Raw genomic sequence first — 111,854 nt, 5'->3', positions numbered from 1 at the left:
ATCACCATATCACTCTCCACCAACAGCAAATTACGTTCCTTAACTAGCCATCGACATTCGTACGTACAGTTTCACCATTCACTTTTTTGTAACCCCAACCTAACCTCTCGATATACCTAACACCTTTCGAAAATTACGGTGCTTCTCGAAGAAATTAAATGTTCGTGCAACGCTCGTTCTCCACTCTCGATATATCCGAAAATTATCATTATCGTAGGTTAATTTCAAGCTCGAGTATTGCGGAGGGTTGTCCGTCGCAGCTCTACTTTCCACGCTCCAGTGAAATTTGCCAGCGACAAGCCCCACGCTCTGACAGAGAACTTCGGGAGGATTCGGAAATCGTCCGCAGGCGCCGCTTAGACGACTCGCACAAGTTTTTCTTGTACCGTCTGCACAACGCGTTGACTCCCCCCCCCCCCCTTACTTCAACTACCAGGAAATTTACGCGTTAAGTTCGCTTCCTTCAACCCCGTCCATATCACGTTTCGCGCAGAGGCAAAAATTAAACACGAGTCTCGTTCTGTACTGAATTATATATATATATATATGTATTATTGCTAGATCCGTATAGGAAAACTCGAGTTAAACCGTCAGTGTCAGATGGATCGAGGAGCGTAATTGGTTTTGTCGTGAGGTCGACGCGCGATTTTGCCGCGGTAATTACGTTAGAGAAGCTGAAACTCGCAATTAAGCAGTGGAGGGATGAAAATCAAACCGTGATCGTGGAAATGTTTGCCCTCCTCGTTGGAGCACTTAAGCCGTTACACCCCCGATTCCGGCAAACTTGGCTCAACGCTATGATTATCGCATCAATTTTTACCCGCATATCTAATCGAGTCGTGGTACAAGCGAAGACGAAAAATTTCGTAGGAATTACGAGAGTAGTCCGAAGACCAGGCTCTAATGGTATAATGACAATGGAATGTCGATGCTAGGCCTCTAGAATTTTGCAAATCTATGCGCACCACTGGGAAAAGAGCGGGAGTCCGGAGGAGAAAAAAAACTAGTCGAGTGGTCTAAATGAAGTTTAATGCTCGACTTCTCGGAACAAAGTTTCACCGCAGTTTCTCCTTCTTCGTTCCTCCTCCCTCCCCCCCCCCCCCCTTCTTTTTCTTCCTTTCGTCTTACGAGCTATTACCGTCCTGGCCGATTCTCTTTGGAGAACAAATCACTGGGCAATGCAACCACGACGACCATGTTCCACACCGGGTATAATCCCGAGGAATTTTCAAGTCGACGAAAACTGAATCCTGCAATGATATCCAACTACTATAATATATATATATATATATATATATAAATGTACATAAGAGGATATTAAGGAAAATTTTCATTAGCCGAACATAATTTTTATCGACTCCCATTTAATCTCCATTTGCATTCCTCGCGTTCTGCTAGATCGACTTCCTCCTTAATCTCTGCTCCAGAGAGCGACGTACAATGTAATCTGTGGCGAGATCGATAAGCGTGCCAGAGCTTGCAGACTGGATGGGCTGGAGGGAGGAAGAAGCGGGTAGAAAAGTTAGGAACGCCTCGCTCGCGAGGGGAAAATTGCAAATTGATACAAGATATCTTTAATGTGACTTTTAACGCCTCTGAGGCTTTCCATCGTGCACGAAGAGACACGTGAACATGCGGGAGTTTAATATTTTATATAATCCGTGATTGGAGCTGGGTATAAGAAAACGAACACGAGAGAGAGAGAGAGAGGGAAAATGAAAATAAAATGGAGAGAGGAAAAGCATGAAACTGGCAGAGATACTGGGCTGTTTCTGGCCGTTCTACATTTTACATTTAGCCAGCTGATGGGTTTGGCGTTAAATTCAGCCGTCAGAGCTTTCAGCAACGTTCAGCAACGGCGTCAGCAACTCTCCTCCTCCTCTTCTTATTCCACTTGTACTTGGCTACTGCAGGCTTCTTTCGCTCTCTCCACCCTCTTCCTTTTCCTCCTCCTCCCCCGCCCAGTCTTCTGACTATATACTCGCGAGAACCGACGGTCGTCACGCACATGCTGCAACGACCTTCTGCATCAAAAGCTTTGTTTATAGTCTGAAAAGATTTATAGGCTCCGTTCTGATATACATATAGCATCCACTACGCTTTATCCGCAGCGGGATCTCCATTCTGCGAGGAAAATTCATTCCTTGCCTCGCCCTAAACGCTATCACGGCTCATCTTGCGTAGCAGCTCGATCCGCTCCATCTCTATTGCCACTCGTTTCCTACCGATCCTCTATCTCTCCTGATTTGTCACTTTTAATCCAAAGAATCCTTTCATATTGTCTTGAGCTGAAAAAATTGACGACTGCAAGCTCTACCGTAGCAGCTAGCGCTAGGATCGTATGGTTCGAGGCATTGTTCGCCAACAAAGGCCAGCGGGGATAGGAAATTTAACGAGCGCCAGATAAGAAAGCACGAATCACGCGAGTCGAGAGATCTTTTCTACCGTTATTATTTATAAACGATGATATTTTTGCAAAAACTCATTTTATGCCGCAAATTATTAAACGGAACAAACTTTTTTCCTCCCTCAACGTTCATATAGGGCCGAGGTATTTTCGCGAGGATTTAAGATGGAAATAGCTGCCGCGCGGTGGACTATACCGTGGGGGTTACTTCCTTGCTTACTAATCCGTGATCTCGGGCACGTTGCCCGAAAGACACAGAGCGTGCGATCACGATTCGCGGTAGCGTAGACCACCTTATTTAGCGACCTCTGTTATACGAGAAAAGGCGGAATATCTCGCGCGGAATATCTCCAGCGAGTCTCCCTAATAAAACCGATTCACGATCGCAACAAAACTGCTCAAAAGCGACTCTTCCACCTCAAATCTCCGCTCGTCCAACCTTCATTCGAGCAGCCTAGCTTCTCCAATATCCCCAAATGCGAACGGTTATTATTTCGTCAACGAGAAACCCCGTAGCGGTAAATTTCCCCCAGAATTTTCCTTATTCGCTAAAAACGCTTCGCAAAAGCAGAGAGTTTGTCCATCTTTCCTGTAGTAAACACTATATGTATATATAAAATTGATTCCGTAATATCAGGTCTATAGCAGGTTGTTATTAATAGCGTCCAGTCTGTTCAATGTTTACAGCTATTTACTTTGCTCGCCGGATCAAGATAACGCTGCCTCAAAGCTATTATTAATAGTGGCATACAGCTATTGACACTATAAGTACTCAAAGTGACAGTATAGTTCTCCGCAGAGTCCATAAGTATTTCCAATTGATTGCTCTCGCTTTATGTACTTATATATATATATATATATATATCAGCTGCTTTGGATTCTTTTATGAGATACGACAACAATACACAAGCCTCGTGCTCCATATTTGTTTACATACAGGGGCCAGGCTGATTCTTGGCATCCATGAAAGAAACCAGAGTGCCTCGGTAGTCCCAGAAATATTTGTAAACAGAAGATGTTTTGCTTTAGCTGAAATAATAATTGTAAAGAAATTTCCGTGAAAAATAATATGCGTGATTTTTGTCACTCGTTTCGTCATCGTTTACACAGTGAACTTTATATACAATAATGAACATGAGAGAGATAACGAGGTAATTTCTCAAACCCCATAGCGTTCTCAGCTTTCAACGTGTCTGTTGATAAACATCGTTTCGAGTGCAGAGTAAAAATGGTGGGAGTTGAGTTTTCCCCGGCGCGTATCTAAATGTTGTACACAACGTTACTACGGCACGGCGCGTGGTTAAGCGCAAGATCAGATATAATCTATCTCGGGTAGTTTTTTGTCCCTCTCGGTTGAGACAGTCTCTCTCCGTTTCCAGCAATACGACGATTAATCATCATTGAAGCTAAATTACATAGGGTGAAAGAAGGTGGTTCTGTTCACTGTAATTTTCAAGCGTTTTCTCACCACAGTCTGGCCGGCTATCGGGCAGGTTAATAATCAAAGTGGTCATGCGATAATATTTGGACCGATAAATGGCAAGTTGGTTCAACCGTATAGAGGCTTCACTGAAATATTTACCGCTCGTGTTACAATACGCTATTTACCATATTCAACTCCCTGCTTAATTTCCAATAATATTCAGCAATTAAAGCGATAATGTGTACAGGATTAATAAAAAATAATTGCAAATCCTTGCTCTTTCGTGTACGCCACTGGTAATTGGCAGAATGAAGCTTTTCGTTCGTAACGCAACGCAAGTATGCATGTGCTTTTCTGGAGGTGATTTCGCGAAGATTTCAAGAGTGTTTTCTCGCCTAGTCCATTTATATACGAGATGAGGTAATCTTGACTGCGGATCATCGAGGATAAGTAGCGTGCGTAGGACTATTCTGGACGATAAACGGTTATAAGCGGACGACGTTCACAACTATTACATGCAACGCTTTCCCCGTGCAGATTGCCAGGAGCGATGCGTGCTACGCATGGCTCTACGCGCCTTCAATTTTATTTGCGCCATTCAACGCGCACTGCTATCCCTGCCTGCCTTGTAATCAACCTGAATTTTCATAGTAATCTTTATTCCCGCATCTACCAGTAATTACATCTCTCCTTCCTGGTCTTTATGCCAGCCTATAGCTTATAATTAGAGACTCTACATGCCAGAAATCTGTAAAACGCATTACCGCCAGGTATCCCACTATCGAATATATACAATCGTTGAGCTAAAGTGTAAAAATTATTGACGTAAAACCACGCAGCGTCTTATACCGTTAATTAAAAATATTCCCCTACCACACGACGCACCCTTCGCGCATCCATGTAATTATTAGCATATCTCGATGTTGTTTATCGCGTCGTTGCGTTCATTCGCGCTCGCCGCGGATCTCAACGTTAATTTCGAACAAGAAAATTTTCGATCGACGAGTATGAAAATTGTGATTTGTTTGTTTGTTTTGGAAGGATACTCGAGATATTGGGCGGGTCGGGGGGAGTAACGAGGTGAAAAGGGGGTTGGGACAGGAGCACAGGGGGTACTTCGAGATACGGTTATATCCTGCCGTGTTCGCGGTCGCAAAACGAATGCGGCGGAATCGAACGTGGCAGAGTGGCGGCCCCCACCCCTGAGCCGGTACCGCCGTAAGTGCGGTTGCTCCTGTTCCCCCACTCCTCGCGTAGCAGAGCTTTCGCGCACGAGGTCGCTCGGGGTGGCAAAGCGGCGTGGGCGGTTCTGTTTCTCGGCCACGCCCGATCGCATTGCCCCTTTACCAGCCAGCCAGGCACGCTCGTCAAATGTTTTTCGTCGCGGATTATGACGCGGTCTGCGCGATTATGACCACCTCTCCGCTCGCACGCTCTCACTTACTAGCTTGCTCTCTTTATCTCTCTCTCTCTCCCCCTCTCGCGTGCTCGCTCCCTCTCCATTATCCGCCTTTTTCTCTCCTCCACCACCACCACCACCCCCCTTCTCCTCCCACTCGCCAGTTCACTCACTCTTGCTCGCTCTCGACGCTTCGCTCGCCAGAGGCTGGATTTTTTCTCCCCACCCCTAACGTCCGTTTCCGTCTTGGGCCATCTAAGCTCTCGATCTCTGTTACACTTTTGCCATGTTACAAGCACACGCTCGTTGTCACGTACACGCTCGCAATTTCACCCCTTCACGCTCCGTACTCGCTCCACACACTTGCAACTCACTCTGAAAGCGAATTGCTCCGTCGCTCTTTTCCTATGTGGCCAGGATATAGTATTCGCTGGGATATATATATGTATACATCAGCCGGCTACCACCCTGCTTCCTCCTTTTTTAACCCTCCGCCTCCTTCACCCTGCCGATGTATCTCGATGTTAAAATGCCAGGTCCCCGTTAATGTCTATTTTTCGTTCTCGTTTATCGGCTCTGACCAAAATCGATCGGCTTCGGCTGACTGGATCTCTGGACGTTCGAGCGCTTTCCTCTTATCGCTGCCCAGTCGAGCCTCTGGCTCCCGCTTGGTTTGCCTCGATCAATTAACTTTCGAAAATCATCTTTATCACGCTTTTAAATTAACCTTCGCTTTGTATTCATTGCACTCAGTCCAACACTTTTTACCACTATCGATCATCTTGCATTTGAAGCCAGTTGCAAGATAATTTTCATATAAATGTGTCATTTTAGCAATAACGTGTAATTTCTCATTGCATAAATTGCTTCAGTCAAAATTATCCAATTACTACTCGATGCACAAGAAAGTCTACCACACCGCGAGTGCCCGAGGCAGATCATTAATTTAACGGTAATTGAGTTTATTACTGTCTCCCGTGTTATTAAAAATCGGCTGATACATTATAACCAATAATTGTGGTTGAAACTTAATTGGATGGCATGAATAATATGGTATCAGCTCGAAAATTACAACGATTCTTTAAGCTGAATCGGTTGGATTATAAAAAATCTCAGTGAATGTTAAGCCTGTACGTGCATGGTAGGCGAAGGATGATGAAAATAATGGAATAATGATATAGAAATGTAAATGGACGGGAGTGTAGGAAAATGAGGCGTGTAGAGCTTTTTTGCGGAATCGACATGACCGTGCTGCAAGTAGGAAAGCTCGTGCGGATTTGGCAACAGCGCGACACGCCAGGCGTCTCAGCAACACTCGACGGCGCGAAGAACGAACGACGAGATCTCACGACGTAGAGGGAGTGGGAGAGAGAGACGCATTATGAAAACGCGTATGCGTGTGTGTATGTGCGCGCTTTATGGGTGGGGGGTAAGCCGGTCCTGCCCTGGCCGCCTGGAGTGGGGCTGCGCCACTTTAAGTGGGGATAATCACGTGACCAGTTTTGTGGAGCCGCGGAGGTGGGAAAGATCGGGCGGGGCTCGCCAACTTCTCCTCCGTGTGCGAGAGACGCACGTTCTAGAAAAAACAACACTCTCTCTCTCTCGCCACTGTTACACGCGAATTTTGGCACAATGCGCGTAAACTTCGCACTTTCGGCTTCTCGCGGAAAATTCTGCCCGATAGCGCTTTTACCTTAACTATTCTCGCTCTTCAGACTTACCTAATTAGTTCCCAAGTGGAAACGTGCTCCAAGTTAATTCACTATTCTACTTTGAGAACGGAGTACTTCAAACTTACAGTCTCCACCTACCTTTTACAATTGTAACATTGGACAAAATAACGTTCTCGCATTTTCGTATTATACGATGACAATTTTTGTAAGCGGTTTACCTCTGTGTACAGCATCGAATAATATTATCGTGCCGACGGAAGTCGGAAATGTCAGAAGAATCTTCTCATTCAATTTTTTCAATTGTCAGAATTTTTAACAATGTATACTAGTGTAAGGAGGAAAAGATATCTCACGCGTGTACTTAAAACTGTTTATACTATTCTAATTCATGCCAAAGTTTAAGTAAAATAGAGGTTTTTAAACAAATTATAGAAATCAAAAAAATCAATAATTTACTGTCACATTTTGACATATATTTGAAGAGAAATCTTGCGTGACAAGAGACAAATATAAATATCGTTAGCGCCTGCAGATAGCAATCACTGTTTTATCAGGCTGGTATCTGGATTAGTATGGTAGCACTACTGGAAAATAATTAATGCTGCACTTTGGTGGTCGCAGTATAAGCACAGAGAAAGATTCTATCGTAGGAGTCTCAACAGGATTTTCGTAGGATCAGGAAAGTCTACGAGCTTGAGTGATAGGACATACGACCCCCTCCCGCGCAGCATAGTGGCGCAGGGTGGTGTTAATGGGCGTACTCGCGGTTAACACCCTTGGGATCACATGGTGGGAGGTATCCCCAGATTCGAGCACGATCCGGAGGAGTAGTAGTATATTGGAAGAAAGAGTGAGAGTGAGAGTGAGTGAGAGGGAGGGATGAGAAGGAGGGAAAGAGTAGGGAAACGGGGATAGAGTTTTGAGGAAGGGAGGGGTGAGGGAGGGGGCAATGGACGAGTAGCGTCGGAAAAGGCGTCGGGAGCAACGCCGCTCGGATTGGCGCCGGAACGCCAATCCGGGCTACGAGCGCTCATTATCGCCCGGGCGGACGCGAGGAAGGAGAAGGTGCCACCGCGTTTCCCCCACCCTCTTTTATCTCGCTTGGGCTCGATCCGGTTGGCAGCGCCATCTCCGTCACTCGGAGGCTTCCCGGTCGATTCGTCTCAGTTTACGAGGGTGGGAGCGAGAGAGGGAGAGTTGGACCAGGGCGCCGTGGCGAGTCGGGCGCGTTCGGCCAGAGACCGAGGTCTCCCCACTCTTGGCCGTCATGCCGCCGAAGCCGCAGAGGCGGAGAAGGGGTAGGAAGGAGGAGCCCAGTTAGCTCTCTCAGTCTTCGCGTCGCTGCCCTCCAGCATTCACGCCTCCCGCGTCCGTTCCGCGGCGCAGCCAGCCACCACTCTCGACAGGACCCACACACAGCCACATCGGCGCCGCCCGATCCGGACGGGGACTTTGGCACACCGACACCTCCGCGGGAGGTGTGGGGGTGAGCCACAGAGGAGGTGTCAATCCTAGCGCTGCTCAGTGACCATCGCGGCGCCACCCAAGTAACACCTTTCGTCCGCTCGAGAGTCCGCTCGATCCAGACTACGCTAGGACTCGACTCGACTCGGCTCTCGCTATCGCATTATTTTGCCTCTCATTGATCATTACGTAACAGTTCTCTTATCGCAAACCACCACCTTCGCTCGCCCAAAAATATCCCTTATCGATCTAACCCGCTGTCCTCTTGTGCAATACACCACTCGTATAGTTCTCTTGCCATCTGTGCGAATGAACGATCGACTATACGCGAGAACAGGCAACCCGTCGCCTCCCGTCGGAACAGTGAAACCACCGAGAATTCGTTCAACCGATTCCCCGAGACTCGTACACGATCATTGATCCGAGCTTACAGTGGTGGCCAGCAGCGTGATTCAAGTGATATAATGGGAGAGAAAGATGAGAACTGAGGAAACAACGTAGAAGCGCGAGTGTCCAGTGAAGTAAAAAAGTTGTGCCAGGAATTCTCTATCACTGGCAGATGTTGCATTCGGCTGTTCGCAACGGAAGATGTCGAGTGGACAACTTCCAAGGTCGCGAGCGCTACGTTGGGCGATAGTCAGTGACTTTCCGCATCGGCACAGGGAAAGCCCGGCATTTTCCGTTGGCAAGGCCCCAGTGATTTCTCAAAGGTGAATCTCGGGACAAAACTAGTTTTGGTGCTTCGCGCGTGTTGCATTGTCGTGAGGAGAAAAACTACTGGGAATAAATAGATTATCGTATATGTCATGAGCGTGGACAGGAACCGAGTGTGGTGACTGTAGATTGTTGTTTGGGTGCAGTGAAAGAATAGAAAGAGAGGGAGAGGAAGAGGGAGAGTGAGCGCGCGGTCCAGGTAGATGAAGAAGCCAAGTGGCAAGGATCATAGGATCGGAGAAGGGATATTGGGAAGATAAGGATATACGGATTAGTCTTAATCACAACACAGGGGGGCGTTGAGTCACTCGAAGAGAAATCTCGCGCGACTCGGCTCACTCGGCCGTCTCGATGAGATTCGAACAAGACACGGCGTGCAGGGGTACCCACTGCGCCAGCACTCCGCAACCGTCCGCGCTGCAGCAGCGATCACGGCTCGAGGACTCGCCATCGTCCTCATCCTCGTTGAAGGAGGTGTCAGGTCATCATCAACGAAGCAGACAGGAATTAGAGGCTAGCCTGGTCGAGGGTGCGAAAACGATCACGGGGCCGCGGGCCGAGGCGGGGGGGCCTGGGATGGCGTACCCCGCGTCTGCGACGGCTCTCAATAATCAGCACTCGCCGTTCTCCAGCTCCATATCCGCCACGAATAATCCGAACGGCCACATAACCGGAAGTCACCTGCCGGCACCGGCCGCTCCGAGACCGACGGACTTTAGCGTCTCGAGCCTCCTTACCGCGGCATCCACCCATCCCCCGGGTGCCATCCTCGGCGGTTCTTCCTCCCAAGGAAGCGCATCGCCACCGCCCGCCGGTCCCGGGAGCCCGGCTGCCGCACCGGAAACGCCACCGCCCTTGCCCACCCAGAGGGAACTGCACCCGTCCTCGGTCGCCAGCGTGGCGGCCGCGAGCTATTTCAGCGCTGCCGCCCTGGCCGCTGCTGGATTCTACAATCCGGCGGCTCACTTGCCGCCCACCAGCTCGCCTCAGCCCAACGCGCATCATCTCCAGGGAAAGGCAATCCTCACAAGCCCGCATCACCATCCTCATCTCAACCCCCACGGGCTCACTCCGCCAGGTCAGAATAATTTCGCCTACCTCGTAGACTTTTCCCACGTATCCCTAACGTCCCCATTCCCAAAGCCTTCCTCTTCTCCACCCACCCTCCATGACAAAACTGCCGAATCAGTGCGGGCAACGATTTGCAGCCGTGTCCTCTCCTTGCAAGAATATTGGCTGCACCTCGACAACGCCAATTTGTGAAACTCTCTAAATACACGAGTCCTAGGGTTCATATATGGCTTACTTGGAACTCCTTTGGAAACGTACATCATCGCAAAATGCATTCTTCCACCTAATTCTCAATTATATCTCGTGTGTCCTCTGTCGTTGTGTTTACCTGGCCACTGTACACCGGAAACGAGTTTCTTTCTTTCTCGCGCTTTTTCGAAGGACGTATGCTGATTGAGCGCTCGACCGATTTGTCACCGGTCTTACGTAATTTCCTCGCCGAGTTGCGCGCGTGCTATACAATATTTTCGGCGATTTCGGGGAAGCATCTCTCTCTCTCTCTCTCTCTCTCTCTCTTTCTCTCTCTCAAAAACTCGAAAACTGCGCAGTTTCTCTTATCCTCGATCGGTAATAGTTCATTTATTTGTTGATAAGACGCGACATGTCTTGACGATTGATATTGCAACGTCGCGCTAATTAGAGTCGTACCGCCGCTGAGATTATCCTGTTTGTTGCCACCGACCCGCGCCTCATGAAGAATGTCGCAAATGTCGCGACTTTGATTATGCGTGAATTTACAAATTATTCTGCGAATAATATTTTGCCAAGCATTATCGCGGAGGGAGAACTCTGGCGCTGGCGGAGCTATATCAGATTTTTTTTTACATCCGCTCGCACTAATAAATCAATTTGCTTCTCTGTGACGATGACGGCTCCCAGATTAGCCTCGTGGTCTTCCATAAGGAGCGCGAGATAAGACGACAGAATTCCAATTGAAATTGTGTCCCTCGTAGGAGCTCAACTTTTGAGAAATTATTCTTCCCTCCTCCGCATCATAAATTCATGTTTTATTGCTGAAGATGAATGTTTACATTGTGTATTTCTCTCGAGAGCGTTGGGTGACGAGGCTTGGCGCGTTTCAACTTGCATCGAGTAGAAAAACATACAGAGGACTACGGGCGATCTTGGTCGTTTCTATAGTGCCAAGAATCGGCAAAAATTGTGGTATTACGTTCCGTTGGTCAGGCTGTGTTTCCCAATACATATATGGCCGCGGAAAGCACGATAACATCATGAATGCAACATGGCCGGCGTTCTGAAAAAATTCTCTTACCGTACACGTTCGCGATACATTGTGACTTGGAGGTAGAGATAATGCAATCGATCTGGCATATCTCGGTCTCTAAATGAGTGACGCAATGAGAGTACTCTTCGCTAACTCTTCGGCAATGTCGTGTCTTATTAGAATGTTTGCGATGTGCTATGCCATTATTAACTGAGAGACGTGTCAGACCTATCTAACGACTGACGTTTGTTTCTCTCACGAACGTTGTTTCACGAAGCTTGATCAAAATTTATCTAAACTCCGGAGGAATCTGTCGGTAATATTCTAAGATGGATCCGTTAATTTTTCATAAATATATGGATCATCGGGAGACTCGGTACAGTTTCAAGTCAAGTAGCAAAAATTAAGCCTCGTGTGAGGGAAATATCGAGCATACTTTTTTGGGATACTTTTACATATTGCAAAACTTGTTCTTCGACATCTCTAAAGAAATATTCTAGCTCATCGCCTAAATCTTCGAGAAAAAAGTATGAGAAATATTACTCTCAACGTGTAACCTTATGGGAGAAATGATGAAATTAACATTGTATTTGACTATAAAAATTTGGAACGTTGCAAAACAGGTGGTTTCAACCTTTATAGCCAAACGAAGTCACCATAAAAAAATTCGCAGGTTATCGAACAAATGATAGAAGAATGAAAAATATGGAGTATCTTCATCAGTTACACCTTTGCCTACGTCCAACGGAATATTTGCCATTTATTTACGATCAAAAAATCATTTCGTACAAGAAATAACAGAGTGTCCGACGCTTGTTAAATATATTTCCAGAGATTCGTTCAAATAAATTGCAGCTGCACCTTGCAGATCCCCAGTTTATACGACGCCAAAAGGCGAAGCCACCTTAAAACTTGGTTGAAAAGCGGTGAGATTTTTTTGAGGTCGCCCGTAGTTGTATCGCAATTTTTTCTCGAGCGCGGTTGTTGTGCATCGGCAACAACGAGTGATTTGTCATTGTTATTGCCGCTCCTTCCTGTCATTTTTCGAGCCGTGCGAGACGAGAGACGCTCTTCCTCTTTTCTAGCCGGGCTCCCGGCCAACTGACCGTAGAGAAGCAGTGGTGATTAATCTTGCCAAGGGCACACCCGACGTTCCATGCATTCGAAATACGCGTGTTTCTTACCCAACCCGAGAAACGTAAAAAAGAAATCTATCGCGAGGAACTCCGGAATCGAACGGACTACTACCATCGCCTCGAGGCTCGCTCAATAAAAACCCCTTCTCATTCTTCCGTCAACTTCACAGTCTCTCACCCTTATACCCTCGTTCCTCCCATTATGCATTTCGTAATATACCAATTTCTTCAAGTTTGCAAAAAAGAAAATGGCAAAAAAACACTTTCCAGCAACGTACACTGACTCTTCTTCGTCCCAGCTGCTCCTTCTTTCGTGAATTATTAGATTTCTTAGAACGAGCTGACTAGCCTCTTTCCTCCACTGTGTACACAATGTTCGAGTGTGTGCGCGCGTGCTTTTCTAAGATGTCACTCTATTTTGCAAACACAACAATGAGCTACTTAGAAAAGAGTCTTTAGTGTACTGTTTGAACGATTGAAAAGAAGCAAAGGTGGAAGCCGGTGAAGAGGTTTTTGTTTATCTTTCGATGTCGTCGCTCGAATTTCTGGTCGTATTTCGAGAAACGAGTGGCAACAAGGAGAGTGGACAGGAAAAATTTCGACGCGCATCGCTTCGGAAGGTTCCTGGCGACAGATGTCAATGGCAGGATTTGTCGGATAAATTGAAAATCGGTTTTTCATCGCTGTGTTGGAGATGGAGCGACCGTGGACGCCCGGAGTGTTTATTATTTTCTGCAAATGGCAAATTAACGTTCTTTGACCATGCACCGCTAAATTGATCCTAATTAAGCGATGTACTTTCGCGCGTACCGCCAGTTTCTTTTTTAATGCTACTTATTACTATCCGCTAGAAAATCGCGCGATACGCATCGGCAAATTAATTCGCAAAGCCGATTGCACGCCCGGTACTACCATAATTGCCCCCCCCCCCCCTCCGGAGCTTGAAAAAACTCAACTACTCCGGGGGAGGGGGGAGGAAGGGACGACGAAGAAATGAAATAAAAAGAATATATAGGGCGCGAGTTTGAAAAAGGTGTTCGTAGAAAAATAATTAGACGAGGTGAAAAAAATTGGCGCGTCGACTAATCAAGCTGGTTTATCAAACAAAAGCTCCTCGATGTGGATCCTATATTTTTATCGGTTTTTCGACGTGTCCGGGGAATAGCGTTGGAACATGGTGCGTATATTTCACGAAATTTCATTTCCTCGTGGATCGTCGGTTTCAAATGGATTGCGGGAAGCCTGATGGCCGTATAAAAATATTAAAACACAGCGTTTCTCGGTAACACTTCCATTGGATTCGTTAAACGAAATCCATCGATCGCACCCGTGTCCATCAATCCAATGTATTTAGCAAAGAGACTCTTAACCGACTCGCGATCCGTCATATCCATCCCTCATTTGTTTTTCGTTATTTCTGGTAAATCAAACCGAGACAATATCGCAATTAACTCTCTCTCTCTCTCTCTCTCTCTCTCTTTGAATAGATGCGATTACAGCGTGATTTTCGAATATGCTCCAGAAATAAAAAGAGTGCTTCGTAAGGCGATAAAGAAAGGCAATAGAAGAAATTTCTGAAAAGAAGCAATTGGTCGTAATTAAAGTGTGCAGTTTTAAAAGGTCATTCCCCGAAATAATTGATCGCTGGATGGATCCTTGTTGGAAATTTCGGAAGTTTCATTTCGAAGAGGCGTTTACGTTTTGGCTGGCGCGAAAGCGCTGGATAAGCGGAATCGGAGAAGGGAACCGAGTAAATTGTAGCGAGATGCTGATTGCGAAGCGGTTGCAGTAGGGATCATTACTCATCCGGCAACGGCAACAGGTTTTACAAGTTTTCCATTAAAAGGTGGCGATTAATTATGGAGAGAAGGAAATTCAGAAGCCGCGCCAACGTCGGGAGTTATTAACTCCGACATTATACAAATGTTTACAACTGTCGCTTCGGGTTAATCAGCCGTGCGTCGATGTTGCATAATGCACGAAAAACATTGCCGCCTATAAAAAGTCCATTATTTCAGTGTCAAATAAATACGCGCTGACAAGATCATTCGCGATAAACCACTTGGCTGTAATAACCTTCCATTATCTTTCAAAGAAACTCTCCATACTCCCCGTACGCAGTACCCACTCTTCAACGCGAAATTTCCGAAGCTAGTTTCATTTTGACAGGGATAATGTAGCGTTTCCCCGTAAATTCTGCGACTCTTCGACGAGAAAATCGCAGGATTTATTAAACTGATCGTTCGGCCCGAGCATCGATCCAGCTCGGAAATGCTGTACTGCAGTGCCGATGGCTTTGAGCGTAATTCTTGAATTAACGGTTGATGCGTTGTGTAGATAAATAACTATATATATATATATATATGTATATATATATGCTTATAAGCTGGAGAGTCGATAGTCTCGTGGATGGTTTGCATGATTTCGAAGCAGTTGGAAAAGTGAGATTAATTTAGGAAATTGTGGAGGGGAGGAGGGACGTGGATGTGGGTAGAGGAAGAGGATGGCAGGAACGCCATTTTGTGTGTCTAATTGATCTATCGTTAAATTGACAAATGGTGGAGCCAATTGGTCAGCCATTTTGCTCTATATTGACCCGCGACGACTGCGTCAATAAAGCCAACGCTATTTTTAAGCCAAGAGTTTTTCTATCGAGAGCTGCAGCAGCAGCATATACCTACGCCTTTGTCAAGAGCTTGCAAGTTTTCGATGGAGCTTTCCCAAGTCTGGAGTAGTTAACCTCCAAGTTGCTTCTGCGGACGATGGGAGCTAGGTTGGATGGGGAGGGAAGGGAAGAGAGATGGGATTAAAGGAAGTTCCTTGCACAATCCGCCAGGTGATTTACCTTGGCGAACTTTCTTCGGCAGCTGTCTTTGCCTCGTTATCCATGATCCTGCTCGGCTTGTTTGTCTATCTGTCTGCACGATTCCACCATGGACGCACTGGACCCTAAAACACCAGATGGCATCCTCTGCCCCCTGCCTCGAATTTAATCACGCACTGCACCTATGCATGCCTATTGTACGGACACCACAAATATATCCATAATATTTCCATTTATAAGTCGTTGATTCCAAGAATGGGAATATTGATTTAATTCCACCTTATTCCACCGATAGAATTCTTTCTGACAGTTGCATATATATATGTATATATATATATATATATATATATATACATGTGTTCAGGTTTGGGATTGGGGCCACACACACCGGAAGAGGCTGCGGTTCTGGCTGCGGCGGCTGCAGCGCTTCATCATCATCATCAGGGCGGACCTGGTGGGCCCGCGATGAGGCCGCTGAGGCCGCCCTTGCCCCCGGGGATGCTACACGCGTCGCCTCATCCTCTGGCGCCTCACCATCCCCTCGCGGGGCCTCACCATCCCCTCGTACCACCGCACCATCCCGAGGAGGACGGTGTCGTCGATGATCCCAAGGTCACGCTCGAGGGCAAAGAGCTCTGGGAGAAGTTTCACAAGCTCGGCACGGAAATGGTCATTACCAAAAGTGGCCGGTAAGTAAAACTACCTCTCTACCCCCCACTCTCTCTCTCTCTCTCCCCTCCAATTGACCTAATTTATTCCACGCTCCAGCATATTTTCTCTGCCTCCGCGCGTTTATCGATCAGCTTTTTCAAACGTCAAAAAGCTCCGTGAATGAGAAGAATGGAGAGATGGCGTGTAGAGTGAAAGTCCGAGGGTGTCATTGATAAGAAAATGGAATTTTTTATTCCAACGCTGGCTGGCTGGCGGGACAAAAGCCTCCTGAAAGTTAAACGATCCGTTCTCGCGGATTCTTAGTTTCTTCTCGCGTCAGTTTTTTGTCAGGACCCAACGTTTCGTGCAAGATGCGTGTCCAAGACTACGTTCTTCGCTGCGTGGCTTTTCCAATACAAAGATTTCTCTCTCTCTCCCTCTCTCTCCCTCTCTCTCTCTCTCTCTCTCTCTCTCGCTTTCTCTCGCTCCCTCTACCTCAATGAGCTGTCTGCCTGCCTGCCTGCCTGCCTGCCTGCCTGCCTTCTTGGCTCCCTTCGTTGCTCCGCAATTGAAAGCTCCGAGCTCCCCCTCCACACCTCAACAGTTTCACGCTTCCTCACCACTCACTCTTATACGTACCACCACTCTGTACAATGCGCTCGAGAAAAAACTGCAAAAAATACCTCTCACCCTTTTTAAAACAATTTTTTCACAGTTATTCCATCTTAATCTTCCTCATCCTTCCCTTCCTTCTCACCTTCGACCTTTGCCTCTCTTGCGAAATGAGAAAAAGACAAGATTGGCTCTCATTGTGGTTCGAGATCAAGAGAGAGAAAGAGAGAGAGAGAGAGAGAGATTGACTCTTTGCAGAATCTCGAGGATGAAATTAGCTATATGCTGGAAATTTGTCGATAAAGCTGTGGAAAGGAAGAGGGCTGTGGCAATGGGGAAGAATAGAGCACGCGCCCCCGTCATTCAATAGAGAGAGAGAGAGAGAGAGAGAGCGAGCATACACCCATACATATTTAACGTGCGATACACAGGTGCTAGCGAGAGAGCGTACACAAGGGCACTTTTAGCTCGTACGAGCGCGTTCGTGTTTGTGTGCACGCACGTAACGCCTTTCATGAACGCGACCTTATCGCGTAGATTTAATCTTCTTCGTTTCTCGAACGCGTGGCTCGATCCGCGATTAATTCACCTACGACACAACGTTCTTTTCAACGTTTTACAGTCCTACTCCACTCTTTTGTTCGTAGTAGTAAAGCTATAAATTCAATTACACCCCCCTCTGCCCCCCCCCCCTCCCTCCATCGCCAACTTTTAACCCTTTCCTCTTTCCGCACTTTTTTATAGCTCTTTCGAATTTCCGTTTTCACGCAAACCGAGAGTGAAAAATCGTTTATCGCACCAGGCTACGTTTTGCAAACGGTAAAATTACAGTGATCGCGCCGAGGCGATTACGGTACGAGCTCGGTGTTTCTTCAATTGTGAAAGGAAGGGAGAAAGAGAGCGATGACAGTTGGATCGTTTCACGCCAGTTACCAGTTGCCAATTGCCGGAGGACGGGACGTAATAATCGGAGCCGAGCTCGCTCTAAATCAATCTGCATCGATAAGTAATAATCGACGAGCTGCTCTGACCACCTCCTTCGAGTATTCCCCCCGAGCGTTCCCCCCCCCCCCCTCTCCCTCTCTCCAACATTCACCTTCTCGCTCGTTCACTTTCAGAAAACAGCTAAACGGGCCTTGTAGCGCCAATGCCCGGTAATTACGCGCGGGCACAAATTACCCTCGATTTCTTCTCTACGTCTCAATATACCCCGAGAACCCTCTGACTAATTCTCCAAAAATCTCCGACAATTTCCTTCCTATGCATATATATTCTTGCGCCGAGAAAATATTCGAGCGAACGTTGTTATCGTGTGTCGACGTTTCTGATCTCGTGCTTTTACGCTCCAATAAGAAAAGATCGCTAAATTTCAGTGGCATTTCAAATTTTATACAGTAATTTATCGTGTAATTTCTTTTTACAAGATCAAACAATTTATAGCAATCTGAATAGATAAACACTTTACGTATTTCAAATTTTGTACAAGTTTATAGAAGAAATGGTAGGTTGAATAATATTTCGAAAATAGTTAAATATATTTTTTATTGTGTACTGTGATGGATTTTTCGTTCAAAAAAATGTAGATTGGAACAAAAATTACGGTACTATAGCTTTTGTTATTGGTAAATGTAATGTGGATTAGAGTAAAATTTCTTGTTCAGAATCCTACCACTAGATGGCTTTCAAGCTGTCTGATCTATCTCGCTAGTACTTTTCATGTCTCTTGATTTGTATATCATATATGTAAATTAAAAATTGACTTGGCAAACTATTTTCATAGTTAACAATGCTCTTTACATATTCTTATAAATTTTTTATGCAAATAGCTACTTCTTCTGATTATTTATAAGGTCTAATAAACCGACCAGGAAAATAGTGTTCGTTGGTGTAATACACGCGTTTCGAGTAAGTTTCTAAATACTGGTTACTTATAATTAACGAGTGGCACAAATAAGTATATTTGCTTTAATTGCATAAGCCAATAAAAATTCCAGCCATTTCCACTAAATTTAATTCTAATATTCTCTCCTAATATCAACGTTGGTAATGAATTGTCAATAATCGGATGATAATAAAGATTTGAGCCCCAAATGGATGTGCGAATTAGGTGTTAATTCTCGTGATACCGATATTCGGGCAGCTGAGTATGTTGCATGACCTAGTGTGAGGGAGGGAAGAGGGAGACTAAGGGGTGGGGGGAGGGGGGGGGGGCGAAAATGTTGATGAGGCCAAGTTTTCAGGAGCGCAGCAGACGTTGTGCAGCTTGCCGAGGAGTTTAAGAGTTTGAGGTTGGGAGTTGCAGTGGTGTATATAGCAAAAGGGAGAAGAGGGAGCTTAAGTATAGGGCTGGCTTAACGATGTTTGTTTTATACATTGGCAGCCTCTTCTCGAACCTGTAATCTTTCTAAACGAGATATTACCCAGGTCCGTTGCGAAACACGCTCGCGCTCTGTGGTCCTCCGCAGGTCCTACGAACTGGAGAATGAGAATGACGAGGAGGGGGAGGGGGAGGGGGTGGAGCAGAAAAAAATTGCCCATTCTCCCGCTCTCTCCCCGGTCGACCAAAAATCGTCGGCCATTCACGAGCCCCCAGGTACATACGACTCTGCCAGAACGTATCCCCCTGCACCCCCTCCCCCCCCCCATCACCGTCTCGTCGCGCGTGTCTTTCTTCCCCTCCTTCATCCCCTTCCCCCCCCCCCCCCCCCCATCAATCCTTATCGATATGAATTCGCACCGTTGCATTAATCCAATTGACAGAAACGATCGAATCCTCCAATTGATACCATTGTTTCTTCGATTGCAATGACAATACATACAGACTGAATAAATTTCCACAAGACGAGTTTCGACGCTGAAGAAAAATGTCGAAAGAACGTGGAGAGGAATATAGCAGACAATGGCGTAGAAGCGAGGGACACGGTAGCGCCTATGTTCGCGACCAACAAACCTCCCCCCCCCCCTCCTCTGACGCACACTAAAACACAGAAACATGCTCTCTCGTGTGTCCCTATACTCCTCTCCACCCCCAACTTCATACAGTATCGCGGCTTCCACGCTTAAAGACCATGCACACCAAGCGAGATTCACGAGTCTCAATTACTCTAATTTGAAAATCAAATGGAACCGACATATTTGTGTCGCAGATTCGCGAGAGTTGCCAGATTTTCTCGCTCGAGCCTAATGAGCTTAACTCGACCTTATCCTTCGGGTTGAAAGCTATTAAAGTCGTTGTCGCGTATAGTCGAAGGAGCAACGCGGGCAAAAAGCAAAAGAACAAACAGATCCGACGCGTCTCAATGAAATCCTGTGATTGCTCGTGTTCGTCCCCGAGGTCTTTATTAAATGGCGGCGATGATCGGATTACATCGTCGCTCTTCCGTATTTTCTCGGGCGATCGTGCGAGCGTAAGAAACCGCGATCATCTTGAAAATCACTCGGAGGAACGCGTTTCCCCTTGGCGATGCTTTTTTCCTTTCTTCTTTTTGCACGAATATTCTTCCCTCCGGTTTGAAACGTTCTTGCGGCTCTCTGAGTATTTTTCCTCGACGCTTCCCTTTCTCGCGCACCCTTTTACTCCTTGCGTTTTCTCTCTCTCTCTCTCTCTCTCGCTCTTCGATCCCACCCCTCCGCCCCTCTCGCTCGCATTTGGACATGAACGATCGCACAGTTTCTTACGTGGTCTCCAGCGCATGCGTCACCCCCCCCCCCCCATCTACGACGGAACCACCGTTTTGATCCACGTCTAAACGACACGAATTTTATCAAGGCAAAGTTGGGAATCTCCAAAAAGATCGTCGCTCTTGGAGAAATTGGTAATTAGCCCTTGCGCAACCATTCAAGTGCCCTTTTCCGGGATCAACTTTGGCCTCTGTATATATATATATATATATAGGTTTAGGAGATCTGTTGAATCGAAGGATATGGAAAGATATGACGAGTTACGGAAAGTGCAATATAGACATGTCTTTATCTACTTTTATATGTACTTGGCGTCGAAACACTATCGTGTCACTTTTTAATCGCGAGTAGCATAATTTTTCACACCGGAGATACGGAGTACGAGCAATCCAAGTTTTTGAGAATGCGACTGTCCGGTTAAACGAACTCTGTATTTGAGTACTTATATCGGAGAACACCTATGCTGTAAAGATTTACGGAACGCGCGGAGCAGTGATTTTCTCAAAGCGGGTGAGTCGCGAGTGAATTGAAAATTGCATTTTCGTACTGATTCATGAAGAAGATTTTGCTCGGTGGGACTTGTATAAGGAAGAATCACCATTAAAACCGAGAACGGGTACTCCGACTGTGTGCTAGTCCTACAGATTGCGTTCGGAGCAAGATCCCTATAATCGACCGGCTATTGCATGGTTAATGAAAATAATTTAACACCTGATTTGGCAAGCCCAACCCCAGACTCGTCAAGTAACGAAGCATAAGCTCTACCCATGACATTTATAAAAAGTTATACAACCTATGCAACGCCTTTGTCAGGGACAGAGCTTGTGCTAAAAATTCTACAAGAGCTCAAAATAAGAGAAAGATCAGGGAGTATAATTCTTTCATCGTAGCCGGAATCCAACATAATTTGATGAAAAAAATCAAAAGAATCAAATTTACCTATGCAAAAAGGGATTTTTCTCGCGAGAAAAATTACTCAATTTTATTATAACAGAGAGAACTGCTCCAAAGAAGTCATTAAGCAGATCGCCTCTCTTTTGCATAACAAAAGTCAGCTATTAAGTAACGTAATAAAAGTAATTGAGAATCTAAAAACTGGAGACACGGCTACCTGGTTGCAGGATATAACTAAGAAAGAATAAGGAATATTCTGCAGGAAAATGGTAGAGGTGAGGAATGGATGAGGAAGCTGGACGAAAGGAGGAGAATAAAAGGAGTTGGATGCAGTTGAGGGAAGGAAGAGGAAGGATGCGAAGAAAGAATGAGTAAGGAGAGAAGAGGGACAGGAGCCATAGTGAGATGGATATGGGGAGGGGGAGGAGTATGGTTTAACAAGGATATTTTATATCTTATAAATATAGCGACGAAGTTGTAAATGGAGCGAGGTCCACATTTGTACCCCGCGAGGGTGAATAAAGCAACTGAATATATATATATATGTAGGAAGCTACCCACCACAACGTCAGCCAAAACTGGATAGGGCCGCCACGCATCCCACTCTTCTCCATGCATCTTCCCTTCCTCTTCAGCATTTTACCCCCGTTCTCCCTCGACGCGTTCCTTTCACCCCCTTTATGCTTCCTCACACACCTCCCTATTGCCTTCCGATTGCTCGCTACAGCTATATATATATATATACATATATACACGTGCACGCGTTTCTTATATACGCTAACTCCTCTCGTTAAACGCGATCGATCGAGCCAAAAATTACACGCTTTCCGAAATTTCGCTATTCGCTCGCAGACACCTTGTTGCTTCAACGATCGAATTTTCGTTAGACGGGCGAGCTCGCGTGACGCTAATGAGAAAGTTTCGTGCTCGATATTGAAACTTGCGGCTTATAAACGCGGAAGCGCGAGATTCTAGCGCGCAACCGCGGATCGTTGACGTTGGCTAAAAGGAAAAAGTTGGAAACACCCGGAGCTATTTGCTCTTTTCAGCTCCTCCCCCTTTCCGTGCGCTTTAAGCTCCGCAAACAATTTGAAAATTCGACATTCTTGTTTGCTCTCGCCTCCGCGGAGGAGAGCTTGCGGAAGCGAAATGATCTTTGCCACGATAGGGGGGGGGGGGGGAGGCGATAAAATCGATTAAGCTTATAGTTTAACGCTGAAGAGCACGAATGCTTTGGATTAATTATCAATATATATATATAGGTCGAAGGGTCGAGTCGTCGCTACATTGAGAATTTGTACAGCGACATAAGAGCGCAATGTATACTCGCGTGAATTATCCATGAGTCCCTTTACCTCCTGCAAAATTTCGTGTTCATTCTTGGCACACACACGTGTGCGTCTCGCTCTCCATTCTAAATATCAAATGCGCCTAGTAAAATTTAACGTTGAAGCATCCCCCGATGTGCTAGGCATAAAACCTTCGTGATAGAGGTCATTCAGAGGTCATGTTTCTTTTTCAAAGAAAACTTGGCTTTATACTCGTGTATTTTTTATAAGAAACTAAACGCGTTGTTCTCTTTAATTAATATACGCATAGTCGTGATTCTAGTCGGAACGGATGAATTTCGATATCGCAGGATGAAAATAAGACAAGAGGAAATGAGTAGCGGGAAAAGCACGGTAATTTTCTTGGTAGCTCGGACGTGTTGTAACACGAAGAAGATCCTGCCGGAGCCCGTTAATTTAAGCGACGATTATCCCGCGAGATCGCACGGTAATAATTACATAAATCAGCGCCAGCTAATCGTAGCATTCTTGCTCCATCGATCATAAATATTAGCAAAGTGCCAATTCATTAGCGTTGCTTGCAACATGTTGCCGCTAACGACTCTATGCACGCCCGCTGCATCCTTTAATCCCTTCCACGACCTACCGTGCTTCGATTCGCTACACACACACACACACATATATATATATCGTAACCTGCACAAGGACGTTGAGAATTATTTTGTGCAATTTGTATGGAAAATTCGTCCGGATCCTCCTTTTTCCTTGCTCTTTAAGCTCGACCAGTTCGGTTAGCGTTCTTGCGCTCACACAGTTGTGATTTAATAGAGGGTAAGTAAACTCGCAGAGGGGGGGGGGGAAGACGGATTAGTAGAAAGAGCCGACAGCTGTCAGAGCTTTATCTTGTTCTCCGCTTTTCTCCGCGTTACCCTTATATATATTTTTCTCAGCCTCTATACGACGACGGGTGTCTTCCTTCCTTCCTTTTTTTTTCATTTTCTGCAAACACGAATGTCCTTATCTCCGACGGCACTTTGCAGCGTGTTTCAAGGCTACAAAAGCCCATACACGCGATTACGAGATAGCGCATCGCATCGCATCGCATCGACTCGCACGCGAAGCTGCCACGAAGCCAACGCCAAAGTGCTAAGCTTCTGCTTTATCAACGCTCTCTTTTTCTTTTTTTCCGCTGGTCTCTTCTTTTTTCCGCCTCGCCACCCGTACAGCCGCGCGCGCTCCACGACGCTTTTCCGATCGCGAGCCACGATTTTATCGTCCAATTGCCCACTGCCAACCAGAATGAGACTAACAAGCCGATAAATATTCCTCTTATCGCTTTCCCACCAATCGAGCATCATCCCTTCTCGTTAATAATGCACCGAGCCAACCTGGTAATTAATAATTACTATTTTTTCTACGGTCTTCTCTCTCTCTCTCTCTATATATATATATATATACAGGGTGAGGCACTTAAGCCGCCCCAGAATATGGATGCAGAAAGGCGCGTATCTCTTCATCTATAAAAGATATTCAATTTTTGCATAGAACCTTTCTGAAAGCAAATAACAAGAGGCTTCGAAAATGTCCTATGGAAAAATTGAATATCTGTTATAGTTAAAGAGATACACCTCTTTCGGCATTCGTATTCTGGGGCGGCTTAAGTGCCTCACCCTGTATATAGACTATATACAGTGGATTATTTTTATTTCCCGCCTTAATTTTCCCTCGCCTTTTTTTCCATACGCCTTCACGGTAGCGCACACAGACCGCGAAAATTTACTGGTTTATGCAGGCATTATCCGAGGAGTCGCAGTGCGTACCGTCGACCTAATGGGCCACTAATTACTCAAAGTCGCGATCCGCGAGTATAATTAATCGTGCAACAGAGAATACTCGCCAAGGGCTTCTTAATGCGTGCGGCCCACACGCAAATGTAATTTTTATCTATCCGACTCGGAGCTACGATTATTAGCCTTAAATAGAAAACTCCTTCTTGGGTGCATTTTCGCAGACTTTTTATTAGGAAGATTCTCAGAGATACACGAAAATTTAACGGACCAGGTACCAGACGACTGTGTACACTGTAGTATATGTAACTTTTTGTATATTTATAAATTTTATTCCATCCAATGAAATTTTACCATTCGGTAATCAAACTCAGCATCTTTCACCTTTCTTAATTTCCCAAACAAGCGAACTTGACTCCATTTAAATCAAAATTCATCGCGCGGTCCATCGAACGTTTCCAAGAATTTATCAGAACACTAACAAACTCCTCTCAAGACACTTTTCACGTTTTTCTATACAATTTCCTGTCGAAGAAAAAATAACCTAAATACTGCAGCAGCGTGTATACATATAACAGGGAAGTTTTGATTTGAGAATCAACAATTATTTCTAAGCAGCAAAAGACAAACGTCGAGCGTGCATATACGATTAGGTGTCGTTTAGCGAAGGTTGTAATTGTACGCAGAAAAATCGAACTGGCCGTTAATCGTCGTACACGAAGACACTATCGCTGGGAGATAATTTCTACTATCTAACAGTTAATGTATGGTCTGTTATGTCACACGTGTCAACTTCTAAGATCTTCCGCGAAACTAGTGTAATGTCAAAATGTTCCAAGCTAATCATTGACACGGCGTCCCCCAATCGTATCTCTATCTGTCAATTATTATTCAGCGATACTAGCCGTAGCCTTCCTTCCTTATCAGCGCTAAAATGGAAATAAAGGTAAGTCGATTAAACGCGCGTTTAATTCGTTCTAGTCCGGTTTAGTCGACTCTCGCATCGTGTCACGACGTCGGACAGTTTGCATCAGCTTGTTGATATATGTTGTTCGTTGACAAAAATTACCGAGGCAAAGTGTGCGACATTGGTCGAGCTGCTGTATCCTACATTGTTGTATATATATATATATATATATATATAAAGCTCATTGGTGAAGAAAATTGATTGTCCAGTGGTATCGATCCGCTTATCGAACACATGTTGTCGCGATAGTCGATCGTTGCTGCGAAGCTTATCCGGGTCTCGCCAAGGAATACATTAGGAGGGGGGAGGGGGGGGGGGGGGGAATTGGCAGCGCCGTTTGGTCCGTGTGTACCTTCATAAATAGCGATAGAAATCGGACCTGCCTTTGGGCAGGTGCACATCGCTCGGGAGATTTTACAGTATTGCTGCCTTCCAGCCCGGGGCCCCATAATTTCGAAAATTATCCTTCGCCACGACTGAGAATACGTTTATTCCTATGCACGCTTATCGACTCTTATTAATTAACATACGATAACAATATTTTTCCCCAGTTTCTCGCCCTTATCACGAAGAAATTAATCAGTCAGGAATGTTAATAAGCCCTCGGACGTACGTTTGTATATAAGAAAACTCGTGGAATCTCCAGTTGGAGCGAAAAGTTCAGCGTGGATTCTCGAGTCGAGGATGAAAAATCCTTTTTTCACGTATTTCATTCTCCGAGACTTTATATATATAAGCAAAGCTTCTATGAGGTCTTTTACTCGGTCTTTTACCTGCAATTTCGCCGGAATCAATTCGATCTCGACGCGGCCAGTTCGCTGCCGGCTACTCGAGCCAATTCCAGCCAGGAGGAGAGGGAAACCACCTGCAGGCAGAGTAGTGAGAAACCACTGCTCGGGTAATTCCCGATGCATCGCCAAGGAAGGTGCTGTTCCTAAGCTGAATTTTCCATCTTTCCTATACGGTTCGCCTTAATTTGTCTCTTGGTTGGCGATTCTGGTGGGAGTGGAATATTTTTCATCGATCGAGGATTAGTCGACGCGCGTTGAGCGAGCGTGGCAGGCGAGTTTAATTAAGGCAACGATCGATGCACCGAGAGGAATGTAGCGAGAAAGGGAAGGGTCTATACGTATATAGCATAATAGAACGCTCGAGAATTACGGTCCCAGTGGTGCTGGAGGCTGACGATGCTTGGGATCGTGCGAGGAACTGCGAAACTGGCAAGTGGCCAGTGCTGGAAGAGTGTCAGGGCCGTGGAAGCCGTGAGAAATAATTCGTCAGCCCGCGGCTAAAATCGAGACCAAGCGGATCGTTGAATTAGCCCGGTAAACACACGCGAGAACTCTTATAACGCGACGCCCACGATTCTTGCGCTATTCGCTTGGTGCAACGACTCGTATACACGGTGGATATAGGTATAGGTATATATACGCTTTAAACTGGACCTCGTTGTATACCAGTGGAGAAGCTGAAGAAAATTCGGGTAAAGTGACTTTGCACCGATTTTCTTACCGAGATTAGAGATAGCTAGGGATCTTGCTGGCTCGAACATCTTGATCGTCGAGTTTTTGTATACTTAATCAATGTGGGTTTTGGTGTGACGTTGGGTCGAACCGAGCATTATAGTGTTTTGATATGTATATATAGTTGGTGGAAAAATTGTGGCTATATAATTAATTTTACTAGAATATAACTTAATAATGAAAATATCCCTATGACATCGTTATAGCGTTCTTAGAGGTTATCCAAATATCTATTTGACATATACTGAGAATGTCCCTTGAATATCGTGTATTATCAGAGTATCTTCATATACAATAATTTAATCTTGTTTTATTGTATTGTTTTTTATTAAAAATTCGTCGATACAGTAATTGTCAATTGAAAAGCTTATTCTATAATTATAAAATATAGTGAAATCAAAGTTGTAGCCAAGAGTTTTTTCCTAACAAAAATAATATTACAGTAATAATAAAACAGCTGATACAAAAGTACAATAAGCAAGTGCTTTGAATTACTCGCCAGAAAGAGATCCGCACAATTATATTATTACAATTATTATGTTGTAGATTTTGTATTCAAGCATCAGTGAAAATGTTGGAACAACCGATGATTAAATTGTAACATGAGTTGGATCCGAGTAGCATTTCGCATCGCGTCGACATCTTCAGAGGCGAAAAACTACGCGACAAAATCCGGGTTAAAGGTGCATGCGCACACACACACACACACCTCCAGAGACCTGCAACAAATAGACATAAAGTAAATGCATCATTACACATGGTTGCGTAAACAAGCTTTTCGTCGTCATTCCATTACAAAATGCCTAATACCAGTTATAGTAAAGATTTCATACTCCTGCAACGTGTCTGAACACGACAGAAAGTTCGATCGCGAATGAGTAAACACCTGAAGAGTCTAAATTAATAAGAAAAGTATTGAAATAGTATTCTATTTAAAAGTCAAATCAATAATAGATTCGTCTCGATATACTTATATAGGAGTATCGTTTTAGCATTGATTCAAATCGATCGATTCTCGGGGTAAGAATGAAATTTGTAGCGAGTAATTGTAACGAACGTGTCGTGTATGCAGATAGACCGATAGTTGCGCTATACACATGGGGTACTCGACGAAGAAGGTGGGGAGGAGGAGGAAAGGAGGCGAGGGGGAGGCTAAGGAAAAGAGCGCGTTCTGGTTCTCGTTCTCGGTGGGTTCGCGTTAAGCGCTCGTTATCTATTCACGCGGTGCAGCACGTTTGCGCTCGCGTTCACGCACGACAACGACGCTATAAATGCTAAGTGGTGCGTCCACACGTACGGGACACACGCGTGCCACCGAGTACACGTGTACCGAGGACGTGGAAAGCACGGTTCGCCCGACGAGAGAAAAAAGTCCAGAGCCGAAAGTCTCGCGTGATACCGATTAGCCCCCGCAGCGACACCTGTAAACTCTCGCCGGCTTAATTAACGATGATCGAACGCTCGGAAACCCTAATGAACCTGGATTAAACGCGCGCGAGCGCGCTCTCCCTTCGGATTAAGCGGTAAGAAATTTTAACGTGTTCCTCCACGCTCGAACAACGTCCTCTAACGAATCCCTGATAAAGCGGGATTTACGAGTTTCGATACAGCGACGCTCTCCTTTCTTTTTCTCCTTTTGATATATATATATATATATACCAAGGTGAGTGTACGATGCGAGAGAAAAAATTCTCATGAAACGTACGGTTCGGGTGTATTCGCGGGCAAACGCGTGGCGTTAATATGGAATGAAGTGTCGCATTTGATGTTGGGATCAAGCGGACGGGGTGTGTGTACGTACGCGGCTGCGTGATATATCGCAAGAGGTGGGGTGTGAGGGTGCGGTACTGGCGTATTGGCGTAAGAAACGGGAAGGAAAGAGGTCGGTGGCCAATTTCTCAATGCAAATAGCGTCGGTGTCGAAAGGGGCTCGCGCTCGGATGAAAAGGGGGTGCTATGCAAATAGAAAGCTGTTAGCAGCGTCTTCTTACGATCTTCTGCCGGGCCACTGAGAGACAGTGCGGCGAGCAACCGCGTCGGAAGAGGGAGGGGGGGGGGGGGAGTCCTTTTTCACCCAGCGAACACACCGCAAGCGTCAATTCCACATGCGAAATGGATCACCGCCGAGGGCAGAAAATGGGAAACAGCTGGTTTTCGTCTCAGTCGCCTTTTTACGCGGCCTTGGCGTTTTTTCACCTTTCCCCCTCGACCACCCCCCTCTCCTCCTTCAGGAAACATTTTGCTACAAGAATGACGAGTATTTCCCTCCGCACTCTTATTTCGAGTAGCTCGCGTTTCTCGTGCCTCTCTCCCGGATAAAACGTCAATATTTCACGCAGGGAATGAAATATCTGTAATAGTTGGAACACAGTTACAACGATAACCAAGCGGATTATTTTTATGGGGAACGAGTCTCCTTGCTAATTAATATTAAAATGTTTCTTCGTTAAATATTTTTCGACAACAGTGTCTGGAAGGGGGGAGGGGGGGCGTATGCAGGTTTCAGAGTCCAGCTAATTAGTCATCATGCACGAGCAATAATTAATCACGAGCTTATCTTCGGGACTTTGGTATAGCTCTGCCCTTCCATTTACCAGCTGACACGTCACGTGGTTAGCACGATTACTGCCCTCTCTCCCACCAGCCTGACTGGCGTCTTCGACTCGCGAAATGATTTCCTTTACGAAAATCAACAAACGTGAAAAGTGATATTTCCCAAAATCATTATTATTACGTAATTTAATTGAAACATCGGTCTTTCGCGAAAAAAAAACACTATTTTTACTCTTGGAATAAGAAGATTCGAAGAGGGACGAAGAAAAATGGAGACACCCGGTATGCACCGATCGCTCGCTGGTCTTTCGGAGTTTCTCACACCTGAGAGAAGAGCCGTAAGACTAATAAGAAATCCTATAAGGTTGGCTGCGGACCACTGCTTGGCGCGACGAGAGAACCCTTCCCCAACACTCTTCAACAACTTGGCGTGCTCTTGGCACTACACACACACACACACACACACACGCGCGCACAAGGGCGAGCGCGTGTACTCGAGCAAGACAGAGAGAGAATACAAGTGCGCGTGTTCGTGTGCCGTGTGCGTGGTGTGCGAAATCTTGCATGCGCAGGCACACGTACACCGGCCAGAGGAGAAGAGTAGTGGTAGTGGTGAATCGTAGTATCGGTGTAAGTGTATACGAGAAAAGGGTAGACGGCAATATAATGGTGGCGTGCCCTATAGCGTGTAAACCATAAGAGATAATGTAACAGTGGAAGTTTGGTTGGCGCCACTCGTTATTTATACAGTGTGACGGCCAGGGGCCTATCTCTCTCTCTCTCTCTCTCTCTCTCTCTCCCTTCCACTTTTACACACTCGCTCATCTTTCATATTTCTCTCGTCCTCCGCTGCTCCTCCGGTCTTCATCTTCGTTTCCTTCTTGCCGGGGGTGAAGGCCGAAAACGCCCACTAAATTATTATTTGTTCTTGGCGAGTCATAAACGCCCAAATTATACCGGGCCATCCCGAAGTCCGCGATCATTTCGTTTCGCCTGCGCTTTCACGCTCTCCTTCACCTCACACCACTGCGCAGTGCGCCCGGAACCCGAGATATACTTTATGAAAGAAACTAAAAAAAAATAAAATAAAACACGCGGCCAATGAGCGATGAGGCACGAAAAAGTGCTAGGAAATCAGATTAATCCTTTCATAAATGACCCGAGTTAACACACTTTCCCAACTGGTTCGTAAAAATCAAGATTAATGACTTTTCTCTTGTAATATTTTTAATAGCCCGTAATGATATACCGAAATTTCGTCGATCTTTACGATCGCTTCCAGGAAAAGAGTCGACGAAATTTTCGATAGGAAGCGATTGCATTAAAAAGTAAATTTCATTTCATGCGTTATGGTTGGTTCAAGGGGTTGAGGGTGGGGGTAGGGGACAAGGTTGAGAGGAATCAATGACAAATTTCTCGGGGAATCCTCTTAGAGACAAAAGGCCTATGGAGAGAAAGAGAGAGAGAGAGAGAGAGAGAGAGAGAGAGAGAGAGAGAGAGAGAGAGAGAGAGAGAGAGAGAGAGAGAGAGAGAGAGAGGTACAGAGCCGAGGGAGAGTTAGAGATATTTGTAAGTTGGCCGAGCTGAAAAAAGTCCTCCCTGCGGGGGTTCTCGAGCGATTGAAGGAGAAAGAGAAACAAGGCGAGAGAGAAGGAGCGATGAGGAAGAAGAAACGGCGGGAAGGAGGGATAGGAGGGGGGGGGGGAGGCCAAGTCAAAAGCCCAGAGTCCGACTATCGGTTTCCCTATCGGTTCGCTCATCTCCCTTCGGGCCGTCCGCGCTGACCGGCCAAAGGCGTATATAAACTCTGCCTTAACTGCTTTACGACGATCGTTTGTACCGATTTGTTCGACAAGGGATGAGGAGGAGCCGAGGGGAAGGGGTGACAGTCTCTCGCGAATGGATTTGTGTCCCAACTCTCTTCCTCCGCTCTTTTTTCTTCTCTCTTTTCGCGATATCCCCCCCCCCCCCCCCACCATCCTCTTCACCGTTCCGCAAGACATCGGCAAAACGGCAGGCATCGTTACCAACCAAGTCGATAAATTTCTCGGGATGCCCGCGGAAAATTGAACGACCTCCTATAATTTATCCCTTGTCGGAATACCGACGAAAAGCCCTGATATTCGATTGTTGCTTTTCGTGGTCTACCCCCCCCTCCCTCGAGGTAGAGCGAGCAACTATCCACTCGTAGATTTCACCGGGGACGCGAGATCCGTATCGCGATGCAGTTTTCACGCGACTTTTTACGCGACTTTCCAAGCTCGAAAGTAACAGCGATTCATGCGCATTCCGTGTCTGGTAATAATCATAAAATTGGTTAAATGCCTATGTTAATGGGGAGTGTCTCTTCCGAGAAGAACGGTCTATTCTGTACGCAAGCGCGCGGCGCGGAAAGTTGGCGCGGTGCGGCAATCATTTGCACCGATGGTCCCTCCTCCTCCTCGAATTAGTCGTTTTTTATTATATATATATATATATAGTATATAGAGACGCGTGTGCGTGGAGTACTTTCTAATGCTTGCTCTCGCGCTATCCCTCTTCTATAACGGGTGACCGTGTCGTAAAAGTAGCCTGTAAACTCATTTCTCGACCATCGCCCATTACGAACCCATCGTAAGCAATTATAACACGGCATTCCTTGAAAAGATCATTCTGATGCAACCTCTTTATTACCCGAAAACTGGACATTCGACTTCTCTCGAAATAGTGTATAAAATATGTCTGTGAAATTGTCCGTATATGATTACAAACGCGCAGGAGGAAAATCTCCGGGTGGAATTAAAGATATATATATATGGCATAATACATATATACACGAGTTGCGCTGGTTTAGAGAGAGGGACGCGAGCGCAAATCATCGGTAGGCTCGGCGCGAGCGCGATAAAATAAATTAACTTTAAGCTACCGACTTGCGGATTCTTTCGTCGTTGTCTACCAAGGCGTAATGACGCGCCGTAAATAACGCGCCTCGCTACGATTTATCGACGCGCCAACCGTCTCTTCCCGGTATCCAACGAGCAACCCCCACCCAAAGCTTTCTTTCGCCATTTAGAGCCCGGCTGCTCAGCGACAACTCCGCTATAATAAAACCTTTTACAACCACCACGCCATTCGATACTCCGTCAAATAATTACACTTTTTCTTTCAACGCTGACCGAGCGCGAGTGACCGGATCGTTCGAAGGAGAGGAAAAGTTTTTCCGAGCCGACGCACCGTCCCCGCGTGAACCGAGGTCGCGCTGCACATACGTCGCTTCCGATGGAAAATTCAGTTTTTCCTAGGAAAAAACAACGTTTGCACGAAGCACTGAATATATTACACTATATATATATACGCTGTACACGGTTTTCCCGTTGCTTTCCGCAAGAACCTACGCTACATATATCCCACACACACAAACACTGGCTCTGGTATTTATTCGGTAGCTTCCTCGACGAATGAAACGTTAAGGTTGATCCTGGACGAAAGAGAAGCGGCTATCGCGACGTATATATATATCGAGAGCTCGCAATTCTCGTAAATCCGTTTGGAGATTTTATCGCGGCTTCTCACATCGCGGCCATCTCGATCTCTCGGTAGCTGGCGCGAATTCCGTGTCGCGTACTCGCGCACCTGTGTAGCGAGCGAGCGAGCGACGGCGCGACTCCTCGGTGCTTCTGCGCGTGCGCGCGCGCGCGCTGCTTCTACCCTGCCGAGTGCCTCCCGACTTCCGCCGACTTGTTCCGACTTTCTCGCTCGCGCCATCATTTGCCGAGCGCTATTATTCATTCTATGCACAAAGCCGCACACTGCTCCTGTCCCCGATATCTGATTATAATTTACGCGCCGCGCTTATGATTCACCGCCGATATATATATATATATTCCATCGCGCGCCCTCCACGACCAACATTAAATAACTTTGTCAGCGCTTTAATCACCGATCGTAAAACTTCCGGCTTGCTCTTTCAGCGAGTTTTCAGCGAGTGACCGAGCGCTCTGCAGTGAAACTCTGTATTTTTATATTCATTCTTGAGGGATTTTGCTCGAGCAATGATCCGTGTGGTGTACGTTGGTGTATTTGTACAGGGTCAGTCGGATGAATCGCGTCGATAGGTGGAGGCCCGCTGGAAGCTGAGTAGTGGGGGTAAGCGCGTGATTGGCCGCTGGGGAAGAGAGAGAGAGAGCAAAGATACTCTAGTCACTTTTCTGAAACAGCCTGTAGTGTCTCTTATTTCAAATGCGAGTTGACCAAATTTTTTTTACTGATCTTTGTCTTTCGTTCACTTCTGTTTAGCTTCTCTCTTGAGCAAACGATGAATTTTTATCTTCGTTTCAAATGGAGGGACTACAGGGAGTGACAGAGAAGTGACTCGAGTAACATTGCTCTCTCTCTCTCTCTCTCTCTCTCTCTCTCTCTCTCTCTCTCTCTCTCTCTACTGCTAATCACACGATTAGTCCTCACTACGGAGGTTCGAGTGGACCTCCGCCTCTTGACACGAATCATCCGACCGAACCTGTATATGTAAAAATCGAGTAGGCACAATTGTGGGTATTTGGAGAGGAATATCGGAATAAGAGATTATATCTGGAAGGAAGGTTAAATGGTAAATGGTTAAATACGAGGTGATTTCGTGCTGCCGGTTTCCGAACGATGTATGGCAGGTGGAAGAGGAGAGATCGCTTCCACGAATCCTTGGCGCGCCTCGGGGCGACGATAGGAGAGCAACGAGGGTCAGGCGTGGCATGGTTACCACTGCCACTGGCCATACTCGCTATTTGTTTCTCGGACAGCGTTCATTTTAAGCGTTATGGCTCTATCGGCCAATCTATCTTTGAACCTCTGCCTTCTCTATGCATATATTTATCTATCATGTATATATATATGTGTGTGTGTGTGTAACATACGTGTATATACCTTCTGGCACCCATACCCAGCCTCCCTCTCTCTCTCTCTCTCTCTCTCTCTCTCTTTCTCTCGCGTTTCTCTCAGAATGTACGAAAGATTATAGACGAAACAACGAGCAAAATGCTTTTAACTTAAACTCAATTATCGAAAAAATCTGTGGCAGCTACTCTACCATTCTCTCCTATATTTTATATATATAGTTCTCGAAAGATCCCTCGATATCGCAAAACTGTTACGCGCGCGGGATGCTTCGGTTTAAATCTCTTTTTTATTCATTTATTCAGCACAATCCGGAGAAAGCCAAGCGATCTCTTGTTTCATTTGCACATCGCATCGGTAATTTATGATTCTCTCTTCTTCTCTTCCCGAAGCCAATGTCGTCTAGGATTAACAAACGATGCTCATCCTGCCGAGTTATTTATGGTGCAACGAGAGATGATCTATTCGCGACAGATACGCTGTAAAATTTTAATTCTTTCGCAAAAGTAGGTAAATCGTATTCCTAGTATGATCCTGATGACGAGAGGCTCGTTTCTCTCCCACGGGTGCTCGTAAATGATGAGAGCATCGCGAATAATAATTAACGAGTTTTCGTCAAGATTCGTGCGTTTTTACGAATATATATATATATAACTTTTGTTTTGTAAATAGCGAACACGCTAGTCGTAAAATGCGTCTAACCCCCCGCTCTTCCCAGCAAGGAGGATAAACGACGACACGGCATTGCGGAATTGGTATATAACCAACCGCCGTAGAGCGAGGAGACGACACCAGCAAGTTCCAAAGCGTATAATCTGTGCGCGGGACCATTAAAATTGTAATAAGTTTCTCGACGCCTCATCGTGAAAGGAATGTCACGGGGTCACGCCCTTTTCCCATCGGACTTGTCACTGTTCCGCTTTCCTCGGCCAACGGTCATTCATAGAAAAACCATTATACTCGCTCCGAGGATCATTATTACCCTTTTTTTTAATAGTTTCGTTAGGTACCATTAACCAGCCTGAATCGGTGTCGTCAATTATCGTACTTATTTTTTACTGCTGCTCGATATTCGTGTCTTGAAGTTAGGCTGAAATTACGAAGCTTATAGCGATGATATACATATATATATATATATACTGTGTAGAGGCCGTAGAGTATTGCTATATATATATTTCGAAAGAAGAGGGAATATTTTTATTCGAAGCATTTAGCTATATAGGGTATACCACGGAGGGACTCTGGCCAAATATGGCGCCTCGCCGAAAAAGAATTGGATTAGTGTTCCGCCGGGGCAGAGCATGCTTCGCGAGATCGGAATCGTAGCTCGTAGCCCTCCCCAATGTAGCAGATTCGACTTCCTAGAAGCTCCTCCGATACAAGATAAAACACGGGTGTCTGTTTCACAGAGATTCCGCTGCGGACCCGAAAAGATCGATCTTCTCGATGTCGGCGGCCCTCCTCCGGTCAACTTCAATTCTATCGTTCGCTTATTAAATTATGAATTCCCTAGTGTATATATAAGAGTAATAAAACTCTCTTTTGTATATACGTACTCTTCGCCAGATAATTAATTCATGAATATTAATCACTCGTCTTGTGCATATTTATTTATTGTTATAATTAATACTAGAAAAAGGAATAAACCAAGAGAGAGAGGAGAGAATTTTGTAGCGCATAATTCTCGAAGGAGCCGCGGCACGCCGAGTCCGGTTAATGAGCGAGAACACGAATATAAGCGAATTATCTGAAGAGTCATCAGTCGGAGCCGGTGAAAGCTGTAAATCGGCTGATAAAGGTGTCTTTGAGTAACCGCGTCGCTCAGCAGCCACTTCCGTTTCTCGCGCTCATCCAGCGAGACCGACCGATAACCCATGGCCATCTCTGATTCTCGACGCTCCACTAACTCTATCCATACTTATATATATATATATATATATATATATACCAATGCTGCATATCACAATTATATATCTATATATACGTTGCATCGGTCGATCTCATCCCATAAATATACCTACTTGATCTCCCGACTCGCTCAAAGCGTATTCCTTACTTAAAATATTAATTATAAGCGAAAATAAAAAGAAGAAATTTGCTATACGATAATTTTCTGTGGTTTTCCGACCAATTTTATTTTACGCACAGTCTATATATAGCATGACCGAAGGAGAGGCTGGGTTTCGATTTCACGAGAACGTTAAGCAAGGTGAAGATGCCGCGGTATGTTTTGGTTCACATAGCTCGGATAATCCGGCTTAGAGGCTCCTCGAGATGAATGAGTAGACCGAGATGAGAGTTCTGGAAGGAGGGAAAAACTTTGTGGCGAGAGTGAACCGGGGCCAGGCATCAGGACTTAATGTACCGAGGACAGTAGGCAGATGCTACCAAAAATCCTGCTACTCTTCTTTTTTCTGGCCAGCTTTACGATTACGTCCCTCTCCTCTCCTATATATATCTCCTTTCGACACCTCGAACAAGCGATCATACTCCTCGAATACTAACATTTTCTCTCGTGCACAAGTAGTTCTGCAACTTTGTCCTAAAATAATACACCCTCTCACGTAATAAGTTATTAATCATCATTTTTATACAACGATAGAGGAAAATTACGCATTTATTTTGACAAATTCTCTCCTTCGATTCGTAGAAGGGATTTCGATGAAAATACGTTGTGCATATAGCGCATTATACATCGAGTGGACGGTCAGAAATAGGCAGATAATTATCCTTTGTCGCGTGACAGCTTAAGAGTACGGTAATCCGGCTCCATATAATCGCACAATGGCTTTTTCCTACTCTAAACGGATTTCTGCCAAAGGAGAACCGTGCGTCAAGTAGCAAACGACTCGTCATGGACGTTTTTCCTTTGGCTATTTAGCTTCCGAGGTGGAGTGGAGGGTGGGGGGGGGGGGGGGGGGGGGGGCGAGGAGAGTTTGTCGAAAGTTTATCGCGCGACAATCAGGTGGGTTGGCGAAGGACACAAAAGGAGTCGATCACTCGCGGTCTCCTGTCAACGGAGACCCCGGAAATCCTATTGTTGCCACTCGACAAACCTCCACGCCCGTCGTCTTCAGCTTCTCACTTATGTTTATTGCGCCCCTTTTCTGCCACGACACTGGCCCTCCAGAGCGATCTTTATGACGTCTAATTACCTTAAATTGCTACGTCACGCTGCCTCAGCCTTCTATACTCTGCTCCTACTCCCTGACCAATAGCCAACCTCTTGCCACTCTCTGATTTCTTTTCTCTCGCCTTGACTCCCTCCTCAGGATTCTTACGATCCTATATACTGGGAACCGAGTGAATTTAAGCAGGAATGCAAAACGTTTGGATCAGACTCGTTATTTTTCAGTGATGTAGAAATATAATTAAAGGATTTAAAGACATTCAAATGCTAAATTTTTGTTTAACATGAACTTGTGGTATTGCTTTGTACATGTCACGAGATTCGTTGTTTTTTTATTAGAAATTTGTGTAATTAACAAATTACAAAGTGCGTTCAGTTAAAGGAATAGAGCCATCGAATAACTGCATAAACAACCACAATTTTCATGATGCTCCCCAAAGGACTGTAAAGCTTAGTGCAAAAGTAAAACTCTTGCATATTCGTAGCAAAAATCCAAAGATCCGATATGCAGATTTTGGAATCGTTAGCGAGAATCGACGTAGTCTGATTTCTTTTTCAAACGTTTTTCTGCGTGGCGAGTTGATTCGAGAGTGTTTGGTAAATACACTGCGCGTTAGCCAAGCGGCGGATGGAGAGTCATCGATTTGTTATTCAGGGTGGTCTTGGGCGCTACATGGGAATCAGTGTCAAAGTAATTGAACTCTCTCATCTAGACCGTACTGCCGATTTTATTAATCCTGTTATGTCTGCGGCATGAATTACGAGCTCTCCATTGTGGCCTCGGATCCTCCGCGCGTAAAGGATCAAAGTCGAGAGATTCGCTATGGCAAATCGGCTAAAAATCTTCAACGTCGTCTCGCATATCATCACCGTCTTCAGCCTCGGGAATTTTGACGAAAAGAAAACGACGAAACAGGGAAATATCCCCGTCTCGACACGGTATATATATATGATATTTATGAAACTGACAGGGAGAACACTGTATCGCCACGATTGAATTTCATTTGGAAAATTGTCGAGAAAAGCCCGAGGCTGCTGTACAGCGAGAATTATAAGCGAGTGTGTGCGAGAGATATATTTTCTGACGGTTGGTATAGCCAGCTCGGTAAATAAGAGGACGCGCGCGTCTGGGTCCGCTTTTTATTTAAAGTTTGCCAGTGCCGGCTGATCCTCGGTTCTCTCCGCGACATCACATCGGATTGACTCGTACACGTTTCTATTCCAAGCCCCTTAGAATTCTTTCGAGCGTCCCGCGGTCAACCTGGAATCGTCGCGCGAGTGCCGCAAGAATTTTTCTTTTCATCCGTGCCGGAATTCGCGAGGCAATTTTTCATAAACATTTCGCTTCGATGTGACCACAACTATTGCACATGTTCCATTTGATTAACTGAAAACCTCGCGCATCTTCCTTCTATTCGATGTACGATTTATGTGATATAAAATATATGTTTTCTATATTCTATTATATATATATATATATATAACAATGTTTATGCAATATATTTTTTGTTTGTCCTGGTAAAAGAATCTAATCTGATTTTAACGTTGATCGGGTGGTCCAGGCAGATGTTTCCTCAGATGAAATTCCGGGTTTCCGGTCTGGACGCCAAGGCCAAGTACATCCTGCTGCTGGACATCGTGGCTGCGGACGACTACAGATACAAGTTCCACAACAGGTAGAAAAACACAGCGAGAAATGCTACTCGAAACTCGCACGGGAATCTCGTGATGGACGGATGAGAGCTTGCCTCAACCATCTTAACTTTTCCATCACGGAAGAAGCTCCTCCGAACTCTCGACGTCGAATTAAATCGAGTACATCTTCTTCTGGCGATGGGCTTCTCGAGTGTTGGCAAAGTTGATACGGTTAGGTCAAGCTGCTCCAATTTGCTTAGCCTACTAATTTAGGAAGGATCGGACTTTTCCTCCCCCGACGTGCAGCTGAAAGAAAAATCTTGATGACTATCGAGACATTTTAATGATTGATATATTAGAGAGAGAGAGAGAGAGAGAGGGAGAGTGAGAGACTGGAGTGAAACGGAAGAACTAATTGACGGTGTGTTTTATTTTTTGCGATTGCAAAAATTGTTCGCAGACGCATGTTTCCCGCGTATAAAGTGAGGGTGTCCGGGTTAGACAAGCAGGCTAGCTACATACTGCTAATGGACATCGTGGCAACGGACGAGTGTCGATATAAATTTCACAACAGGTGAATCACCGTACTCCACCAAAGCATAGCGCGTCGATTCCGAATCGCCGGCAAATCATCCTTTCGATCGTTCTTGATTTCGGCCATTCCGACTCGACTCTCGCTTATTGATCAGTGCTACTCAACTCTTGCATCTTACTCGCTTGTTTTCCTACCCGAGAAAACTCTCGAAAACGAAGCGTGCGCTGCGAACAATCTCTCATACTCGTCGAAACTCGTTCAGCCTTCGGCTAAGCGACCAATTTCTTCCTTTTTTCTCTTTCACTCTCGTCGAGGGAGCGAAACGTTCAATTTCACCTAGTATCGCACACGAGTTTTAATTAAATTTCACAAATGAGTCGCCGCGAATCTATAGAAAACGAAACTCTGAAATTGGTTATTTCCTATGGTCGAGCTACTTTTTTCCTTTTTCAATTGTTACTCTGAAGCATCGAGATGAATCAACGGGAAAATATGCAATTAACTGATCGACGGGGCTAACGGAAATTTGTAGATTTGCATTATGGTAATACGTACGCGCTCTCGTCGCCATACTTTTCGTGCACTTTCCTCCAAATGGAATTGGGAAGGAACTCGAGCTTCGATCAAAATAATACGTAGGATGGTGGACGACAATTGAATGAGGAATAAAAGTTTGTTATTTCGACATGTATGGGAATCGCGCGAGCCTTCGCATGAATTTTCGATGCATGGTCCATTATTTGCTTTATATCGATGATGGTTGAGTTGTTTCTAAAGAAAAAAAAAAAAGAACAAAATATGTAAAGAATCCTGTGTTGTGCGTTATCGAGAGGATTAAAAAAAGTCATTATATCAAATGGACCAGGTATACGAATTGAATATAATTTTAAAGGTTACAGCGGATGGGAAACTGCCTTGCGTGTCTCTATTCTCATCAGATATATGTGTTTTGTCAACTCGGAAGCATCGAACGATGCGAATTAAATTATTGGGAATTTTTGGTGTATCCTTGAGAGACAATAATCTATGCAAGGCAATTTCTTCATCGTCAAATTGCAAAAGAGATCGCACACAATGAAGGATTACACGTGGGACTGTGGAGACTGGTCTAACGAGTCGGGCTCTGACGTGACCGGGATGATAGGTACCACGCCCCTTTTTACAAACATTCGCACCCCTACTGGGTATTAAGATTCACTTTCGGAGGGGCGTGTATACTCCCCAACACCAACTGTCATTTTATACGAAAAAGACACGAAAAGAAAATGCAGCCTACGTCGAGGTAAAATTCTCAATTGGCTAATTGGCGCGTAAAAGAAGCTTCGAGTAAAACAAATAGTATCTTAATGAGCGAATCCTTCATCGTGGGCATCTGGCAGTCGAGTTTTTGGATATGTGAAAAACTCGCTGCTGTCTACCCTATGTATGTGTGTACACTATGCGTATATATAGGAGTAGACGTAGTGGAGAGACTCGTAATTATCTAGCATAGAGAGCTAAGGTAAATGGCTAACGATTGTTAATTGGCGGTTTCTGTTTGGGACGAGCAGCAGGTGGATGGTGGCTGGCAAAGCTGATCCGGAAATGCCGAAGAGGATGTACATACATCCGGACTCGCCCAGTAGTGGCGAACAGTGGATGCAGAAAGTCGTGAGCTTTCACAAGCTCAAGCTCACCAACAACATCAGCGACAAGCACGGCTTTGTAAGTACTGTACGTAACGCCAACCAAACAATTACTTACTTACTAGTTTTTAAGTGATCCTCGGTTTGCCATTATAATCGCTAGCTTCACTTTCCGTAAAGTGCTTTCGAGCAAACTCTCTTCACTTTTGCATGCTATTATTTTTACGTTCGTCTCTGCACACTGAGAGAAATCCAAATAGTGGCCTACCTCGGGTCTCAACTATAAAGTATACTCTATCTTGAACGTTATTATTATTGATATATATATATATATATATACTACCGCAAACTATAAAAATCAATATAGTAAAATGCAAGTTAACTTTGCAGAATATAGTAATGGCAACGTGAAAATATAGTGAAAGTTGCTATAAATATAGTTAGTTTATGCCGGTACGGTAACTATCTAAATGAAAACATAATAGCCCTCGACAAATTGAACTCTAGCTGTAACAGTAATTCGTAATTCACCTCCTGAACTTGGAACTAATTCCAGGGACTCTAATCCATTCCCGGTTGTTCAGGAGGATTTTTTCTATTAAAAAAAAAAAGAGTATTTTTTCCAAACGTCGAATCCACTTATTTCTCTTGGTGTACCGCATCGTTCATTGTCGATCGACGATTTGCCAATAAAAAAAAAAACAAAAAGAATAGAGGGAGAATAACGTAATTCGCGAAGAAGCTGGTCGAAGAATAGGGAATATTGGTTCACGGGTTAATCTGCATGGATATTGGGGTTGAGAAAGCGGAAGTGACGCAAGAGGCGGCAGGAACAGAAGGTACGATCGGATTTCCGCGAGGATTCCGGCGTCCGTTAAATCCCGGGGATTAAGTTATCGCGAAGGGATTTCGCCGTCAAGTAGTCTGCCTTCCCCCCTCCCCCTAACAGGATCTCCCCGCGGCGAATTCGGAACTCGGCTCTCCTCTATTAGCCGGTCTTTTCATTCTCGTCTTTTCTCTCTCCCGGAGGCTGCCTGCGGAAGCCAGCAACTCGAGCAAAGGCTGCCTCTTTCAGCACACTCTGGACCGCCTTGGACCACTCTTTTCGTCCCCCCCCCCCCTCTCTCTCTCTCTCTCTCTCTCTCTCGTGCGCCAGCAAACCGGGCCGTCCGCCTCTTTTTTGCGAATCCTTTTTGCGGCTCGTCGTCGGCTCTCTTTGAAAGATCCTGCACCGCTGGCTCGTGAAATCTAGTCCTCCTTATCCAGGACCAGCACGATGTCAATGGCTGCTGCTGCTACTGCCGTCGTGCAGTGCGTGGCAGGCCGATCTTTGTTAGCTGTCGCTCCCCTTATCCTTCTCCGGTACACACACGCTCACCGATATATACCTATATGTCTCTCTCTCTCTCTCGCACGTATAGCTTCCTGGACCTCGCTCCCCCCACACCCCCTCTCATCCTAACTCTTGTTAGCACCGCTTAAAACGCAGGTACGCGGAGAACGTGGATGAGAACCCGAAGAGAGGATGCAGCCGCAAATTGTGTGCGAGAGACCCCATAGAACGGACCTTCTTTATTTTTCTTGGCGGTAAATATGGAGCAGGCAGATTGTCGTCGAGAGATAATGTGGCCACGACGTTATGCACGGTTCACCTGCGCGCCAGTGGCTCCTCCAGGAGGACCTCTGTGCACGAGCCCGGAAAATGTCCCTTGAAATATCCTCGACGAACCCTTTACGACGGCTAATAGTCGGCGACGCGCCTTTTCGTCCGGCAGCCCTTTTCCAGCTTTAAGCGAGATCCCTTTCAACCTGGCGAGAGAATCCTGCGAGATCCTCGAGGATCACCGGAGAGAAAGAGAGAGAGAGAGAGAGAGAGAGTTTCTTTTCTAAGCGGCTCTTTTCCAGATTATTCCACAATCCTCGAGTCTCTTCCCGCTCGCTCAATCTCTCAGCTGTTCGATCAAGCCTGAATTAAAATGTCCTTTAAAGTGTCGCATCCTTTGAGAAATATCCTCCTTTTCCTTTTTCATATTTTCTACTCTGTCTCCTCCAACTTTGTTTTCCGTCCTTTCGTGCTTAATTGATTTTTTCGCCTCCGAAAGAATTTACCCATTAGCCGCTGTTGCTGCATTTCGGCCTGGAGGAAATGGGAGATTCTCCACGATGGGACTAATGGGTTTTCCCGGGACGCTTAACGGGGAAAGCATGGAAATTAGCGCAAACATCGGAGGAGTGTATACCGAAGAGGCGCCTGGCTTAAATCCGGACGGTGCCCTTTGTAGGAAATCCCGGGGAGGACAAACAACATCGAGAGTGTCCGGGATCGTCCTGGAGTGGTCCAGGACGATCCGGGACAAGAGTCGAGTGGTACGTCTCGTGCCTCGTTGGGCGTGCGAGCAAACATTGCTCAAAGGAGTTTGGCAGCTCGGCAAACAGGACATTCCCAACCGAGCTCCCGTTTAGCGATCGGTGGTCCATGACCATCCTCTTTGTTTTCTCCTTCCGCCAGGCGCCATCCTGGCCCCTGTCGCGCATCCACTTCCTCCTTCCGAGTTTCCCACAGGCACCTGGATTTTTCCCAACGTCAACTGTCTCAACTTCCATCATCCTTCGACTTCTTCACTGACCTTATTATTTTCCCTTTTCCCTCTTCGAGATCATTGTCTTCTACCCTCTAATCCTCGGCCGCTCGAGTACCTGCTCTTTCCCCCAAATGACAGTCGAATTCCGACGACGACTTACCTCGGCTTATTTTTCTTCTTGCGCTTTTAATTACGGACGTCGAAGAAGCGACCGAGGTACACGCGAACGGTCCTCGTCGAGCCTCGCACGCACTTTATCGCTGCCGGCGCGTTCGCAACTGCCCCGGACTCATCAGCTGCATTTTGCAGGCCAACACGCCAAAACAGTCGAGTTTAATGAAGCAGTTTGACCGAGAGTTCGACTGACTTCTCGATTTACTTGGCTCCCTCCAGCGATTTGAAGCTTCGCCTCGTTGCGTCATTTATGGGAAATATATACATATATTAGAATATATAGGTACATCTTTTACTTTTCCTTTATTTCAAGAATCTCAACTTTAAAATCCTCAAATAATTCTTCTTTCTTCGTCCCATTGGACAAGATTAGAAAAGCTTTTTCTTTGAAAGAAACATCCAACATATTCCATTCGTCCCTTGAATTTCGTCACGACTCCGAATAGTTTTGGTTTCAAATAAAACCACGTTCCACGGCTTGACGAGGTTCAAGTATAGCCAGTACCACCCCCTCCTCCCCGGCCGGGAGTAGAAAAATGAATTTGCTCTCTCTATTTTCAATTTTCCGTTCAGGAAAAATTCTACCATGAAAAACAATCAGGCGTTCGTCCAGCCAACAACGACCGCTACTCGTGGATTCCATCAGTGCTGCCTCGCAACTTTAATTATCGTGCGGGAGTCTTGCAAAAACACGCATGTACACGCGCGCGCACGCGTGCACCGCACCCTTTCCCTAAAGCGTCAGAACCATCAATGCAGCCCCCCCCCCGCCCCGCCCTCCTCAACCTCTCCCGCTCAGTGTTGCGCTCCAACGTTTGCACGAATCCCTGCAATTTTTGTACAAAATTGGATTTTCGGTTGAGTTTCGGGGCGCGTGCGAAGTCCAAGGTCACGCGTGGGTACGAGGATTCCCCTGTCACGCGAACCGTCGGAACATTCGATCTTTCTTTTCGCGTCGATCCATATCCTGAAACTTCTCCTCCCTTGTGTCACCTCGAGCATACTTCAGTGAAGCTGGCTCCGCATTAGAAACTCTGATAAGTTCTGACCGTAGTGCTGTTTTTTTTTTTTTTTTTTTTTTTTTTTAAGTAATCGTCTACAAATCCTGAACACAAAATTTTAATTTTCTTCTTAACTTCCTTAAAAAAAAAACAATTTTTTTTCTGGAAATTTTTAATGCTAGAGCACTGGGCTGGAATAAGCGAGTGCTGCAGAGTGCTGCAAAGCAAGCATAAGAACACTCAAATCAGACCTTCCAATCCAGGGTAGATTAATTTATTTATAACAATTTTAAAACATTAAATTAACGTATTTTCGGACTGGTTTGCCGGATTTGAGCATTCTTATCCTTATTTCGTAGCAGTCATCGAGCACTCTGGAGCACTTGCCTTTTCCAGCCCAGCACTCTTACTTTAAAAAATTTTTAGAGAAAAAAATTCTATCTTTAGGAAATTGAAAATGATAAAATGAAAAATGAATATTCAGGAACTATAGATATAATTACTAAAAAAGAAAAACACTACGGCTAGAACTTATCGGAGCTTCTAATGCGGAGCCAGCTGCACAGGAGTCTCGAGCGTTGCTCCTGATTACAAGCTGCCCGTATATCTCATTTTTTTAAGTCAACTCCGGCCACTCTGTCACGACAAGAAAATTCTTCGACTTTGATGTTCAAATTACCTCGTGTATCGGCTCTAATTTGACTATATTATTTTTTTCTTGTCAATTGTAGTTGTTTATCTAGCTCGAAAATGATCGATATTTTTTCTTCCTTCTCGTGGAAGAATGGTCGGGAATAAATGCAGGATGGATATACGCATTACCGGGAAATATCGGTGAATGGAGGAGTTTTCAGCACACTCGAGGAGCAAAAGGATCGGTGAGCTGGCACTTGTGCAAATTTCCCTTGAGAGACGAGTGAGTGTGAGAGAGTAACGAACGCGGGTGTATCCTGCAACGTGCGAAAGAAGCTGCAAAGCATCAGCAGCCCCAACCGACACAACCCGTTCACGCGCTTTTGCTTTGCCTCCCCCCCCCCCCCTTACCCTGCCCCTGACACTCCATTAATCCCCCCTCCCCCTTCCCTACTTCACTTCCCTCTCCTCGCTAAAAAGTCTCTCTTGCTTCGGAGCCCCACCGTTTTATCTATCTATATATATATATAATTATTTAAACTTTTTTTTGCCTTCGATCTCTCCCATTCCTGCAGCTGACCGAAACGATCTGGATTCTCGCGATTGGACCGGATCGCATTCCGCGGGTCTTCGCAGAGCGCGAAACGCGCAATTTGCGCCCAGCGGAATCCGGTCGGCTCATTGCTACGAATAAAACTGGCAAACGCGATATATGCCCTCGTGCAAGATTCTCATTTCCCCCCTGAGAGCTATATCTGTTTTTATACAGCCTCCTCTCTTAACTTTTCTATCCGTGCGGCTTAACGAAGCCGCTTTTCCACCGATCGTCAATCATATCTCTCTCATGCTAAACACGAGCCAAAGTCGTATTCTCCGTCCAATCAGCGCGAGCCTTAATACTGGCTGGTATATACAGTAGGCACACTATACACACACACACACACATATATATGTACACTAATCGGAATCGAATCGCTCGTCGCGATGTGCGAGCAACAAATATAATTCTCTAAGATTTATATATACATAGAAACACACACACATATATATATACACATATTGTGTATATAGAATTTGATGTAAAATGAGTGTTGCGGAGTATCGATCGAAACAATGTTAGCCGGCACGGTTTCGCTGTATTTAAATGGCTTTAAATGAAGTCTTAATGTATTTAAATGGACTTGGACTAGATAATGGGTAGCATTGTTGGAGAGTCGGAGTTCTCGAGAAATTCCGTAATTGGTCGGGAGTGGGTGAGGTGGGCGGATGAAGAGGTTGGTGGGGGGAAAAGTGCAGAGTCCGCACGGCCAAGCCAGGAGTTGACAGCTGTCAGTCGGCACGTACGTATTTTGTTGCTAAGGTTGACATTATTTCTGCGCGCAGGCGTTTTGCCTACATATACATATGTACATCTCTGTATATATGTGTATATATCCACTGGCAAGGTAAAGCAAGGTCGATCGCTCGCAAAGTGCGTGGGTGCAACGGAGCGGTATGCAAATCTTAGAGTCGAACGATGCGATAACTTTGCAAACCGAATAACAACAGCTGAAAAATGAAACGTCACTCACTCCCGGTCCGTCGATGAAGAGAATATTACGGTTCGTCAACGGACTAGTGTCAGACTCGAAGAAAACCTACCTTGTGCCCAATTCCTCGTAATTATCCTTATCCACCGTAGATTCGTTGGAATTTTTCAGAAATTTCCGAAACTAAGCTATGGTTTACTAGGTGGAGGGGGGGGGGGGTGAATCGGCGTCGCTACGCGAAGATAATCGAATCAATTAAGGTGGGATCTATGGGATTGATCTTAACGAAGAGGACAGTGGATGCTGAGGAGGCGCTGGGGCGAGGAGCTTATCGGCAAAGAGGACGAGAATCCTGGGGTGACCGCGATGGATTTGAGCAGAGGAGCTCTTTTGGGGCCGAGAATGAGGGAATAGCAGGGGCGTAGTGGCTCGGTTTAATAGAATCGAACGGGCCGCCGTAAGGCGATCCCCGTCGATCCGTCTTTTGCCGTTGAAACGACCCAATCGACTCGTCCCTCCGGGCGCAACGTCGCAAACAACGTACGCTCTCTCTCTCTCACCCTATATATAGAGATCCACCCTTATCCATCCGACCCGCTCTTCACTCGACAAACCAGAACTAGCGGAAACCGATGTACATCACCCCCCCCCCCCCTCCGCTGTCAGCCCCAAATCGAACCACCATCGGTACATCCAAAATCGATTTCTCCACCATCCGAACGAGCTTTCTTACGAAGCATTACAGCTAAAATAACGTTTGTTTCTTTTTTTTTCTATACGCGAAACAAAATGTCTGTAGTAAAATTCAGGTCCGTCGTTGCAATTGTCCACATTGTTGGAGTGCGCGGGCTCTTTCGACGCGCAGCACACTCCACCGGGGCTACATTGTACAAACATTATCGCGAGGAGCTCCGACGAGCGACTCGTCGAGATGCGAGAAGACAAAAGATGAGGAGATAATTGGCAGGAGTGGCCGGTACAAGGGACACTTTTAACTTTTTACGGCTGGCTCGAAGGAAGGAGCGCGACGAATCGTCCACGAGTCCTCCTCGGTCCTTTTCTCCCCGCTTAAATACCGTCGCGCGCTTTGGACGTGGACGGGAAAAGAAGCAAAAAGAAATTAGAGGTGCTGACGAGCGCGCGCGGACCGCAAAAAGCGAAAGTTGGAAAAGTCGGAATTTTCTCGCTTTGTCGCTTTTCCAGCTCGCTCCTTTTGCGCCGCTCTAAGTACCCCGCGGGTCGAACAAAAAGGAATTAACCTAGCCGAACCCCACGAACCAGTGCCCTTTGTACCAGCTGCGATAGGAATTTTTATTTTCCTCGCACGCTATTCCTATATATATATATATATGTATATGCGAGCACAGTTTTCGCAACTGCACAAAACTATAAATTTTACACGTGCGAACACCCGAGAGATTTCGCGAGAAAATAATAAGGTGCCATCGGGGTAGCTTCGCGAAATAAATCTAATTATTCCTCGTAAAGGGGGGGGGGGGGGATTCTAGGAAAAATTGATTGGACCAAGATTCGATGCGAGCGACTCGATAACGGATATGTGAATTCGCTCCTTCTTACGCCATAAATCACGACGATGACTGGCTCGATAGGTCGAAGGATTTTTGCGCAACGCGACTCGATGAGGAAACCTCGTTTCAGATTTCCTATATTTACGCAGCGTATATAGTGCTGTGCAGCCAGTTATCCGAAAGTGCTCCTCCATTTTCGCCATCTCTGCGCGCGGTATGTCATTAACGAAGCCACCGCAGTGGAAAGAGTGAAAACGGACGTTTAAAAAAAATATTGTCGCAAGTTCGCGATAATCTTCGTTGGTTATTTTCACGAGTGATTATTCTTTCGCACGCGGTTGGTCGTTAAAACGATTTGCACTTTACGCGTGTATTTGGAAAGCGAGACGCGAAGCAATGTTCGCGAATAATTTCGCTGTTAGCGAGTCGTTCTCGTGGCTAGAAGCTTCCAGCACGGTTTAACGATCGGTTTTGGTGCAACGGAATCGCTGAGTGATCGACAATAAACGCGAAGGGACGTCAGCTCTGCGAGCACGAGCATCACAAACACACGCGTACGCTCTCGACGAGCATTCGTCGGTGTTACCGACTGTGTTTCGCATACCATCGACCACTTTTCTTCATGTGTGTGTGGTAAACGGAAAATCGTATATATATATATATATATAGAGAGAGAGAGAGAGAGAGATAGAGATAGAGAGGCATACATGGGGGTTTTGGCTGGATGGAAGCAAGCGAGAATTACATTAGAGCGTATGCTTTTGTGAGTGTGTGTGTGTGTGCATGCGTGCGTTACGTGTTATTGGCAAGAGCCCCTCGTACACACATATCGCACGTATGCCGCGCGCGCGATGTACGTTCTCGTCGTGGGGCATATCGAGTCGAAGGGCGTTTCTAGAGGCGGTCGTCGTCCCCACCTAAACGAAGAAACGTGCAGCTGGCTGTAGTGGGGAAACCCACTATGTTCTCCTACAAAACCCCTACTCGTCTCTTCCCCCTCTCTCATGCACCTATATCTCTCTCCGATATTCCCCCCCCCCCCCTGAGTTGACCCTCGCAAATGCATCTCCATGCACTTATGCATAATGCCTATGACAAATTTCACTCCAATCCCAGAATTTACAACCGTTTCGCAGCCATTCGTATACTCTGCCCTCTCTGGAAATACAAATTTCTCCTCTCTCTCTCTCTCTCTCTCGATTCTTGACGGTGCAATTAAATCTTCGAATGGTAAACACGAGTATATACGTGTGTATTCGAGAGAGAGAGAGAGAGAGAGGGAGAGAGAGAGTGTGAAAATCAGAGGTCTCGTTTGGAGCGATCGTTTAATCATGGCTGCAGCAACAGCAACAGTGAAATTCGCCAAGGTGTGACCGGCCACTAGTCGAAAATGTGTTTTATTCGGGTTAACGCCGCTTCTGGCTAGCTTTGGCTACACGCACACACACATGCAGCCATCGAAGCGAGTTCTCTTTCCATCCAATGGAGAGACCGAAATGAGCACAGAGTCGAGCTAATTAATATTTACCCTCTGACAACATCACGCCGCCATGACGAACACACTGGCCCCGACTGGTATACCCACTGGCTCCCTTCGCCAAACTTCCCCAGGCAAAACTTGCTCCGAATTTCACTGAAAATTTATTCCATTCAAAACGTTGTACAATCGTTTCATTAACATCCTCCGTTTCTTATCGAGTCCCTTCACTCTCGTATAGTGCTTTTTAAAACTCTCGCCCCTCCTCCTCCTTTCGTATATACCTTTGATTATATATATATATATATACATGCGCAGAGACGATGAAAAAAGATTTCGTGGAGCTGCCGCTGATACGCGCTAATTCCCCAAGAACTTTTTTTGTCCACTAATATATATCTGCTATAATGGCGCCGGCATTGACTTTTCGAGGCGAGGCTAGGTGGGTGCGCGCTTGGCCATCGCCAAAGGAATTCCGAGAACTCTGTCGTTGTCACTGGGAATTCTCGACGCGGCGGCGCTTCGCTTTGTATCCCTCGCCTCTCTTTCTCTCTCTCTCTCTCTCTCTCTCGCTCTTCTTCTAGCTCTCTTTTGATGGAACCCCCTCCTTTTCCATTTTTTATTCCCTACCCTACATATATAACCTCCTAGCTATGCCAGGAATTCGTCTGGTTATTGCAACTTGACACATTTCTCCAAAAATTGCTACAGCACTCCCCCTCTTCTTTCCCGCCCCTCGTCTCTCCATTTCGAAGATTTATAATGCTATATGCGAGCGTGCAATTAGATTCGATAAAATCTGCGAACGTGTGGAAAATTTCTGCATGGGATTTTCGTCGAGGGGTTTTACGCGACTTATTATTAGCGAGTTTGAGAGGGAGATCCCGCAAGGACTATCTACTGGCCTGCTGGTCATTTAGATCGTGTAACGTAATACGCGGGTGAGTGGGGGAGGAGAGGGAATTGGTGGTTGGTGTCGTGGTTTTCGAGATGTCGCGTCAATTTAGCGCTGACAAACGTGGACGAAGAGCCGCGGTCTTGTCGGCCTCACGCTTCGATGGTGAGCGACAGTGTAAGTTTGAGAGAAAGCTAAAATAAGAAGGGGAGACGTCCTTCCTTCCTCTCGTCCTCGTCCCTCCACGTCGCTCTTCCACCCTCTCTCCGCGGTGGAAGGCCACCTTTTCGCTTGTTTGTCACCCCCCCCCCCCCCCCCTCCCAACACTCGACCTTTCTTGCAACCGATGACTTCAGTCGCATCCTTCCTCAAATTTATCCCATTTCCAGGACACCGCTGCTGTAATTTACGATTAATCGATGGGTGGCCGGTGCGACGAAGAGTGCTGGAATCTATGTTAATCGAGCAGAGGGTATAAATTTGATTTAGAAACGTGGTAAGAGCGGTTCGGGCGATAAGCATTGTTGCGGAAACAAAGTTCCGGGAGGTCCCACCGTTATACGTTCGATTTCAACTTGATTAAACGAAATCTCGACTCTTGCCAATTAACGGATGCAATATACGCTCGCTAATTGATCTTCGTGGTGGCAAGCGCCATACCCGCAGGAGAGTAGAAAGCGGCGGCGGCGCGATAAAGATTTTTCGTTCGAAATCGACTATGATAATTAATGTGAGAGATGTGGAATAATTTATATGGGAAACCGCGACTATGGCGATAAGGAAGTAGCGGAGCTTTCGATATCCTTTCATCCTTATCTCGAGCGATAGCCGAAAATATCGAATGTTGAGTCGACTCTGCGTCGATCGATTATGCAAAACCCCGATTAATCGATAGCAGAGTCGCGATAGTCGATATAACAGTCGATCTTGCGTTTGCGCAAGAGGAATTCAAAGGAGGAAGCGTTGAATATAATTTTACAATTAAGATATGTGCCCGTTGGATATACATATAATTACAAAACTATCGGTCGGAGCGACACGGCTGGTCGTAAAAAATTCTGTTCCGAGTTGTTTCGCCGCTCGCGAGCGAGGCGTCCCGAAATCGATATTTCGTCGTGGCGAGCGCCAAGTCGGCCATTTTGAATTTTCCTCCGGCTCTGCATAAAACTTTGCAGTACCGCGGATGCAGCTGGCAATAAGAGACGGTCGACGCGTTCGCATCCGCAATTGCACGCTTTTTTCTACCGTCTCTTTCACAATGCTAATGATCGGCTAATGCCGCGCGAGACCGATAGCTCGATCGTTACGCAATCGTAAAACACTTTAACCGCTCGACCCGCGGATCGTCCTCGAGGATGTTCTCCTACTCACCCTCCTCGTTCATCCAACGGCTTATTTCCACCGGATAACGTCATCCTGCTCTAAAAACTCTTCATCGTCTCTCGACGCGGTTCACCGTGTACGTGTACAAAACACGTATGCAGAGTTTTCTCGTTCGCGCGCCGAGTTTCCTCAGGATGTCGATCGTTAATTGTTATTAGCATCTTTTACACGAGCCCATCGCTCGGTGCTTTGGGAAGCGTGTTGAGGTAATATCGTCGACGGAAGTGTTTCTTCGACACTCGACGGGGAAACGGCGGCAAAGAAAATGGAAGCGGCGTGCTTTGAACGCGCAGCGATTACGATCGCACTGGGAAGCCTGCTCTGTGATAGAAGCCAGTGATAATTGCCGAAGATAAGTGAAACCGATGCGTTCCGGCAGCTCTCCTTGGAAAAGCGTGAAAAATCGAGCGGCACGACTGTGTCTCATCCCCACCCTCTTCATTCCGCAAACCACTTTTTTTACTTGCTCCAAAGTCAACGATAAAAAAAAAAAATAAGGTGCAACCTAATCTATATAGGCTCTCGCGTTCCATTCCTCGAGACGCAGAATTTTCTGTCTCCCTCCAACAGCATTTGGCACGTATAGCATCGAATAAGCAGCGTTTATGGAGATTTTTGCGAGTGAGCGTAGAAATTCGTAGAAAAAGCAGCAGTGTCTCGTCGTTAAGTCGATGGTGGAACGTGAAAATTGCAGTGTTTCGGTTTTCAATGGTCGCCAGGGGCGCCCCCTTCGCGATTTCTCGCAGCTCGTTCTCGTTTTCTCCATTAATCTCGCTCGGCGTCGGCCGAATTTTACGAGGCTACGCATACTTTTCTTTCCTCTTTTTGCCGCAGCGTTTCTCCCGCGGCTATAATTCTCGCCGGAGCAGCGCAATTAGCCGTCGTCGACTCACGACCTCTGCTCGGTAAATAAATTCGGGTTTTTCGCAAAAATAAGCGAGCATATCTGGGTAAAAAGAGGAGAGCGGCGGTGGAGGAGGGAGAAGGAGAAGGGAGATGAATTAAAAAGGGAGAAGAGAATAGCGAGGGAATTTGGCGAGTCGTAAGTGGCTTTGAAATCGTGCTGGGCGGAATGAGGCTGGACAGGGTGGGCGAGGTCGATTTGTTTCCGGATAAAGCGAAAGGCGAAATCGCGCTGGCATATCAGGCATGCTCGGCCAGCTTCTCGCGAGCCAGTTATTCCCTCGTGATGTATCGTATCGGGGATCTACGATCCCGGGAGTCCCTGCGGTGGACCGTAATCCCGAGGTCCGTGTAAGCCCCGTAAGAGATAGTTCCCGTAATGCGATAGAGCCCAGCTATGCTGCTCTATCGCATTTTGCCATCGCCGCACGAGCCATATGTCGCGCGAGCCCCCCCCCCCCCCCCCTCCTCTCCTCTTCTCTCCTCTACCTATATCTATACTCTTCTCCCAGGAAGCACCCCTCCTCAAAACTCACCGCCCCGTGAATTATCCGAAATTGGCCGAAATTGACCTCGCACTCTACCCTCGAACACCCAATATTCTCCCTTCTTCCTCCAATTTCACGCGAAATCCATTCTCCTCCGTCCTTTCCTTCCACACTGCTGCACTCGTTCGGCCTTCTTCTTGTCTCTACGTAATTTCTCTGTGAGATCTCTCGCTATATATATGTCATCTTCGCGCGACGTGTAGAAGCCTTGACCTTGAATCTTGAGGATCGGATGAGTTTTCCAACGATGGAGAGAAATGGGTAATTTTTTATGAGAATTTTCCAAAGTGGCGTCGATCCTCAGTGTGGAGCAAAAACGCGCTGTGAAGAAGAGGTAATTTCGGTGAAATTAATGGAAGTCGAGTTAAGGAAGTCCTCGAGTGTAGCGAGAGAGCGAGATGGGTCGGACCCACGTCAAAATACGAAATTGACGGCCGTTTCCTCGTGAAATTGATGACCGTGCCCGGCGCCACGAACCCACTATTAGCCTGGGGCGTCTATGGGTTATGAATGGATCGTCGTTTGTGCCTCGCAAGTCAGGTATTTTGGAAATCGCCTGGGGTACTCGCGAAAATATCGTCTGCCCTGGCTACGAAGGCTCCGTCCGTGCAGCACTCGTGTCATCCTGCAAAGAGATTCGTCTTATTAATAAAGATAACCGTGCTCCTCCTCCTATATACAGCTGCTGCATGAATATCCTCGTTAATTTTCCTGCCAATGATCCAATCGATTACAATAATAATAAGGACAAAAAATCCTGCGTAATCACTTAATAGAATATGGCAGAAAATTCTCGTCGACCCAGTATATATGTAGATATATCGAGCTGGCAAATTCCAATCTTCCCGAGGAGCATTCGGGACGAGGTTCTAATGGCAATCAGGGATTAAAGTCGAACGGCCAATCCGATATAGCCTCTCGTAAACGGTATTATATATACCGAAAGAGGGCAGTCGGGAGTAATTTTTCAAGGAGGTTATATCGATGGAATTCCTGGGATCGCGGATTTCTTCCGGAAGGATAAGCCGAAGAGGTGTCATTTGGCGTGGCTATATGGATACCTGCGGACCTAGAGGAACGTGCGAGACGTCCGTGAGACGAGGAGGACGAAGAAGAGCGCGTTGGATGGAAATTAATGAAAATGGATAAAAATGAGGGAAAATGAGGGAAAATGGGCGATACGGGGGTTCCCACGAGGAGGTGCCACCCACGGTGAGCCTCCTTGGTAGAATCTAGCGAGTACATAGGGTAGACGGGTGGAAGAAGCGCTGGATCTTTGCGGCTAACGAGTCGTTATGGAAATACGTCGAAGCATAATGAGGCGAGTAATGGGAATGATGCCCACCTACGGTCTTTCTCGCATGCACGAGTCTTCCTCTCTCTCTCTCTCTCTCTCTCTCTCTCGAAAGGAGAACGAACGACTCTCTCGGATTCTCTACCCCCCCCCCCCCCCCCCCCTCCTATCTCACTCTGCCTGCACCGCGCTCTTCTGTTTCACAGTCCACAATCCTTTCTTGCGTGCTACCATCGGTGGTATATAGCCTAGACCAGCCAGCCATTGGTGTATTTAGCCTAACAGAAACGCTCGATCGCACGTTTCCAGCAACACCGCTACTTTCCAGCACGATCTTCCTCAGGGAATGCCCGGATTGTGACTCATCCTCCTCAACAACTATTCATGAGAGGCCTATCTAATATCAATATCGAATCCTTCGATATTTTTCAATTTAAAAGTAATACTTTCTCTATTCAATTCTACATCCTACTTACACTTGATTCTGTCCATAGGATTATGTCCCTACCTTCGATTAATTTCTTCATCTATATACAGAAGTATGCAAGGATGTCACCACTGTATACTTTATGTCAAATGAAATGAAAATTAAAGTCGTCCTTAGTAATTATTGGAGTTTGGCAACAGTAACAAAATTTTCTTGTTGAACGACTGTAAACGTAAAGATTGCACTTACGGGATTGGTGGATTTGTTTTGGTAGGAAATTTGTCGTTTGGTGAGTGGTATTTAATGGAAATGGAGGAAGAGATTGTGGAAGTTTGGAGTGTATAGAGGAGAGATCGACGAGCAAGTGAGGTAGCTCGGTAGGTGAACCGTGTGTTTATGTGTGTGTGTGTTGTGGGAGAGCGAGGGGTTGAGGCGAGGTCAGAGGAAAGGAGAGGAGAGGAGAGAAGAGAAGAGCAGAGCGGTAGCCGATGTACCGTGTGGGACTTTAAAGCCAGTCAGCGTGCCGGAGACACTTTATCGGCGGTGGCGGCGCGATGAAAGAGCCTCGCTTATCTACGGGGTGTCCCGCGCTCTATCTACGCGCTAAAGGATTCCCGTGTTCAACCCAAGATAGATCTTATTTATGTGGCCTCTTTCTCGGCTACCGATTAAATCGACGTACACTTCTCTCCTCTCCTCCCACTCGAGCATCCAGATCCCGTTTCCATCTTCCAGGAAAGTAGCCCCTACCATCTCCGAGAATCTTCGCAGACTCCGAATAAAAGCCTACAAATCCGACCATTGTCTCGCCAAACTTGCACCGCGTTCTCCAAAAATATTCTCCGGTCTCCCTCGAAGTCTATTATATGGTGTATTCCTCTCTACGATATCATTTGCATCGAAGCTCAGCGAGACGTGGTCTCCTAACGTCTATACACTCGACCTTTTTCTCCTCTTTTCATTACGAAGATACGATTGATACGGGGGAAAAGGTGGAAGGACTATGGGATTACTCGAAGGATACAATTGGTTAAAGAGAGAGAGGGAGGGTAGATAGTTATTTGCATTGCACGATGAGTATAATAAATATTATTCCGTAACGATCGAGAACGTTGAAGAGAACCCCCACAACGACAGCTTCTAGCCAAGGTTTCCTTATACCTGGTTCCAGCGAGACTTTCAACAGTTAAAACAAAGCGTTACGGGCCCCGAGGACCGAATTCGTCCGGAAAAAGAAGGATCGATTGGGTGAGAAGGGTGGGAGGGTGAGGAGAAGAGAAGAAGAAGAAGGAGGAGGAGGAGGAGACGAAGTTTCAGCCAACCCTGTGTTGTAGGAGAGTCCGGAGGTGAGCTCATCTAAATCACAAATCTCAGGTTTCATCAACACACCTCCAGCGATAGACCACGGTTAATAACCGGCCTCTGCTACAACGCTTATAAGTGTGCGTTTCTTACGTTGCTCGCTAACCCAACAGTCCACACGAAACGCTCAAAACGCACGGTCAATTAAATCTATATAGCATGACTGCCTCTAGACAGTTCACGCTCGCCAAAAAACAAGTTTTTCCAGTGAGAAAAATTCTCTCCTCCTCGCGCAAAGATGGAATTTTTCGGACGGTAATTAGAATTTCTTTTCGATCGTTGCAATGCTGTTGAAATCTTGCAATTATGTCGATTCTGGAGAGATCGCGCTCCGTTGTTTTCAATCCCGAATTCACGCTGGCCTGCCGAACTCGTGCTGCTCGTTTAGGAAATTCGCGCGTCTTGGTGCATTCTTCCGTAACTAGATGGTTAAAGGAGAAGTGGGGAGGGGGGGGGGGTGGGGTCAAAGACTGAAGAAACTTAAATATAGGTCTGTTGTCGAAACGCGGAGGGTTTGGAAAGATTGCTTAATTGGAATAATGAACGGGTGACGAGAGGGATGGATTTTTCGACACCCAGTATATATATATATATATATATTGGTCGATTTAGTTTGCTTTCGCGAATGATTGGAGGATATTTGGGAGTATTTGTGTTAGGGAGGATGTAGGAACGTCGCCTTGGGAGAAATTGACTTGCGCGGATTAGTATCGGTGTACGAGGCGAGGCTGCCTCGGTGTATTGGTAAAGTTTCTGTCGAGGAAGAGGAGCGAGGATAGCTGGAGAGAGGCTCGTGTAGGTTGAGCAGACCCCCCGCGACATGGCGCCAGGGTGCCCCGCCTCCTCGCGGCTAACCCCCCGAATCACCCCCTCAGCGGCCACCTGAAATCACGCGCCACCATCGTCTGCCTCACTGCCTCTACCTTGCCTGCTTATACCTTCTTCTCATCCTCCTCCTCCTCCTCCTCCATTTCCATCTTCAATCGTTCTCGACTTCTTCTTGCCTAACCCAACGAGTCGAATACCCAAGAACCACAAGCTGTACTCTCGATTCTCAATAAAATATCCACGAAATTCTCCAGCTCGACCTTCGAGTTATTGTGTCATTAAAAAGAAAAATAACTAATTTTCATATATAATTATGCTATTTGTTTGTCTGGGAAGAACCAGATACTATCGATTCTTGGAATCAGGGTAATAAAGTCGCGTGGAAATTCAAAGGCAAGAATTTCTATAGGGGACTAGTTTCGTGCAGTGTGGACTCTAGTGTGTTGCTTGGCAATTTGCAAAATGATTTTCAAGACGGTCTTTTTCGCCACCTAGGACGATAATGACGATGCTCGGAGCTCGGCACGAAACTGGGATAGACTAGCTTTAACAATGTGCCGAGGTAAATATAACGTCTACCATAACCAATACGAAGAATCGCGCCTGTACTGATACACACACAGCGTTTAGTACTTTAGACTCCCCATATCGACATCGTAACTCAGCCCAGTCGCTCATCTCGTATGCACTTGCGAGCCCTCGCCTCTTCTACTTATGACTACATTATACACCAGCTACCTATTTTGCCGAGCCATTCCCAACGTACCAAAAGACTAGCTTTAACTTTTTTATCCCCCCCCCCCCTCCCTTCTCCCTCCACTCACCTTCCTTATCCACATACACCACCAAATATTAGTCCACTTAAAGAATTATTAAAATTGATATACCGACGTCATTGGAAAAAAATTAGCTTGCAACGTTAAACATTCCTTACACGTCTTGACTCCACACAAAAATATATCATATCGAGTAAAAACTCATTTAATAAATTTCATGGATCTCCATAAAGGGTCTGAAAAAATTCAGCTTAATAATTCCATTACGCGACTCATCCGAGAAATATCAGAAGGAACAGTGAAATTTATTGGTTGGACTTGAGTGTAATGATTAATTAGGGGCAATTAATCAGTCGATGCTTGGCGTGTATAGTAGCGTATTACGATTCTCTGCGAAGCGTATCATCCCATAAATCTAGGCCCCCCCTCTCTCTCTCTCTCTTCATGAGAGACGTATAAAAGGGAGAGAGGGAGATTTGAGACTGGTCGTCCAGCTTGACGAGCGCCCTGGCGTGAAAAACGCACGTAAGCCCAGGCTTTACGAGGCTGGCAATGAACACGCGTGAAATCCGGGCTGCATTAATGCGCCTCGTAAAACGAGCGACGATCCATCATAGCCACGGGCTACCTTTCCTATACGAGAAATCTAGTAAAAACGAATCAGTGAATTAGCATAAGATTGTGCGCGTCGGAGAGAATTTCAGATAAACAATTAACACACAAGAATTTTCCAACCAAATGTCAATCGCGTCAACCGGGTTCGAAGGTCGAATATCATCGGTGCAGAGAGAGAGAGGATCTTTAGTTGGATTGGTGGACGTCGGACCGAAGAGTGTACGAGTGTGAGTAGGAGAGAGAGAGAGAGAGAGAGAGAGGGAGAATTTGCTAATAGACATCTTTGTTTGGCTCGGGGTGGCCCCTCGTAGGGTGGTCAGAGCGGAGGGGTGGGCGGGCAGCTAGTAGATGAGGGGTTTTGGAGGTTAAACAAACATGTGATTACCGACTGCCTACAGCTAGCTACATTATACCCAGCAAGGTAACCATACGGACCCCATCCCCTTTGACCACCATCCTTCTTCCACTTCGTTCCTATACACTTCCCCCCCCCCCCCCAACCACTCTCTTCTTCCTTTTCTCCGCAGTCGATCATCTTTTCCACCTCTCGCTCACTCTAAAAACTCGGTAATCGGGTAGAAGTTAGCTGCGGGCTACGGTTGGCCATCATCTCGCTCGGGGGGTCAGAGGGGGCAAACCGGAGATGCCCCGGACCCCTGGAGAAAGACGTTTCTGCCGTTTCCAGCCAGCCACCTTCAGCCAACGATCCCGTGAACCTCCTCCCCTTCCCTTTTTTGCCACTCTGTCTGTACCTTCGGCCAGTTTCCGGTTCTTCTCGGTCCCACCCAACCCCCCCCCCCCCCCCCCAAGTGGTGATCTTCTAGAATCATTTTGTTGACTGACGCGACGCAGTGTCGAGGACGCGATGAAGAAATCACGCGTAAACGGCGATATTGTTAAAAAAAAAGAAATATATAAAATTAATCCTCCTCTCTTATCAGTCGTTGTAACCTTACGCATGATTTTTCAACGCTCTCTTGTTTTTCTCCCCAAACAGTTTTCTTTGTTCCTCGAATCTAATTAAATTGCGAATTCTATCTCGTGTCGTGGAAGAACACGAACGAGTCGTAAGATTGGAGCAGGATAGCAGGGTGGGGTATTTCCTGGGGGATTTTGAGATTTAACGGGAAACCTGGCAAGTTCCTCGAGCGTTTAATTGTACGAGGAACGCAAGGGCGGAGACGTTAAAGTCAGGTGACGCCTTTGACTGACGACGCACTCTTGCGATATATAGCAGCTTCCTTATCGGAATCCGCTTTACTCCCTCCACCTTTCTCTTTCTGTCTCTCTCTCTCTCTCTCTCTCTTTCTTAGAAACCAGACTACACCGAAGACCAGCGTCGCGCATCGTCTAATTAGCACGTGTTAATTAGCCACCGATCTTATTGAATATCCTTTGGCATTTGTGGGAAAGATTAAAAATCAATATATATATATATAAGACGTTCCACAGGAATGGGTGTTGCAGTGTACGCGAGATTTGTTTAGGGAATGGATGGAAGGTCCGGTCCGGGGGTTAACGAAGAGGTTGAGGATAAAAACGAAGGCAATAATCCAATGTAATTAGTGAGCTGGCAATTTGGTTGGTGGATTGGACGGCGCAGGGGGTCGGCCATATTGAAAAATGAGTTGAAATGATAAAATTGAATCTGTCGGGCCGCGTGTGGTGTACGCTCGAAGGTGGGGGAGGGCCCGGTTAATGGGTCTGCTTCGTCGGGACGGCTTCCTGCTTAACGCCGAGCCACTCGCTCACGTCCGCTCGTTCCCTAATTCTAATTCGCCCTGGTCTCCCCCCCACTCTTCCCTTCCTTCGTTACACGACCGAATCAGCTATCCGCCAATCATAATTTCTATCAGAGCCACCTCCGGGTGACGATGCTCCGCAATCGTCGGATTAACCGTCCGTCCGGACGGACGCCTTTTGTGACCCTTCCCCATAAAAATTCTTCGCCCCCACTCCATCTCGTCGCGTCGCTCCCAAACGAGCAGCGTCTCCGCTGGCAAACTTTCCTCGCTGCGACTCAGCCAGCTGCTTTTTTTAATTAGAGCAGTCGAGGTGTTTCAATGAAATGCGTTACCGAAAGAATAAGATTTTACCGAATGGAAATTCTGCGGGATAACCGCGTTAACTCGCGAGCTTTCTTCGAGCTCGGAGACTGAAGTTGGTCGTTCTTTGTTGGGACTGGTAAAAGTTTTCGCGAAGAAAAGCAGCTTTTCAAAGTGCAAGAGGAGAGAGAGGAGCGGTATAACTGCCTCGGCTTCTGCCTGCACGTATGCGCCTGCTCTTGGTTTTCTTTCCCACACGAGGACTCCCTCCCCCACTATCTCTATCTCTCTCTCTCTCTCTCTCTCTCTCTCTCTCTCTCTCTCTCTCACGCCCTTGGCAAACTTCTTTTCTCTCCTTCATCTTATTTCCTTTTCTCCAGAGGCTCTTTCTTTTCGGACGGTGCCACCTACGCCTGTATAAAAGCGGCGGCTTTGAGCAAATTGAAAACACCCGTTGAATTCGGCTAATTACCGAAACATAATGGGACCTCTCTCCGTCTTTTATCCTCCTGCGAGCGGCCCGCGCGATTTAGATGTCTCGCGCTACTCTCCCGTCCACCCCTGCAGACTACCCCCTCCCCCTCCCCTTCCCTCGAGTGAGCCACGCTCGGAACTCTGGCGCCAACGTTCCTTCCCCAATTCTTGGATTTCCGCTTTCCGGAATCATCCGAGGCACTGCGAGAGATGCAACGGAGGATTCCTCATCCCTTCGACCCTTGCACACACTCCATTCTCAGAATTTACACTCTCCCCCCCTCCCACTCTTTCCGTATATATATCTCTTTGGTCGGAATTAGCGTGCGAATGACACGTGTTTTGCGACGAGCTCATTTGCTCCGGCTCGAACACGCGACAATGAGACCTCGACGTTGGTGGCTCATGTGTTTCGAATTATTATGGACGCGACTGCTACAAACAGACCGACTACTACCCCCCCCCCCCCCTCCTATGCAGAAACAGGTTAAACCTCGTTACTCGATTAACTTATATATATACGCGCGACTCGACCTGCAGCAGTGTGATTCCTGCTCGAGCCTGGAAAAATATCGCTGGGATATTAGCGAAATCGAGGATCGTGCACGAATGAAATAATGAGAGAGTCGAGAGAGAGAGAGAGAGTGAAACATTGGTAAAATCTGAAAGCAGGGAGGTACGAGTGCAGCAGGAGGGTATAAAAAGAGAAATGAAAGAGGCGAAAGAGTAAAAAGAGTGTCGAGTAGCGGGGAGGAGAGGGGAAAAGTGGTTTCTGTTTGCATGATATGTGCGCACGTAAGAAAGCGCACGAGTGGTATGGGAAGAAAATTGAGGAACAGAGAGAGAGAGAGAGAGAGAGGTGGAACGAGGGAGTCAAACCGTGTGTCGCTGTCGTGTATGTGTTGGCGCGTTCGTGTGTGATCAGCCGACATCAGAGGCGCCGCCGCGCAAACTCTGCTAATGGACATTCGACAAACGGAAAGAGGAGGCTTCTTACTGTTTGTCCTTTGAATGTTTTAGGACCTCTGCTTAACCAACTTACTTACTGCCTCTGTGGGAGACAACCGATATCTCGTGTTTGCTCGGGATGCTTCTTTCTTTTTCTCCACACTTTCATCCCCCCCCCCCTCCTTTACTCTCGCAGAAGAGAAAATCATGCGTGTCATCGATTAAGCGTAAAGTCATTCCATCGATTTCGAAGCGGAAGAAACCTAGATTCGCCATTATTATTCTCATTATTACATCCGGTCCACGCGAGACGCTCGATGTACGCGCGATGTCCATATGGATGATGAGAGAGACGCAGATATTGGGATACCGAGCACCGGGCTCGAAAGGTTATCCGGAATCAGCGCGGGTCACGGATAGCAAAGTCAGATAAAAAAAAATGGAGTCTCGAGTAAAGAAGAAAAAATTGTGGAAAGCAGCGGCGCTTGTCGGTCGATGAAAGGTTAACGAGCGTGTTAATTCTATCCGTTCCTCTGCCTCCTCCCCCTCGCTTCTCTACTTCGTCATCCATTCCGAACGACGCGACGGCTGTGTGGAACAGGGGGCTGCGTTTATCTACTTTATGAACCCTCCTTGAATTTATGATTTTTGCGTCGTCCTCTCTCTCTCTCTCGTTCAGACACAAACTATAAATTTCTTGTTTTCATCCGTGACTTTCCCTTTCGTCAGCTACGTGATTTGTACCACTCTACTAATAACTCGAGATACTCAGCCGAGAACCTGATAAAAATTTGTTGCTACTGTCACGCTGCTCTTTTTTTGTTTACCGAGGGAGAGAAAAACAGCGTGGAAAAAAGCGTATTTTATCTTAATAGTACATTTGTAAAGCGCATTAAGATTGTACCGAATATCATCGGTGTAATCAAAGTTACGAAAAAATGGTTGAAAAAGTAGCCCGTACAAATTGGAGATTAAAGCGAGATATTTAAGATTGGAAATTGGGTCGGTGGTTGGTTGATTTTTCAACGTGCGTGCAAGGATTCGATTTATACATCCAAGCTATTTCGCTTCATGACGGTAATTCCAGTTTTGGCAACCGTTCCCCCCCTCCCCACTTCGCTTGCCTTTCGATCATCGGATTAATAATGCGGGATACTAATAACGGGAAATTTGAGCCTTATTTTCGGAGACTACCTCGTCATTAATATCATCGTGATTTCGACGATGTTGTTATTTAATAGCCGAGGGCTAAACGACAGGTGTTGGCCATTTCTCCTCGCGTTCGCTCCTCTCCACCAATCATCCGAACAATCGTCCCACCATCGGTCGTATCTCGAATAATTGTTTCATTCGACCATATTTCTCTCCATATTTTACCTCCTTTTTTAACATATAAGCAAATTTGTCTACGACTTTTGAATTTGATTGTGGTTTGGTGAAAAAAAAAACTGAAAAACGTCGTGGTCACGTGCGCAGTTGGAAATTAGCGGAATTCGTGCGGAAAATTCGAAGGAGGAGAGGAGTTCGTGATCGGTTGGGATTCGGGCTACGGACGGTCAGCAGGCTGCAATTTTCTGATTTTCCCGGGGCTCGGCTCATTTGTATTCGAAAAAACCAAGGGACTCGCGATTACCGGCTGGACCATTTCCGACTCCGCTTGCCGGAACAATAAAGCCCATCCGGAGAGTCGAAAGCGGGTGGTGGTGGCCACGAGGATGGCATTGCCGATGGCGTACCAGTCGGGGGAGCTTTCGGAGCTTTCTACCTTCTCTTTCCCCTCTTCTTTTCTCCTTTTCTCTCTCTCTCTCTCTCTTTTTTTTTTTTTTTTTTTTTTTTTTTACCAGCTTTGACCTCATCGCGCCGAAATCACAGGGTTGTGACACCTCGACTGGAAGCGATTCAACCCAGGGTGTCGGCGACGAGGAAGACTCGAAAATAATCGCTTTCAATCAGCACCATTGTGTTGGTCAGCAGTGCTGAAGCAGCCAAAAGCAAAATGCTCTGTTAGCGAAACCGAAAAAACTCCATTTTACCCAAACCAAGGTCTATAATTCGACTCGAAGAGATCGAGACTGAAACAATTTCATCATGCAGAATTCTTCAGCTTCTTGCGTCGAGAGGCACGGTGACGTCTCGCTCGGTGGCAAATACATATACATATATACACACGCACATGTACACCGTTGAGGCATTACTCTCTCTACAGCAAGTTTGGCCACCCCCTAACGTCAAAATATATATTTATACACAGCCCTCATTCGGAGAAAGTAAAAGAAACGCCTGCTTCTTTCAGATTTTTCCAAAGACTGGGAAAAAGTGTCGCGGTGATGTTTAAAGTTTGCACTCGGGTGTTTTCTTCGCGGCTCGGAAAGAGTTTCCTTGAAATATTCATGCTTCTCGGGAAATTTTCGTATCTTCAACTTTACACTTGCCATGCAGCGTTGAATTTCCATCCGTTGGAGTGTATTTCCGCGGCTGAAACCAGCAGCACGGCACGTCAAAGACCAATCCACCCTCTCGCTTTTCCGTAAAAGCAGTACTTTTTCCAGGACGAGGGTGACGCTTCTTTGTGCAAGCCTGCCGTATATAAACCTGTCGATTTCCGTTTAACGTTTTCTTCGACGCTTTTCGCTGAAGAAACCAGGAATTTCCTCCAAGCTAGCCGGCCGTGAAATATTTTTTCCACCGACCTCATTCTAGTTCGCTCTCTTTTGCCACCATCCAGCTTTTACAAATCCCCTCTTCACCCTAACCACGCGAGAAACTTGGGAATTTTGGTTTTAAATATTCTCGCATACTCTACATGTATATATAAATTTTTCGTTACGCAGCTGTAATTATAGCTACGGCTATTGTGCATCCTGTTGGACCAGAAAGAGCATCGCGTTTAAATACCTCGGGTAGGACGACTTGGCAATTATTTGACAAATTTGGACACGAGTTGTAGCTTTAATTTTCCTCTACGTAGGTGCCATACTCCTCCAGAGTTTCGCAAGCTTCCTCATATTTATTTCTCTCATCTCCTTACATTTAGGAAATCCGTCGCACGTACGGTTCTCACTAATGTGTTTCGTAATTACGCCCACTGCTGGTGCAATGAACCATGATTACGGTCGATTGCAGTACAATTAAGTGGTTACAGCTAAGAATAGGGTAACCATATATAATGCACAATATAATCTCTATAGTATATAAATTTATAGACGAGACTTTCTAATCATAGTACTTTCTGCAACAGTAGCGAACTCCTTTCAGATTCATAATGAACATTACTCGGTAGCTTTATTTCGAGTCCTGGAATATTATACTTAAGAGAGAGAGAGAGAGAGAGAGAGAGAGAGGGGGGGGGGGGGGGAAAGAAAACCTGTAAAAATGCATTTATTGCCAGGTGCCGTTTTCCTCATCTTCTGTAAAATTCCAGTTGCTTTGCTCTGTATAGTTTTGTGGAGTCCAGAAGACAATTGGAAGAAAAACAGTGAATTATCTGTGGTAAAGTGGAAGGCCAGAGCGAAATAGAAACGGGCTATTTTTCATACAAGTGGCATTATTGGAATGATTTATATAGCAAGTTGTTGATAAGGAGAGTGGAATATTTCAAGATTAGCGTGGCTTTTCCATGGCTCGTGGGGTAGCAAAGTTTATCGTGAATTACCGCAGTAGCAGCGGCAGTGTGTCGGACTTGGGTACCTATTTACTCGAATTCAATGATCAAAGAGGCGCGTTAAGTCGATAACTGTTATCGTGCTGGCGTACAGTGAGCTCATTCAGCGATTTCTGCGCAACTCTATCTTAAGGGCATCCAAATTGAATCTCGCCGGAGCGGATCTTATAGTCTTACAACGCCAAATCCCCTCCCCCCCCCCCTCCCCTCCTTATTCCATTTTCAATTCGTTTTTTCCTCAAGGACGTTGGACCTTATCTTATAATTGATTCCACCCACACGCGGACCTCTCCAAGGGAATTCCGGACGAATGAAAATTGCAAGAAGCTTGGAAAAAATAAATATGGTAGAGGGTATAGGGGGAGGGGATTGAAGATTAAGAGAAAATTTGAGTGGGTTAGATTAGAGGAGAGTTAGAAATTTGGAAGGAGGTTCTGAGTGGCAAGGGTGCACGCTGATTGGTGGAAGAGCTCACGTGCTGGTCGGCCATAATGCCTGAACCGGATGATGGAAAAGCCACCCCCGACTCGGGCCAATTAACTTCCGGCCGAGTAAGTGCCGGAGGATTCCCCCTGGGTCCATATCTTTGCCTCCCTCTCCAACCTTACCCTCCGCCTTTCTACCTTTTTTTCTCCACTCTTCCACCATTCCCAATTCAACCTTTTGCCATTTCGTAGCTTTCACCCGGTCTATATTCCCCACTCCCTCTCTCGCCAATGCTTTATCCGGAAACAGATATCTTCTATTCGGTATACAACAGCACCGGTGCAAAGCAGGAGAAACCTGCACCAAACTCTGCGTCGAATCGTTCATTCTCTTCGCATGAAAATTGAGGATTTTCGGAAAACTCGCGTCGAGGGAGATGGAAATCTTTGGTGGAAAGATGAGAGTTGGGCCAGCAGAGCAAATCGAGTCCAGGAACGCGTCCCCTCGGGCTCTCGTGTCCTCCGCCCAGGGGTAGAAAAATCCACCCCTTTTTCTGCCGGTCGATACCAGGACGACCAGCCTTTCCGCCTCTCTCCACCCTCGCCTACCCTCGCCATTCCGAAACCCCAACCTTACCACCCCCTCCCCCTTTCTTTCTCGCACGCTCTCGCCTCGATTCCCACTTGCTTTCTTGTTTTCCCCGACGAGTTTCACTCGCGTTCCGCTTCCTGCTGCGATGGCGCCACCGAACCAACCTTACATCCACCCTATTCCGCTCCGACACAGCGAAGCTCGATAATTGCGCAATTTTTCTCTCGTATCTTACAATCCGTCATCGTGCTGATTCCAGTAGCGTTGTCCTAGGCAGGCTCGATCCCAATGGAATCTATATACGAAGGGGAGCAAACGTGCGAAAATGGTCACGTTCGAGTTTGCACGACTTGGCACGAGAGACAAACTCGCCTGGTGACTCTTTTCTCGAGTCGAGTGACGATGTGCGAGCGTGTGTCTCGGAAGAGTCACTCTCGCGCGTAGCAAAAGCAAATCAAAGTCTCATCGTCGAACGCGGTTGAGCAATCCTCGGACCATCATTTGACTTCTTAAGTCGACTCAAAGAGAGAAGGCTGCTCGTGGTACGATGCGCGCCGATGGAGGCTCTTCTTTTTCAGACTCTCTCTCTCTCTCTCTGTTCTCATCTCCTTCTTCTCTTCGTCTTGATCTCTCTTATGCTTACATGCGCTGCACTCTTCGTGGCGTGCCTCCTCTCTCTCTCTCTTTAAGGCCTCGAGATTCACTTCAGGGAAGTGACTTGTTTGCTCTTCTGTAGGATCAGTTGGCCAAACACTCGCCGATCCGTGACGACTCGTGTGAAGGACACCACTGAATATGCATATATATATATATATATATATATTCATCCAAGCACCTCGAATCAATCGAAACTGCGTTCTGCAGCTTCAACGAACCGCCAAGAAAATAATACTTTAAGCAGGAATCTTCTCAACCGTACATGGAATAGAGAATTAATAACACGTAGGAAAACGTTGGATCATCGTCGATAACAGCGAGATATAATTTGGTTCCCAAGTGTGGGAATTTCGCTGGACGATGGAATTGACCCCTGAAGAGTTCTCACGGATGAAAAGATGGGATTTTTCGTTAATCCAAGTCGTGTATCAAAGGGAGTAAGGTGGAAGGAAAAGCCGGCGATCTAGTTAAAAAGTTAGCTGGAGGCCTCTCAAGAGCGTGTTGTAGCGTTAATTTAATCCAGTCGCTTAGGAAATAAAGCAGCCGAAGTGAATTACTCGGCATTCGCCAATTTGCCTTGCACCTGACTTTTCCGCAACTTCTATATACATATATATATATATATATACGCTACGAACGAGGAAATATATAAGATATATACACTAAAAAAACTTTCCAATCATTTCGACACTTTTTCTATTCATTCCACGCGATGATAGTAGAATTCAAGTTCCAATGGCGTGGTTGGGGATTAATTAATGGTGAGCAATTAATGGGTGAGACTATAGGTATGGACGGTCGGTGTAGTCTGACAAAGAGATCTTAGGAGAGGGCGGGGGGGGGGGGGGGGGGAGTCGAGGTTCGTGGAGAGGAAAGGTACGCGGAACGAAATGGGAAAAGCGAGTGCAAGGAGAGACGGTGCACGATTTTCAGTGGTTACCGATGGGAGAGGTAGTGGGAAAAAAGTAGGAGGGGGAGGTAGGACAGCGTGTGCGGGTTCGTGATTCAAAGTAGGTGGGCTCCAGGTAGCCGGGACAGATAACAGCCGGAGATTACCGCGGACAGAGTCATTAGCAACGTTGGCTTCTGTGTCGGTCAGGGTATTCTCTCACCTTACCCCCTCCACTCTAAAGTTTCACCACGTATCCCCCCCCCCCTTCCCATGGACCAACTCGACTGCTTCTTGTCCACTTTCGTCCCGTCGATTTTACACCCCCCCCCCCCCTTTCACTACCACATCTAAATTACAGTTATATCCCAATACATAATTGACAATTCGCTGCACTCTTTTTGCTTGGCAAAATTCAGTGGAGAAGAGATTAATCGTCCGAGAAGTACTAATTGCTCGCTGCTGCCTTATGGTCGCTGGGAGGAAAGAAGCAAAGTGCCATTGGAGGATGATGAAGCCAACTGGAAAGCGTTGGAATATATATATATATATATATATATATAGTGAGAGAGAGAGAGATTTGATAGGCTAATGACAAACGCCTAGATTAACTCTTATCGCGCGGCCAGCGCTAATTATTTCTCCTTTGTAGAAAACCGCGCCGCGAGTAATGGCGTACACTGGCACTTTTGCCGGCTCCTCCCCGACCAGAGTATATGCGAGCCCGGGAGTATCTTATCTCGCTCTCTCTCTCCAATGCCTTCCGCTAACTTCATTGGACGTCCAAACTCTCCTTATCTAAAAGCCTCTCTCAAACACTCCCAGTTCTCCCCCTATCTATCTCCGTTACTCGCATTCATTTCTAGTTTTACCAGCAAGAGAATTTCAATCTCGATATTTTTCATTAATGACCATGCGCTATATATATACAGACTTTCCATTATATTCCAGAAAGAGGGAGAGAGAGAGATAGTAAGATTTTTTCTCGGCTTACCAAAAAGGGTTCGATGCTGGAATCCACAGATTCTCCCTGTTAATTTGATTATTTTCTCAATTGGCGTAAAAGCGTGGAAAGGCGAACGCGGTTCGCATTAAAGAGGAGCATTATCACTGCACCCCGGTGGCCGAGAGCCTGGAGAAACCATTGGGTGGAGGCTTGTAGAGGGGGGAGGTAGGGGAAGGCTTAGAAAAGGAGGAAAAAAATTGGAGAACCATCGACTCTGCTCTTTCTCTCTCTCTCTCTCTGCCTTTTTTCTTTCTCGCAGAATGCTGATTCTACCGCTAACAAGATATCCTGCGGAAGACTTTTCAGCTTAGCGGAAAATTCCCCTCGTACATTTACACAGGATCGCTCTCCTAATCTAAAATCTTCTTCGAGCAATCTTACGACCTGTTTAAATGCGAAAAATACTTTTCTCAAAGAAATTTGCGATTGTTAGAGCGGAAGCTTTCCAATAGTCTAATGAGGATGCAGCTTCGACCATGTTTCGAGGACTATCGACCGGTCGGCTTACCGATAGTCGTTGAATAAATGATGCCCGTGGCAATTGTGGTCAATTCTGACAGCAACGGATCCCATTTCCACTGGAAAATGCACGAGGCTTTCATTGCGAAGCCCACCAATCACAGATAAGCAAGGAATTACGAGGATTGCGCAGTCACTACGACACTCGATTGATCTTTTTACAGTTACTCCTTCGAGCTCACCGCGCTCTTTATACTGCATGCGTCATTAAATTATAGAAATTATTCTCCCTCGATGCTATATAGGGTGCACTGTACGGAAGATGCATCGGAGCACCATCGTAATATGCACTAGACGTTTCGAGAAAAACTATAACATACATTTTTCTCTCAGGACCTTTTACAGTGAAAATGAGTAAAAGCTTCGAAATGGTCTTAGGAATTGTAACATTAACATATGTAAATTATTCTTACATCGTTACTCTGGTGCATTTTCAATGGTCCACTCTGTATGAAAATTTGTAATTTTATGGCAAATCGTCGAATTTTTGTTTAGTAAATAAAGTATCTTTTTCGTAAGCACGCGATGATTAGTTTGTTCAGTGATTCTTAAAGTATATCTTATTATTAGTGGATATAGTTTTGGCAATAAGCCTGGACTCGACAGTCGATGGTAAATCGTTCGATCTTCTCTCCGCTACTTTTCGCAGTATAGATCTCATTCTGCCCTCGACTGGCGAATTCTTTCCACCGAAATGTCTCGCTGCCGATCTTTTATCTGACGATTTTGGCAGCGAGACGACTCTCGATGCTTGCGGGTTGCGAGCCGAAATTCTTGGCACGAGTATAAAATAGTCTGTCCCAATGTATGCTCCCTTTCTTGTTTCAGACGATATTGAACTCCATGCACAAATACCAGCCGAGGTTTCACCTCGTCCGTGCGAACGACATCCTCAAGCTGCCTTATTCCACCTTTCGGAGTTACGTATTCAAGGAGACGGAGTTCATCGCCGTGACGGCCTACCAAAACGAGAAGGTGAGCAATTTATTTTTTACCGGACAACCAGAATCTCGTCGCTTATATTGTTATACGCTTATTAAACGAGCCAGAACGTTGCGCGGCAATTATGTACACTCCCGTAGTGTTAAATTCTTCTCATTGCGTTTTTCTTCACTTTTTGGTCGGTGGGGTTACAGCGTTTCGTCAGTCAAAGATTCATCGACGCTATTTTTGAAGAATTTTTGTAGGAAGCGAGGAAACTCGAGTTTAGCTGGAATCGCCGAATGGAACAATCGTAAAGCGATCTCGCGACTCTGCCAGATCCCGGGAGTAATTAATATATGCTCGCGCTCCTTTCGAGGAATCAACTCGTTTCGCAGTAGACATTATTCCTGCTGCTAACGGACACCGGAGCCCCTGTTACCCAAACAGCCAGCCTTGTACGGATTTTTACGAAGCCACTCGATCATTCTTTCACCCTAATTACCATCGCCACACCAGTTAACCACCGATGCTTACTTTCCTTCTCGTATAATCAGATACAATTTACCACGATACACGCGTTTCTATAGAAAATAAACAATCTCCTCTAATACCTCATTAACACTTTGAATTTATTATAATTTTTCACTCCCTTGCAGATCACGCAGCTGAAAATCGACAACAATCCGTTTGCGAAAGGATTCCGGGACACTGGAGCTGGCAAGCGCGAGAAAAAGTGAGTATCGCTTTCAAAACTTCAATTTTTAATTAACGATTAACAAGCTAAGAATGTACATATTGATAAAAAGAAACAGTAAAAATCATTCACTTGGTAGATTTTTAGTATTTTTATGAAAATTTCCACATTTAGACTAATTAAAAATCTTAGAGAACGCGTATAATAAAAAGATACTAATGATCGAAGAGAAAGACAGCTAGTGGAATAAAGAGAGCGCGAGAGATATATGAAGGGTTGAGGCAAGAAGAGATTTTATTGGTATTAAAATAAGCGAGTTGGTATAGAGTATCGTGTCAAAAGGAGAAATCATATGAATGAATGGAGTATTAAGAAGATTAGCGAGGCTAATAGATGCTAAAAGTTTGGCTCCCCTCGAAATATCTGTATCATTAGCATGACCTTAGGGTCAAGTCTCGAGGTGGAAAGGGATGGTTTCATGGGGCTCATTTGCACCCCGTTCCGGCTCGCCGCCGTTGGCGTCCATTTGTATTCAATATTGCGGCCTTACGAGCTTATGCCAGCACGATATAACCAACGAGGGTGAATTTCCTCCATCACCTTCTGGCCACACTGTATTGCTGTGTACCAATCGTAATCCATTTCAATTTCATTTCAAGGACTCGAGGACTATATATATATATATATATAGTGAATCTTCGCGAGGATGGCTCTTGCTATTATTATTATATATAATAACCATATCATCCAGCTTTAAAAAACCTGCAACTGCACATATAAATTTCCATCGATTTTCTCTCTGTATCAATGAGATTTGTAATTGTGCAGGATTATTCCATCGAGACGCTTCCTCCTAGCGAGTGAGACGACCTTCCGGCTTGGGGTTAAAAGTCGGTGGTAAACGGTGAAAAATTAATCGGGGTTCTCGATTGGGATTCGTGGTATTCCGCGAAAAAGCGATGAGAGAAGTCTAGTGGACAGAGAGCGGAGGGAGCACAGCGGAGATAAAGAAAGGGCGAGGTTAATGGAGAAAATATGCAAAGCAGGGGGCGCGTCTAATTAGAATAAGGGTTAGTTTTGGCTTATGGTTTCGGTTAAGGGTGGTTGGAAGCCATCGGGAGATCGGCGCGAGAGAGAAGGTACCTGGATGAAAGAAGGAGAGAGGGATGGAGTGCAGGGTGCAGGGTGGTTGGAACATAGCCAATCATCGGATTAGCATACTGATGCTCAGGGGCGGCGCCGCTGTCGTTAACGTGAAGGGTGCCACTTGGCGGCTTTGAATTTTATATAGTCGCAATGTGCTTATAAAGGTCCTCTGCTTTGCCTCGCCATCGTCGACTCGAGAGCCAATTCCTCTCTCTCTCTCTCTCTCTCTCTCTCTCTCTCTTATTACCGAAAAAGAGCACAATATATATATAAATCCGATCAATTTATATAGGAATCTCGATGATTAATTCGAAATGCAAAAATCTCCTTTCGCAAAAAGAAAAAGAAAAAAAAACGAAACTGTATTGTGGAAAGCGTGAAACACAGGTTTGGTGTGATTCCCAATATCCCAATCGAGAGACGATAACAATCCAACTTGTTTTACTACCTCCATACAATCGTAACGCTGCATTTAACGTGGCCGTGTGGTCGCACCGCTCGTGCGAATTTTGCAAGATTTTTCGCATGAGCACTCGGATAAAAACAAGTTTTGCTCGCGACTGTACTTATGCAATCAGAGTTGGATCCAGCGCGATCAGTCGTACTATATACACACGCGGGACGCGCATACGTATCGCAAGGGGACAAGTTTACCTCCGCGCGATTATCCTGTCGAGTAATTGCGGATAATGGCGGAGCAATTAGAGTGCCGATCGCGTGCCGAATCGCGAGCGATAAGTTTTTCCCTGTTGTGCAATTTTCGGGAAGTGGCATCGGTGATTGGGCGGCGTTTAATTCTCGCTGGACGCGCGTGGCGTGCGACCACTCGATTCGTCATGGAAGTGAGAATAAAATCGAGCGAAACGAGGCACGAGAGAAGCGGTGCGGTGGTGGTAGGGGGGGGGGTAGATAGATGGATAGAAAGGGGCAGAGAGAGAGAGAGAGAGAGAGAGAAGAGTTGGAAAATAAAACGAGAGCAACGAAACATTTCCACCTCCGTGCAGATCCGGTTTATCGCGGTTCGAATCGCGCGCGCTCACACTGCAAATTAAATCGCATAGAGCGTCGTATATACATATATATATATATAGGCGTGGTGGTCCCCGACGACGATCGAGACCCCAGTCGTCCGTTCATTCGAGTTGACTTTCCATGCGATTCGTCAAACGTAATCTCTTCAACATCGAATTATCGCCTTTCTCCGAACCCCATACTCGAAACTCATTTACGTCCATTGTTCTCGCAAATTGCGCTTAACGGACAACGAATCGTCGCGCCTCGTTCACGCAATCTCCTCGTTCCTTCGCGACTGTCCGTCAAACTTTATCCAATTTTTCGTGCCTCAGCTCTGCGTTTATTCGTTTATTTTTGCTCCGCAGGGTTATTAGTCGGTGATATACCGTGCTTCGGCCTCCGAGAGCAGAGGACGATTTAAGAACTTTGGGAAATGTTTGCATTGCATAATCGATGACCCGATGAGGAACAAAGGGATGGAGAGAAGGGAGCTCGTTCCACGTGCGCATGTATGTGTGTGTACGTGTGGGGGTGGAACGGCCTGTAATTTAAAATGCGGTAAGGGAATCCTCGGCACCGCGACGCCACCCTCCTCGTCGTCTAATCCAAAGTTGACTGTGGGGTCGTATCACTTTGAAACCAGCCGCGTCACTCTTTTTAGTATCTCCTCTCTCTCTCTCTTGACGCGCTTTTACTTTTGTCGGCGCTAAACACACCTACTCCTTTGGCCTTGAAGAGGGGCGAGGGATGATTATAATTCCCCGCAGTCACCACCGATAGACGATCTCGACCCAACCTGAACTTTCATTCTTCGCGCGTCCCGATTATCGGCTGCGTCGATGAAAACCCCGCCTTCGATGCTTTCCTCGATACCTTTTGATCTCTCTGCGAAGAACCAACCTGAAACTTTCCTGTCCCTTCTGCATTTTGCGCGTCGATAAAGCGTGGAAACTTTCTCTCCAAAAGGGTAATTTCGTATCCGTCGAATTTTTATCTATTGCGTTGGTGAAGGGAGGGAGGGGGGGGGGGGTGTATATATATATATAGAGAGAGAGAACGTGGAGTGCAACGAAGAGAGACATCGGTGAATCCCGGCGTGAACTAGCCGTGCACTATTGATCTGGCGTACTCTCGCACTTATTCTGCTGGACGGAAACCAGAGTCAGCAGAGGTCCTCCCTCTCCCCCTGCGAGCGTTGTCTTCTTCTCACGCACACACGCATGCACACACAGACATTTGTTCTCTCCGCTCGACACACTCTCTCCCTCTCCCCCGTACTTTACTGGACGTGCGACGGTGCACTGATCGCATTACACGGCATTAGGACCGGAGTAAGCCTGTCGTTGCCTCCAACGGCGACTTACACGCGGCTTACGTTGCCCAGTCTGCCCGAACAAACCTATCCACTTTATCCGTTCTGCTCTCCTCTCTCCAGAACTCTGCAATCTCTCCCCAAGAATAGTCATATTTCACCCCCGCCCCTCCTCCCTCCCCCTTACCACTCTCGCGAACTCTAATCCCACTCGTTAATAGCCTATATGTATATATATATATATATATAGGGACCTTGAATACTCCTACCGATATTTTAATTACATATTAATTTTTTGCCAATTCTCTTCTTTCACTCTATTTCATGTATATGTGTGTGCGTGTGTGTCAATTACTACTGGCAAATCTGAATTGATTACATCCTACGAGGAGCTACTTTTGCCAAACGAAAGAAAACGATGGATTTCTGGACAAAGTTTGAGAGTACGCTTTGCACCTGCCGTTCGTTATCTGAGTTTCCAACGCGGAGAAATTCCGGGTGGCTAATAAGAAGCACAAAGAATGGATTTAATCGCTGACACATCCTGCTCATTACGATCCCTATCTCGGAATAAGCGCTGCGATGGTCTCTTTTTCAGTAAATTACGATCTCGGCCTTACAAAGAGCACATTCAGACTTTATCTAAAGTATTCTTTTAGCCTGATAGACGCGCGATTGATGAGCTTGCTGCTCGCTTTCGTGATATACGAATTTCTATTTGACTTTACCCCCCCCCCCCCCCCCCCCCATTTCATTCTATCTTCATCTACATCCTTCTTCAACTATTCGCCGGTGGTGCGACTGTGTGTAAAAGTCATTCACAGCGGACCACGACACAGTTACGGATTCAACGCCGTCCAGACACCCTCGCTAGCCCTGTAATCGATCTAATGATACGTCACGAACAGCGCCAACTTACTATCGCAAACACGTACGCGCAAATCTACAAGGTGAGACGAGAAAACACGCCGTTGGCCAACTATTGTGCGAACCATTGAAATTTCTTGCAAAAAATTCTATCCAACTGGAAAGAACGCAACCATCGGATATCCCAAGAATTATTTTCAGCTTCGCCTATCTATATATATGTATATGTCTCGAAGGAATTTCATTTTTAAAAAAATAATAGATATTACACTTGGCAACTCTGTTGATCCATACTCGCCTAATTACAAAAGCACTTTTCATATTAATTTTCTATTTGCACTCTGCTACGAATCTCTGTTAAAGAAGCTAGTACCTATATATATATATATATATATTTATAGAACAAGTTTTGATACGCCCTGTATGCAAACGTGGGCGTGAACACTGGTTTCGGTATCAAAAGCTTGTAGCACGATAACCAAGCGGTATAATTTGCCAGAGTCGAAGGTGTGAAATACTCGGTGCGATTATGGCGAAAGTGAAAATTTCCATTCGCTGAATTTACCAGGAAGATAATTAGAATTCTAATCTTGCGCAGAAAAATTATCAAATTGAAATATAAGTGTGTCGGGAGTGGATTTTGGGTGATAAACCGATAATGTCGAGTGAGTTTGTATTTGACGTAGAAGAGGGGGGAGGGGGTGGGGGGTGAAAGGTAGTTGCGGTGGAAACGTGGCATTAGACGAATGTGCTAGTGGGAATAATGACGAGGGTTGATGCAAATACGCACAAAGATACGTCTTATGGGTTCTAACGAGCGCTCATTAACGACAATCAGTCCTGATAATACCATGCGCGCGCGCGCGTTCTTTTCTAAGTTTCTTCGGAGGAAAATAAAAATAAGAGGGATTCCGATAAAATTATGGCTATAGCCATTGTGCCAATGGCGTTCGTCGGGATGGTGTTCGTGAGAAGCAATGGGTGGGGCTGGAAAAGTGCGGATAGGAGCGATATTCTCAAAGTCCGCTGGGATCGTCACATTTTTCACGCTTTGAGTATAGCGCGGCGTGCATGGGAGGCGTCGGTGCGGCAATTAAGATAATTAATTTAATAGCAACATTAGCTGCCTCCGGTCTTGGCTGCTGGGCGAGCATAAATCGCTGGACTCGCGCGCGTTTATTGCGCCGCCCGGTGAATTATCGCCATCGCCAAGGCTTTTGATTCGCCATTCAATGGAAAATACTTCGCCTCGCTTCTATGTGTTGCTCGCGTATACGTGTGTCTATATATTCGCGTGTTTGTGTTTGCGTAGCGTGTGTCGTGGCTAAGCGCGAGGACAGGCATTTATCGTGCCGTGCTCGCGAGACTCCTTAATGAGACTAATATTTCACTCGCGCTGGAAAATCCTACGACTCTGCTGAACGATCAAGCGATTTTCTCCTACCTGACCTTTTAAGTCTTCTCTTGCCTGCCTCGACTGACCTTGCACCGTTCCTCCTCTTCGTTCTTTAATTCCACTCGCCCCTCTATAAAATCAATCAAGTTTTTCAAACATTTCTCTCGCAGAGTTTATTATACTCCAGCGGTGGACGTTGATATTAATTTGTGAAATTATATATATATATATGTATAATTTTACAATCGTTGAGATTTAAAAATTCTATGATGCGTTGGGATAGTAATTTCAATATGCATGTATTGTAAAAGAAGCGTTGAAAGATTGCTAACTCCATTTCCCCTTGTTGCAGAAGGCAGGCGCTGTTGACCGTGTCAGGTGGCGGTTCCCGGTTGACTTCCGGTGCTCCGGCATCCCCGGAGAAGAGGCGCTCGTCGAATTCGGCGAACGACCTCATGGACGACGACGACAAGCTGTTGGACGTGGTGGGACCGGATACGCCCCACCCTACTCATCATCATCGAGAACGGGAGCATTCGCGGGACCGGGACGACAGGACGAGCGAGAGGGGGGAAGGAAGCGAGTCCTCCGGGTCCGAGTCCGGTGGAGGCGGCGCTGGAGGTGGTCCAGGACTGACAGGATCGGATGGTCCCAGGCCAGACGTATCCGTGGGACCACCGTTGCACCCTCCCCTCCTGCCCTACCTATATCCGCCCGTTCCAGGACTCTATCCTGGCCCAGGACCGCTGATTCCTCCTAGTCCTCTGGGTCTGCACGGTGGCGTGACCCCCGGCATGCTGTTCAATGCCCAATTGGCACTGGCAGCGTCGCAGCACCCTGCCCTCTTCGCCCACTACCCTCATCCCCTAGCGAGTCCTCTTCACCAGCTCAAAGGTCATCGCTTCGCACCCTACACGCTTCCCGCACCATCTCACGGATCCGCTTTCGAGACCGTCACACCTGGTAGCAGGACTCTCAGTCCAAGGTCACCGCCTCCGAGGCCATCCACGGGTTCGCCGACCCCCGGTACTGGCCTGGCTAACACTACGTCTTCGTCGACGACGTCCTCCGCCGCTGGAGAACTGAAGAGCATAGAGAACATGGTGAACGGCCTGCAGGAGAAGAGAAGGAGAAGTCCCAGCTTGACTCCTGGACATCGGGGAGACGCGGAGACTGGCGGGGGGAGTCCGTGACAGGAGAACCGTGAACCGGTCAGCAGCACCAAGGACGATCCTGAGGAACCCGGCCCGGTTCCTGGATTTCTCAAGGACTACGGCTCGGCCGATGAACGGGAGCCCGACTCGACCTCCGAGCCCTCGTAGCAGAGGAAACCGCGTCTCTTCTCTCTCGCCGAGCTCCACCCCGTGAATCTATCCGCAGCTTGCACGTCGATCCTCCAGAAAATCGACGACAGTCTCGATGAGCGCGTAGCTTAACGCGAAGCTTCCAGAAGACACCGAAGAATCTTCTCACCTGGACTTGCAACGATTGTTCCACTTGGATCCACCTTGATCACTGCGTCTGAGCTATGGAATTTTGGGCGACAGGCGCGGGCAGCCTGCAAGGACCACGATGTCCTTGATCGAGCGAGCTGGACTCACCGTAATTCACGCGCACGCGCGTGGCAGTGCATCAAAAACGAGGATCGATGGACAATGGTGGATCCTTCGATCCATTGACCTCGTCGTCATCCCACGATGAGGAATGTGCGACGAGTCGAGTAAAGTCTCAAGTCCAATCATGAAGAAGCTGTGCGGCGCAAAAGTGTGCAAGGATTCATCACCTTCGTATAGATATTGCGTGTTGTTAATGTATAAGGTGTGTAGGAAGCTTAACCGAGGAAACTCGAATCGCGACGGAAGGGATCGTCGAAGAAGGATTGGAGAACATCGATGTTTACCGTTTACCCTGTCACAAATACCAGGACCTCGCGCGATACCAGGATCCGTTCAAGGTCAAGCTGGATGACGACTTAGGCGTACCGCTTACAAAGTGCAATTTATTTCTCCCGAGGTGCGCGAGTGTGCTCTCGTTAAAGATTCGCGATTGACTGTAACGCGCGTTCTCCTCCAGTGAGTGTACATAGAAAACAGAATTCCTTATTGCAAGGACGAAGGACGTCTCTATCGACTCGCGAGGCGAGTGTACGCGCGTCGACGCTCCTTCGTCGTTCTCTATTTCCCTGCTATCCTGTGCATCCAGTCTCTGCCAATTTTCCAATTTCGCTCAGTACACACACACACACAAAGATCGACACACAAACACACACCTCTATCACATTAACCCCCTCGGTCGAAACGCGGCTCTCGTGAAGGCAACCTGTACACGGAGAGGCGAGAGCATACGCGCAGAAGTCTGAGTTTTGCAGCAATATAAGTACTATTAGTCAGATGTTGTATGATAATTAATTTAATTGTACTATCATGGACGGTGAAATAAATATTTAATTGCTGAGAAATCGTTTTGTCTTGATGAGCGAGAATGCACACGTTTTCTGACAAACACAAAAAAGTCCCCGTGTATTATTATTTATGTTGTTCCTATTAATTTTGTTTAAACCCTCCGATTGGCGCGAGGCGAGTTTCTCGCGATTCCTTCGAGAGTGGTCGTTTGTAAAGTTCGCGAAAGGACCTCTCGTTGAGAGAGAGAGAGAGAGAGAGAGAGAGAGAGAGAGAGAGAGAGAGAGACGTTATTAAGAGAGGGCTCGTCTCGTTCTTCTCTTTCTGTACATAGCGATCCGAATAGATTAGAGATAGTACTCATGTGGATGTTGCAAATTGCATGCGAGGCGCTAGATGGACCAAGGAAGGAACTCAACTTTGCGCCGACTTTGTAAATTAATTAGTTTGCGAGAGTATGAGAGAGAGAGAGAGAGAGAGAGAGAGAGAGAGAGAGAGATTTAGAGTCGATTAATAGAGAAGATACTGGAGGCTCTGCGTTCTACCTGCGTACACCGTCTAAGCTATAAGAGAAGCGACATTGCAATATGAAAGCACCTCCTCATTTTACAGCTCCCTGTAAATATGTACCTTAGTGATATTATATTATGCTATATATATATATATATATATATATATATATATATATATATATATATATAAATGCAAATACGCCTATTCCCTCTGTACTATTGAAAAATATATGATTGTATTAACATTAATGCGAATGAGCCATTTACGCATAAGACGCGCGCTTGACCAGACTAAGAATCCTGCTCGAAATTCGTAAACAAGAATATTAAGAAAGACGAGGAAGGCTGACCTATAGATATTGTTGCGCACTATCGAAACATCATTTCACCTTCTTTCTTTTTTCCCTAGCTGTGAAAATTGACGAACATTGTTGTCTCTCTCGATAGGTCGATGTTTCGCGACCTTTTAATTCGCGTGGATCGGAAGGAATATGATTCCCCGCTGCCAGGAGCCCGAGCTCTCAAGCCGCGCTCAATTTCATCACTGACATTTCGCGATCCGCAGTTTTATCGGATCGACATTTGTGCATGGACTAACGCAAGGTATTAGCCAACTAGCGTATTACGTAGGTACAGTTGTCAGATATATAACGCGCACAGGCCGATAATTTTATACACCGCGAGTCTCCGTTGGTAAGCTCGCACTTCCGATTGGCGAGCGGGGAATTATAACTGGTTTTTCTAAATGTAATTTAATTGACAACTGTGGGATTGATGGACGATTCGCGCGACAACGGTAATCGACTTTATGCGTGGCTCTGGGACAGGCGCAAAATTGGAACGAATGAGTGAGAGAAAGGATGAGAGAATGCTATTTAGAGGAGGGGGGGGGGGGTGGGGGTTTACGGAAAAAAGAAATATTGCGTAAGTAAAGGAGGTGCGGTTCGAAACCAGGGCCGTATCGTCGAGCAACGGGGCCCCGAGTACAACTTCGTTGGATTTCGCTAGCGTTTCCTACTAATGTACTCACCAAAAGTTTCAAGTATATCAAACGAAGGCGATTGTAACGATGTTAATTTAACATATTGTTCCTCTCTTAATCATCTTTATTTCCTGTACTATACGCATATACGTAAACACGTTTACAAAAAGTTTTATTTAGAAGGCAAATAAATTAAAACATTACACGCAATTACATGGTGCTTTTATTCTATTTATTTCGGTGTTGAAGAGCGTACTTTCTGCATCCCTCTTTCCAAGATCTTTGTATGGTACGATGCGTGATCCTGTATGTTAAAAATAGCGAGTTTTCTGCGAAAATCAAACACTAAAAGAAGATTTATAAAATGTAGCTTTTACTTAGTGATAGAGTCTCTTATGGAAAGATCCAAGAGATTAAAAATCACACATATAATTACACATTAATTTAAAAGCAAATAATCACAGTAGCTTTATTCTTCGCCATCACATACCCTTAACGACTCTCGTTCGTCTTCTCGATTTTTTTGCCATTTCCTGATTACACATTTAGTACCATCGATCATCGAACCAGTGATTATCGACTTTTAATCGCGAACGCGATCCCTAAGTATAGTTCTGCCTCGGAGGACTGTGTTTACGTTCGCTGCGAATGCTGGCTGTCCACTCCAATCAACGAGACGTATCAATCCCAGCCATATACATATAGAGGAAAAAATTGAAACAATAGAAAGAGAGAGTTGGAAGAACTTTTTCCAGGAACTCAACGTGCAAATCGCACTCGTTGCGAGGAATAACGTATAATCTCGAAGAACGCCTTGAGGTCGACCAGGATTCGGGAGCGAGGAACGGTGAAAGGATCGGAAGAGACGGTGGAGATGAGACGAGCTGCGATCGAGTGCGTTAATTGGCAATGAAAACGGAATGTCACGGCTCATAGATTTTCCAGATTAGGCGGCGATCGTGTCTGGCGGCACTTGTTGCCGATGGATCGATCAACATATTTTTCCATAGCCAACCGGACTGGTCCGGATCACAGTGCGTCCGCTTCTTGCGGAAAAATGGCGTTGGAAATTGGCCGACAAACGACCTCGTAAACCCTCCTATTAAACGGCCAATTACAGAGGCCGGCCTCCACGAAATCGATAAATTTCATAAAAGTTAGATATGGGTTTCCGGCTGGGATACGCGCGCGCTCAACGCAAACCTGTAACGAGGCTCAATCGCACGGAATGAAATATCCTTCCCTAAAAGAAGTTTAGCTCCACTGCCAAGTGTAAAATGGCTTGTATCCATGCCGCTCGGTTATTATTGCTTAACGCGAGGGCCGCACGACTAACGAGAATTCCTAGTGTGAAAAACCCCGCGCGATCCTAGCTCGAGCTCCTTTACGATTTCCCGTCTCATATTAATTTTCATTGGCTAACGATCGCGTCGACTCTTTTTACCAAACCGCGATCGGATGATCCTTCCGATTTTTTCCCATCGTCTTGTTAACTCTGATAAGAAAGTGGCGCTTCTGATAAACGATTAGAGGCGCCGTGTGGGTAATTAGACACGCATCGAGCGTGTTAACCCGTAAGTCCACTCGTTTTACTCCGAGACTCTTATTTATTTCTACATACTCTTCTTCTATTTTTTCCTATCGAATTATCCATGCTGATTTCAACGTCCAAGATTAAACTCGAGACTCTCGCGACGCGCATTTCTGAACGTGTCATGTTATTCTCGATCGAACTAGAGCTACTGTGATTTTCAACTTCTTCGCGAGGATGAGTTTATTAATATTGGTAATAAGGTACGAAGGGGATATATTTTATTTTTCTTTCTTATAATTTTGAGGTGTATTAGTATTTCTGCTTCCTCTTCAATGCAGGTATTAAAAGTTGGTATAGAGAAACTATATAAATATCAATTCGCTTCCGCTCGAATGGGTTTGGGAGAGGATAAAGGGAATGGAGGAAAATTCACAAGGGTGGCTCGCGTTTACGAAGGGTTTTTCGGTAGCAAACGTGTAACGTACACTCGGCCGAAAGAACTGGGCTTAACATAGTTTATAAATTATTCCGGGAGATAGTCATCAGCATACAAATTGGTTGACCAGAACCTCGGGGCTCTATATCGGAAAGTACCGCTAATGTATCCCAGGAGCGCATAGCCAGCACTCTATGGTCTCTCGGGCTCTTCCTCTTTCACGGAGAGAAAAACAAAGAGCAAAAATAGGAAGCCGAAGAGAACTCGAAATACGAGAATTTCTTCGAAAATTTGTCAAACCAATTCCATAAATTTCGCTCGAATAGGCAAATAAACATTCCGATTAAACGATACCACGGAGTTGGCTGACAAGAAAGTTTAGTCGAAACCTAAATTTTCTTCCATTTAAATGGATCAAAAGCTTTCTATGCTAATTTCACATTGATTTAACAAGTTAAACTGATCGTTCGGTGCTAGGTAGTGGAGAGAGGGGTCCGATTGAAAGATTTCACGAGGTGCAGAAATGTTCTTCAGCAGAGTTTAAATATATTTTTCGTCCTGGAGGATGATAAGGCTGGGAGAAAAAGTTGGCGCTCGATAGTCGGGCGAATCTCGATGGTTAGGTTCTTGGTCGATGGGATTCCGAATGAGGGAAGACTATAGAGGATTTGGGCAAGATGCAGCTGGGTTAAATCGGGGGCAGCGCCTTTGATCGAAGCGCGAGAACCGCGAGCTCTTTCAGCCCTTCCCTTTCCTATTAGTTGGGTCCACTTGGAGCCGAAAGTCCGACACCGACAAGGATTTAATTGACACCGGGAGGTGTCGTCGCACTAAACTATGCAAAGTACCCTCCACCGGAGACCTACAGGTATGCGAACTTGTCCTGATCGACGATCCGAGAAATTAATTATCGATTGCCGCGTGATCGAATTTCCAGCTAGACATCCTTGCCTAGACAGATTCCCTTGTCTCTCAATCCCACTCCCCCCCCTTCTCTACATCTATTAAAGAAAGAAAAAAATATATTTCCAGTCCCAAAGAAAATCCAACTGACTCCAACTCGCTCGATCATCGCATATCACTGCGAATCATCGATTCTCTTCAACATTTTACCAGTCGTTCCATTCAAGTACTATATATATTACATATACATATACTATATATATTCGATGAACGTATCCCTCGCAAGAATTGTTTATCCGTTCAATTGGCGATTTATATATTACTGCCCTCAGGATCCAATGAAATTTCGTGGTGGTGCTTCTGGCGTGTACGGTGAATTCCGGTGGCTGGGCAGCAGCGACGAGAAGAAGCTAAAAAAAGAGGAGCGTGAGAAGAAAAAAATGGCGAAAAATGCCGAGTTCTCACCGAACTTGGCGACAAAGGATAACGCCGTCGTATAAATCTCCTTCTCTCCTTCCTCCTTTGCGTTAGCTCCATTTGTTTGCTGGATTCCTGCGTAGTTTAGCTAAATGAGTGAAGCCGAATCGATGAAAATTGGCGTTTTAAAATTTTCTCGGAATTATAAGAATCGCGTTGCATGGTATAAGCGGAGAAGAATCGTGGAGGAAATGACTAATCGTTTTTGGTATTCAACGGTGGATTAATTGGGATGGAGAGGAATCGAGGAGTATGGAAAAGTGATCGAGGGGCTTGGTAATGCAAAGAGTTGTTGGAGATAAATCTAGTCTCTGGTTTGTTGGTTTTGGGAAAAGGAGAGAGAGAGAGAGAGAGAGGTTGGATCGGAGTCGGTAACAGAGGCCGTGTTCCTTCTTGAGCGGAAAGGAACTCCCTAGTACACCGGCTCCTCTCATTTACACTACGAGCCAACGTTCGAGGATTTACTGTGCCCGGAATACAATGCGGACCTGTCCGTGTCCATCCAGCGAGACCGGTAGCCGTCCTCCAGTCGTGTACTTCTTCGTCGTCGTCGTCGTCGTCGTGGTGAGCACGAGCTCTTCGGTAGCTCGGAGCTATACATATACACATCGCTCGCGGAACACCCCCCCCCCCCCCCGCTCTCTGGCCCAACATTTACTATACTCGCGAGGGGAGTCGTACTTGCCAAGAATTCCCAGCCATTAATTGGAATAAATGGCAATGGCGTAATCGGTAAATTGTTAAATAAGTGGCGCATGCATTTCGCACCCCCCCCCCCCCCTCTCCCCTTCCCCAACCCCTATACACCCTTTCTCCAAACCGAAGCACATACTAGCCATTTAACATTTTAACCATACACACGTGGAGAGGCTCGCACCATTAAGTATTTATACAAAGTATAGCAAAAGCCGAGCTCGCTCTTTGCATAGAATTCCTGTTTGCGAGAAATTAGCGCGTTTGCTGGTTCTCCAAAAAGGTAGCGCGCGTATAATTCCGTCGATTTACCGCGCACGCGTCGTCCAAAAGACACGATAAGGTCCACAAGATAATTCCTTAATTAAAGGGAACCTGCCAACTGCTGCTCGCTGCAATTTTAACACGCGCGATAATCTTTCCGCCGATACGATCGTTCCACAATTGAAATTGACGCGATTATCGAGCCACGCTCTCGTTGGATGATATTTTATTAGCGAGAAGCGGAAGTATGGCTACGTCTCGATATGTATATATATATATATATATATATATAGATTGAGTTTATGCATATAGATATATCATTTATTAGCGGGCTCGAGTACGTCGAATTAATTATTATCGAGTAAATTAATACAGCGTTGGAGTAATTGACGCGAGCGACGGGTGTATATACTTAGCGATTTGAAAGATGACTGGGTGGGGGAGGGAGGAAGGGGGGGGGTGTATTTCGAGAGGGAAAACTGTTGGATTGATCGAGGAACGGCGATTAATCGGTGACGTTGATATCGAAACGCGGCTAATTGACAAGTATGGCGGAAGCGCGGGGCCCGAATCGCACCTGGCGCCCGCGCATGGCCACGTGTGCGCGTGAGAATGCGTGTGCGAGCCCGAGAAGGCGGTTTCTAGTCGAACAGCGTTTGTCGGCGCGTTTGTGCCACCGCCGCCAGCCTCGCTCTCGTGTACCACTCTTACTTCTCTTTTACCCTTCCCTTTTTTTCCTACTCTTCGACCGATTCAAAGCCGTTCGACACTTAAAATCGATCAGTGATATTAATATCCATTTTTGAATCCAACACACGCGTCGTCGCGTCGCTCTAAGACCCAAATTGGAGTTTATTGATACTATATATATAAGATGAAATGTTTTTTATTTTCTTTTTTTGTATGTGTTGGGAAAAACACATAAGTATACAATGCGTGTGATATTTATTTGGAAGATTGCAAATTTGATTAAAATTATACACAGCCGATTGATAATTAAAATCGGACAGCAATGCACGTGTATCGGTACACCGCTTAAAAAAACAAACCGGATTTAATTCTATATAATGATTTTACTATTGAATAATTTTGTAGCTTATGTTTTAATTTTTTTAGGAAAATAATCAAAAATAAAATTACATAAAATCTGAAAAATTGCTAAATTGATACAAACTTTTTCAAAGTCTTTTGATACTTAAAATGGATCAAAAATTTATACACTGTTACATCGCTGAGAAAACTAAACTATATAAATTGACTTTTAATCTTAAAAAAGAATAGAATAATTTTAACATATTTATTTTTTTTTGTAAGGAGAGCATTTAAGAATATAACGCGCAATATTTTGCAAGTCGCAACTAAATCGGTGCAAATTTCTCCGAGGTTGTCTCTGATTCTCTAACACCACGGCTACGACGTTCTCTCGTTCTCGTAACGAATGCTGCGCGTTCGGAATAAATCGACGACAAGACTGCAAGGTCTATTGTGAACTGCTTTGAAACACCGCGTCGAAAGCCACGTTTTTCTAATCGAATCTCATCGTTCGTAAGTAACGCCGTATAAATTCCACCGGGTCAACCGTCCTTGTCTGCCCGCAGTGTTATTTCGCAAATTAAGCAAGTCTCGTACCGATACATATCTCCCGTTGGAAAATGCGAATTTAATCGGATTTTGCAATTCTCCACTATATATATATGTGTGTGTTATACAATCCCTCCAAAGTGGTTTGAAATAACGAATAATAAGAAAGGAGGGAAAAAAAGGAATTCTGAAAAATATGAAACAGAGAGAAAGGTATATATATATATATATGTATAGAAAAGGAAGAATTTGCTGGAAAGGAAATATATGCAAATAAACGTAAAAGTCTGAGATTTCGCAAGACTAGGTTTCTGGAATAGAGTGGATTTCGCGTGGTGGGACCAATAAAATAGCGAGAATTCCTTAGGCCATTGAGATTCCTGTTGCGGCAGCTGAAACAATCGATGGATCGGAGCCAAGGCTGGAAAATGAAGACAAATGCTTTGCTCGTCGGCAAGGCCGTACGTAACGTCGTGGCGTCGTCGTATGGCGTATTGCCGTAGCGTTCGCATTGCGTGGCATGGCGCGGCGCGCGCAAGCGATAAGTGTCGAGAGAGCAAAGCGGGGCCTCAGGGTCCCGAGCCATACATAACGCTGGCTGCCCCCCTCACAAAGGAGTCCCGGTGAGATGGTAGCCCACGAGATCGGATAATACGGGTAGTTATTTGTCGGCACCGATGTTGGTTTTTCGGCCGCTCTCTTGGCACGACCGTCGAGCCCCCCTGCAGCGTCCAACCGTACCCCCACCCCCTCTACTCCACTCTTCACCTACCACCAAAACGCCAACTTAACTTTTTCCCCCCTTTTTCCTCCTTTTTTTCTTATTCCTTCCCCGACTCGTTTGCTTTGAGTTCGCGCGACTCCGGGAAAGAGAGGCGCGCAGGTACAAAGAAGGATATATGCTTCGAGAGAGAGAGAGAGAGAGAGAGAGAGAGAGAGTGAGAAGAGGGGGGGGGGGGCGCAGGACCCTGCCTGGCGCCCCCCCAGCATGACTCCCTATGCAAAAGACTCGCTCCACGCGTCCTCTCATAATTTCTCCTTTAACGTCGTTATACTTTTCAAAGTCGCTAATATCCCGTCGGTGCTTTATTTTTTTACGACGCTGCGCCAAAGATAACGCTCGTTTTAGATCGTAGCGGCTCGATAAGGGATTATTTAAGGGTATTTTGGCGACGATACCGAAGCGTGTCGTCCATAATATATATATATATATATATATATATATACGTAGGCGATAATCATTGCTGACGAAAATAATTAATATACGCGACTCTTGAATTTTCAAGCGAAGCGAATCTATACGTTCCTGTGCACGTGTATACGCGTGTATATATATATATATATACGAGTGGAAAAGGAAGCTGCTTGAACTTTCGAAGAAGCCGCGTGAAAATTTCCCGTTGAACGCCAGGTTCCGAGGTGGCGGGGCTTCGGGCATAAACGGAACCAGTCCAGGGAGTGGGGGGGGGGAAATTGATTTAGAGCCTTGAAGTAGTTGTGCAATTAACGTGACACACTCGGTGCCGGGAGGATAAAGGTATCCTCGTCGAGGATTCCGCAGCCATGAGCCAACTTAATAATCCTGAAAATTACAACCAGTTCGAGTAACTCGTACGCGGACCGCCATGAAAACCTCCCCGTGGGTTTGTAAAACGTTCCGCGTCGGACAACTCGTAGCTGTTTTATCCTTACAGGATTTTCCTCGTGCCTTTGGTGAGAAATTCCATGCTGAAAGTTGGCGAAACGGATGAAAATTTACAACTGGTAAGGTGGTGCTCGGTGAGGGGGAGGGGGGAGAGAATTTTGAAGGAAATCTTTGTCGGGGCTTTTGTCTTGTCGTAAAAAGGTACGGAGGAGGAGGAGGAGGATGGGGAGGGGGAGGAGGTGGGTGATGTTTGGTGGCGCCCAGTGCCGTAAATCCACAGGAATAGAGAAAGAGGGAGAGATGTTGGCTCGATTCTCGGCGGCTGCTTCGTAGAGCGGCGAGCGAGAGAGCGCAGGTGTTGCCGAGGCATCCTCGTTATTTATTGATTTACTTAATTCGGCCAAAGAGGACCGTGGGGCCCCGGGGCGTTTGAAGCGAGCCGGCTCATTTCGTGATTAAAAGACGTTACGGACGCCTTGGCGCAGCGTGTGTGTGGCGGTTGTCCATATTTTCCCGTTTAACTGCCCCCCTCCCTCCCCCCACTCCCCCTCTCTTCCTCTCTCTTACTCCAGCTTTATTGCGATTAGTCGTCAGACGCCGAGAAAGCAGAAATGAGCCGAAACACTGCGCCGAGTAATTATAATACCCAGAATCGTTCTGGGTTGTCTTATCCGTCTGTAATTCTTGATTTTCTACTCCCTCGCCCCTCTCCACATTTCTCTCTTTTACAAACAGTACGATATATGTATAGAGAAATTATTAAAGCATACTTTACTCCGTGACCTTAATTGTACTTTCATATCTTTTCACATGCAGGAAAAATGATTAAACTCGGATTTCAAATTATAGTGCATGACCTTATGAAAATGAACCTGAGAATATCAATCATTTTTCCTGCTGATAAAGAGATGCGATAGTACAACTGAAGATACAAAGTAACATTTATTTTAATATTTTTCGAGCATAGAGCTCGTATACTTGGAGAAAATCAGCTGATGGAGTGGACGAAATGATAATGTCCACTGAACAACCCTCGAAACTTAATTAAGCCGCCTACTGCTTGATTGTCAAAAAACACTGTAAAAACTCGTGAACTAAGGATATTATTTGTCACCCGTGGGCTTTTATCTGATTGTCAGGATCGAAAACTTTACGACTGGAAGAAAATAGGAACCTATCGGAACGATTGAAGTAGTCGGTGATAAATACTTCTCGCGTTTCTTAAATTATTGATCAATCGACGAATTTCGATCGTTTCTCATTGATAGCAATTTATACGTTAGCAGCTTATTCAGCCGCAAAATTAATTATAATGCTAATGATATTCTCCAATAGGATTTCTTTGCTCCTTGCCGAAGACCTTCTTTCCTCTTCTAACTCCTTCATTCTCTTTTTCAGTTTCTGGCAAAATTCCGAGAAGCATACGCCACTATCGTAAACCACATTTCCAGCTTTGTCATTTCGTCGAACAAGTGTTTCTAACCGATTCGCGGGTCCATCAGATACCAATCTTCGTGTCTCCTTTATCTCAGTCTTCGATATTACATTATAAGCTTTCTTATATATATATTTTCTTAGGCTTTCGATTTTTCGTATAATTATCTGTACTCGCGCGAACCAATCTCTTCGGATGACTATATATATATATATATATATATATATATATATATATTTTCATATTTTTACGAATATTAATGGTTCGACGTGATTTTATATAACAGCACTTTGGAATATATTAGGTGACCTCCCCCCCCCCCTTTTTCATGCGATAGTGGGACTGCAGGCAGACATCCTAAAATCCATGGTTCAATGGTCATATTATAATGGATCAGGTATCGTGAAATGAGTGTCTCGTGACGCGAGAACTTTGCACCAGTGGTAATAATGAGCAACACGTAGTAAGTCATAAGTATATAGCAGGTGCACAATATATACCACGTATCGAAAAGCATCTGAATAAAAGTATACTATAATTTCGAACGTGAAAGAAACAGTAAATTTTCCATTCCAGCATTGGCTGACATTTATTAATTGCGATCGCTCTAATTCATTCGACAAGACGGCAGATGTATGCCCTCCTGAAATGGATTAATTACGAAACTAATCCTCTCATTAATTCACTGGCTACTCGAAAAGGTTATTTCGAAAATCTCTAGATATTAAGTATACCGGACTTTCGTATGGCAGCCGTTCAATCGAGATAAATCCTGAAATCGTTAATAAACCTACTTTTAATATCGTAGTCCAAATCTATCAAACATATACACACCCTGTGTGGTTGAAACGTTTTTATCGGTGTTGCATTACGGCAGCTATATTCAGCAGAGAATTATAGTGTGCTTCAACTTTATTGAATAATTGCAGATATCACATGGATCAAGGGAATCAGCGAGTTTGCTAATAGTGCAAATTAATAAGCGCCTCGCGGCGAGGCATGAAAAGATTGAAAATCGCGAAAAAGTGTCGAAATAATTGCGGGAAATGACTCGATCGCTTGTCTCGATTTTACATGATTTTTTAGATGGAGTTTTTCTGGCTAGATTGGATGTTCGTTTGTTTCAATTGCGAGATTGCGTAAAAGTCAGGAGCGATGAGATTTCAAGGAGAATTTCACGGTAGATCAAAAAGCGGGGATGCTCTTGGTGGAAGAAATGATTCCTAACCGGTCGGTCGAGGCTAAGATTTCAAGCTCGTAGCCGGCGTTCCAGCGTTTCGCAAATTGAAATGGAACGAGCGAGCGAGCGAGCGAGCGAGCGGCTTTTTTCTCGCTGTTTAACCGTAATACGCGGCGCGTTTATTCGCATGTACGCGAGAGCCGACAAAAAGAGGAACTGGCGCGTACAAACGGCAAGGAAATATTGCTCCACGTCGGCGCGCGAAAATTTATTGCCTACCACGTTTGGCGTCTCTCGCTATGTGTGCGTTGTAACGCGAGCGAGAGAGAAGCGTTAATAAGAGTTCGCTAAAAGCGTCGTCGGCTAATCGACAATGTCAAGCGACGGAAGGCTAGCTATCAGCCAACTTCACAACGGTTCGTCTCTCATCGCGCTCGATAAACTTGCCGAACTGCCGCATCATCGTCGAGCTTTGATTTTCACTCACCAATACAACCTTCGACATCTCCTCGAATACCAGGAGTATTCCATAAACATATGGTCCACTGTCAAGCTTTGAATATCGCGATAGAGATTCGGGGGAAATCTTGTAAAAATAAATAAGATAAATACGAGGGGGGATCGAGGAAATTTCTCGGTGCAAGGTAGCACGGGTGAACCTGAAGCTGGTGGCTCGCAGCTGTGCCAGTGGCTCACCTGTTGTCTCTCAGCTCCCGGCCTAATTACGCGCTATACTCGCGTATTATATAAACTCCGAGGAAACGCCGACTCTCGAACGCGGTGCACTCGCTCTGGACAAGATTTATCGGCTCGTTCGACGCTCCTATAGCGGACCACACAAGAAACGGACGGATGTCCATGGATGAGAAGCGCCAGCTAAATAAACACGGCAGAGCTGTATACGTTTCGTCTCCGCGGGCAATGAAAAAACGCGTACGCCTGCGACGAGGATGAAGAAGACGCCGCGAAAAGCTGCAATTTGTCGATAAGGCAGATGCTGCTCCGCTGCTGTTTCTTCCGCTTGCTGCGGTGTCACCCGCATGTCCTGCGAGGACGTCGAGAGAGAGAGAGAGAGAGAGAGAGAGAGAGAGCTAATCGCTGGCACCCGCAGGGACATCACGCCGATATTAATCGCGAATCGCGTCAGGCGTTTCGCATATTTCTCTTATTCGCGGCGGAAAAAGTGCAGGAGACTTCCGATTATAAATTATACGAGCCACGCCACACCGGATCGATAAAACGTAATTGCACCAGCATCTTGCTCTAGCAATGTTCAGCTGTCCCATAAAACCCTCTCCCTCCGCGTTTATCCTGCGCAAACTTTAATTATCCCTCTCGGCCGGCCATTTCCGATAGATATTCGCCCTTCGAAACATTATATATAGCGAGAAATTCTGTAATTCTGCGCGTGGAATTCGAAGCATCACCTTCTGTACCAGGGTGGTCGATCTGGAATTGAATCTGGATCTAGAAAGTGACGTCGAAGGATCGTTGATTGTTTGAGAACGATAATAAAAATTTTGTTTAACGATATTGAAGGTAGGATACTGAGAAAATTATGCAATTCAATGAATGGAACTCTAAGAATCGCTCTATATAGCAAGCTGTTAGTTCTTGTATTTCCACGACTGATCTAAAACTGAACTCAGCGATATTAGCATTAAACATGGCAAGAAAATGTGAAAATTCGCGAGAGTTTAGCGTCAGGGTGAATTTTCTTCAAAATGGATTATTCTGGGAGATCGATTGATGATTTCTCGAAGGGATTTGTAATGTTGGAGTGAAGTTATCTATACGTGGCGTGCAGCGATGAAGCGCACCAAACTCGTTTGGCTGTGGGATGCGTTAATGGGGAAGATTGCTATGCCGAAAGGCGAGACGAGGTCGTTTACGGACACTTGACGGATTATCCGGAGGATTATAAAGTCGTCTCTTTCTCTCACTCTGCTCGTGGATGATTTTTTTTCGGTCGCTTTGGCTGGTAGGGTGCGACGTGCACGCAGCTCGACTTGCGAAATATACGTAATTCCACAGATCGTTACTGGTCGAGACATCGAATGCCTCGAGGTGAGCCAGCACGCAAAGCTTCTCACTTTCTCGGCTGCAGGATGTTATTACGATGACGTCCATAGCCACTCTCGCTGGATCCTTATTACAGTTCCCTGATCAGATTGAAGGGATTTAACTTTCAGCGATGCTATACGTATATCAAAAAACCTCCGAGTCTCTTTCTCCTCCTCTCCTCTCTCCTCTCTCAATCTCCTTCTCTTTGCCAAACGGTTCAATCATACGTGTTTCGTGTCAGGTAAGGAAACACCTCGTTGAGAATCAGGTGTAAGAGTATAAAGCCTACTCCCCCCCCCCCTTTTTCCCCTATATATTAATCTCGATTAATTTTATTTTACATAAGTTTTCCAGCATCGTATATGTATATATATATATATATATATATATATATGCAAAAATACCGTATAATCACGATAAGTGTGGAATGCAGAGTTGAAAAGTTGGTGGATTGGTTAAAATCGGATCGCTGATGAGTGTAGTCGCGCAGACTGAACGACTTAATCCAATGAGGCAGGGCGACGCCTTGCTGGAAAGTTGGGGAGAATTTGTGGGGGTTTGGGGGAGTGCGAGGAAGCGTGGAAAAGCGCGAAAGCTTAATCGGGACAATCGGATCTCGCGAGAGACTGGTCGCAATCAAATCGGCCCTTTCGATGAAAGCCTTTCGTCTAGCCACGCCACGCCACGCCACGCCACGCCACGCCACGCCACGCTACGCCACGCTACACTTAGCCTCTCCTTCCTTCCTTCTATCCGACGCGACGCGACGCTACAGCTCCAGCAGACCATAACAGTCTCGCAGCTTCTGCCGCATTATAGCGGACAACTTTATACGACTGGTCTTGGTCGCCCCGGCGCCGACAATCAAGCCACGTTCACACCGAATATCGCATTTATATGACCTTGACGTCTTGAAAATCTCTTTTATATGTGTGTGTGTGTGTGTGTGTGCTTGCTGATAAAATTAATTATTTCATTCTCCATACCTCTTCTCGGTTTAATTCTTCTAGGATAATCCTGTAAATGATCTTAACACGTCGAGCAGTAAAGGCGACGAAGCCTGAAAATTGTATAGCGATCTCGGCGGATCATCGAAAGAGCGGGGATCGCTCGGTACTCGTTTATGTAGGTACCAAATGGAGGATTTGCCGTGGCGTTATTAAACCGACAACGGAGAAACGTCCCGATCAATTTAACTCCGAGTCGGACCATCAAACGAAAGGCCCGAATGATAACTGGACGATAAGTCATTGGATCACCATTATATGGCCTTTTAAGAGAAAATCCCACCTTGCCACTAAAAGTAAAGTTTCGCAGTCGAATTAAAGTATCGGCGTATTTTTGTAAACACAAAGCTCGGAGACGCGAAGGACGAAAATGGTATAATTCTTGTAAGATACTCTGCTTGGAATTTAGTGTATATATATATATATATATATTTTTTTTTTACCGTGTACATATACATATAGATTATTCGATACAGCGGCCATTCGAATCTTATCTGTGTAGCGGAGTAGGGAGGAGGGGGAGGGGAGAGATTCGCTTATCGCATAAATCTGCCGAAAATTTTCCGGAGCACTTTAACGATTCTCCACGCGTTTCCGAGTGCGGTCACGCGCGCACACGGACACACATAGACAAACGCCCGATGGGATCGCGCGGGGTGGGGGTATATCGTAGATCGCGGAGAGCCAGTAGCGACCCTCCAGCGTCCAAACACGACAAAACCAGCACTAATTTCACAAACGACTAAGCCCGGCTTGGGGTGACTGGCCAAGTGCGCATTGCCCGTTCGAGCCAGACGCGGAAAAGACGAGCACGAAGAAAATGGAAGCAAGAAATACGTGTCCCAGACACACCAGCCATCAGCCACCCTCTCTTCTACCATCCGCAAAGCCTTCCATTATACTCCGCCCCGAATAATCCCGACTAATTTTCACTCGGACCGAACAATACAGCGCGCGGACTCACTGCGATTTCCACGAGACGCGCGCGAGCGAATATTTACGGAGCGAAACGATCGAACACGAGTGGCCGTAATTTTTCTCCCAGCGGATATCTCCACTCTGGAGGATTTTTGCTATTTAATCGCGTGATTTATGGGGAGAACGTCAACATTCCAGGAGGTCCCGGTCCCTAGGATATCGCGACGCGGCCTAGCATAACGGAGAAATATGCTTGGACCGATATCAATTCTTCACGCATTTACCAGAATGGTCACGCACGAGTGATATGGCCACAGATATATGATCGCACGTAGCATACGAAAGCGAACCGCTTGTATTTTTTCTCCGCGCTATCGCATTGAATTAAATCAGCCCGAAAACAACTATATATACCGCAGGAATCTACACGATTTTCGACGGTGTATGAAAAACAAACGTACGAGAGAGATTGGAGATTTCGCTATGGGACATTGGACGTATAAATTAGGGAGGGTGGGAGGGGGGGGGGGAGGTATTAAATATGACGATCGCAAAGGAGCAGGTAAATCGTGCACCGTGAATATATCGTTTTGGTGGTAGTGGAATGGCTCGGAGATTTTATCCGACTCGGCTAAGCATCGATTTCGATTCTTGGCGCATTTAGCAGAACGGTCACGCACGAACGTCTGCCAGACGGAAGCCACCCTCGTGCGTCCGTCCAAATACAACAAAACCAGCACTAATTTCACAAACGAATAAACGCGTGCTTCTGGGGTGGCTCGCTATCGCTGGACCAGAAGAGCAGTGGAGGGGATGTGATAACGCATGGGGTGATACCGATACACCGAGCGTGTCGAGTACAAGGATGACTCAACCGAGCAAACAACCCTCCGCTAAAACTCTCTTCCCGTTAATGCTGCGCCCATGAAATTCCACTCTGACAATACAGGAACGGCCACTTGGATCGCGTGCGCAGACTCTGCCCCAGAAGATGGCTTAAAATTCTCGATAAAATAATAAACCTTATTTCCAATGAAATTTTAAACGACTCATCTGCAGAATTTGAAACCTTCCTCGCCAAGAATTATCGAAGGATTTGGATCGCTGTGGTCGTGCATTCGACAGAGTTGCGAAGTTGCCTTTAAAAATAATATACATAAGGTGTAGAATGTTTCGAGTCGATGGAAGACCAGGTAGCACCGATTCTTTGTAACGATCGAAACAAATCTGCTGGCGTTATCCAAACTCGGTGGTCCCCGAGCCCCCGCCACCGCAGCACGGATATCGGTATACGGCAAAGAGCGCCGGTTTTAAACAGCAGCTCTTCCGCTGGATGCTGTTACGTTTAAATTAATCGTCCTTCTCTGTTCGGACAGGCTGCTGGCGCTATAACGGTCGTAGATAGGCGTCGTTCAGAGTGTCGCATGCTCTCTATCGGCGACTCCATCTGTCCCAACCCCCCTCCCCCGACTCTTTCTTAAAAGATTTCGCGGGAGCGGACTATAGCAGCCCGTGCAGCACAGCTCTCGATTTATTCCTCATACTTTGCCGTTGGTGTGGTCGGGTGTCGAAACACCTCGACCAATTATCGAGAAACTGGAATCTTCGGCCACCCAGAGGCCACCCAGGCCTGTGCCGATCCCCCTCCACCCTCTTTATTCCACTCTAAATCTCCCCCCCCCCCCCTCCTGTCTTCATTTTTTTATCGCCGAGCAATAATATCCCGCTCGATTCTCCCTTCGAACGCAGTCTATTCTAATTCCTGGACCAACCCCCTCGCTTGGATCACGCGCACGATATTATTATCATTATTACGGTATCCTCTCCATGTGTTTCTCGAAAAGAAGTCGAGTCGATCCTGCGTAGAGCGCGGCAAAGTTTCGGATTTTTGTAGCTTTCTTTCCGAGGGACAAAGGGATAGGGTGAGTCTTTGTTTCGGCTTGTTTTATCCATGGTGTCCTCCGGTCTCGTCATCCTCGCTTATCTCTCCTCCGGATCTGCCCCCACCCCCCCCCCCCCCCCCACACCAAAGGACGACGATCGGCAATAAACGAGCCTCTCCTCGTCGACCGGAGTTAATTAAGGCCGATCCATGCATCGGGTAAGGACCTTCTGCCTTACGCCTCTTTTCCTCTTCGCTTCTTTGCCTACTTCTCTACCTCTCTCTGTTTTTTAAAGGGGAGATGGGGAGGGGGGTTAGAGACAGAAAGAGAGACGTAGTTAGTTTCGATCGCGCGTGCCTTTGACCACCGCCGATGCAGCGCGCTCTGCTCCTTTCAAAGGATACGCTGCACCGCGAAAATGAAGATTGTGTTTTATGGTACCCCCCCCCCCCTCCTCCTCTTCCTCGTCCTCTTTCCACCCCTCTCTCTCTCTCTCTTTCTCTCTCTCTCTGGAACGCTCCTTTCACGTCGACGTCCAACCGCTGCAAACACGCTGATTTTACGAGCCTCCGGACTTTGCTACCACCGCGAGAAATACCGATAAGTGATTCTTTCAGATCGATACAGCAGATCTTCTCCATTCTCGTAAAATCTATAATTACCATTATATATGTATATATATATATATATATATATATATATATATATATATCTTTCTCTCTCTCTCTCTGATTGAGAGAAAAATGCGAGCGCTGGAATTTTCCGTCGCAGTCAGTTTATTCAACGCCGATGGATGAATTGGAATCGAAGGTCTCTTTAGTAGAGGATTATATTTTTATTTAAAAGGGCATTTGATTATATACAAGTCTATATGTATATATAGCACGCTGTGTATCGCAGGCTAGAGGGTATACGGATCAAAGGCATGTAACCTGGCATAAAATTCAAAGATCATCGATCTTGGCGATTTGCGAGGGTTCTTTGGTCCGTGGCAGCCGGCTCGGCCTAATTGCGTCGTTGCGGGAAGATGTTGCGTCCCGTGAGACGTCCGGGAATCCGCGATCGGTCAGAGTAAACGATCTGTATTGGAGTCCCCTGGCGAACGTATCTCGTCGGTAATCTCGCTTTGGTCAACGTATTCCCTGCCGATGTCTATCTTTTCGACACCCTCGCCAGATAAACCACCGATTTCCCTATCCTCCGCTTCCCCCACCACTGCACTAAAGAACCCGTAACAAAATTCGATCGATATCTCCTCCATTTTGCTAAACAACACGAAAAATCATTCTCAATCTCGAAGCGTTATTTATTTTGCTTTGTGGTTCAAGGTCGATCATTGCTTTATTTACTGTAGCACCATCATGCGCAGGTATACGCTGGTACTGCACGAATAGAAAAAATTTCACCTCTCTCAGGTTGACCAAAAGAACCTGCTCTGACTAAACTATAGAACTTTGTTAGGTTTTCCATGCATATAAATTATCGGTTCCTCGTTGTGTATATTTCACAGGAAGGTTCAATATTTGACTTTTACACGAACCGATCAATTAATCCTCTTCTGTTCATCACGCGACGCCAATTGATCTTCTTACGTCCGTGGTTGTAGCCCCACCTTGGCCTAATATCATATATATATATATATATATATATATATATATCTCGCAGACTTAAGAAGGTTGAACGGAGTATCCGCCGTGTTCCGTAAGCAGAGAAGCTCGTCCGGTTGGATAAGATCTTATCGGCGAAAGAGTTGAGAGGATATTCGTAGTTTCACCACGTTTTCGGTTTTCGTGGGCTACGGGGGAAATGGGATGCTTATGGGGTTCCCCTTTCTCTTTCTCTCTCGCGGTGATGAAGGACGTTCACCGGAAATGGCCGTTGGATGTAGCAGCAACGAGTCGCGAGTTTATCTTGACGATCCGATGGATCCGACGCCCGTGGTAGTATCCTTGCACGTGCTCGCACGACCCCGGCTCTCCCTCGCGGGTCACCGACCCCCCTCCCCCTTTCTGCGTCAACGAAAGGTGTCGTCGACGTCGCCGGAAATCCAGATGACCCTTCGCCTCTCCTCGACGATTCCACAACATCAGCTACGTTGTTAGAAATTGTAGAAAAATCATTCTCGAGGAACGCGCGAAACCTTGGATTTCTCTGTAATGACACCTGACGTGTACATGCGTCAGGACATTAATGTCATTTTGCGAGATGACTTTATGGAGCGAAGAAAAACACGATCTCTGAGCCGTTATAATTTCGTCCGGGTGATTCTGGTCAAATCGATTGGGACAGGATGAGCCGAGCAGAGATAAAATTTGTAACTCGCGAAGATCGGGTAGGAAGTTAATGGCGAGTCGGTGAGAAGTGGAGAGGTCGCGGGATGGATTTCAGAGGATTTTTTGTTGCATTCGTTAGAGACGGGTGAGATTAGGCGTCCGCGCGCTCGCCTCCTGAAAGTAATCTGTAATTGGGTCGTAAAACAATAAAGTCTATTATAGCCTGACGAGGACGATGGGACCCGAGTGCTTCCTGCCAACGGATATTCTTGGAAGGGTCACCTTAATTTTACACCCGCTTATACATCTCTTATTAGTAATAACGACCAATTGCAACGCAATCATACAATTTCACCCCGCCACGACTACGTCTTAATGTTGCGATCCTGATGAATCCCCCTCTCCAACCAAATTTTATCACTGTCAACCCTGCAACCAACCCAACCCGCAATTGCTCGAGATTAAATTCTTACAACCGCAAAGATACTGCCATTTTTCTACCCTAATTGTGCAGTGAGATTTTGGTCAATTTAACGAACATTCATTGGAAAAACTTGCAAAATTGTCGATTATTCGCCTCGGCTCGATGACGAATGCATCGCCAATGATAAACTTGTGTAACTCGGGAAGAACTTGATCGTTCGAGTCCAATTAAACATTATTGCCTAACGAGTTAATTACTGTCCAAGTCCTATATATATATATCATTCGATTTTTTCGATGCACGAGTTTCTATACGTACTTGTGTCAAATGGTACCCTAAGTTATAACAATTGAAATTCGTCAAGAATACACTTGACGCGTTCCTTTTAAACTTTCACCAGCGAACAATTACAATCAACGTTAAAATTGCAATCTATCTTCCCCAGGCTGTATAAACAAAGTTGCAAAAAAAAGCAAACAATTTACGCAAGGTTTATCAACAATTCGCTAGCGTAGTTTTACAGTATTATTAAAATGAAGTTCAAGGGGGAAGAGTTTTTATTTCTCGCATGGTTCCATGGGAGTTTGTATACTGGTTCGTTGCTGATGACAGGAAGATAAGGATGGCTCGCACAGATGTACATATTCACTTGGAATATCGCGATTGTTTACTCTGGCCAGGATAGCGAGGACGACCTCTTTCCAAGCTTCCTCGCTACGTGCCTCGCTGCGGAGGAAGAAAAAGAAGAACGCACACGTGTGCACCAAACAGTCGCGTACAGAAAAAACAGGATTCGTCACCTGCGTTGCAATAATATCTATAGCGCAAAGATGGCGAAGAATGTTTTATATAATTATCGCATTAGCAAAAAGATTGACGGTATCGATTGGTATATCAAGCCTGCCGGGTATCGAATTTAATTGGAAGCGGATGCAGGGAGCACGAAGACGAGAAGCTCGAGAAACGTCAGGACGCTTCAGGATGAAACAGGTAGCACACATGAATGTGGTTTTCGCGAGGGGGGCAATGGTGTCGGGCGACACTTGTCTCTCCGTGAAAAACTGGACGTCCCGCCCCTCCGTTCACCAGCGTAGAAAATGGTGGACTCGACCTCGCCTCTAAAACGTACCATAACTCATTCCTCTTAAGGATTTCGCAACGGCTCGATTCTTCGAGAATTGTGAAAATTTCACCAATTCTTCGTCTTCTTCCTCGGGTTTGGAGGGTCGGGACGCTTGGTAAGATTTTCACGAAATACGACGTGGAGGGTTATATTGGGAATGGACTGGGAGAATGGTGGATTTGAACGGATTTCGAAGAGCGCGAGGTGGTATCGACGCCGTTGGTGCCCCGAGGCTTCATCCATCAGCGAGGACGATCGTCTCGTCTTCTGGCATTCCCTGCCACTCTGCCCCCTCCATCTGCCATTTGCCTCAACCATTCCTATCCTCATTCTCGTCCCTCCATCCTTCATTCCTCTCCTCAACCTTTAATTCCAACCGAGCAACACCGTGCACATTCACCCCCTCCCCCTTCTCGCAAACTCGTCCACGTCCTCATCAACCCTGTCGAGCAGCCAAAAAATCCTTACGTTTTTGATTCCATTGGACGTGAAAATAAAAAATGTTACGGGTACGATCGAGATCGCGGGACGACGATCACTCTGTATCGGACTCTCTTCATCTCCCGGGATGTCGGAAATCCATAGTATAGTATTATGTACCACATTCCTTCAAGAATGACAATTTTGCAAGGTTAACTATACACCGGACATTACATCGTTCCTCTTACCTCGTTCTTTCATCAATAACGATCGATCACTGATTTATAACGAGCACTATATATTCCACAAGCGCATCGGTCAAACGTTATCGTTTTCCTTCCGTAAATTATCTTGAATCTTACGGTAAATACGATTTTCAAGCAAATCTATCGATCAATGACGCAAAGCACCCACCCACCCCTTGAAAGGTTATACCGAACAAATTGTTTAACCAATAATAACTTCTTCGCTGCAACAAAGAACTAAAATACGTTAAATTAATACATTTTATTCATTAACGTAATTAAAAGTTCTTCATTAATTAAAACACTTTTTTTCAACACATCCGTTTCTTCATCGATCCTGTCGAGTCTGAAGAATCCTTGCACGTTTTTGATTCCACTCGACACGAAAGTAACGAAAATTACAGGTACGATCAAGATCGAAACATTCACCCGTTTTTACAGCATATTTCTCTTACTTAATCCTTCGGCCAATATAACGATCGATCAGTGATTTCTAACCAACCTCACATATATATAGCAAAACACTCCTACTGTCCACAAACTCATCGGTAAATCGTTAAAGCGTTCCTCGTGCAAAGAAAATCGTGCAGCCAGCACTACACAAAGTGTAGAGGATTTTTCAAGTAAGAGAGCGTCGACGAAAGACACAATGAGGGGACGGACGTGGAAACAGCTTCATTCGAACATGAAGTTATCTCTGCGAGATCTGTCCAGCAGGTGTTTCTCGGTGTTTTTCAAGCCGTTCCGTCAGGGATAGGGAAAGATATGAGTTTTTCCGTTTTACACGAGGCTCGGGATGGATGCTGTTCGCGTCAAAGTATATATACAGCGTCATTATAATTCCTGGGTCGTGCCGAGGAGTAACTGTACAGAAACCCTCTAAATAACCGACGCGGCGCTTATCTGGATGGATCTTGAACACCCCTTCCCCCTCCCCTCCCCCCTACTTGGTTGACTTGGTTCCAGCCTCCAACGTCTCCAACGGCTTCAACGGCTCCGACGCCAGGCCTCGGCGTCACCTCGCGCGGACTCGCGTCGCAGCTGAGGGAAGAGTCGGCGACCCGTGCGTTGAACGCTGTAGGAGCCTCAACGCGCGCGCGCTCGCCTTCCAAGATTGATGCCGCACGAAATAATAACGCCGGGACGTGAATACATCCTCGATAGAAGCAAAAAATAATACCGGAGGTGTCGGGGTAACGCGAGAATTTCGTGCTCCGGATAACGATCTCGTTACTTTTTCACTGAATATCTTCACGTTGTTTACTTTTTATATACCGCCACCGAGCGTCGAGCCCTACGTGAAAGCCCTTTTTCAACGCCATTAAAATCTAACGCTATATAGGTGTACTAAACGCTGAGAATAACCCGTCCACATCGTCACTCGATATAGATTTTTATCGAAACGCGCGAAAAGTCTCAATTGCATGAGACTGCATTGGGGTAGGAGAATTTGGAGGGGGGGGGGCATTTTAACGAGGGAGAAGATCGAGGTGTCCGGTTGGGACGAAGAAATCTGATTTTCGATTAGCGTGGATGAAGAAGGGTTGGAGGACGACAGCTGTAACCGATGGGATGACTTATAATCCTAGTCGCGCGCCGCGTGTTAATTGGTCTTTATAACGCGGCTTTACAACAGCAGGGGCTTATAATCGGATCGCTTTACAAGCCGCGTGGAAAGCTCCGATTCGTTTACGATCGCGCAGCCACGAGACGAAATCCTTCCACCGTGCCCTATTAATTTTCCTTTTCACACCGGATGAGGGCTCCGGAGGAGAGAAATCATCCGACTGCCACGCCTATCCTTGAAATCGAGCAAAAAACCATGAGCCAATAATCATAACGCTGAGGAGAATATATCTTGAGAAAGTTGGATGTTATTGGAAAAAAATTCATCCTTGGATATATATATATATATATATATATATAGAGGAGGAAAGGTGATTTTAGCATTGTGGAAGATTTGCGTTTTGCCGAAGAAGAAGAAGAAGGTAGTGCGTGGTTGTTGTAGTAGGGAGGCACGAAGAAAGAAATAATTTTGGATGAAAGACTTTAGGAGATGGAGTGTGTTTTCGAAGACTCGCCACGATTTTGTGGGCACGGCCCATTAAATTTTCTATTCACGCGAGAGCTCCTAAAGGGGGAACCGTGTATAGAGGAGGACGAGCTGGAAAAAGAAAACATGCTACATAAAAGCCGAATAACTTTTTGACGCCTCGGAGGCTTCTCGCGTGACTCTGCGGGATACATCGTAAACTTTGATTGTGTTCCCCTTTTTAGAACCATACTTAATTGTTTACCAACAATATAAACAACTTACGGCCCATTCAGTGTATCCCTATAAAAACCTATTCAATAAAAACTCTCACTCTTCAAAATCATCGATCGGACTCTTAATATGCGACAGCAATAAAATTCTTTCCAGCTTTATCTCGCTTATTGGTGAAACTTTAATTTTCTCCTCGATTCGAACTCATCCATCCGTCAGCTTTGTCCCACTCTCTTCCAAACTCGCCACAGCTGACACGCAACGGTTCTCAAGGGCCGTGCTGTGCGTGCAGTAAAGCACGTCTATAGAATGCAAAAATAAATTAGTTTACACAGTAACTTATTGGCTGAGTCAAATCAATAAGAGAGCAGTCCAATACAAATTGCCATAAAAAAAGAAGAAAACAATAACAATGCACAACAGTGCAAGCTTATTAAAATATTGCACGTTCTTCATGCTTTTGGGGGAATTTTGACGTTGAGTTTAACACGTGAAATAACAACTGAAGAAATTTACACTGGCATTAAATTCAAGGAAAGAAAAGAGTCTTGAAAATTGGAGTAAAATATAAATAATACACACGAGTCGTTTGACGAGGAAGAAAATCAAATGGAAGAGTACTGAAAAAATTTCGTATTTCCCACATATATATATATATATATATATATGTACGCGCAGTCGGAGGTGTGGTGAGGAACGTCAATCAAACCGTAATGGAACACGTGAAGAGACAATGTATGAGACAACTACGTAGCATAAATGGTGACTATTTTTTTCTCCAACACATTTGTTCGGCGTAAGTGGGTGTGGTAAAAACGCGCGAGTTCGCGTTATGATAGGCCGAGGAGGACAAAGTACGAGAAAGGACACTCTGCGTGTTCCACGACGGTCATTATCCAGCCTTCGTAGAATGGTCATTTGGTATGCTTCTTCGGCTGCGGGTTAACAGCTGTGCATTTTACGCCGGTACACGCAAACCGCGCCAATGTCAATTTCAACTCCAACCTGCCAGAGATACTCGCCGATAATTATCCCATCGACTGTACACACTATTATTCAAAAATAAATATCACTCTGGATGAAAGAAGATTCGAATAAAAAGAGGATGAGGACGTTGCTTTAATTTTTAGTCGGACTTTGGGAGCGAATCTGAATTTTCGTCGGTCTCAAGCGAAGACAGCGACGAAGGAATGTCTAAGGATTCCGGGCGAATGGTCTTTGGGGCGACCGGTACATTGGCTAACGTCTCTTGACACCAGCGGAAGGGGGGAGGGGGGGGGTCCACCTCACCTCGATCCATTCGAATTGGGCCGACCTCGCTGTTGGTGATCCTCGCGAAAACATAAAAGCCTCCTCGCTGCGGTTCTTCACGCGAATATTTTATACCAGAAGACTGTACGCGTCATTGGAGAACCAATGGGTCATCATCTTCTCGAGTAATATTTTTACTTCGATGCGCGCTAAACCTCGAAGATCTTGTCATGGATTTCCAATGTTCTTGGCACAAGAAAAACGCGATATTATAAAGTTAAGCGAGGATAATTCATCAGTGACGGAATTAAAGGACGAGAGGAGGTTGCGTCCACGTGGATGGTGGAGCTGTCAGAGGTCTGAGGAGTTTGGGCAAAATTGTCCAAGTCACTTTATTAAGGAGCGGCTCCTCCGTACGTCGTCGGACTCGGATAAAAAGCGAAAGCGAGCCGCGAACAAGAGTCGGTGTGAATCTCATCTTTTATTCAGTTGGTGCGCGGTTTGACTTGGGCTCGGTGGACCACGTTACCCCCCCCCCCCCCCCCCTCCCAGTGCTTCTTCGCCGCAGAGTCGGCAAGCAGACACCAGAGGTTCGCGCCACTTAGGGTGTGAAACCGGCGACGTGCCATCGGGATCGAAAGAATTCAACCTGAATCCTCTGAGAGCTCGTCCGCCATAAAGTCGTCCTCGTCCTGGTATGTGCAACCTCCTGCCTGCACCTGCACTCCTGCGGGAAGGAATCCCGCTATATCCCCTCCCCTTGCCACGCCTCACCAATCCACCAAAGAAACATTCCTTCTGTCTCCGGGAAACAGCAGCTTTTATACGCGATCCTCGATGGAATCTTCCTATTGTATCTCGGACATTGCCACTGTTACCATTGTGCATCTTCTTCTTCTTCTTCTTCTTCTTCGGGTCCCTCTATATACACTACCCCAAGACTCTCGACCCGGTTAATTATAAACTACCGCATCAATCTCGAATTACATTCTAAAACCGTCAGGAAAATTCCTTCGTCAACATTTTAGCTCAGCAGGAATTTAAACAAAGGAATATATATAAATATATAGGTAGACACAAGAGAAAATTGAAACTGTCTTTAACGATTTTTAGCGGAGACATTACTCTTGGTTCGTGATTTATTTTTCAGGAGGAAAGTTAAATTTAGGAGGTGAAATCGCAGGTCTATTAGGCCTTCCTTGAAAACGTATATGATTGGTCGTGCAACGGATTCAGGGTATTAGCTCGGGGAATTATTGCCACGTTTAGGATCTAATTGGGCCGTCAACGTCTCGTTATCCTGCCGTGCCTCTTCCTCTTGTCTGGCCGGTCTATCCCGAAGACCGTGACAGCTGGTACCACGACCCGTTCGCGACGCTTCCGCCGTTCTCGGCGACGACGTCGTCGTCATCGTCGGCAATCTCAGCCAGCAAATTAAAAATCTACCCTCTCTCTCTCTCTTTCTCTCACTCTTCGGTAGCTTGTCACTCTGCTCCGGGGGCTTCCGGGTTTCCGCGAATCCTCCACCGAGGACATAAATTTTTGCCCTTTCAACGTCCTGATGGAAGGGCGACTAGGACGACGTCGTTTCTCGTCCCATTGCTCAAATAGACGTCGTACGTCTTTTATCGATTGACGATGCTCGCAAAAAAGTCAGGACGACCTTCGTGCGTCATGCGATCTACCGATATTGCGAGCGAAACGATGTTTGAACTAAGTTGCGGCCGACGACGGTGTCTTCCTCGTTTTTCGGAGGACGACGTTTGCGGACTCGTGATCTCTCGCAAATGAAACGTCTCACGGAAACTTGTGCACTTCCCCCCATCGCTATATGCCTAAGTGAGCGGAAGCACGTAATTAAGGCATAAAGCAATGACGGCGACTGGAACCGTTAACTCCACCCCCCCCCCCTCCTGCTCTTCTTTCCACCATCATCCGCACCCCTCTCTAAAAGATCCTTCGCGAAAGGAGCCCCAGATTCTTTTCCATCCTCCCGGTCCAATTCGCGCGTGTAAAATATATAAAAAGTATATGGAAGGAAATAATGTATAGTTTAGTGTCGTGAAACGTCTCAGTTTGAATTGCGGATTAACCGCGAAAAAGTGGAGGATCGTTGCGAGGGTCGGACGTCAGCGGCTTTCACGCATATTGCGCTACCGTGTTCCAAGTGAGCCCCGAGACGAGATTAGACACGGTCCTGTGTATGTATACCGGGTGTACGTTTTAAAGACGAGAAGAGCTTACCTGTACCGTTATGCAGAAACCACGCAACTTCCGGGTATAGCAATATTTTTCACGATTACTCTTGCATGGTAATTTCGTTGGGACCACTTTGAGAGTAAAAATTCTGCCAATTATACATCTCGAGCTCGAGTCACCTGTTCGCATAAAGGTGCCAGCTCGTTGGTTATTTAGATGACACCGTATATATAATATTATATATGTAGCATAATGTATGTAGGGAAGAAACATAAGCTGGAGTGACTTTTTGGAGTCTCGGGTGAAAATTGGCGAGAGAATATCGCGCTGGTTGGAATAATCGCGTCCGTTTGAATTACCGACGTCGTACTAATGGTCGAATTAAGCGGAATGGCCGCTTCCACGGAATTACGGAAGCCGGCGCGGCGATATTTCAAGCATTCGCCGCCGTTAAGGCGAAGTAACGAGGCGAGATAAGGCGCCCTGCCGTACTTAAAGGCCCCGAAGGTCCATTCGGGCCCACACAAGTGCCGCGCACCACTCCCCCATCCTCTCCAGCCAATTCACCAGGACTTGGGCCCACCTCGATCCTTTCTCCCCACCTCTCTCCGCCGCAGAGTGTGTGGGCCCACGCATTCGTTTCATGGCCTTTTACCTTCCTTCCAGAGAAATTATCGTTACGCGCCATGCTTGCCTCTTCCCGACCAAAAATGGATCTTAACAGGACTCTGCCGACTCGTAAACAAACCCCGTTTCAACGTCTCTCTTTCCAAAAATTCATATTTTATCAGTTGGGACTCGTGCGTGATGAAAAGAGAGAAGACAAAAACGCGCTTGATTGTTATTAATTATATACGCGAACAATATTTAACGAAGAGCGTTGCATAATTACCAGTGACCTTGAATGGTTAAGGGAATCTTGCGTGGGTACGAGATTGTCTTGTTTTGGGCAAAACGGTCGATCAATCCGACTCGTTAGGGGTGGGATATGGTAAAAAGAGTGAGAGAGTGAGAGAGGGGGGGGGGGGGAGACTCGGAGAGGGATCTGGGCGGAATGGAGGAAGGTGCAGGTGAAATTAATTGTGGACGTCGCCGGGAACGTCTGTCGTATCGCTAGAGACCATCGCATCGGGTACTCGTGATGAAGGGAATTATCGCTAGAACAGACGTTTAAATAATCGCCGCTGGTAATCGGGCAGCTGAGACTGCCACGAGAACAGTCGCGCGTGCAAGACGAAACTTGGAAGGTCCCTCTCTCTCTCTTACCTTTTTATATTTAACTCGCCTCTTCTTCTTCTTCTTCAATTTTTTCTCCTTTTTCGCCGAGATTACCATCACCTTTCCGGGATATCGCGCGTTGCCAAGCAGCCGCCGATCAAAAACCCAAAAACTTGCGGTTCTGCTTCCTTTTTATTACGACTTCTTTCGACCACACGATTTCTTTCAATGTAAATTATTCCCTCCAAACGATTTCATTAAGCTAACATATATACACGATCTCTCGGCTATACTAATTCACTTTACGCCTCAATCCGTTCATATAAAGAATTTCCTGCAAAATATAATAACAAGGGAAAAACAGAATAAATTTGTTTAATCGAGAAGCTGAATTTTTCAATCGTTTGCTTTTTCCCATTGTTCGTCCGTGAACTCGAGTGTCCATTGATCGGCAGAGATTTGCTGCCCGGTGATAGTCGAATGAATTGGAAAATGAGTAATCATCATCACGGGAGTATTAATGAGAATAATCGGTGGCCAAGAGGATTAAAATCGCGTATCGCCGTGACTGAACCATCTCGCCTCTTTTCCGCTTAATTTCGAGGGATTACCTACACACACACGCACGATACGTGTCGCGTCTATACGCTCCGCAGCTTAGCTCTCTCCCCGCGTTCCCTGTTTTTCGAGTCTCACACTCGAGATAATTATTATACGCGCTGCTATTTAACGAGAATCACTGTCGTGCTGTGAGGAATCATCTGTATATGTGATATTATATATATAGGTGTGTGTGTGTGTGTGTGTGTGTGTATTCAGAAACTTGGACGTTTCCCATTAGCACCGTCGAGTGAAACCTGCAAATTTAATAACCGTCCTCTTCCGTGCACGCACTTCCGGAACGACCCCCCCCCCCACTACTCCCCCTCCTATCATCCTTAATCACCGTCAGATTCTCTTCGGATCCACTCTATACCTATATACACTCGATATTCGAAATTACCTTATCGAAACAATCGTTTGATTTATCTTGAGAAACCGAAGAAAAAACATAATTATTTATATATATATGTCCCTATTTGTGCGTGTGTGTGTAATAAGTCCAACGTTAATTCTAGTAAACGGAAAGTGTGACGTATTTAACGAAGCGGTGATTATAGCGAGTAATACCTAGTTAATTAACGTTTTTTCTTTGCTAATTCGACAAACGGTATATAATTTGATCATAGCAAAGGTAATTAGAGATTTATCAGCGGTCATATTAAATTATCTAAAACGTGTCTAATGGTACAAATGGCCAATAACATTGATGACTGGATGTTTGTACTATAATTCTAGAATCAATTATTTAGCGCCAATATATAGCTAATTGATAATTATAGGTGGGACAGTCGCAGCGTTGATTTTTGTCGCTTATGCGCAAAATGGTCGAAGCGTCGACCGTGCTGCTGCTTACCATTAAAATCGAGCGAAATTCAAATGAGGAGAAAACGTCGAAAAATTCACCGGCACGTTATAAGCGATTTTGTCAGACACTCGCGATTATCATTTTTCTACTGGCGAGATTTACGAATGCCATTATATATCTCTTCGACTCCTCGGCTGACAGTCGAAACTTTACGACTTCTCGTGCGAAAATACCCAACGCGCCCGACAATTTATCATTACTTAATTTAACGCCAAAACCTTTTTTTCAACTAACGTTCGATCGACTTGTTTATATATATATATATATATACACCACATAGAAGCCACATTCTTCCTTCGTTATTAGCTCGCTCAGATGTATAAAATTATCCGCTATATAATTATTTCTAGCAATGTCTTAATAATATCCAGCCTTCGACCGATGAATCACGCCAGTTCCGCAGTCCCATTAAACATTACCCGTTTTCTCCTGGATATTAAGAAATCAAATCGTGAGTCTTTGCAGCCCAAGGATTATTAGAAGAGGCAAAAAGTGGAAGATTCGAGGGAAGAAAGAAAGATTCGGATATTCGGTGTTAAAAATAATAGAACATTTATGAATATAAATAGATTTTTGCGGGTGTGTGTTTCTTCAAGGGTTTTCGCTATATACACAAAACCAAACGTCAAGGAATTTATCATTTATATTCTAATGAAGGCACGAGGTGGTTGGGCGATTAAATTTCATGCCACCAGCAACAGTGCCAGGTACTAATGATTGCGTCGGACGAATTGGTCGATCGAATCGATTATAACCAGTCGTCCTGGTAGAAAAACAAGCCACCCCTTCCCCCTCCCACTCCTCTTCTTGCATGACCGTATAAACAGGAAACTCGGAGGATTGGATCCAATTTTTTTACCTCTTTGCTTCTTCAAATCTCAGAAAACTTTTCGAGATCGCTCGTGCTAAATTATTCCATTGAATAGTTGTTGAAGAAATAACTTTTGCTCGAACAGTAGATGAGGGGGGGGGGGGGTAGAGGTGGAGCGAACGAGAATAAACAAATGTGAGTGTTAATAGTGGGTAATTTTGTATATAACGTTGGACGATCGGAAAGCGTTGGTCCCGGCCAGCCAGAGCGAGGCAGAACGGTCAGGTCAGCGAGACGTGCATGGGCAGACCGTTCGGGCGTCACAGACAATTTAACACCTGGCCTAAATGGTTTGTTAGCGCATAATATCAGCCGGTATCCCGGTGCGCGACAGGATACGGGGCATTATGCATTATGGAAATGACGCTACGCCACTGCGCATGGCCCGGGCACACCCGATTTCTGTCACTTTCGATGCACCCCCCGATCGATTACACTCTTTTAAAATGTATTCTCTCGTCTTCTTCTTCGTTTCCTTTTTTTTTTCAAATTTTGCTGCTGCTACTCCCCCTTTGCTATAACCTTTAAAACTCCTTCGTACGAATACCGATCGGTTTATTTCGACCATCGACCG

At 45.8% G+C, this 111,854-nt stretch overlaps 1 protein-coding gene across 5 annotated transcripts; it reads left to right on the top strand.

Moving 5' to 3' along the window:
* Window positions 1-8,256: 8,256 nt before the first annotated feature.
* Window positions 8,257-81,413, top strand: LOC136780234 (optomotor-blind protein-like). Of its 5 annotated transcripts, none has more exons than XM_066738472.1 (7): window positions 8,257-10,158; window positions 15,701-16,025; window positions 39,385-39,498; window positions 41,010-41,163; window positions 71,085-71,231; window positions 71,837-71,913; window positions 77,962-81,413. In XM_066738472.1, the coding sequence occupies exons 1-7, from the start codon at window positions 9,432-9,434 to the stop codon at window positions 78,800-78,802; spliced, it is 2,385 nt and encodes a 794-aa protein (XP_066594569.1). In that variant the 5' UTR covers window positions 8,257-9,431; the 3' UTR covers window positions 78,803-81,413. The 5 variants fall into 5 exon arrangements, with proteins under 5 accessions (XP_066594569.1, XP_066594566.1, XP_066594568.1 ...); XM_066738469.1 differs by having other exon boundaries at window positions 41,010-41,172; XM_066738471.1 differs by lacking the exon at window positions 39,385-39,498 and adding an exon at window positions 38,852-38,965.
* Window positions 81,414-111,854: the final 30,441 nt, after the last annotated feature.

Source organism: Prorops nasuta, unplaced genomic scaffold (genome assembly GCF_024137725.1).
Source record: "Prorops nasuta isolate Cenicafe-Biocafe unplaced genomic scaffold, Cenicafe_Pnas_1.2 PNAS00018, whole genome shotgun sequence".
Taxonomy (NCBI): Eukaryota; Metazoa; Arthropoda; class Insecta; order Hymenoptera; family Bethylidae; genus Prorops; species Prorops nasuta.
The sequence above is the reverse complement of the archived record's forward strand: the minus strand, read 5'-3'. Positions and strand labels throughout refer to the sequence as shown.

Excerpts from the sequence above, each read along its gene's own strand:
- LOC136780234 (XM_066738469.1), top strand. The coding sequence starts at position 9,432 with ATGAGATTCGAACAAGACACGGCGTGCAGGGGTACCCACTGCGCCAGC. Across the intron at positions 39,499-41,009 it reads CGATATAAATTTCACAACAG|CAGGTGGATGGTGGCTGGCA; the intron begins GTGAATCACCGT and ends TGGGACGAGCAG. Across the intron at positions 71,914-77,961 it reads GCTGGCAAGCGCGAGAAAAA|AAGGCAGGCGCTGTTGACCG; the intron begins GTGAGTATCGCT and ends CCCTTGTTGCAG.